General features: G+C 38.6%; 14 protein-coding genes and 1 long non-coding RNA gene across 17 annotated transcripts; 8 read left to right on the top strand and 7 right to left on the bottom strand.

Annotated features, from left to right (window-relative positions):
• Window positions 1-2697: 2697 nt before the first annotated feature.
• LOC112168389 (gamma-glutamyl hydrolase 2) lies at window positions 2698-7639 on the bottom strand. The gene is made up of 10 exons (XM_024305511.2): window positions 7030-7639; window positions 6468-6554; window positions 5807-5896; window positions 5164-5255; window positions 4613-4673; window positions 4053-4142; window positions 3900-3962; window positions 3358-3440; window positions 2928-3026; window positions 2698-2838 (listed from the first exon to the last, which is right to left on the bottom strand). The coding sequence occupies exons 1-10, from the start codon at window positions 7480-7482 to the stop codon at window positions 2784-2786; spliced, it is 1173 nt and encodes a 390-aa protein (XP_024161279.1). The 5' UTR covers window positions 7483-7639; the 3' UTR covers window positions 2698-2783.
• A 958-nt stretch (window positions 7640-8597) lies between these two features.
• LOC112202549 lies at window positions 8598-9534 on the top strand. The gene is made up of 3 exons (XM_024343558.2): window positions 8598-8773; window positions 8870-8932; window positions 9070-9534. Exons 1-3 carry the CDS (start codon window positions 8656-8658, stop codon window positions 9372-9374), a joined length of 486 nt encoding a protein of 161 aa, XP_024199326.2. The 5' UTR covers window positions 8598-8655; the 3' UTR covers window positions 9375-9534.
• A 6602-nt stretch (window positions 9535-16136) lies between these two features.
• On the bottom strand, window positions 16137-17756 carry LOC112203476 (F-box/kelch-repeat protein At3g06240). The gene has a single exon (XM_024344443.2). It carries the CDS (start codon window positions 17318-17320, stop codon window positions 16148-16150), a length of 1173 nt encoding a protein of 390 aa, XP_024200211.2. The 5' UTR covers window positions 17321-17756; the 3' UTR covers window positions 16137-16147.
• Window positions 17757-22330: 4574 nt separating this feature from the next.
• On the bottom strand, window positions 22331-24142 carry LOC112165085. Of its 3 annotated transcripts, XR_005799424.1 has the most exons (4): window positions 23563-24142; window positions 23318-23447; window positions 22881-23073; window positions 22331-22797 (listed from the first exon to the last, which is right to left on the bottom strand). It is a non-coding gene; the product is annotated as an uncharacterized LOC112165085 (long non-coding RNA). The 3 variants fall into 3 exon arrangements; XR_005799423.1 differs by having other exon boundaries at window positions 22331-23102; window positions 23563-24140; XR_002922625.2 differs by having other exon boundaries at window positions 22331-23073; window positions 23563-24132.
• Window positions 24143-45373: 21231 nt separating this feature from the next.
• LOC112203475 (protein LSM12 homolog A) lies at window positions 45374-46640 on the bottom strand. Its single transcript, XM_040505775.1, has 4 exons — window positions 46343-46640; window positions 46129-46209; window positions 45542-45710; window positions 45374-45430 (listed from the first exon to the last, which is right to left on the bottom strand). Exons 1-4 carry the CDS (start codon window positions 46633-46635, stop codon window positions 45374-45376), a joined length of 600 nt encoding a protein of 199 aa, XP_040361709.1. The 5' UTR covers window positions 46636-46640.
• A 1490-nt stretch (window positions 46641-48130) lies between these two features.
• LOC112167139 lies at window positions 48131-48984 on the top strand. The gene is made up of 2 exons (XM_024304107.2): window positions 48131-48335; window positions 48496-48984. The coding sequence occupies exons 1-2, from the start codon at window positions 48235-48237 to the stop codon at window positions 48701-48703; spliced, it is 309 nt and encodes a 102-aa protein (XP_024159875.1). The 5' UTR covers window positions 48131-48234; the 3' UTR covers window positions 48704-48984.
• A 5110-nt stretch (window positions 48985-54094) lies between these two features.
• On the bottom strand, window positions 54095-54892 carry LOC112203474. Its single transcript, XM_024344441.1, has one exon. It carries the CDS (start codon window positions 54890-54892, stop codon window positions 54095-54097), a length of 798 nt encoding a protein of 265 aa, XP_024200209.1.
• Window positions 54893-57731: 2839 nt separating this feature from the next.
• On the top strand, window positions 57732-58812 carry LOC112165998. The gene is made up of 3 exons (XM_024302740.2): window positions 57732-57928; window positions 58124-58180; window positions 58458-58812. Exons 1-3 carry the CDS (start codon window positions 57831-57833, stop codon window positions 58630-58632), a joined length of 330 nt encoding a protein of 109 aa, XP_024158508.1. The 5' UTR covers window positions 57732-57830; the 3' UTR covers window positions 58633-58812.
• Window positions 58813-64793: 5981 nt separating this feature from the next.
• LOC112201543 lies at window positions 64794-65773 on the top strand. The gene is made up of 2 exons (XM_024342442.2): window positions 64794-64954; window positions 65375-65773. Exons 1-2 carry the CDS (start codon window positions 64872-64874, stop codon window positions 65601-65603), a joined length of 312 nt encoding a protein of 103 aa, XP_024198210.1. The 5' UTR covers window positions 64794-64871; the 3' UTR covers window positions 65604-65773.
• Window positions 65774-67652: 1879 nt separating this feature from the next.
• LOC112203473 (stigma-specific STIG1-like protein 1) lies at window positions 67653-68060 on the top strand. Its single transcript, XM_024344440.1, has one exon. The coding sequence runs from the start codon at window positions 67653-67655 to the stop codon at window positions 68058-68060; it is 408 nt and encodes a 135-aa protein (XP_024200208.1).
• Window positions 68061-98186: 30126 nt separating this feature from the next.
• LOC112202016 lies at window positions 98187-101647 on the top strand. Its single transcript, XM_024342923.2, has 4 exons — window positions 98187-98937; window positions 100368-100485; window positions 100584-100864; window positions 100951-101647. Exons 1-3 carry the CDS (start codon window positions 98285-98287, stop codon window positions 100842-100844), a joined length of 1032 nt encoding a protein of 343 aa, XP_024198691.1. The 5' UTR covers window positions 98187-98284; the 3' UTR covers window positions 100845-100864; window positions 100951-101647.
• Window positions 101648-104464: 2817 nt separating this feature from the next.
• Window positions 104465-107543, top strand: LOC112165950 (BES1/BZR1 homolog protein 4). Its single transcript, XM_024302664.2, has 3 exons — window positions 104465-105049; window positions 106545-107302; window positions 107383-107543. Exons 1-3 carry the CDS (start codon window positions 104834-104836, stop codon window positions 107384-107386), a joined length of 978 nt encoding a protein of 325 aa, XP_024158432.1. The 5' UTR covers window positions 104465-104833; the 3' UTR covers window positions 107387-107543.
• A 2097-nt stretch (window positions 107544-109640) lies between these two features.
• On the bottom strand, window positions 109641-110246 carry LOC112203472 (putative F-box protein At3g21120). Its single transcript, XM_024344439.1, has one exon. The coding sequence runs from the start codon at window positions 110244-110246 to the stop codon at window positions 109641-109643; it is 606 nt and encodes a 201-aa protein (XP_024200207.1).
• A 2980-nt stretch (window positions 110247-113226) lies between these two features.
• Window positions 113227-114321, bottom strand: LOC112203471 (F-box protein CPR1). The gene has a single exon (XM_024344438.1). It carries the CDS (start codon window positions 114319-114321, stop codon window positions 113227-113229), a length of 1095 nt encoding a protein of 364 aa, XP_024200206.1.
• Window positions 114322-117457: 3136 nt separating this feature from the next.
• Window positions 117458-122635, top strand: LOC112167960. Its single transcript, XM_024305070.2, has 7 exons — window positions 117458-118234; window positions 118524-118763; window positions 119834-119923; window positions 120042-120191; window positions 120400-120524; window positions 121037-121166; window positions 122286-122635. The coding sequence occupies exons 1-7, from the start codon at window positions 117680-117682 to the stop codon at window positions 122409-122411; spliced, it is 1416 nt and encodes a 471-aa protein (XP_024160838.1). The 5' UTR covers window positions 117458-117679; the 3' UTR covers window positions 122412-122635.
• Window positions 122636-123297: the final 662 nt, after the last annotated feature.

Raw genomic sequence — 123297 nt, 5'->3', positions numbered from 1 at the left:
GAAATTGGCTAAATTTTTACCACACTCATAATTTATTGTAATAAACTCATCCAACGGTCGGTTTTTCCATTTTCTTTGAATTGATATGGGTTGCTCTTTGGAGTATATGATATATAAATATAGGTTTATAAGAGTAACTAAGTTTGACCTAGTTGATCGAATTCGAAACGATAACCAAATTGGCTGGATTTTCTACAACCACCATAAAACATTACAATCTCTCAATCGAGCGGTTGGTTTCTCTGAATTCATTTTCCACTTCATGTTTGCTTTAGAATGAACCTAAAAAATTTAAATACAATGAATATGTCATACAACTTTAGGAGGAAAATTGGTATAGACCAATGTGTTTGTAATTAAAATTAATTTTTTTTTATCTTATGTCCAAGCACATCCATTGATGGAATATATACAAATGTGATGTGAAAAAATAAGCAAGTTTCGAGGTTGTCACGGCATCGGTCAACCAATAAAACATATAAGTGTCTACGGTTGACTAATCCGATAGGATTCGAAAATATGGTGAAATTGGCTAAATTTTTTACCACACTCATAATTTATTGTAATAAACTCATCCAACAGTCGGTTTTTTCATTTTCTTTGAATTGATAGGGGTTGCTCTTTGGAGTGTAAGATATATAAATATAGATTTATAAAAAAGGGAAAAAAATACAAACAGTGCTCCAACTAAGGCCCGTTCTAAATTTCTATACCCAAGTTTTTGAAACTATCACAATGGTATCCAAAATTGTCAGCCCGACCCAACATTCGTACCTGCCGTCCATGACGGTGTTAACTATCATGCCACGTGCTAATTTTAGAGGGATATTTGGGTCATTTCTTATTTGTCTCCTCCACCAAAGCAAAGTCGCAGATCATCTCCCTCCTCTTGTCGCCTCTCTGGTCTCTGATTCTCTCTCTTCGATTTGTTGTATACCGTGGGTGTTAGATAAAGAAAGTTATATGAGTGTGTTTCTCTTTAAGAGAGGAAGAAAACGGTGTAAAAATTTTGACCGGAGGAGACCAGAGATAGCAACGTAGTGATCGGAAAAGAAGAAAGCAGTTGGGTGCTTTTTTCTTCTGGGCTTAATATCGGGTTTTGGCAGCAAAACCCAGCAACTGGGTAGGAAATGCAGAAGCAAACAAACCTTAATCTAAACACAGAAAAAGAATGGCCAAAAGCCAAACCCAAACAACAAAAAGAAACCCATACAGAAAACAAATTCCAAGGCTCTTTGAGCCATAACCACCCAAGCCACAACCGGAGACAAGACGCCACCACCCAAGCCACCAAGCAGAAACACCATCAGATCAGGGTTGTAAGGCTTGGGAGGTGCCGATTGTGACCTTAATTCCGAACACCAGGAGGTGCCGATTGCGACCTCAATTGTCGTTTCTCCGTTTGCATTCTTGTTCTATTATATTGCATCCACCTCCTCCAACCTCTCAATTGTGTCGTTTCTCAAAGTACAGAGAATCCATCATAAAGAGTCTAAGTAACTACCTTTCATTGGGAGGCTTAATCCAATCATGATCTTCTTCTTCAAAAATTGGTGGCTCTGAAGCCATAGCTTTCTTGGGTAGAGGAATCTCATCATGATCTTCAAATTTGGCACAACAGCACCAACTTCACAACACCACCTCTCTCTCTTCGAAGCAACTTGGCTTGTCTTGAATTTTGTCTCCAGTCTTTACCAACAAGTTGAACATTTTACACAAGCTCAAGAGCTTGCAGCAATGAAATTCCAGAGCTTATTGTGGGCTCGAACAAAAAAGCCAAATCTTTTAAAGCTTTCCTAGAAATACTTGACCCCATTGATCGACCCATCATGCTTGCCATCTCTGTTGTCCTAATCGACTCCGACCCATGTGGCCGAATAGCCTTCAACGTGTCCCAAGTACCTCCACTGTCTTGATTCGACGGGGGTCACCCGTGGAGTGGACTCGCTGCCTGAGTTTGAAGTCTGGGTTTGATTCCAATGAGTCTTGCATTTCTGAAGATCAATTGTTCGAGATGATCATCGCAGTTATGCCGCAAGAGTGGGAAAGGAGAAAGTAACCAGAGTGGTTATTAATTAAGTGAAAAAAAAAACGTTGGGACGGAATTACCCCTCAAAATATGTCACCTGGTATAATAGTTTAACGCCGTCATGGACGGCAGGTACGAATGTTGGGTCGGGCTGACAATTTTGGGTACCATTGTGATAGTTTCAAAAACTTGGGTATAGAAATTTAGAACGGGCCTTAGTTGGAGTACTGTTTGTATTTTTTTCCCTATAAAAAATTAGTGTCTTTAAAAATTTATTTATCAATAAATTAGTATCTATATATAAATATAGATTTTTTTTGGTACAATATAGTTATATAGATATGTTATTTTTGGTTGTATTTGATCATTATCCATTGAATTTCCAAAGCTTGATTAAAAAAAAAATACTTGTGTCTTTAAATATTTATTTATAAATAAATCCCGCAAGGCCCGGCCCAAAAAAGCCCGCAAGGCCAAGCCCGGCCCGGCCCGAAAAAGCCCGCAAGGCCCGCTTTATATGGACGGACTTGGATCCTTTGATTTTTAATAAAGCCCGGCCCGGCCCGGCCCGCAATTATTTAAAAATATAGCAAGGCCCGGCCCAAGCCCGCTATGAATGGGCCGGGCCGGGCCGTTGACGACCCCTAAATGAGAGGTCTACTGCCTTATAAATACAAATGTTTGGAGTTGAAATGCTCATTACATATTTTCACTTTCATCGTCCATTATTACAAATTTGCACGTACACTTCGATTTACAAATGTGCGAGTGAAGGTTGTTTAAAGATGTAAACTTCATCGTATCCCTTCCTACAATCAGAAAGCATATGAAAAATTAGAAGTTAGTAAACTCAAATAAAGAAAATAGTAATGCAGTTTCAAGGGCACTTTTGGCTTACCCTGCCTTCCCACAAAATGTTGGACTGTAATTGTAGATGAGATTGTCGAGGACATCCTGAATAGGTGGCCTGTTTAATGACTTCCTTGCCTCGCTGCATCAAAAATTCAATTGCAATGAGTTTTGGCTTTTCTATCATTCTGGTTGGATAAACCAGGTAACTGTTGTTTCGGTAAGATACTGAATCTAACTTATGTTTGGAATCCCACGAGTTTTTCAGCTCTACGTGTATTCTGAAATTTGATACCTTGAAAAATGAAAAAACTAATAATGCATTTGTACAGTTCTAAACCTAAATTTCAACATCGTCCGATAATTGTTGCATGGCCTCTTCCTTCCTAAAGAGAGTTGTACACTACATATTGAGGTTTAACATAGAAATTTAATCAAAGGAGAACATAAGAAGGATACAGCATAAGCCCTGACCTGATAAAAAGTTTGCTATGTGCTGAGTCACGTGAATGGCATCTTCTGAGTGTGGAATCATCGGTAACCCCCATTCAAAAGCATTTTTCTGCATCATATATGAAATTAACAGATGTATTGGAAACGCTCCAATATGTAAATAACCAAAATATATGAGACAAGAACAGAGGGAGAAGAATACAAAGACTAGTCAGTAGTCTATTCATTTTCTTAATCTACTATTCTTCACTTAATCTGCAGGGTTCATCCAATTATTTATGTTACAATGCAAAGCTTTACTGGCTTTATGGAAATAGTTATTTGAACAAATTCTAAGAATACAAATGTAGCCATATTGCAATTGTTTGAAGTGGGAAAGAAAAATGTTATTTTGTGTTAAATTCCACAATAACACATGTTAGATATCCGTGAAGACACTAATAGATATAAGAACCTCAACATGTTTCCACTTGTAAACAGTGTTTTGTTGTGCTATTGCTGCTATGGCAGACTTAAATAAATTAATAGTCACATACAATCAAAAGACATAACAACATTATAATAATACCTCCGGATGCCATTGGAAGGCAGTCACAGGATAGTGGTATGCATGTACTGTGGAGACATAGACCTGGTATTAATGCTACAAGAATTAGAATTCTTCACGGGAAAAAGGAAATTTTGGAATTGATTTTGGAAAACATGTAACAAGATCCACTACCTTATCATCTTTATCAGTACTGGTTGTCAAGATCTTAAAAAAACTTGATAGATCTTGGCTCTCTTCCAACGTCTCTGGTGAGATACCATACTGTTGCATTGAATCATTGTAAACTCGGGTTACTTTAGAAAACCAATAGTTTGCTTTGTAATCATAATCATATAGATTAAAGCAGGACCAAAACCAAAATGCATAGTTCAGAGAAGCAGAAGCGACAAAAATCCTTGTCTCAAGTCTCAACAACATTCAGCAATGTCATGATATAAGAATCAAATTATTCTCATCAAGCTTTGTCAGATGATAGGCCACAGCTCATCATCATAATGAAACAATCTAAACTTTCTCAGACTATTAATAATTCATTATTTAGAAGAACAAATGAACAAAAAAGCCAATGATATATGTTTTAAAGTGGGTTACCCATCTGAACCCAAAAAAAAAGTGGGTTACGCGTGAAAAAAGAGATAAACAATGCTAAGATTTAACCAGATAATTTATTTTCAGGTGATTATTCAGGACTGTGCTTATAGGCATAGATAATAAAGTTCATTATAACTCACATGGTGGTTTTGCATGACAATACAATCTGTGCTCAACTTTCTAAGCAAATCAGGCGGAAATCTGCAAAACAATCATTCGGAGGTCACAAAAATTAAATCAGCCGGGGTATTCGGTAACCACAGAAGTTTCTACATCAAAATAAGTTTATAAAAATAAGACCATACAACTCTAGATATCAACCATCCTCCCAGTCATGATGAGAATAAATGTCATAACCACTAAACAGAGATAACAAATGGAAATTCACTTGTTCCACCACGAATTCAAGGTAGCTTTTAGAGGCCCAGCAAACAATTAACATGCTGCTTGTACAGCTGTAAAAATCAAAACTATAGTGTTTCGTTTACGCACATGCTCATAGATTTCACAGTTTGTTTCGATAATGGATCATGGATCATGTTAAGGGTGATCAATGCACACTGTTTGAAGAAAAACGTGAAAGACTGACTTAAATATTATTAATAAAAATTTTGTTTAATGAGAGGTAGAGGCCTTGTAAAGCGCAAGTACATACAGCATGAATGGCAAAACCATATTACGAGGTATATACCTTTGAAACACAGTTCCCTCAATATTTGTCTCGGTAAATTGTAAAGTTGATGCCATATCTGCAGCACTGAATGACTCCAGAATTTTCTTGTTCTGTTATGAAGAAAGAAAGAAAGAAAATGGTCATGCATGAAACTGAGACAATTCTATAAAAGGCATTGTTGAGACATATATATAGATAAGAAATACAAAAGTTAAAATTAACACTACATCTAACTGAACTAAGGTGATTCAGATTGACAACGAACAATTGTTCCACAATTTCAACTGTGAATGCAAAGTAGTACATTCAACTTCTTCTAACTCGTGAAAAGGGTGTTTTGTTTTTTGAAGTCTCAAGTTGTATCAACCTAAGAAACCAAAGAAGGCCTTTCACTAGGGTGGGAATAGCACACATGCAGTAAATAGTTGAGATTGTTTCATCATGCATAAGGTGTTACCCAAGAACCAGAAATCCTAGTTTACTTCTCTCAACAATTGAATCATTTAAAGCATCATTGGAAATAATAAAATTGACTGCATTGAATCTGATCATCGAAAGTGATTAGTAGGCATATATTGTACTAAAAAAGGCCAAAAACAAAATGCAATTTGAACTGCAAGAGACTGAATAGTTACAGTGAATTATGAACTGGATGATTTACCTTGCTGATGATCATTGTTAGAAGTTCGAAACCCAAGCAGATGGCATATAATGGAAAATGGTCACCAGCATCATTCTTCTTTAAAATCATCTGCAGACAACAATAAGAGAATAGCTGATATAAGTACTTAAGTAGATACACTGCTTTTGAATAGTGGACATAGATAAATCACTAAGAAAAGCAGTGGAACTATCCTACAGGAAATTTTGTGAAGGGAAGCCTTGAAACTTTTGATGCTAGCTGACCATGACAACAATGCCACGGTTGCAATACATACTCAAACTATCAACATCCCATGTCTCTTCTACCATTCACTTCCAAGCCCCATTTAGCTCTTCGGTCTAACCTGCATAATCAGAATTTTCTTTTGCCTAGTGTAGGCTGTGGTACATAGAAATTATGTTTGATGCTGATGATTTTGGACAGTTACATGATACTAAGCTTAATATCATGTCCATGCATTATGAGCATCACGATATTTATGCTGTGATGACTCATATTAGTCCATTTTGCTACTGGCACCTTGAATGGAAATGGCAGCAGGGTTTAATGCTGGGACCAGCGTGAGCTACTACAAGTGCATTGGGATATTCAAAATGTTTTGCATTGACCAGCATTTCATGCAGAAAGTATGGAATTCTTTGCAAAGAATGTACAGTACCTTAAATATTTTCTCAGCAACTCCATAGTACCGCCCACTTTTAGCCCAGCCTCCAGTGAAAAGCACGCCATTGACCAGATTGAGCTTCTGCAGTGCAGCTGGATATAGTAAGCACATGACCAAACTACCACAGTTCACATTATTCCTCATCCTAAGCAAACGATAGCAAAACTAACATATATACAAATCGAAACAGAGTACATAAAGCACACCATTTGCTGGGCACAAAAGAAAGAGACACAAAACTGAAGTCCACAATGATCAACTTAACTTTTGGTTGAAAGGTAAATCCTTCTTTAGTAGTTCTGTTTTCCATAAAGTGAAAAGTAATAAATAAACAAATAAAAGTGGAATTCTTTAACTAGATAAGAGCATGAACAACTGAACAAAGCAGATTTTGATCTAATAACCAAAAAGCTGAGCTAAAAAACAGAGAATCAACTTCTTCTTCTTCATATAGCTCAAACCGATCACAATCATAGCCACACACTATTCAATTATGAACTTTGATCAAAGCAAAGGAACTATAATCACAAACCAAATTGCAGAAGTGATTGATTACCTGGAAGAGAACATCAGAAGGCTCGTTGTAGATGAGCGGAATAACGCGAGCACCGGCGGATTCAACGAACTTGACGTAGGAGGCGGCGATGTAGGAAGTACCGGTAGCATTACTGAGCCGACCGGAGGCGCCGTCGCCGGGATGGCTGAGAATACCGATCACCGGGCGGTAATTGAGCTTGGGGTCGAGCGCCGTACACCTCTGCGACGAGTCGGAGCCAGCGAGTTGACTCGGGAGCAGAATCGTCGGCGTGGACTGCGCCTTGGCGGAGGTGAGCTCCTTGGAGAGGGAAATCAGGAAGGGGATCCAGAGATAGTTCCACATTTCCGAGCAGCGCGAGGAGGAGGAGGAGGAGGAGGCGGGAACGGCGTCGTTTGGGGCGTCGGAGGAGGTGGACTCGGCGGAGTTGGGAGGAGGGATAGAGGTGGGATTAGCGAGAAAGGGGGAGGGCATTTTGGGGAAGAGGGAAGCGAGTTTGGGTTGGCATGGAGGGAGATGAATTCGATGAAAGAAAGAGAGAAATGGGGGAGATTGTTTATAAGCGAAGGTGTGACTTGTGAGAGCTCAAAGCCTGGAGGAGTGGAGTAGTCTCTCAGTACGGCAATTTGAACGTGGAGTCAAAATTAGTCGGATTAGTATAATTTTAATTTTATTACTCGTGGGATAAATGGCTCTCGCCGTAAACGTGCGACAAAATAGTAGAGAGGTTTTTTTTTTTTTTTTGTCTGGCCAATAATTGAGAGTTTGAGAGACCCGGGACTAAAATAAAGTATGGAAAGATAAAAGGAAAAACGTAATCTTGAGAAACTTTAGCTTTCAACAAAAGATGAGGTGAAATAACTAATTTCTCTCGGACTTTAATAATTTGTACTACTTAGGGGGAGTCATGTTGTTTTGAGATTAAGGCTTTGTTTGGTTCACGGAAGGTAAATCAATTCTCATGTCTTTTTTATGAGGATGGGAAATTAAAATTCTTATCAGGTTTCCTCTCCTATGTTTAGTAAAATAGGAAAAGTATTCAAGAAAGACCATTTGATTTTCCCTCTAGTGTTTGGTTGGTACAGGAAAGGAAAGCAAAAACATGTCATTTAAGATTGCAAGGAGGTCGAGAATAACTTATTTGATATTATTTACCAAAAATTAAAATATCATATTTAATATAAATGATTAAATACCAAAATGATGCATTGGCAATTGGTAGCTTAAATCAAAATGTACATTCCAACAATCGTAAGCATGGTCTACGAAATTCATAATATGATGTCCTGGAAGTTCATTTCTTATACATTTTTAAAAATCCAGTGAACTACATAGTAACTTCCCATTTTGGTGTTTGGTTCACAAAAAATAAAATAAAATTCATTTCTCTTTCTCATGAGATGTGAAATTAAATTTTTTTATGAGTTTTCGTTACTGGGCAAGTAAGAAAATTCAAAACACAGAATAGGAATAGGAAAGTACAGTCTCTTTTCTTGTCCTAATTTGATTAGTAATTACTTTACCCTTATTTTTTAAGAGCATAACATATGTATATATACTAAAAACCTAATCCCACAATTTACAAACCCAACTTCTGTACTCTCTTGCTCTCTTTCACGCACAGAAAACCGTCTATTTGGAAGCTTTATGTACAACCTCGTGCACCCTGTGATTTCCGGTATGATTACGATTTTTACATCAGGATTCCGGAGGAAGATGATCTGGAATTTTGTTGGTCTTTTCTGCTTCTTTCGAGGAAAAGAAGGTTAGTTTTTTGAGTGTTTAGTATTCTCTCATCTCATGTTAACGCTCCAAGCCCTAAGCGATAACCTAACTCCCCAACTTTCTCTCTTTGACACAGACACAGCCGGAGATCCTGGACCAGAAGAGCCGGAGAAGATCCTTGAGCGCCCTCAGTCTCCTGGTATGCTTTTGATTTCTGTAATTTTGTTTTAGGGGAAAGATTATCAGCAATTTCTGTGAGCCTACTTTTGTGAATATAAGGTTTTGGGAGTTCGTCATTACAATCACAGTTTTTTTTTTTTTTTTTTTTTTTAACAGTGGAACCGCAAACAGGCAGCGACGAAGTAAAACCAAAACTTGTGTTTTGTTTGATCTGTAAAGGGAATGGCGACCACGAAACTATAAATTGCCCGGACAAATCAGAGGGATATGTAACCCTTTGTAGGATTTGTGATGACGGTCCATGTGAAAATGAGGATGATCCAGACCACAAGGAAGAACATTATGAATATCTCATGCGTTGTAACTGTTGTGGAGCTATCGGTAAACACTGGGAAGATACCTGCTCTATGAATTCCAGCGACAACGATTGCGACTTTGATCCTCCTTCTTGTCTCCAATAAGGCCAATACCACCTTAGCTAGCTCCTCTTGGATTATTTATTTAGTTTAGATCTACCAAATTCGTAAATCAATTGTACGACGTTGGCTTCAATTTCAAATCTGCTATTAGCTTGTGGTTTATTTGTTTGTTTGATAAAGATCGACAGTCATGATGAAATTCAAACACTATCTAGATGTGTAGCTCGATAGATATTCAGAGTTTGTGTGTGTGTCATTTTAATCCTCATTACAATAGGGAAGAAAACAGTTACATGATCGATAGAAGCTAGTTGTACCGTTATAAATGTTAATATAGAATCATACCCGTCCACCAAAATCACATGGCCATTATATACAAAAACATAAACAGGCAGTGCCAATAATTCATTATCTTAGTCTGTTATCTGTACAAGTGTATTATCATATGTTTATTGTTTTATACATCAAACCATACAACAGACACTAATACCTGGATCAAAGCTGTGGTAGATATGAAAATTTTGTTCTCTGTCATGGTCAGGTTCCAATCGATCTGTAGGTAAAAGCCAAGAAGATGGCAGAAGATATCATACTGGATTTTTCCAAGAACTCAAACATGGCAGTCATGATCTTACAGTATAGTTGAATCCTGGGTTTTTATACCTCAGCTTTAAATGGTTTGTTATGTTCAGCTGCTTAATCGGAAGCAGTATAGAGCATGCTGTGAATTCAACTGAGAATTTAATGTCCTGATAGTTCATTCAAGAAAAAGGTCATGTCCAGAGTAGTACCTTTAATATATAATACCCTTATAGCAAGTGATTTTCCAAGCCAAAATCAGTAGCAAAGACAAGTAAATCTTTTCACACCTGCAAGATCAAGACCAATTAATGAACAAAAGTAACAAAATACCAAAATAACAATAATGTGGTTAGATAAGCTTTAAAAAGTGGAATATGAACAAAAGAATTAGCATTCATGAATTTTGGAGATCGTATGATTAAGTTATGAATTTTACAATTTCGATCGATTTCGATAGTTTGATTTGTGATCTGTGCCAATCGGATCGTCTAATCGACTTGTAGTTTTTATATAATGATCGTAGGACTGTTCCGATAACTTTATGTGGTCACGGGTGAAGATCCGACCATTGGATCTTCAGATAAGTGCATTTTTGAATTGTACGCTAAGTTAATTATCGTATTTAGTTAGGTAATTGACGGTTTGAGTTGGTGGACGATTGTGAACTGTATTTTAAGCTGTTGAGAAGACACAGCGGGATTGGAGGTGAGTAAATCTCACATGGTTCATTTACAATTCAAATTTCCTTATTTCACAATTAATTGTTATGTGTGAGAAAATGATTTTAAGAAAATGAGATTTAAAGTATATAAGAAAATGAATTTCTTGGTTTTACTATGTGTAAACTATAGTTGGTATTAGTGGTTATTCCTGAGTGGATGATTACATATATATATATATATATATATAGTTGGTATTAGTGGTTATTCCTGAGTGGATGATTACGTGTATATATATATATATATATATATATATATTTACGTCATTTTATACGGAATGGTGTGACATTGAAATATGTGGTTTTTTGATGATTCATTTATATACTTGAATGAAAGATTTATTTGCCATGAATATTATGATAATTGGTATTGTTGTGAGTATGATTTGGGTGAAGACGTGATATTGTGAATCGGGTGGGATTCTGTTTATATTTTGTTATGCGGACTGAAATGTCCAGAGTTCGATGGTTATAATAACCAGAGTGTTTTGTTCTGAGGGCAGAAATGTCCAAAGTTCGACGGTTATCATTGTGATAAACGAAGTATTTTTGTTCTCCGGGCAGAAATGCCCAAAGTTCGACAGTTATAGTAGTAACCGAAGTATATCGGATGCTTGCACCTGGGCCAAGGTGACAGGTAACGATTCAGATAGAGCTCTAGTCTGTTGTGGGAGTACGGTCATGGTGGTAACTAGGTTATTGTATTGTGAGTACTTTGTGCCACGTGAGTTGGGTTGTTGATTAAATTGCTGGGGTTGTTGTGTGTGTTCAGTTTGTTGGATTGTTTTACTTGAATTAAAAGAATTGTGATTTAATAAATCAACCGTTCATTTCTTATTTACACACGAGCTTTGCAAAAAGCTTACAGGGTTTTGTGTTTGCAATCCCGGTACACTATTCAAACGGTGCAGCAGATAACCCTGCAGGTCAGGAGTATCAGGGTGGAGATCGAGCGGAGTACGGCATCGGTGATAAGTGCTGCACTTAACCTATTTTGGTGTGGTTGTAGACTCTTTCGGACTTAAGATTTTATTTATGTTGGTTTGTGAGACGTTGGTTAAGAAAAAATTCAGGACGTTATTTGTATTGGTTATTATTCATGTTTCGGATTTGAATTTGTTATTCAAAATTCGGGGCATGACAATAACTATGTTTAAATCCAAATTGTAATGTGGACTGAAAGTTGTGAATTTTCCCCAGAATTTTGCAATTGGATTGGTTATCCATGCTTTTATTTCTAACTACATACTGAAAGAAATGTAAAAGTAGTAGTAAAAATTTAAAAAGGAATCTTTAAACATTTCCTATCTATTACCAGATGTAATACAAAATAAATTTTTCACACTTTGGCTGTACCTAAATGCTGGACATGTAGTGACAGGTATGGAATGTGGATTTAACCCACTTGGTGAGGTAATCTCTCATTCCCATTCAGTTTGTTGATGGCAGTGATGTTATGTATTGATTATTTGAGTAATTTACACTTTAAAGAGTTTATATAAAGCAACGGGCAAAATTTTCAGTCTGTTAAATCACTGAATATGTATATATATGTGTCTAGTTGGTATGTTTTGTTTGTGTTTTTTTGTGTGAACTGAAATATATGTCCAATTTCTAAATTATTTATATGTTTTTGTGCAGGTTCTTTGTTTGGTGAAGACTTGATTGTGCAAACAACAAACCTTTGCAACTTTTTGGGAATTGATACAATTTTTGTATCAAACATTACAAGGTTTTTGGGAATTGATGAGGACTCGATCAGTTCTTGTATCAAATCAGTTTTTGTAGCCTCAGTGCCTCAGTGCAATTAATCAGTGAGATTGAGGAACTGAGAATGTGAGTTTGAGACTTGAGTTTATGTGGGATTTGTAATTATTTGTATTAACTTAGGTTCTGAAATATCAAAGTACTCAGTGATGTTTTTTTTTTTTTTTTTTTTTAATTTTATAATTAGCAAAATTTGGTTTTATGTGAGTTAGACAAAAGCCCGACCTGACCCTATTCGGAAAGGCTGGCCCGGCCCAGCCCTTTTGGCCCTTGCAAAACGGGCCTTAAGGGCGGGTAAGGGTTTGCATTTTGAGGCCTCAGCCCGGCCCGACCCTACCCTAAGCCCTAAATTTTAGGGTAGGGCTGGCCCTAGCCTGACCCATGATGAGGCCTGTGTCAAAGTAAAGCCAAATGTTAAAAAAGTGCCACATTCCAAAATCAAGACCACTGATAAATTTTACAACCTACGAAAAAACAAAAGGCACCCAAAAGGAAAGACCTCCTATAAATCACTTGCTGCCAGTAATATTTTTTTTTTTAAGAGAATTTATTCAATATTAAACTCCATAGCTAAGAAATAAAATAAGAGGATAAAGAACAATGAAGCAGTAATATAGAAAAGGAGGCAGCGCTGCACGTACCCATGAAACCAGAAGGATAAGTCTTATCAGTCCGGCCTAACGTTCCCATCGACCAAAACATGACTTTGCATCAAGATGGCAATGACCTCACGGTATGTCAAAGCATACTTCAACAAGTTTCGCAAGATAATGATCAACGAAAGACATTATCTGGATTTGTGAGAGGTCCAGTGAGGGCTTGGGGGCCTAGACAAGTATAATTCTAAAATTCAATCAACACATTGAACATTATCATATGAAAAAGAACAACACAATATACACATTCAACTCACACAAAAAACAGATCGCACTACAAAATATACTTTCAAATGCACCACCCAATTCGCCATAGTAGACTTTGTTAGACTCCAGCCACCGAAATTCAGTCACCGATCGCCAGACTCCGGTCACCTATTGCCAGCTGGACTTCCCCGAAAACCTCACCGGAGGTCACCAAAAATGTCGTCGATGATCTCATAGGTCATTAAAGACTTATATTGCCCTATAATAAAATAGATTTTTATTGGGGGGCAATAAAAGTTTATTGGAGGCTAAACAACCAATAAAATTTGGGCATTTGGAAGGGGAGGCTAATCTCCCTAAAAAATTAGAGAACTAAATATTTGATTGAGGAAGACAACGAGCAGATTAAGGGCACGTTTACTTACTTGGAATGGGAGGTAATGATTACGGGGTAAAACTAATCATACGTTTACTAACACATAAAGAAATCGGAATGATTCCGGATAAAAATATTCATGCGTTTACTAACACATGAAGGAATCAGAATCGGTGTAGGTCTCACCTCCTTATAAGGAATCAATTCCTGAATACTCAGGAATTTAATTACGAAGGGGGGGGGGAGGGGGGTTTAGGAATCAACTCCTCCAGAATCAATCCAATTCATGATTATTTTTCATTCCAAGTAAGTAAACGTGTCATAAATTAATTCAAAATACTTTATTGGGGTGCAATAAAACCAATAAAGTTTGGGCATTTAAAAAGGGGACTAATCTCCCTAAAATTAGACAAATAAAACTTTGATTGAGGAAGAAGATGAGAATATTACATCAATTCAAAATCTTTTGTTGGGGGGTGGGGGCAATAAACTAATAAAATTTGGGTATTTGAAAGGGGGACTAATCTCTATAAAATTAGACAAATAAAACTTTGATCGACGAAAATGGAGAGATGATATCAATTCAAAGTCTTTCATTCAAAATCTTTTATTGGGGGCCTTAAAAATTTATTGAGGGGCAACAAAACTTTTACAGACCCTCAATAGAAGAATTTTATTGGAGAAAGAAAACTCTTTAACACCCAACAATTATCTCTAAAGGCCAAAACCCAAAATAATTGCATTACATTTGCACCAAGCCTTTACCAAGACTTACCCAAAAGCCAAAACCCAATAGCAATTTTCATTTGAAAAAATAATATGCCGGCCAAAGAAAGACAACATGATTATTAGCTACTACGAATCCTACCATTTTGTACACTTGGCTGTTGAATTTTCCTCACTTGATTCAAATAAGAACAACATGATTATTAGCTACTACGAATCCTACCATTTTGTACACTTGGCAGTTGAATTTTCCTCACTTGATTCAAATAAGAATATAAGATACCACCCTAGAAGATAGAATGCCTCCTGTGTCTTGATGAATCAGACTTGGAATCACCAGGAACTACAGAAGTTGGGCTCTGAGAACTCCCAGAAGCAAGGTGGGCAATGAATGAAAAATTCAATCTTTGTGCATATAATGATTAAACCCCAACGTCAGAATCATTCTATATGTCAATGACTCAACATACGGATCTAGCAGATTCATTGGGACATTTACACAAACAAGTGGTGTGCAAAATTGGACTAGATGTCGCTGCCAGTAGAAAATAAATAAAATTCCTGGGAAAGAAAATTTCAAACCCATTCCAAAATCAAACTTTCTCCATCATTACGGCGAAAATGTCAGTGGCGGTGACGACGACGCCTTCCTTAGCGAGTGGGATAGCGAGACAACCGGCGTCACAGACGGTGACGCTACCAAGCGAACCTTCTTCTCGCCGTAAATCTTCTTCCACCGCTTAAACCCTGACTTGTTCAAGTAGTCCTTGATGACGGCCTCGAGCTTTGCTCCAGTTCGTGCATCGCTTCCGATTTCCAGAGAGAAAAAGAGAGGCCACGTAATCGGCGTCGTCGGAGAGGCCGTGGAGCTACGGTTCGCGCGTCGCTTCCGATTTGCAGCCAAACAGACAACTTAACTGTCCATTTTTAATAGAAATAGCTAGCATCGACAAGAGCATGAGGAGCCAGTATTTAGAGCCACACCATTGAATTCCAAGTCCAAATACCAAAATGGAGACCCCAGCCCCAATTAGAGGAGTTTGTAAGTCGTCCTCCACTGCAGCACAACCACCGACCACCATTACTGTGAATCATCTTCAAACTTAGCTTGTCGACAAGCAGATCGATGAATTAGCGATTCCACAAGACACGATCTCATCAAATTCTCAATTCACAACTTCACATACTACGAATAGCAGCTATCCATTAAATCGATAGTTTTGTTTGTTTTTCACTACTCTAGATGGATCAAACAATTTGGTGTTGAATGGATGTATGGTGTACTTGTCTTTTACATAGTTGGCTGAATGGGATTCAGTACGGAATGATGAATTTTTATACACGTTCGCACACAAATAAAAATATCAGCAGATTTTTGGATTTGTAATAAATTTATTTAATTATTGACAATACCAATAAAATTAATGACCACATACAAAGTTGGTTGTCAAAAGATTACATGCAATACAGTAGTATATTATATTGTTAAAAATTTTGAAACAATGGGTTGTCTAAAAGTTGCAATATGTACTGCCCATGAGGGAGGGAGAGAGAGAGAGAGAGCTAAACGAGAAAGAAGCTAGCATGCGGCATGCCAAAGCTCACGCAGAAAATTTGAATAACATGCCAGCTTAATACAAAGATTATTATAACTCAAGTCAAATTAAAAATAAACAAATTGTCCAACTCTGAATGTTATTAAACTAAAGAAAGAAACCCAAAAAGTTCCACAATAGCAAAGATCGACTAACCCACGCTTCATTAATTTTGAGAGTATGAACCACTATCTACCTGTTTTTGGCGATACTAAAGTCTCCACGTATAATTTGGGCATTATGTAATAGTCATGAATAAGACGCCTATATTTCTTTTGACGGTTTTCCTTGGGATTATACAATACCAATTGGTTCCACTCGCTTCTATTGCTGATCCGATTCATCAAAACTTTATCATCCTCTAAAACCAAAATCGGTTCATAATCAAAAATATGACAAGGAGATAGACTAGAAGAAGGAATTTGAACAACTATAGTCCAAGATTCATTCACCCCATATTCGTTCAGCACCCATATTGTAAATGCAATACCTGTTTGGGATGTATGACGCTTGTAATCATAAAGATATAGGAAGAGACAGTTGCCAATAGTTTTCCCAATACCAAGGGAGACTTCTTTCCTCCTCCAAATATCGGGTGGTGGCAACTCCTGAAATTTCTCCTCCACCAGATCAAAAGAGATTATTGTGAATTTTGACCGACTGTCCTCTAGCCAATGTAGAGCTCCGTTCAATAAGCACCCCTCCCCACAAAACCTTCCAACGTACTCGGACTGTTCAACAATCTTCCATGAGCCGGTTTTTAATGTAAAGACTGTAATTTCGGTTTCAAGGCCTACTATGACCTTGTAATCTTCATTGGTGGAATCATAACCAAATCCAAAAAACTGACGATTTCTAGTTTTAATTTGTTCCGGTAACTTGTATGTATCTTGAGTAGAAGGGTTCCATAAGATAAGATCACCTCCCTCGTCTTCTTCCCGGCATATCAAGCCATTGCAGGAACCCAGAACCCATAATCTTGGTGCTTCTGGTAGGACGGTATATCCCACCCGATCGTCATCCTTTAATATTGCTTCGAAGTCTATGGATCTGGTGGGATTGACTGTCTCAAGAAGCTTCAACCTGTTGTTGTATGTGCTGATGTGCTTCCTAGCAAAATAGGGATCAGAGATCAAAGCAAGCCATGACTTGCATACACAACGAAACCGTAGTAAAGATTTGGCTGGAAGCCGCGACAGTATCTCAACAATTAGGTCATCGTTAATATAACCATCCCATGAGGGAGAGGGGTTGCTCAAAGCACCTTCAAGCCCTACATATGTCGCTCGTCTGGTGATGGAATCCCAGCAACGGGAAAGAACGCCATAGCATGATAAAGAGATGAAGATGATGTTCCCCATTGCGCTTGTGGAAGACTTCTAGAAAAACAAAGAGATCGAAAGCACGCAATGGGAGATTATTTATAGGAGATATTTATGAAGTTTTGCCGACCTCGATCCTTTTCCTAGTCCATTTTAGGTTCTGGGGCCTGTTACTTTCCTAAAACCATAGTGGGAGTTAATTGTCTGTTAACAGCGCGTGGGGTATAAACGCTGACAGAACAGTGGCAAACCAAAAAAGCCCTGTTTGACTTGGTAAATTTTTTTTTTTACCAGTCTGATTGCTTTTGACATATGATTAGGGCTGTTTTCAGTTTTCACGTTCTCACTCACCTCGACGCCTCCAAACTCCAAACCGAAGCCCAGCAAAAAAAAAAAAAAACCGTAGATCTGCAACATCGCCGGTGAAATTAGATTCGAGTGTTGGTGTTAAAGAAGGAACAGTTATTGGGCTTGACGAATGAGCATGGAAATCGAGAAGATTGATAGAAAGATCCGAGATTGTCATCGGCGTCCATCGGAAGACCGCAGATCGGCGCTGAGGAAGGAAAAGATACCGGGCTTGAGCCTTTGAGAAATTTAGAAGTGATCATACTGGTATGTGTTTTTGATAATGGCATATGTTTTTGATTCATGAACTGGTTTTCAGTATACTATAATGATGGAGTTTTAATTTTTTTTGACTGGAGGTGTTAAAGTTAGTTCCTTTACATTGAGCAAGTGATCGAAGTTGTAGTCGAAAGAAGAACATGAGAGATTGGTCTGGGTTTGCCCCCAAAACGCGTATGGATCTCTCTGCCATTTCCCCAAGTTTGAGACTTTGTACTCGCCTTGACTGCCGGTATGTCATCATTTAATTTTCTCTATTATTCTTTAGTTTCTGTATTCTGTTAGGATCGTTGCATCAATTATTGCTGTGCTTGATCTGGATTGCTGCAATTAGGGTTCGTTGCATCAATATGAAATTTATTGATTTTGATTTCTTCAATTGGAGTTTTAGATCAGTAGGGTTTGGATTTGAGTAATTGGGTTTTGTTTGATTGGGGGTTGCTGAAAAAGGGGAGAGAGGAGTGGGATACGCCTTCTTCTGCATTATTCATTCATTCTTCAATTGCAGTAGTCATACTCAGATTGATTAATTTTGTTTTGTAGGGAGATTGCTTATGAATTAATAACAAATTACATATAAGTTATTGACAAAAGATGACTTAACAGATACCTCCTTTATTATTAAATTAAGACTTATTCTAAAAGATAGCTAGCAGCTAAAGGAATCAATATTGATGCTTCCTTTATGTATATATTCTCCTGTGTGTTTCTTTATTCCAAAACCTGAGGGAGATGGATCGACTTTAGCAGGACAGGACCGTTTTGGTTTTTTTTGGTCTCCTGCGTTCTTAATTCCTGAAACTTCTAAAGTGATATTATTCTCTTTGTATCTATATAGGATAGGATTAGTTGCTAACATTGCTTCTGGGTTTTGTACTTTTAGGCTACTTATAGAAGTTCTTTTGCATTTTTATTATTCTTAGGCTCTATAGTTTAGAGGAGGAAAAATCACATTTGCTCTGGATTTGGTCTAATGGTTATTTGCGTCTCAGGGTTTTGTTTTGTTTTGATTGCGCAAGAGTTTTGGTATTATTTTTATAACAATAACGAGAAGCTCTCAGGGTTTTGTTTTGATTGCAGAAGAGTTTTGGTTTTTTTTATTATTTTTTTTTTTGGGAATCACAACCCGATTTGTTTGTAGGTTTTGGTATGTTTTTCCCCCCGGGGTTTCTGGGTTTGCTGTGTTTGCATGATTTTTGGGATCATTTGAACTATGGGTTTGATTGTATGAGCTTAATGTCTCTGTTCAAGGTGCGCAAAGTGGTGGATATATAGAATTTCAGATTAAATCTCCTCCAACACAGCAGAGTGCATAGTCTGTTTGAAACTATTAAAAATGGCCGATGAAGCCAACAGAGCTGTATGCCCCTCTTTATCCTTTCTCAATTCTCCAATTTCTTTACTTGCTAGCTATTTACCATAGTCAATATTTTACAGGCATTCATGGAGATTCAAGTCGCATGATGAGCTCACCACCAAACTGAAGCAGTTTTTTTTTTACCCACTTCAGTACAGATATATCAAATATGGTGAAATCGTGACTTATTAATGGAGAATTCAAATAGATTTAAGGTGCAGAACATATAGGTAGTATTAATCATTTCAAGATGCTAATGCTGGTGGTATTAATCAAATAAGCTGAACTAGCCGCCGCTCTAGCAGCAAGAAAGGGTCATCCTGTAGAAAATGATACCGATGCGGTATGAATATCAATTTCTTGAGTAAGTGACAGCGCACCACCTCTTTTAATCTTTTCTTATTGTTAAAACATACCCAAAAGAGAAATTCGTGGTAGTAGTTAGAGTATATTGTTTGAATGGTTATTGATGAATTGGATTCAGACCAGTTACTGATAAAGTACTTTTCGATGCAGGATGCTGATCAGCTTTTGGAATCTAAAAGGAAGGATTCATTGATATCGGTACTTATTGTTAAATTTGACTCCTTTACATCTGAGTATTCCTGTACTTCCCCCCTCTCTCTAATTATGGTGATGAACTTTCAGCTTTTATAGAAGTGTGTGTTAGGTGTCTTCTGTCAAAGGAGTTTCTTGCTTCATGTAATTGCAATCCCAAGGTTATTTTCTCTTGAATGCGTGTACTCAGGGTGTGTTCTGATAATTGGTGCAAAAACTTGGTGATGCTTTGGTTTAATTTTTAGCCTGAAGTTGAGTTAATGCACGTTTGTTTTCATTTGGTTGGTATGTGTATGAGAGATTTCACCTGTGTGATGTAAATGGAGATGCAAATGTTCTTGGTCGACCAGATACAGTGCAATATATATCTATATATCCCATATATACGCATGCATGATTCCTGCACTATGTATATCAGGTTCATTGAATGACATATTTTAAAATGAAGAACCTAGCTTTGAATTAGCTAATCAGCTTCACCATTAATGGGTGCCATACTGCCATTAGTTTTAAATCTTTAGGCAATTAGGATTTAAGTGTTTGTGAACTGAATGAAATTCTACACACACACATGTTGCCACACACCTGTCTTGATGACTATAACACATAACCAATGTTATATGTTTGAGACTTAGCATAGATACGGACTGAACTTTCAGCATTCTTGCCAACTTCATCTCTGTAGAGTTAACTCCTTTAGGTTCCATAATGCACTCAAGTGCTTATCTTTGTAAAGTTCTGTACAAGCCTACGCTGCACTAACGTTTTTTGTTGCTAATATGTAGAATTTCATGTTTTTAAATTGAAGTGATTCTGAAGTTGCTGTGTGTGTTTTAGGTACTCTCCAACATTTTTAATCCTTTCTTTGTCTTATTTAGGTACTATCTGGCATGCAATCCAGATCAAGTATGCTTTGTTCTGTCAGTCTGGCATTCAATATGATTCAGTAAGAGTTGGTAGCTTTCCTAATATATTCCATGTTTTTGGTTTTGGGTGTGGCTTTCATGTGCATAACATATTGAAACATAACAAATTAACCAGCTAACATTAACATTGTTTACATCCCAAATATATCTGCTGCAGGGCATTAATCTCCAGATTTGTAATACATAACGGTCGGTGGTACCAAGCATGTCCACACTGTTTTCGACAACTGAAAAAGAAGAACAACGATCTGCTAATCTGTCTGGAACACAACATGCAAGTGCCTCTTCCATGGTAACAACTTCCTCCTAACTACATCATAATGTGGGGGCTTTTGACCATTGGAGCAGTGCTCAATTTTCTTGGATGTGGATTGCTTTGGCTTAGTCTCACAAAAGATTGCTGCTTTGCCTTTGTGGGTAAACTACTCTTCAATCAAGTTTGAATCTTGATCATCAAGTCTGATTTTGGGTTGTTTCCGTGTATCGCTTTCCCTTTTTTGTTTCATTCTGATATGTTTTGTCTGATAACCTTGATTACTGAGCTTAATTCATTACTGCATTTTATATTTATGTTTAGCACTTCTGAAATGAAATTTTTGAGACAGAGATTACAAAGGCTTTCTGCTATCACTATTCTATTTGTTAAACCTGTATAAGTTGTTAGGATTCATAAATTCTTGATCCATGTTCTCTGTCCTTGAAAAGGATAGTGCTTGGCATCACACTTGAATAAGGAGATTTACTAAGGCTGTCGTGGTTGTGAGTCCAAAGGAAAACTAATGTACTGCTTGCTTATACTGCTGTCATCAAAACAAGGTCGGAGTTGCTGCATAACACTGATTTTGTGTATTTACACTTCCTCACTATAGTTTCTAGCCGAACCTAAATTTGTACAACTAGTGTGGTTGTTGAGCAGCAAGCTCTGAGATCCCTACTTGTGTATATATATGTACAGAGTATTTTTGCATGGTTGCACCATTCGAAAAGGTTTGAATTATGGCAGTTCCTTTTTCTTATCAACTCTTGTATCACTCTTGAGGTTTCCTCAATTCAGTTATATTTTGCTCATCTTCATTGTTGTGGTTTATAATTACAAAAAGATAGCTTTGGATGGATCAAAGCGGCAAATTTGCACAGGTCCGTGCAAAAGTTTCACGAAGTTACCCTGTCAACAATCCAAATAGTTACCAGCAAATGGAAGTTGATTGATTGACTATTTGACAAACACAAAGGAAACTAAAATTGTTGACAGCATTACAGGCATAGAACAGAAGACTTCACTTAAGTCATATGGTATCCTGTGCATGTACGACTATTTTCCACGAGCCTATTCTTCGTGTTCCAACACTAGATCATTCCGACAATTCCATCCAATAATCATTCTTCCAAATATGTCCATATATATACTGATGTGATCAGTGTCTTACAGATGGAGCCCATGTTGCCTCTCTGTAGGTCGCACACCTTGGCCTCTTCTCTGTCTTTCACTCTGCTTTATCTATCTACTGTTGTGCAGACTCGAATGGATGAGAAGCTTACCCAACATCAGTTTGCTCAAGTAACATCTAAAATCACAGTAGATACCACGCTGAGCTTGCTCAGCTGATGATTCATTCAACAGCAAATAGAAAAATAAATAAAATAATGAATAGCTTGTAAGAATTTTACCATCACAGAACAATCAATCACCTAGAATATAGAACCTCAGGTCCTCAGGGTACTAACCTAATAGGTTAAACCTAGCTACAACCAAATGAAAGATAACACTCATTACACATTTCGCCAACTAAGAACAGTCTGTGACTCTCCTTTTGCCAACACAATATAATGAAAATAATCAAACCATTAATGAAAATGAAAACTATCTTGAACCTTGGCACAGGTCATATTGTTTTCATCATGGTTTTTTACTTCAATTTTCAATTAGACATGATTTAATGAATATCTCCAACATAGCAGAGAACAAATGGAGCTACTCTCAAATTGAACCACAGCAAGTTGGTATGAACTAGCAAAATCGTATATGTCCACTGAGGAAAAAGCCCGACCTGCACCATGAGAAAAAAAAACCACCAAATAACCAACAGCTACATGTCAATGAAGCAATGAACTGGGGAATAAAACCACTCACCCTATATTGGCAAATACTTGTCAGCGAAAATGACTCCTTTTCTTTTGTAACTAGTTATGGAGAACCTAACATTAATAGAGGTAACCAGTACATATTTGAAATGGGTTGTTCAAACTCTACGTTCCTCCATTGTCAATTGAACCTGCTTGATCGCTACTGGATTAGGAATACCCATCTTCTTTTCTGGCAGTTCCTTTTGCAGATATTTAAACATAAGAAAGACTGCAAATTTTAGTTCAACTACCGTAAACTCAAAACAAATTGCAGAAGCATTTTAATTTCGTATTAATAAAATTCATAGACATCCCAAATTCAATCAATCTAATGCTTTTATACATCAATTCCATACATTCATCTCCACCACAAAATTACAGAGTTAATTAATCTCAATATCCCAACAGAAACACAATCACAACTCAAAGGCTTGGAATTCTTACCTTGCACCATTTCTGCGGAGACAATAGTCTCAATGACCTGCTGCTTCATGCAGTCCTCCTTAGTTCCTCATCATCCCTTTAAAAATCAATCGAAATCAAGACCAGAAGCTCCCCTTTACATTTCAATTTCCTTCAAGTACAAAATTCAAGAACAACAATCAAAAGAACTGAACATTAATAACTCCATTAGAGTGAAATTGAAACTCAGCCTATTAACGAATGAAAGGCTTGGGAGAATGGGTTACCAGAACGAAGGGGATAATCCCGCGGCGTCCGCGGTGGCTCTGGTTGAAATCAGAAGTCGGGCCCTTGGTTTTCATAAAAGGAGAGGCACTGACTCCATTCTTGGAGATATTGGAGCTCGATTCGATTTGGAGAAGGAAGACCGGAGAAACCCAGGGTCCTAGGATTCCGGCGATGGAACGTGCGGGGTCCTTCGAGGTACGGCCGGCGGCGAGGCTTCTGTATTTTGATGTCCGGCTTGCTCTGCGCACGCTGATGGGGGGTGTTGAGGAAATGGCGGAAACTTGATGAGAGCTATGGAGCAGCGCCGTCGCGACTTTGATGGTCGCGTGATGAGGCTGGCGGCGGTGGATGGCAGTGATCTTCTTGGGTTTTGATCGGAATTGGGTCCAGAATTGATTGGCGGTAGCGGTGTTGTGAATTGGTGGCCGGAAGTGGTGGTCTCCGATGATGGCAGAGAGAAGTGGAAAGGAGGGAGGAGAGAATTAAGTGTGCGGCCGAGGAAGAGAGAGAGAGACAGAGTGATTGTGTTAAGAGTTTCTTTCTAAGGTTAGTTTCTATAAATACTAGTGGACATAAAGGTAAAATTCGTCCGGCGGAGGGAAAGAATGAAAATTGAAAATTGAAAAACGCCGCCGTTTAAAATTTTTTTTTTTGGTATCAACTTTTTTTTTAATTCATTAATTACGGTTAAATAATGCACGGTTTGTGTCCACAACACTATAAATTGGACAATTTATTCATGTCATACCAATTTACTACTAACGATATAAATCAACAAAACTAAAAATAAAGACATGGTACATCTCAAACCTTCTCAGCAATTTAAGTATAATTTTTTTATTAGCATTATTCAAAACTAAAACCCTCCATGAGCAAAATCGGGGAGGAAATGAAATTTTAAAAAATGCCCCGTTGGATGTTGTCCGCATATGAATATATGGTAGTGGTAGAAATTTCAGTGATTTCCGCCTTCAGTTGAGGCCCGATCTACCCAGTCAACTCGATACCCTAAATAGAACATAAAACAAAAATGCTCGTAACCAGTCCTTGGAAAATCACTTTTTTCGATCTTTGAGCTCCCACAATCTCATGGGTAGAGGGTCTACTTGCGGATGTAAAAATTCCAGGACGGTTGTCCGCGCATGGTGCCGCTACCCTTGGGAAGTTTGCTTGTGCAAAGCGTTGACCGCTTCGTTGGGTGTCTTATTCACAGCGGATCGGCCTCATTTTTTTACACAATACCTATCACTGTTTTATAAACATATGGAAATTTTCAGATTGATCAATTTCCATTTTCAGAATTTTTGGATCACACATAATCCTTATATGCCTAGCAATGTAGTATAACGTGTTTATAGGGTTGTTACCCTCCATGAGCAAAATGGGAGATGAAATGGATTTTTTTTTTAAATGCACCGTTGGATGTTGTCCGCATGCAAATATATGGTAGTGGTCGAAATTTCAGTGATTTCCGTCTTTGGTTGGGACCCTATCTGCCCGGTCAACTCAATACCATAAATAAAACATAAAACAAATATGCTTGTAACCGGTCCTTGGCAAGTCACTTTTTTAGATCTTTCAGCTCCCACACTCTCGTGGGTAGGGGGTCTACTTACGGATGTCAAAATTCCATAACGTTTGTCCTGCCATGGTGCCGCTCCCCTTAGGGAAGTTTGCTTGTGCAAATCGTTGACCGCTCCGTTGGGTGCCTTATTTAAGGCGGATCGGCCTAATTTTTTTACACAATACCTATCACTGTTGTATAAACATAAGGGAATATTTAGATTGATCGATTTCCATTTCAGAATTTTTGGATCGCACATAGTTCTTATATGCCTAGTAATGTAGTATAACTTGTTTATTTGGCTTGTTACCTATGAGCAAAATTGAGGAGGAAATTGAATTTTTAAAAATGCACAGTCAGATGTTGTCCGCATACAAATATATGGTAGTGGTAGAAATTTCGGCAATTTCGTCCTTCGGTTGGACCTCGATCTACCCGGTCAACTCTATACCCTAAATTGAACATAAAACAAATATGTTCGTAACCGGTCCTTGGCAATTCACTTTTTTCGATCTTTCAGCTCCCACACTCTCGTGGGTAGGGGGTCTACTTACGGATGTCAAAATTTCAGAACGTTTGTCCGCACATGGTGCCCCTCCCCTTAGGGAAATTTACTTGTGCAAAGCGTTGACCGCTCCGTTGGGGGCCTTATTCACGACGCGTCGGCCTAATTTTTTTACACAATACCTATCACTGTTGAATAAACATATGAGAATTTTCGGATTGATCGATTTTTATTTCATAATTTTTGGATCGCACATAATCCTTATATCCCTAGTAATGTACTATTAACTTTTTATAGGCTTGTTACCTTCCATGAGCAAAATGGGGGAGGAAATGGAATTTTTTAAAATGCACCGTCGGATGTTGTCCGCATACAAATATATGGTGGTGTTAAAAACTTCGATGATTTCTTCATTCGGTTGGACCGCGATCTACCCGGTCAACTTGATACCCTAAATAGAACATAAAACAAATATGCTCGTAACCGGTCCTTGACAATTCTTTTTTTTTTTTTTATCTTTCAGCTCCCACACTCTCGTGGGTAGGGGGTCTACTCACGGATGTCAAATTTCAGGACGTTTGTCTGAGCATTGTGCCCCTCCCCTTAGGGAAATTTGCTTGTGCAAAGCGTTGACTGCTCTGTTGGGTGCCTTATTCACGGCAGATCGGCCTAATTTTTTTACACAATACCTATCACTATTGTATAAACATATGGAAATTTTCGGATTGATCGATTTCCATTTCATAATTTTTGGATCGCACATAATCCTTATATCCATAGTAATGTAGTTCAACTTGTTTATAGGCTTGTTACCTTCCATGAGCAAAATGGGGGAGGAAATATAATTTTTTTAAATGCACCGTCGGATGTTGTCCGCATAAAAATATATGATAGTGGTATAAATTTCAGAGATTTCCGCCTTCGGTTGAACCTTGATCTACCCGGTCAACTCGATACCCTAAATAGAACATAAAACAAATATGCTCGTAACCGGTCCTTGGCAATTCATTTTTATAGATCTTTCAGTTCCCACACTCTCGTGGGTAGGGGGTCTACTTACGGATGACAAATTTCAGGACGTTTGTCCGTGCATTGTGCCCCTCGCCCCCCTCCCCTTAGGGAAATTTGCTTGTGCAAAGCGTTGACCGCTCCGTTGGGTGCCTTATTCACGGAGGATCGGCCTAATTTTTTTACACAATACCTATCACTATTGTATAAAAATATGGAATTTTTGGATTGATCGATTTTCATTTCATAATTTTTGGATCGCACATAATCCTTATATGCCTAGTAATGTAGTGTAACTTGTTCATAGGCTTGTTACCTTCCATGAGCAAAATGGGAGAGGAGATGGAATTTTTTGAAATTCACCATCGGATGTTGTCCGCATACAAATATATAGTAGTGGTAGAAATTTCGGAGATTTCCGCCTTCGGTTGGACCTCGATCTACCCGGTCAACTCGATACCCTAAATAGAACATAAAACAAATATGCTCGTAACAGGTCCTTGGCAATTCACTTTTTTTATGTTTCAGTTCCAACACTCGTGGGTAGGGGGTCTACTTACAGATGTCAAAATTTCAAGACGTTTGTCCGCGCATGGTGCCCCTCTCCTTAGGGAAATTTGCTTGTGCAAAGAGTTGACCGCTCCGTTGGGCGCCTTATTCACGGCGGATTGGCCAAATTTTATAACACAATACCTATCACTGTTGTATAAATCAATGGGAATTTTAATATTGATTGATTTCAGTTTCAAAATTTTTGGATCGCACATAATCCTTATATGCCTTGTAATGTAGTATAACTAGTTTATTAGACTTCTTACCATCCATGACCAAAATGGGGGACGAAATGGAATTTTTTAAAATGCACCGTTGGATGTTGTCCGCATATGAATATATGTTAGTGGTAGAAATTTCAGCTATTTCCGCCTTCGGTTGGATCTTGATCTACCCGGTCAACTCGATACCCTAATAGAACATAAAAAAATATGCTCGGAACCGATGCTTGGCAACTCACTTTTTTTCGATCTTTTAGCTCCCACACTCTCGTGGGTAGGGGATCTACTTACGGATGTAAAAATTTCAGGATGTTTGTTCGCGCATGGTGCCGCTCCCCTTAGGGAAGTTTGCGTGTGCAAACCGTTGACCGCTCCGTTGGGTGCCTTATTCACGCCGGATCGGCCAAATTTTTTTACACAATACCTATCACTGTTGTATTAACATATGGGAATTTTCAGATTCATCGATTTCCATTTCAGAATTTTCGGATCGCACATAATTCTTATATGCCTAGTAATGTAGTATAACTAGTTTATTAGGCTTGTTACCCTCTATGACCAAAATGGGGGACGAAATGGAATCTTTTAAAATGCACCGTTGGATTTTGTCCGCATACAAATATATGTTAGTGGTATAAATTTCAGCCATTTCCTCCTTCGGCTAAGCCTCGATCTACCCAGTCAACTCGATACCCTAAATAGAACATAAAACAAAATGCTCGTAACCGGTCCTTGACAATTCATTTTTTTTCCGTCTTTTAGCTCCCACACTCTCGTTGGTAGGGGGTCTACTTACATATGTCAAAATTCCCGGAGGTTTGTTCGCGCATGGTGCCGCTTCCCTTAGGGAAGTTTGCGTGTGCAAAGCGTTGACCCCTCTGTTGGGTGCCTTATTCATGGTGGATCGGCTTAATTTTTTTATACAATACCTATCACTATTGTATAAACATATAGGAATTTTCAGATTGATCGATTTTTATTTTTGAATTTTTCTATCGCAAATAATCTTTATATGCCTACTAATGTAGTTTATTAGGCTTGTTATCCTCCTTGAGCAAAATGGGGGATGAAATAGAATTTTTTAAAATTCACCATCGGATGTTGTCCACATATGAATATATGGTAGTGGTAGAAATTTCGGCGCTTTCTGCCTTCGGTTGGACCTCGATCTACACGGTCAACTCGATACCCTAAATAGAACATAAAACAAATATGCTCGTTACCAGTCCTTGACAATTCATTTTTTCCCATCTTTCAGCTCCCACACTCTCGTGGGTAGGGGGTCTACTTATGGATGTCAAAATTCCAGAATGTTTGTCCTAGCATGGTGCCGCTCCCCTTAGGGATGGTTTCTTTTGCAAAGCGTTGACCGCTCCGTTGGGTGCCTTATTCAAGGCGGATCGGCCTAATTTTTTTATACAATACCTATCACTGTTGTATAAAGATATGGGAATTTTCAGATTGATCGATTTCCATTTTAGAATTTTTGGATCGCACATAATCCTTATATGCATAGTAATGTTGTATAATTTGTTTATTAGGCTTGTTACCCTCCATAATCATAATGGAGGAGGAAATGGAATTTTTTAAAATGTACCGTCCGATGTTGTCTGCATACGAATATATGGTAGTGGTAGAAATTTCAGTCATTTCCGCCTTTGGTTGGGCATCAATCTACATGGTCAACTCGATACCCTAAATAGAACATAAAACAAATATACTCGCAACCGGTCTTTGCCAATTCATTTTTTTGATCTTTCATCTCCCACAATCTCGTGTGTATGGGGTCTTCTTACGGATGTAAAAATGATGGGATGTTTGTTCGCGCATGGTGCCGCTCCCCTTAGGGAAGTTTCCGTGTTCAAAGCGTTGACCGCTCCATTGGGTGCCTTATTCAAGGCGGATCGGCCTAATTTTTTTACACAATACCTATCACTGTTGTATAAACATATGGCAATTTTTGGATTGACCGATTTCCATTTCATAATTTTTGGATCGCACATAATCCTTATATCCCTAGTAATGTAGTATTTTGTTTATTAGGCTTGTTACCCTATATGAGCAAAATGAGGGACGAATTGGAATTTTTTAAAATGCACCGTCGGATGTTGTCGACATACGAATATATGGAAGTGGTAGAAATTTCAGCCTTTTTCGCCTTCGGTTGGGCCTCGATCTATCTGGTCAACTCGATACCCTAAATAGAACATGCATTGAATATGCTCGTAACCGGCCCTTGCCAATTCATTTTTTCGATCTTTCAGCTCCCACACTCTCGTGTGTAGGGGTTATACCAACTGTTGTTAAAATTTCAGGATGTTTGTCCACACATGGTGCCGCTCCCCTTAGAGAAGTTGCCTTGTACAAAGTGTGTTGACTCATAGTCAAAATATTAACAACTTTCGACTTTATTTCAAATCGATCCACTGAATCAACCATACTAACTTCGATATAACTAACAATAAAACACAAGTTTCCAATCTATCTGCACCTTGTTCATGACTATCTCGCATAAGCTCTAACTTTGTGACTTATATACAAAATCTAGAAAAAATTTATTCCGACAACCGTTCAACGTCCAATTAGAGAGCTTAATTTCATAATTCTTCCTTCTTTTTTTTTACCATTTTCATTTTATGTCACAGACAAATTTCATATAATAAAATGTAGTTTATTAAAATAAATTATCACAAAACAATTCATACAAAATAAAAATACGCACAAAAAAAATAAATACAAAAAATACCCAAGGCCATGGCAAACGCCCAGGCCCAACTACCACCAAGTACAGGCCCATTTCGACCTCTGATCTCAACCCACTCAACAAACCATTCAACCTGGCCCAACCCCACCACCTTCGACGAACCACTCGCTATGCTGCACAGCCATGTTCGCCGGACCGCCGCCTTCATCCCACCGCCATTCGCATCGAGCCGTCGACCATTTAACCATGGAGCAGCGACAACCTTTCCATCCCATCCCTTTCCTAGATCGGACTCATGCGACCCAGTCCAAACCAGATCAAATTGATCGGATCCAAGCCACGCCGGCACGATCTCGTCCCCACCAGGCAGTCTCCGTTCATTCGACATCCAGCCAATTCTCCAATCTCCTCCTCCCTCAACTCCCACACCGCCACCGCGATGTCCCAATCACACTAATCGCCGACTCGCCAATGTCTCAAGCCTCACATCAAAGCCATCAGTGACTTACCAAAATGTCTCACCTAATCTGAGAGCGCTTCGTCGTTTTTCTCGAAGGCTGGCTACTCCGGCAGCAACCCGACCAACTCCTGCTCTGCTCTGCTTCATCTAAGACGACGACGACGACCGTCAGAGGCACATTTGATCTAACAAGTTCTGTGCCATTACCAGCAGTACTTCCACGAGAAATCCCGCACCGCCGAGGAGGACGTTTTCGTCATTTTCTCTCCTCCTTGGCTCTCCTTCCTCGACGGCGAGGAAGGTGGTAGAGGTTTTGAGTCCGAGTCAGACTGTGAAGATTTTGGCGGCAGTGGTGATACATCACACAAAATAATGGGAGCTATAACCCGAAGCAATTATAGGAAGACTACAAGATCCAAATCACTAAACCAATTGAATTAAATCAAATCAAATGAAGCAGATTTGCAAAGAGTTCGCTGTCAGCATTGACACACAAGATTCGCAGAACTCAGAATTACACCAGATCAGCCAAAACCGAACCAGATCAACAAGAATTACACTACAATTCACACAAATCTGATTTCTACGCCTCATAATACGTAATCAGTTCAAACAGATTGGCAATAAACAAAGAGATCTGAATAAACGAATCGCCGATTTGCTAGTTTCAAAACCAGAGCAAGGAAACAACATGCAAAATTGGGAGCGGAAAAACCAGATCGAATTTGAGAGCGGTGAAAATTGATTTGCCTAATAGAAAAACGGACATTACCTTCATTGTCGCGATCGTTGGCAAGATAGGGGAGCGGAACCCGTGATGTTTGGCATTGTAACCATTTTTGTTTCTTACCCGTCCTCTCTCTCTCAATCAAACTTACTCTTTTTTTTTTCCCTTCAAACCTGTTCGTAAGAAGACGGTAACGGGGGAGTCAGATTGGGTCAGAGCGGACCCTACAACTTTTCATTCGGCCTATGTTGTTCTGCCACGTCACCCTATCTCTCTGCCATGTCACCAGGTGACCCTCACCTAGGTGGATAGCAGAATCTTCGTGTATTTTGTCCTAGTTTAAGTTTTCAGTGTCCTACTAGATTAGGGGATGCTGGCTCATCTAGATTGTATTTCTTTCATTAATACGTACACTGCCAGAAAACGACAGCGCTGCACATGACCTTTGGTCTTCTTAACAACCAATCGATTGCTGGCTTTCTACCTTATGTACTGCATCTTCCCCCTTGCATCAAATTCAATCTTGTTCACATAAACCCTGCAAATCAACAATAAGTTTCTCTGTATTATAAACACAAGCAAATACAAAGGCACTCATACACCCCTACACATGCTACACAACAACTCCAATCTTTTATGAAAATCTACCAAACTCTGAATTCAAGATTATGGTAGTAGAACAATTTACCTGAAAAAAAAAAAAACAAAAAAAACATTAAATTAAACAAGCAATTTTAAGAGAAAAATGAAAAATCACAGCAATCTTTAACCGAAAAAAGGAAAAGTCAATTCAATCTGAGCCATCGAATCTAAATTTGTTAAAAAAAGAAGCGATGGTATGCTTTTCCTGAAGAACCCTATCAAGAACAGCAGGATCTACAACTATAAAGACCACAAATCCAATACATCTGGGCCTTGGAGTGATATTGTCTCTCATAACCACCGCTCTTCAGCTTATCCTCCGATGTCTCCCATGAAATCCCGCCGATAAAAAGCTTAACCAGATCCGAATCCACCTGCTTCCTCTCCTTTTTTAACCTTCAAAGATTCGATCCCTATTGAATTTGGATTCTGGGTATGCGATTTGGGGAAGAACAGGGAGGGTTTGTGGTCGACTAGAGAGAGAGAGAGAGAGAGATTGGGGCTTACTTTGATTCATCTTGTGGAAGGAACAATGTTACCTGGATCGCGGGTCGTTGCAGAACTGGTACGCAGTACGGGTACGCGGTACGCTAGTCTCTATGGAACGCGGTACGCTAATATATGTTAGCTAAAATTTTTAATTAAAAATAAATTACATATGATAAATATAATTATAAAATAATAATAAATAGATACCACACTATAAATAAAAATCAGGATTCCTAAACATATTTTCTAATTGCTTATTTGGAAACATAACTTTTTTACGTAAATATCCCTTATACATATACTATGAAAACCACATAAATTTAAAAGGGTAAACAAGTAAAATTAAATATTAGAAGTTATAAGGAATTAGGTTAAAAATCTTTTATATATTATCATTTTTTTCTTATCAGAATAGTCATTATCTTCTTCAGAAAAAGGAGAAGAAGATGAACAACCCAACCAATTTGTTGCAGAAGTCTAGCAATGGACGAAGTCCAGAAACAAGCGCACCAGCTAATGCAGAAGATGGGACCGTTGAGTAAATATGGGATCGCTGGAGTCACCAATCTGGTTCGCGATCGTACCATGTTTCGGGTCGAGCGATCAGGTTCGCGGGTCGCTGGCAAACAGAGCGATCCCGGCATTTCTGGGAAGGAAAGCGAGAGAAGCTTGGACAAGATCGATGCAAGTGTGGGATGGATCTACTTGTTTCTTATTTTTTATTTTTTTTATTTTAATAAATGGCAATACGAAACCGGTGGGCGAAACCAGTGGGACGACGGATCGATTGTCTCTTATTATTATTATATATATTTTTTTTTTCAATGCTGGTATCATTTGGCCACTGCCATGTATATTATTCATTTATTAATTTTAAGTTTGACGCACCATTTGGGCACAGTCATTTACATTTTTCTTATTTAATTCATTTAGTTTCTTCACATATGCTACAGACACATGGTGGTCAGTTAGAGTAACTCCAACAATTTTTTTATATTTTGATTTTTTTCTATTTTAAGGAACAATGTGTCTCTTTTGCTTCAACAGGTTTCCTATAACTATCCTCATTTTAGAGATAGTGAGGAAAAAAAAACCAAATTTCCTAAATTTACTGCAATCTCTAAAATTTTAAGAAAGAATTATGGAGATTTTAGAGATTACTGTAAAATTAAGAATTTGTTAGAGTTGGAGAAGAAAAAAAAGGTTAAAACCTTGACTTTTGCTTTCCTATAATCAGAAATTATAGAGAAACTGTTGGAGTTGCTCTTCAGTAAGTGCGTGAAATTCTCATACCTAAACAATTTATGCGACGGATGCTCAAGATTTTCTTTGGTTAAGTTCTAAATTACCGTAGAGTCGTAGACATACCAATTGTTGTAGAACTTGGAGACGGAAACTGTGGCAATATCTTTATTTGCCACAAAAAATTTCTATATGACCCTATTGAGTATATAGAGGCCACCAAATGTCAAATGTCCCCAATAGTGCTGTGGCCATAGGCCAAATACCTAGTAGTGGCACCCAATTTATATACTGGCAGAGATTGTTAGCATTAATAATCTCAGCCTCACATCATTAATTTTGTAACCTAATTCTGTTACAAAATGTTGCTTTTGCACTAATTTGGTTGTGACTGAATAGTTATAGTTGCCCTGATTAGTTGACTACTCTGTTAATTAGGGTTGTTACAAATTAGTTGATTAGTTGCCCTAATTCGTCTATGGTTCTATTCATATCAAAAAAAAAAAAAACTATGTTAAGCTACATGGTTGATTACTCGGTGGCCTTCAACTGTACTCCACGTGTAAGTTATCTATAGTTCATCCATTTAGTATATATAGTGAGTAGCAGGGGTGTATCCGCGTGAAGGGTTGGCCCAACTAAAAATTCTAGCAATAGTTTACATAGAATAAGTGTGCTATTGTCTCACAGATCTAACTTCAGCTTAACTGGTAGTGGCAAAGTGACGAGTTATTTTAATCTCTCTTTTGACCCTAGTTTGAGCCTCCACTTTGCTGTTAACCCATTTCCTTCTCCTTTTTGTGCTTATGTTCTTGTTTTTTTTGTTTTTTTTTTTCTGTCTCTCCCCATGTTCTCTCTCTGATGCAGGCCTTTAATAAGATTTGAACTAGAAGTTGAGTAGGATGGCTAAAAGGACGAAATCTGGAACCTTAAAGCTAGAGTGAACTAAGTTTTGATAAAGCTGTTTTTTTTTTTTTTGAACTTTCAAAATTGAAACTTACATTAGCTACAACCCCCTTAAGTAAACTCAGACTCAACTACTCAATTAATGCTACTATACTCCAAAACCCTCTAGCTAAAAACTACACAGAACATAAGAATAAGGACAAACAATAAACATAATGATTGACACAAACAAAGCATTTAATGAACTCTGGGCTTTAGGAAACTCTAGGCTCTAGGAGAACTCTCAGCATTTAATGACTGATTGTTTCATTCTCCCCTGGTTGCAGAAAACTTGTCTTCAAGTTTGTAAGGGCTGAGGTGTTTGACATTGAAAACATCTGAAGTCTTGATGTGGTTCGGAAGTTGTATTCGATAAGCATTATAGTTTATCTTCTTGAGAATTTTGCAGGGGCCAAGTTTACGGTGTTTGAGCTTACTGTAAACTCCATTAGGAAACCTATCCTTTGTCATAACTGCCCACACCAAATCCCCTTCTTCAAACACAACACTCCTTCCATGTTGGTCAGCTACAGTCTTATACTTCAGATTGCTCTCTTCAATCCTCTTCCTCACCTCTTCATGGATGAACTTGATATAGTCAGCCATTTCTTCTGCCCTCTTGCTTACTTTTCTTGGACTTGGAAGGGAGGTCAAGTCTATAACATTATTTGGATTCTGGCCATACACTACTTGGAAGGGACTGCACTTTGTAGTCTGATTTTGTGATCTGTTAAAGGCAAATTCAGCATGGGGTAACACCAAATCCCATTCCTTAAGCTTATCACCGGCTAGACATCGTTGCATATTCCCTAAACTCCAATTGATAACTTCTGTTTGACCATCAGTTTGTGGATGGTATGCACTGCTAAAACACAACTTACTTCCAATGATCCCCCAGAAGGTCCTCCAAAAATGGCTGATAAACTTCGGATCACGATCTGAAGTAATGGAGCTTGGTAGGCCATGCAAACGAACCACCTCTTTAAAGAATATATTTGCCACATTGGTTGCATCCATGATTTTCCGACATGGAATAAAATGAGCCATCTTTGAGAATATGTCCACCACCACCATAATTGAATCCATTCTTCTTTGAGTTATAGGAAGGCCAAGGACAAAATCCAGGCTCACATCTGTCCATGCAGACTTAGGAGTAGGAAGTGGGGTGTATAACCTAGCATTTGTTGACCTTCCCTTACTTCTTTGATACACATGACAACGATCCACATGTCTTATGACATCTCGCTTCAACTTTGGCCACCAACAAGTCGAAGTGATTAGAGATCGATAGGATATTGTCACGACCAAAATGGCCTTCTTGATGAAGTTCCTTGACAATTTTCTCTCTCAATGAACCTTCTGGAATACCTAACTGATCACCCTTGAAATGATAGCCATCATATACATTAAAACCAATTTGCTAATCTGCCAATGTTTGCTCCCAAATGGGTGCCAAATATGGCTCTTCCTTGTACTAATCTTTGAATGCCTCAAACCCCTTCACCTCAATACGAACAGTAGACAAAAGATAGGCTTTTCGACTCAGTGCATCAGCCACCTTATTATGAACTCCAGCTTTGTGCTTTATAGTGTAATTGAATTGTTCCAGGAAGTTCACCCAGCTAGCGTGCTTCCTGGTCAATTTGGACTGCCCCTTAATGTATTTCAAGGCTTCATGATCAGAGTAAAGAATGAACTCTCTCTGAGCCAAGTATGCACTCTAATGTCGTATGGCTCTAATTGTTGTATAGAGTTTAATGTCATAGATACTCCACCTAAGCTTTGCACAGGTGAGTTTCTCACTAAAAAAGGCAATTGGTTTCCCTTCTTGACTTAGTACCGCTCTAATTCCCACCCTTGATGGATCACAATCAACTTGAAACACCTTCTCAAAATTTGGCAGTGCAAGAACTCTTGCTTCACATATTTTCTTCTTTATTAGCTTAAAACTTTCTGTAGCTGCTGGTGTCCAACAAAATTTCTGTTGTCTTCAAGCAATCAGTAATTAGGGCAACCATGCTGCTGAAATTAGGAATGGATCGCTTGTAAAATGAAGCTAGCCCATGGAAGCTTCTGACTTCATGTATATTTTGAGGTGTAGCCCAGTCGGGTATTTCTTTTACCTTTGATGGATCCATAGAAATTCCTTGAGAAGACACCACATAATCGAGAAAAGTAACTTGTTCAGTCATGAACATGCACTTTTTTAGGTTAGCATACAACTACTCCTTTAGTAGTGTTTCAAGAACTTCTCTTAAATGTTGTTCGTGAGCATTGCAGGATAGGCTATATATAGACAAGTATATCATCAAAGTAAACCACAACAAATCTTCCAATAAAAGGCCTTAGGATCTGATTCATTACCCGTATAAATGTGCTAGGCGCATTGCATATGCCGAATGGCATTACCATCCATTCATACAGCCCTTCATGAGTTTTAAACGTCGTCTTCCATTCATCTCCAGGACTAATTCGGATTTGATGGTAGTTGCTTTGTGAATTGATCTAGGAGAATATTTTGGACCGTCCCGAACGATCTAGCATATCATCAAGGAAAGGTATTGGGTAGCGATACCGAATAGTGATGTGGTTGATCGCCCGACTGCCCATGCACATCCGCCACGTTCCATACTTCTTTGGAATCAACAAGACTGGAACTGCACAAAGGCTGAAACTTTCTCTGATCAAGCCTTTCTTCATTACCTCAACCACTTGCCTTTATAACTCTTCATGCTCTTTTGGACTCATTTTATATGCTGCTTTATTTGGAAGGATAGCATCGGGAATGAGATCAATTTGGTGTTGGATATCCCTCAATGGCGGCAATCTCGGAGGAAGGTCTTCTGGCAACACATTTGCAAATTCTTTGATTAAACGCTTTACTTCTTCCAGAATAGATGAAATAGGGTTGCCTTCTTTTGCAATCAAGGCATAGCATACTCCAGCTTCTCTAATTTCTTGCAAGAAGTTGGTGATTGAAAGGAAATTGTCTCCTTTTGCTGCTGCCCTTTGTTTAGGAAAGTCATCATCCTTCATTGGTGCTAATACTATTTTCACATTATCCTTCCAAAAAGTATATGTATTCTTTCTGCCATCGTGAATGGCACCTCTATCATACTGCCATGGTTTTCCTAGAAGAACATGACAAGCATCCATTGTAACTACATCACACCAAAGTTCATCCAAATATTAATTTCCAATGGAGAATGATATAAGGCAGCGAGTATCTATGATTACCTCGTTACCCTTCTTAAACCAGGAGAGCTTGTAAGGCTTTGGATGCTTCACTTGCTTTAATTGCAGCTTCTGTACCACTTCAGTTGAAACAACATTCTTGGAGGTACCTCCATCAATTATCAGCTTACAAACCTTGCCCCTTATGGTGCATGTGGTATGAAAGATATTCAGGCGCAACCAATCTACCTCTATTTCTTGTTTAGGCATTAGAGTAAACTTTTACGAATAACTAAACCCTTACCAATGTCTCCATAAACTAATCTTCACAACATTCCTCATCCATTTCTTCATCAAAGATGGGTTCTCCAATATCATCAAGAGTTTCTCCTCCTTTAATCATAAGCTGCTTGTTTTTGTCCAATCGGCTACTAGACGCTCGTCTGCAGTCAGAGAACTTGTGATTAGGTTCTCCACATTTGAAACAACGGATCTTGGGTGCATTGTTTTGACCTTACTTGGCTGGTCTTGAAGTAGTGGGCCGATTTCCTATTGCTGTAGACGAATTTTGAGCCCCTATTTGACCAGATTTTGCAGGTCCCCATCCACCAAATGCTTGCTGGTTCACTGAGTTGGTACCAATTCTGGTATAAGGTCGAGTGCTAGACTTACGCTGTTGTTTCTCAATAGCTACAGCTTGCTGATGGGCTTCAGATACAGACCAAAAGTTATGGAGATTAAGGACATCCTGCAATTCAATATATCTTGCAACCAATGTTCTAAAAAATGGCTTAGGCGGCAGACTAGGCGGCACATAAGAGCTAGTCTGTTAGGCCCTGTACCTTAACATCTATATGAAGTACGTTTTTACCATTATTGACCGAGGAGTGACTTTTTCTTTAGTCCGGTAAATTAGGAAATTTCTTTGAGAATGTCGTAAAATACGTAAAATCGAGTTCGTGGACACGTAGTTTGTTTAAATCGGATTTTCTACGGGAAAGTTATCACCAAATTGGAAACTACTATTTTGGGTAAAGGTTTTTAAATGAGTTTTTATTTTCGAATAGAGGAGAGAGAAGTCAAAGCAACCCAAGGAAGGACAGACCCGACCTCCCCCTCCTCCTTTCTTCTCCTTTGCGTCATTTCTGGTTTTCCGGCCATTTCGTCGCCGTCCGGCCACCCCAGGATGAACCGCTTGGCATGGCGTGATCCTCTCCCCCTTCTCTACCTAGCCATGTAAGTTTTTCCTCTTGGGTACCATGGATTTTTGAGTTTGAAGAGGAATTTCCAGAAATGGGAAAAATTGGATTTTTGCTTTGATGTCCGGTTTCCGGCGCTTTCCGGCCGGATTCTTTGGGGGTTTTGGTTGTTGAGGAAGTGCTGAACGTGTTCCTAACCTTGTTGCAGCTCGTTTTGATCGGTGGAGGAAGATTTGAAGGTGTTTGAGATCGTGAACAGTAACTCTTGAATTCTTGGGTTCTTGTTTGATTTTTCTGGATATTTCTACTTAAATTTGGTTGTTGTTGCCGGTATAGGAACTGTTAGTTGTAATCTATGAATTTTTGTGTTAGATTTAAGGTTGTTGGTTAATGAGTTTCCTTGGAGTTTTGATGTTGGTTGTGGTTCTAAGGAGGTTAAAATTATTATCTTGGGTTGAGAATTTGTTGTCATGTTTTTAGTGTGGAGTTGAGATTGTTGAGAGGTTGGAGAAGTACATTGGGTTTCGAATGGCAAAAGAGAAATTGGAATTTTGGAAGAAAAATTTAGAGAGGATTTGAGATTTAGAGATGGATTTGTGAATGGAAATAGGGAAAGTTAAGAAAGAATTCGGAAATTTTGGAAAGGATATTATGTTTAATTTGGTGATCAATTATGGTCAAGGAATCGAGTTTAAATTGATTAGATTATCGAAACGATCCTTGTGAAGGTTAAAGATTAAACGTGGACGTTAAATTGTAAGGAAATTTCCGTATTCAAGAATGTAAATTCCAAGTTGAAGAGTGAGATTTGTTTTATAGAATGAATACTAATTTCTCGAAGGAATGAGTTTTGATCTTGAGATTGTTTCCTCATTAAGGTTAATTATTATGTCCATTTATTACAGGACGTACTGAGCCCTCGAGCGAGGAGGACACGGGCAGGCAGCAGGTTTAGCTGCGGGACTACTTGTGAGTGGACTTTTATTTTATTTAAATAATGCATGCAGCATGGAAATAAGTTTTTAGTTGGTTTATTATTTGAGAAAATGTGACTCTGTGGAAAGTAAAGGATTTAAAAAGAAAGCAGTTGACAAGGAGGCCAGTTTTGGCGCATGCGTATCTTACCTAGTTGGCAGTCCCTTCTAGGTAATAGTCTGGTTGGCAGTCCCTTCCAGACTACAGCTCAGTTGGCAGTCCCATCTGATGCGTCATCTGGTTGGCAGTCCCTTTCAGATGACATGAGGTAGTTAGTCGGCAGTCCCGTCTACTACCTGTGGCTAGTTGGCAGTCCCATCTAACCACCGCCTCCTATTTCGGTTGGCAGTCCCTTCTGATGCGTCATCTAGGTGGCAGTCCCTCCCAGATGGCGTGAGATGCCTACACTACAAAAATAATAGCTTTTTGTGACATCTAACTTGCGACATAATAACACGGCCGTAGTAAAAGTTATTAAAATCTGCGCGATTACCAAAATATTGGGCGCTAAACCTTGCCGCTCTATCTAATAACGACACGTAATGGTATTCGTCGCACATATGTCGCAAATATAGTCCAGCGTTTATTTGTAATATTATTTATTTTTCTTTTTCACAATTAGACGAATACATGATAAAGTGGGCATCGTTTATCTAATAGGGTTTCAAAGGAAAGGAAACAATTCCTGGGTCATTCGACGGCTGCTAAATTATGATCGGTGGGGGTTTTGATGGAGAGTAAGAACTCTAAATGACTGGCTGGAGTTTATTTGTTGAGTGGAGATCTAGATCTTGAATTTGTGGTATGCGTTTGTGTTTTCTGGTTATAGGAGTTAAAGAATCCACCAATAAGCATCGATCTCATCTGCAATTGCCTCCATGGAACTCCGGTTGATGATTCCGTTCAGCCGGATGTGGTTCAAAATGTCTTCTCCGACCGAGAAAATAGCAGATTTCACTATTTTTCAACCGGATGTATTCACTTGTTTTGCTTGTGTTCTATCGTGGGTAAGTCCATATCTCTCTAACTTTGAAGAATCTCTGTTGAATTCTAACTTTAGTCATCTATTTTTCAAAGAAGCGAGCTTCTAGTTTCAATCATTCAATGACTTGTACATAATGCTGATGAACTATATATATCAAAATTGAATGCGTTCCCTCTGGATTTCATATATATTTCTTCATAGTTAAGTGAACCATGTAAATTATAGTTCAAAGGATTACCATGTTGGTAGGACCATTAATTCAAATGGGTGTTGGTTAAACAACCTAACTCTATACTCTATACTATATTCCAATTTCTAGTCTGTTTGAGTTTTTTTTTTATTCACCTATTTACAGTATTTGCGACGGCAGAAGAAGCATCGCAAAAACTCATACACTATTTACGACATTTTCTAATGCGTCGTTTTTAATCAAAATTAATTACAACATTAGTATATGCGACAATCCAAAAAGTGTCGCAATTCCGTCGCAAAAGGTATTTACGACGCCTTATGAAGTGTCGTATATAACAAAAAAGTATTTGCGACGCGATTTTTGCCGACGCTTCAACAAGCGTCACAAGTCCGTCGTAAAAGATTATTTGCGACGTTTTTTTCATTTTTGCCGACACTTTCTCATTGTCGCAAAAAACCCTTTTTTTTGTAGTGCTAGGAAGCAGTCATTCCTAGTCATCAAATGAATTTTCTTGGAAAAAGGATTGAGTTGGATTTTCAGAGAGTCTCGCTGCATGATGGTTTTGTTAAAAAGAGAAATGGGAAGCATTCCATTAATTGTTTCAGATTTTGTTTCGGTTTTGTCCACTCACTCTAACGGATTTTAAATGTTTTCCCATGGGCCCTTCGTTTTCAAATGCCCAGATTTCAGATTTGCCGAGATCGCGTCCAGGCTCTTGAGACTTTGGAATCAGCGCTTCCGTTTTTGTCCGTAGGTTATTACTTAACCTACCTTGTATGATATCGGCTTAGTTTTTAGTGTTGCTCTGATAACCCTTTTAATTTGATGGATGTTTTTGTTCGGATTGATGTTGTTTCGGAGGTAATGTTAGGATTTGAACTTTCTGAATGTATTATATGTGCTTGGAATGTAATTATGGTATTGTGGGTTGAGTAGAAGTTAAAGTTTTAATCATGTCCAGGTTTGTGAACTTTTGGGTAGGCCATATTTAGGGGAGGTTCTGCCGAATTTTCGGTAGGATTTCGCTTAATGTGGGCCCCGCAGGCTCGTATCCTGATTTTGGGGTGATTCCTGGGTCGGGTCCTGTCATAGTCGCTGGGTCACCGATTGGATTTCTGCCTAGGCAATTGCTTTGGGCGGTGGGCTCCTCGGCGGCTGCCTCGGAGCTGGGCGTTGGGCATGGGTGCTGGAATTTTTTTTTTCTTTCTGATCATCTTCAAAACTCAAAACCTCAAAGATTGAAGAGGTTTCTCATTCTCAGACCTCTGAAACCTCTCTAAACTAACATCTGAAAATTCATACCACTTAAGAATGAAAACCCAGTCTCACTCGATGTCGACAACGTCGAAAATGAAATTAAAAGAGGGATTCATTATAGATTGAAAATTACCATATCTGAATCGAGAGGAAAACGAAAAGGCACGACGAGATTATTGAAGGGGAAAACAAGAGAAGGATTTGGCTACCATTGAAATGGCCTTGCTTTCTCTCTCTGTTCGTATCAGAGGCAGAAGAGGATAAGAAACTCATTGTGGTATAACTGCCTAAGCTATAATAACGACACATGCATGCCCTATGATTATGCACGTGCATGTATTCTTTATCTTTCTCTTTTACATTAAATCACTTTGTTTTTTTCTTTTCTTTTCAAAATAGTCCCTTTATTTTCTTTAAAAATAAAAAAATCTAGTCTATAATTATAACGCCTTTATCAAAATAATACTTTTTATAATTTTATTTATATGATTATATGTCATAAAAAATAAAAAATTGCCTCGTCCCCACCTAGGCTCCCGCCTAGATCTCTAGGTGCTAGGCCCCGAGTCACCGCCTAGGTTTTTTTAGAACCTTGCTTGCAACTAGCTGTTCTTCATCCTCATTTAAGTCATTTCTAGCCACCAATAGATAGTACTCTTCAATATATTCGTCCACCGTTCTATCACCTTGCTTCAAGTTTTGCAAAAGCTGATAAAAGGTATGAATATAAATAAATGGAAGGAAATTCCCCCTGAGCTTTTTCTTCATCTTCTCCGAGCTCTTGATCTTCTCTTTCCCTTGTCTTTCACGTTTCATCTTCAGCTGGTCCCACCAAGCAGAGGCTCGTCTCATTAATTTGACTACCACCAACTTGACCTTCTTGTCATCTGGCACATCCTTGAGGTCGAATATCCTTTCAACAGTATTCAACCAGTCAATGGACTCTTCAGCTTGTAAGCCACCATAAAATTCTAGTATCTCAAGCTTGAAGTTCATCTCCCATCTTCAATCATCCCGAATAGTTGGCTCCTGACGCGGAGCTAGCGCAACCATGAAAAGGGTTCTCAGAGCCTCCATCTGAGTCATCACTTCCTTAAGTGGATCTTGATGCCTCCAACTCCGTTATCCTTTGAGTTAGAAACTCAACTTGTCTCCTTAGTTGCTCAACTTCATTGGTTGGCAGTCTACCTCACCCTTATCCAGCCATGGGGCTCTGATACCAACTGATGCAGGCCCTTAATAGGATCTGAACTAGAGGTTGAGTAGGATAGCTAAAAGGACGAAATCTGGAACCTTAAAGCTAGAGTGAACTAAGTTTTGATAAAACTGTTTTTTAATTGAACTTTCATAGTGGAAACTTACATTAGCTACAACCCCCTTAAGTGACTCAGACTCAACTACTCAATTAATGCTACTACACTCCAGAACCCTCTAGCTAAAAACTACAGAAAACACAAGAATAAAGACAGATAAGAAACATAACGACTTGTGACTTTTTCTTCATGAGCTTATGGGCAATTTGGAATGAGCGTAATAATTTAATCTGGAAGGGTGCAAGTTTTCAACCTATGAACATGATTCAATGGACTAGTAAATTGTTAGAAGACTTCCAGAAATACCATCCGAAGACGGTGAGAAAGCAAAGGAGACCTCAGACCAAATGGAAAAATCCTCCTAGTGGTCGTCTAAAAATTAATGTGGATGGGGCTTTTCGAGCAGAAGATGGGAGTGGAGGTATTGGGGTAGTAGTTAGGAATGAAACTGGTATGGGTATTGCTGCGTTGGCTAAGCCTTTTTAATTACATGCACACTCGGTCCTTAATATGGAAACGGAGGCGTGTGGAGCTGGTTTACTTTTTGGTATTACCAAGTCTGGACTGATATTGATATTGAAAGCGACTTTGACATTCTAATTGCTGCTCTCAACAGTGAAGAGAAAATTTTCTCTGAGGTAAGTCGAGTTTTAGATGACTGTAAAGAATATATGTGTGATTTCCAATCAGTTAGAGTTCGACATATTTACCGTGAAGCAAATGGTGTAGCGGATAGGCTTGCTCACCTTGCTAGTGGGTGTGATATTGATGATTTGTGGTTAGATGAGATGCCTGTAATCATTCAGGATATTCTCTATGAAGATCAATGTAACTGTTTCTATGTAGTTCGGGGTTCAGGTTTTATGTCCCCCCCCCCCGGGATGCAAAACCCTAATATTAATATAATAAATGGAACCAAGCGTGAGGCTGAGCCTCCCAGTTAGGCTAGGTTCCAAACCCCTTTCAAAAAAAAAAAAAAAACATAATGACTGACACAAACAAAGCATTTAATGAACTTTGGGCTCTAGGAGAACTCTTAGGTTGTGTTTGTTACATGGGACTATTATCCCCCACCTTATTTCCTATAGTAGTCTAGGACTCTTCTAGCTTGGGATATGCTATACTAATACAAGATCCATGTTTGGTACTGCTTAGGACTAAAGAGCAGAATAGTCAAAATAGTCATATCCCATGTTTGTTTGTGTATTGGACTAAAAGTATTGGACCAACTCTTTTACAACCAAAGGATTGAAAATCAAACTATACTCAATAGCAACAAGAACCACAGAACCTGTATATTTATATGAGGAAGAAATCACCAAGGTTTCCATGAGACGAAGATGGAGAATCTAGTTTCCATGTTCTTCCTTTTCTGTTTCGATAGCAAGTTCTCTATGAAGGAGAAAATGGCCACACATTAAAGTGAAAGAAGAAGACCACCACACACAAACTACAATATTCTTCATACTTGGTCTTTTGGCAGAAAGACCACCACAATGCAATTAAACAATCTTTCATTCTTGTTCTTCGAGTTCATGCTTAAAAAGCATGTCTCCCACATTTGCAAATAAACTACTCTTTTCGAGTTCATGCTCAGAAAACAAAGCTGCCATGCAAATAAATTATGATCTCCAAGCTTAAAAAGCAAAACCATACTACAACACTTCATGCTTGGTCTTACGTCTTGACAGCAAGACCACCATACCACCATACTTGCATTTAATCAATTTTACCACCATGATTAAACAATTTATCTTGAGCTTCACATGTCTTAAAAAAAAAGATAATGCTCCCCTCAGAGAAGGCTGAGTATACAAACATACCCACAATGACTTATCCCTTGAGGGAAAAGTCTTCTCCAACTCAAGCACTTTCTTCACCCGATCATTGGCAGCAGGAGTTCCTCCACTGACAGACTCAGGAAGATATGGACTGCTCACACGAACCTCATTCATCACAACTATGACAGTCTTGTCCCAGCGTACTGGAAGCCTGATCACCACCATGACAATCAGTCCAGACAACATAACTTCTACAAACTTACGAATTACAAATTTCACAAGTCACAATCTAGAGCTAACTTTATTATGATTTATGTCTTGAAAGTTAGAAAGTTTTGATTTTGCATCCATCAGTGACTCAATAGTTCTACAAACAGCCTAAAACCCCATAAACTTTAACCCTTAAGCTACTTTAGAAACAAAACATTAGAGCAACACCTCATTACAAAGTTCAACCAAATCTGCCCTCCACAAACAATTGCTTGCATTTTGCACGAAAACAAGTATCAGAGCATTACTAAATTGAATGACCATGAATCCAAAAATGCAGTTTATTTAACACCAGAAATGAGCATTACATCATATGTTTAGCTCCGAACTAACTTAAGAAGAAAGAGCAAAGCACTCACGTCTTAGACAAGGCATCGAAAATGTTCTGAGCCTGGCTGGTGACACCAACTCCGATCCTCTCACACTCTGCCTCTGCTTGTCTGCAATTAAACATACCAAACACTACATTATTCAACTAAATTCACAATTGGGTTCTTCATGACTTAACATCCTCTAAACACTTGGATTAACAAGTACTCAACAAAAATCCAAATTGGGTAGCAAGTAAACTACCTGATAGCTGATTCCTCTCTGGCTCTGAGACTATTAAGATCAAGGTAACAGTTCTTAATGTCAAGTGGGTCTTCAGCTTGACCCAAATAGCTCAACTCCTTGATATAGTTGGCCTTGAGTAGCCTGATGTTCCGCTTAGGCCCTCCTTTCAAACCCTCTTGAAGGATGAGGATGTTGGAGGGGCAGTCGAAGGTGATGACCTGGCCCTGGAAGTCGTCGCCCAAGGTGGTCTTGATGGAGACGAAGCAACCCACGGCCAATTCCTCCGCTGCTGCTGCATTGCCGCCATCCATGGCCATCTTCTTCTTCGTCCCTCTACCTCATGGTAATTAATGGTGCCAGCAGAGTCAATCTTGAACTTGGAATCCAGACCCCTTTTCTTGACCAAGTCCTTCAAGACTCCTTCAGCAGCTGGAATCCAGACTTCATGGTAAAAACACAGACGTTGTTAAAAGAAAAGAAAAAAACCCAGTCTTGAAATTGATCAATTCTCTTAGCAAATCAAGCTACCCAGACACCAATTGTTACAACCCATAAACAATTGTTAATAGAAAATCAATCCATAGTCTTTAATTTAACAAATCACAGTAGAAATTGAAGGGAAGAGGGAATCAGAATCAAAGCAAAAGGAGCATCAGACAGACAAGAAATTGAACCTGGAAGAGTAGTTCAAGCAGGATGAAGCGCGATCGAGAGTGGAGAGACGAGGCTTCGCGCGAAAGAGATGGAGAGATGAGGCTTCGCGCGAAAGAGAGGAGAGACTAATGAGCGTTGTTGAAGCCCTGCCTTCCACAGTCCGGTGATTTTTGGGGGGTCTGTGTAAGAAGGTGCGGAGCTGATGCGGGGACTCTGTTATCTCATTTAAATGAGTCTTTGTGTGTGCCAAACGTGGAATAAGTCTAATTTTATTACATAAGGTAGTCCAGTCCAGTCCAGTCCCAGGAAACAAACACAGCCTTAGCACTTAATGACTGATTGCTTCACTCTTTTTTTTTTTTTTTCGTTATTTTGTTACAACATTTTCAATTAGTTTTTTTTTATTTGTCTTTCTTAAAAATTTCTTATCTTTAAGGAAAATCTGGCCTGTTTTTTGTTCTTTCTTTCATCTTTCCACATTTTGTCCTCTATTTTTTTCTTTAATTACAACATACTCCATTAGTATTTCTTTTAAAATTCAGTCTCAAAATTGTTGCAATCATTATTGACAAAAAAAAAAATCTTTTAATCAAGTCTTAAATTAGCTCACCCCAAATTTTGATCCTGTATCCGTCACTAGCTAATTGGGAAATCAAAACATTACAATCTCTACTTCGTCCTAGGCAGTTTCTATTATATAAAGAACTCTCAAATCAGTCATGTTAATATTAGCGGTGTCTGTAGAAAGAGAGAGAGAGAGAGAGAGAGAGCGCTTTTTCCTTTGTTTCTCGACTTTCTTCTTGTTTCCTGTTTTTTTTTTTTTTTTCCCCGACCTGAGACCGGCCTTCTACTCTTGAAACATTGGTCCAAAACCGAGGTCTAAAGACTAGGGACCGTGGAAACCCCATATAGGAATTAGGAATATATGTTAACTTATGTTGACCTCTGTATGGTTGACCACATTTAAGTTCTGTACGCTATGCCGCTTGCTCGTTTCAGTAGCTTAAAACTACCATAAAACCAGTTTTGTATTTTTTAGAATTTTTGGGGAGTTGGTTTTCATTTTTCAAGCTGTCTGAGTTTGACTGTAACTCGAGGAGAGAGACACCACGTGCTCATAGCTTAGCCTATAAATGTAGCCATGGCGCCCCAGTCAGACCTCACAAGTTGCTATTCGATTGGCTTAATTTGATCATTATTATTGAAGAAATTTAGCTGCAAATTACATTCATATAAATTTCTTTGCTTTACTCATCATGGCTCTAGTTTGTAGCTTCATGCCAAAGATGACCATGGTCCAGATGTTTCCCACTAATTCCAAGCCTTGCATCCTGCAGAATAAGAACGTTGCAATTATGTGAGTTCATACCCTTTCAAGTTTTCAGTACAATCTATGCATCTATTTCTGTTAGTTTCACTGCATCTTCATGCATAATGATTCTATGAACAAATAATCAGTCTTGTTCTTTGTAGTCCGGAAATCATTAACTGATGAGAATGTTCTTAATTTGATACAGAAGATGTGCTGTCAAAAGGCCAGGAATTAATACAGGGAGCCCTCCTCAGATCAACCAGGTACTTAGAGTCGCTGACCGGAGTTTGAGAACAGATCAGGTGGTTGGTCTCAGAAGATTGAATAATGGAGAAGATGGAAAAGCAAATGCAGGAAATACTGTTGTCGATGATGTTAGTAATACAACCAAGACTGCTGATGCTACTGATTAATTAGTTAATAATTAATAAGTAGCATGCATGGTTCTTAATTATTTAACTGATCGATCTGGAGGAAAATGGAGTGGTTTTAGCTGCAATATATAATGCGGTGCAAGGTCTGCAGTCTGGCAAAGAATGCCTCCATGTAGAGCTGAATGACTTTGTTAGCACATTATGTGCATGTAAGCATGGTCGTATTCTTCTTAATAATAAATATTACTAGCAAGCTATGCTTTTCTTTTTTGTATGTGCTTTGGTTTATAAAGGACTTATCCAATTTCTGTGTAGATAAATGGACTACAGAGGGAAAGAAAAATCAATTTAATTGTAGACAAGTAAACATCCTTTCTCATATAATAATCTTCATACATGAAATTACACACAGACACAAACACATATATTATATATCACGCCTACCAAACACTAGCTTGTCGTATTCAATGAGAAATAATATTCTATAGATCAATAATTTATCTATCATAATTAACTATTAACTATTATGATAAAATTGTGTATGAACTAATTTACTCCTGATTGCTTAAAGAAATCATGGCCATCACGGGACAATTAACCACTGATATTCATAAAAAAGTGAGTGAGAAACCGCCATTCAATATTGTTAATTAGCTAATTTACTATGCATTTATTCCATGTGCATTAAGCAATTCTACCCGTCATTAGATTCCAGTAAGAGGACCTTTGTCTTATTGTTAATTAGCTAATTTACTATGCATTTATTCCATGTGCATTAAGCAATTCTACCCGTCATTAGATTCCAGTAAGAGGACCTTTGTCTTATTACGGTTTAGGGATATAATTCGGAGTTAGAATCAGCTATCCCAACCTTTCCTTAGAATTATTCCAAAATTTATGCAACATTTTAAAAATATTGCAAAATGATAAACTTATTAGTCCCCAAGTGTGTTGATAAGCTGGCTCCACCAGTCAGCGTGTTACCCATAAAGTCAGAGTTTGTGACCTCCAAGTTAATTAGGTCGAGATCGATGTTTTGTTGGACATCAAGTAGACTAGCTCAATATAGAGGTAGACTAGCTCAGTACATGGGTAGACTAGTCTACTTATGCATGGAGTTAGTCTATCATTGTACCGAGCTGGTCTACCTGATGTATCGGTACATTAATGTACTGAAGTCTTTTCCGTTTTGTTGTACTATATATAGTTTATACACAACTTTAATATAACATATGTGATCGGAGTTGGCTCTAATTTTTGTACGACTTTTCTTGTCATTCACTTTTGTATATACATTCCTCTCCATTTCTATATACGTTCACCACCTAGCTAGCAATTGGTTCATCATGCAACAATGCAGAGACTTTGAATGATTAGAAACACTAACAGGTTTTTGGTTCATAAGAGCAAGTGCAGCGGTTGCACTTTGTCCGGGCAAAAGCAAGGAAAACCGACGTGGTGACCGGTCACAAGCAAAGTTGGTCCTCCACCAGTGAAAGTTTGCCCAGCCATTTATTGGCTTTTCTTGACTGAGGGGAAGAAAAAAGGCAACACAGTGACATTTTTCTTGACTGGGGAAGAAGGGAATCCAGCTCGGCCCGATGATTCACGTGAAGCGACATCACCAGCAGGCCCTCCACTGCAACGCGCTGAAGGCAGCGACTGGGTCACGAACGGAGGACGCGTGGCGCCGCAACTTCCGAGCGAGTGACTCCAGACTCTTGTCGTGTAGTGGATCTGTTTTAGGCCCAGCCTGTGCCACGTGCTGCAGAGCCGTTGGGTCATTTCGAATTGGCTGCCTAACGGTCATGAAATCTGATCCGTCCATTTCAATTAAGAAGAGGATCCAACGGTAATTAATTAATAACCACTATATATATATGTAACGTTAATAAACGGTAACAAAACGGTAAGAAAAAAAATTCTAAAAATTTCTCTATAAATACCTAGGATTTTCTTTACATCTCACACCAAAAAAATTCGAGTTCATAGTTACACCTTCCTCCTCTTCATATAGCTCTCATCATCCATATTTTTCATTATCCACTATGGCCGAACAAAGGGGAAACACACGTCCAGTGGCCGGACAAGAGGGAGATCAAAATGAAGATGAGGTTACCCAAGACAAAAGGAGATGGACGGATGAGGAAGATGTTCAATTGTGCAAGTCTTGGAAAGTTGTAGGCCAATGTCCGATTGTGGGCACAAATCAGAAAAAAAAAATGACTTATGGTTGCGCGTGAAGCGACACTTTGACGCAAATTGGCCCAAGAGCCGATCAGCCCAATCTTTGCAGGGAAGGTGGAAAATTTTGAAGATAGAACTCTTTGAGTGGCATTGTGCATTAAGGCAAGCGAAACATTGGTACAAGAGCGGTTCGAATGCGGTTGATGAGGTATGTATTTGTTGATAAATCATTTAATTTGTTGATACATTATAGTAAAATATTACATGATAAATAATGTAGTAATTATAATATCATTTTAATTGTAGTAATTGCTTTTCGTTACAATTAAGATAATTAATTGATAAATAATAATGTAATTACAAGGATGTTTATATTTGTACTTATTGGTTTTTATTGTAAAACGGTGAGATAGTGGTTTATTAAAATTATGACCTTTATATTTGTTGATAAATCTTATTGATACATTATAGTAAAATATGGCTTGATAAATAATTATTAATTATAATATCATTTTAATTGTAGTAACTTGCTTTTCGTTACAATTAAAATAATTAATTGATAAATTATAATGTAATTACAAGGATGTTTATATTTGTACTTATTGATTTTTATTGTAAAACGGTGAGATAGTGGTTTATTAAAATTATGACCTTTATATTTGTTGATAAATCTTATTGATACATTATAGTAAAATATGGCTTGATAAATAATTATTAATTATAATATCATTTTAATTGTAGTAACTTGCTTTTCGTTACAATTAAAATAATTAATTGATAAATTATAATGTAGGACTAAATTCTGCTTACTACCCTGTACTTTCAAGGGTTTATCAGTTCAGTCCCTGCATTTCTAATTTAATCAGAAAAGTCCTTGGACTCTCCAATTTCATCAAATTGATCCAATCTGTCACCACTCCGTCAATTTTCTTGGAAAATTTCCAAACTACCCATCTGCATTCACAACACTAACGCGTCGGCGGGCTGCCTAGCAATGGGTAGTTTGAGAATTTTCCCTGTGAGAAGATCCCATGTCAGCATTTTAACAGCGAAAATTGACGGAATAGTGAAGGATTGGATCGATTAGATGAAATTGGAGAGTGCAAGGACTTTTCTGATTAAATTAGAAGTGTAGGGACTAAACTGATGAACCCTTGAAAGTACAAGGTAGTAAGCAGAATTTAATCCTATAATGTAATTACAAGGATGTTTATATTTGTACTTATTGATTTTTATTGTAAAACGGTGAGATAGTGGTTTATTAAAATTATGACCTTTATATTTGTTGATAAATCTTATTGATACATTATAGTAAAATATGGCTTGATAAATAATTATTAATTATAATATCACTAGTAACATGCTTTTCGTTACAATTAAAATAATTAATTGATAAATTATAATGTAATTACAAGGATGTTTATATTTGTATTTATTGATTTTTAACGCAAAACGGTGAGATAATTTCTTATTAAAATTATGACTTTTATAATAGATGACCCTTCATAATATCGTTCTATTTGTACTAATTGCATTTTTTTTTTTTAATTACGTAGCAAGATGAAGCACATAAATTGTGGCATGCCGGGATGAAGAGAAAAACTGGGAAGGACAAAAAACACAATTTTCAGAGCTTTGGTAGTTACGTTGCTGTGGAGGGCTTTGCACAATTTAAAGACATCCCTAGCCATACATCTGGAGGAACATCAAATGAAGGAAATCAACATATGCGCACACAACCAATTGCTGAAAATTTCCCCATCAACTTGGACATGGATGTAGATGAGGTAATTGCAGGTGAAACTGCAGATCCTAATGTGAGGCCTCAAGGAAGGAAGGCTGCGAAAGAAGCAATACGGAAAGGAAAGAAGGCAGCGAAAGATCAAAGTCCTTTGTCAAGCAGTCTCGAGAGTATAGCGAACAACCAAATAGAGGCAACCAAGGGCAAGAAAAAACTCGATGACGAATTCGCTCAAAGTCTCCAAGAGGAAGAGAAAATAGCATGTATCCTCTTGCAAATCGAAATACGAAAAGAGCAACTCCTATTTCAAGAAAGGCAAGATCGAATTAAAGAGAGGGAAGAGCGAAATAAAGAGAGGGAATAGCGTATTATGGAGATTGATACAAGTAAAATGACGCCAAATAAAAAGCGTTATTGGTCAAGAAAACAAAAGAAGATAGCGGAGAAAGAAGATCTTGAAGAGCAGCCGCCACCTTCTATGGGTGGATACTATCCGCAACCCAATTTTGGTGGTGCATTCCCACAACCAAATTTTGGTAGTGCATACCCACAACCTCCTTACCCCGGTGCATACCCACAACCACCTTACCCCGATGCATTCCCACAACCTCCCTTAACCGGTGGATTTCCGCCACCTCCCTTCACCGGTGGTTTTCCACAACCCCCTTACCCCGGTGGATACTATCCGCAACCACCTTACCCCGGGGGATATATATCCTACACAACCACAATTTTCACCTTTCCCTACGGGTGATTCCACCAACCCTAACCCTAATGATGAGCCTTCAAACACAAATTGGATTTCTAGAGAGGATGAGGATTATGATTTAAATAATTAGCCCACAATCTGCATGTTTGTAATTGTATTGTACTTATTCCTAGTTTTTCATTTATGTAAGCGACAATTTAAGGAAATAAAAGTTGTATTTGGAAATTCCCCTTATTAAAGCACACACCTTATATTAAAAATCATAGCACATAATAAACATAATTCAAATCACATTGACATAAAAAACATAGACATTGGCCAATTTAAAAGCACACCAACTTTCCAAAACATAATACAAGCCAAATTCAAAGCACACAAACATAACAAAACATAGATATTAGCCAATTATTCCAAAAAATGCTCATTTATGATCTAGATCTCCATGTTGCCTTGAACGTTCCAGAAATGCTCTATCAGATCCCCTTGAAGGTTTGAGTGACTGTTTGCACTTCTAATGGCATCGTATCGATCCATGAATCCGTTGAAGTAATAACCATCTCTACCAACAGGATCGAAGTCATCACCAGTCGGTCCTTCCCAAACCTGGGCCAACCTGGGCCTCATATTGTTATCCTCTTCTTCATCGGACTCCAAATCATCATCGCTGTCATCTGGTCTTTCATCCTCGATTATCATATTGTGTAATATAATACAAGTCAGCATGATGTATCGAAGGTCTTCTCTTTCCCAGCCACGAGCAGCTCCTCGAACAATACTAAAGCGCGACTGTAAATTAAATGCCGAAACATCTTTCGACATCCTTCCTATACCCCTCTTGAGCCTGAGAAAACTTCAGATCCTTGGGTCGTGTAGGCCTTGGAATTGATTTTATGAAAGTCGCCCATTGCGGATAGATACCATCAGCGAGATAGTACCCTAAATTGTGAATCCTGTTATTTGCTTGAAATTGGACCCGAGGGGCTCGACCAGTAGTGACCTCGTCAAACAACGGGGACTTAGCAAGGACGTTGAGGTCGTTGCATGATCCAGGCATTCCAAAGAAGGCATGCCATATCCATGTGTCATAAGAAGCGACTGCTTCGAGGATGATAGTGGGCACACGTTTTCGACCGCTGTATTCTCCAGCCCAACCTGTTGGGCAATTCTTCCATTGCCAGTGCATGCAGTCGATGCTTCCAATCATCCCAGGAAAGCCCCTTCTCTCAGCTTTGGTGAGAAGTCTTCTGAGGTCGGCCGGATTAGGAGCCCGGAGGTATTCTGCAGAGTACAGATTAACGATTCCTCTTGTAAATCGTTTCAGAGCCTGAATGGAGGTAGATTTCGCCATCCGACAATATTCAGCACATTGATCTGCCCCTGCACCATAAGCAAGCATTCTTAAGGAACATGTCAGCTTCTGTTGGGGAAGTAGTCCGACTTTGCCTGCAGCATCTGATTTCTGGACCCAGTACGGGTCGCTACCACAAAGATCACTGGAGATGCGGTTGAACACATTGTGACTCGTCCTGTACCTTGTCCGGAATATCTCTTCACTGAAAACTGGACGCTCCACAAAGTAATCTTCCATCATGTTTTTCCCTCTTGATTCCCTAAACCGCTCCTCATTCGGTGCACGCCCCGGTTGAGAACCCCATTGTCGTGATCCGGAGGAAGCTTCAGCTTCAGCGACTGCTGCTACCACAAGAGCATTAGTCGTACACAGCTCTTCAAGATCTTCATCTCAAGATTGTCGATACTTAGCCCACAATCTCTTCATTGAAATGAGGGAAGGAGAGGAAATGTGTTGGATCTGGAGAATATGAAAACAAATGAGATTTGTGAATATCAGCTTGTGAGGAATGGTGTGCTGCCTCTTGCTCAATTTATTTACAATTTTCACATAACACATGATAAGACTTCGAGGACACGTGTCCACTCCTGGTTCGATGTAATCTGATCTGAAATTTTAGATAAGATTACATCAACAATAACCGTTAGATTGAATAGTATGCAAATGATCTGGTCCGTTCAAAAAGTGTCGGTTGTGCCTTCACTCATTTCAAGGAAATTTGTCCGTTGTGCCTTCACTCATTTCAAGATAAATTGTCGGTGGCTCATAATTTGTCGGTTGTGCTTTCACTCATTTCAAGATAAAATGTCGGTGTCGGTGGCTCATAATTTGTCCACCTTAAAATATTTTTGAAAAAAGTAAATTGCATAATTATGACATTAATTATCCACAAATATTCATTATTAACAGCAAATTTTTTTTTTTGAAATTTTTTTTTAAAAAACAGATGAACAATAAAATGAACACTGAATTTAAACAGTGAAACCCACTGGTGAACAGTGAATTTAGGGTGAACAGTGTTGGCCGGGCAAGAAAAACAACGGGTGCAAACCCATGTCTAGTGGCAGTGAATAGTAACTTGACCGGTCGAATTCTTAACTTCTCGACTTTGCATTTTCTTGACTACGGGTGGACTTGCTCTAACAAAAGATGAGCCATGAAGGATGAGGGAGGGAATGAACTAAATTAATCGACAAAAGTCGCAAAACAATGAACCAATATGAAGCACTACGTACAGGCATAGTGGATTATAGCTAGCTAGTCATCCCACATGAATCATAAGCTTCCCTACAAATTAGTTTAATCAGTATAAATATACATATTAGAGGGCCTAAGTATTTGGGAACAGATTATATTCCTCATGCCAATCCTCTTTGTTCAATAAACTACTAACTTGTAAAAGACTTTGAGGTAGTGCGTTACAACCAACCCATCATTTCCAAATGATGAAATAAAAAACTAATAGAACAAAAGTATTTGTACGTCTGTTATATTTGATTATCAAGCATTCAAGCCCATTGACTTAAGAAGTCAATAAACGCTAGAAAACAAATTAAGTACTAGCCAGGTCACTTCGTAGAGTGACTGTGCCGAGTCATGTTGAACTAAATCAACGGTCAAAGTCATTAGTTAATCTTTGTTTGTGTCAAAGACTGGAAAGTTTTGCACGTGTAACGTGTTGTTGGAACTTTGAATTGAATAACAATGGGAACAGTACTTCGATTCAATCCACATGACAAGGTCCCCCCCATGCATGTGTACGTGAAAAAGAAAAAGATAAGAATAAGTGGCGGACAAAGTCCCCCCTTCGGGGCCCTCCTTGTCAATTAGGACTACCATTTCCCCTATCTGTTTATTTAGCGCAAGTACTGAATGCTACTCGAATTATCGAAATTGCCTGCTCTAAATTACCATACAAATGAATAGAACTAATTATGACTCTATATTAGAGAAAGGAGATACTTATACCAAAATGACTACCAATGTAGCTACCGTACTACCTTACACTTGATAGTGACTATGGTACGGCCACATCCACAAATATTTAACCCACATTTTTTTTCGTGTCTTCTCGCTTACACAATTAATTATAGACTAATTCCTCTGTTTATAATACTTCGGCTCACAAAAAGAATTGAAGTAATATAAGATTGTAACTTAAAATGATTCGATGTAATTTTATATAATACTCACATTATATTTGTACATATTTGTGTTTGAAATAACACTTCTATTTCCTAAACCAATATGAAAAGTACTTGATTTTTGATAATTAACCTAAAGTATTATACACGTATATATTGAAATATATACATTCGCATATCTCCAAGACTCCAACTCAATCATAGCGAATTCGTCCTGCTGTGGCTGAGCTTTTTGCTATCAAACTTGGGCTGGAATTTATTATTGAGTATGGCTGGCAGAATGTAGTAGTGGAGAGTGATTGTATGGAAGCTAATCAAGCTATATACCTCTTGTCTAGTGATGGTGAATCTTGGTCTGCGGATGGTGTTGTGGTCAATGAGGTTAAGCGTTTATTGCGTGTCCTTCGTGTGCCAGGTATTGGTTATGTTCCGAGGGAAGCTAACAAGGCATCTCATGTGGTTGCTCAAAGTGTAGCCTGGTTAGTTGGGCGTAGTAGTTGGTCAAGGGTTGGGTGTTCTTGACTCATGCAGGTCATTGAAGATAATTATCCCGTAACTCAGAATAATAATAGAAATATGTATAGTGACAAGTCATTGAAGATGACTATCCCGTAACTCAGAATAGTAATGGAAATGTGTGTAGTGGCTATGTATCCACCACCGGTCATTCGGTTCATGTATGTTGATTAAGTGATTAATAAAAGTTCATTATTCCTCCAAACAAAAAAAACTCAATTATAGAGAGGGAAAAGACAAGTACTGTTCTATCATCTTGACGTCTTCTATGGTCAAAGGGGCAAAAAGGTCAAAAAGGGAGGAAGGTAGAACGAAAGGTGCGATACTACATGCACATTATTGCGGCACTACTACAGAAGCCGTGCATAATTGAATATTCAGTACTTGTTCTCGCTCCCTCTATAAATATATCTATCAGATTCGAATGATCTCCATAGACTCATTATCTGCATCACTTTACTGTAAGAAAGAAAGAAAGAAACTTTCTCTCTTTCAAATATATCAGTCTGCTCATCAATATGGCTCTAGCTATCCGTGGCTTCATCCTTGGGGCTCCAAAACCCAACACGCTCCAAATTCCCAGTTGCAAGTCCTATCAACAAAAAGCCATGACTATGTAAGTGAACGCGATCATCTTCTGTTTCCTAAATTCTCAAGGAATTTCTGTTCATATTGTTCTGCTCTAAAAAGAGTTCTGAGGAAACTGAAATCCCAGTTCGATCTTGTGGTCCAAACACACACGTTAGTCTAACTTAATTATAGCTAAATTAGAACCAATTAAGCTGATATATTGATTATGTACGTGTTGCAGGCTGCAGACGCAGCACCACGGTCTTAAACATTCCCGGAAGATTAGTCACTCCCTTATGTAAGTTTGCTGATGAACACAAAATTTATCAGGCTCTTCGTCAGATAAGGCAGCTCATTTAGTTCTTGCCTTTCTATTCTCATTTTCATTTCTTGACCGCATGATATACCAGATCGAGATTTCCGTATCATAAGAGGCTCCCATTATTAAATCTATTATGATCATAATACGTAAAGCATCTTATATTCTTATATGTTGACCTGAAATCAATTAATAGTTTTTTGTTCTGGTTATTAATTAAGTAAATATTGACCTGAAGTTTGGTTCATACGTGCAGAACATGTGTTGAAAAGCAATCCCTCGGCACAGGAAGTGGTCCAAAAATTAATCAGACAACATCATCGGAGCAAAAGGATTCGGATTTGAGCAGCTCAAACTCTGAGAGGACTGGCAAGAAAAGTAAAGGATCCGGAGAAGCCAACGCTACTCCAAAAAAGACCGTGGCTAGCTAGACCAATTAATATCACCAAAAATATAAGCAGCTAGCTACTGAATATATATTTAGTAATGCATTCTGCATGTCATGACTCGTGACTAGCATAATAATATGAATCAAGTCTTTCTTCTATAAAGTTAATGAAGTTCTGTGGAGAATTTGGTTTCAGAAGTACTGTTTTTAGTTGTGACTTACAGTTATCATGAGTTATATATGAATAATGAAGTATTGTGTCTCTTTGTCTGTGGAGTTATTACTTTGCGTATTGAATATAGATAGCTCACGTACGGTTAGAGGCTTTCAGAAATGATACGTTCTTATCTTGGTTACGCCAAAAAAAAAAAAAAAAACTATTGGTAGCTCACGATCTTACAATTTCATACAGCTGTTAATTAAATTAATTAAGTTTAAAGCTACATGTGAAGCCAGAATTCGTCTTGATGTAGTTGATCTACTGAATAACTAAAAATGAAAAACAGACTTGAACAGGAGCATGATGCAATGAATAATTTTGAGTGTGTGGTTGCTTGTTTACATACCTGGAATTAGTATGAAAAATGGAGAAACTATTTCCGAATTCCGATTCAAGAGTTCCCATTAGTTACCTAACAAAAATGGAATAGAAATCTAATGGATCAAATATAACAATATATGTGAGTTCCCTTTTCCTTCAAGAATTAGATTAATTAAGCGGAGGGGAGTATGTAATCATATATCTCTGCTATTTCAGGTATTTGTCTCAAATTAATTAAGCTTTTCCATCATATCCAAGTCTATTAGATCATGGTGGATTGCGGGATGTATATTTCCGGCCAAGCTGAAGTGACTATACAAAATTACAAATGACACAAAGAGTGAATCAAGACTTGGACAAATAGTCAAGTAAAGATAGGCGAAGAACTTATTCCGATGTCCAAAAATGGATTTTATAATCAAAGTTGAAGATCGACCCAAATCACCCAAAAAATAATTTACATTTACTTCAACGCTGCAGTGACGTTCATTATACTATTATAGGGCGCTATAATACATAGCTTTGTGGAATGGAAAATGTATTGAAATGAATAAATTGATCAGATACATAACAATAACAATATTAATAATATAAATCTACTAAAAAAAGTGATAATAAATTGATGCATGTATCTACGTACATGCATATATAATAACACAAAACTATCTTTTTCTAAGTGGACTAAGTACTATAAACAATTATCAATGTCATGTATCTTTGAAGATAAGTTCATAGTTTCATACGTACATTCCTACTAATTAGCTCCCTTATTGCAGAATATAATGTCTGGCCGGCCTTCCAGAAGTCTAAAATTTATGTGGGAAAACAAACCTAAATAGTTCCACAGTTCTTGATGTGTAAACCTCATAAGTCCATCTGTCCATGGGTAACCATCTGTGCATGTGTAAACTAATTAAGCTGCTCTGATAATGATCATATGCAGCTGATGGATTAAGTAACAAGATATCAGTAATTCTCAGCAGAATATGAAAATCTCGAAATGATAATTACTTTTCTCTATTTATGGTATAGTTTATAGTTGATGCTAGTTACTAGCGTTTAACCCTTTCATTTATTTTTTTCTGCCAGATCATAATGTTTATCCTAGGTGATGAACTATGGTACTATCAATAACTTAACCTAGGCCATACTGTGTCCCAAAATTGTGTCTGGTCTACTAATTTCCTTGTTAATGTTTGACAAGTCTTTGTGATCCCGCAGCTATCTCTTTGTAGTGCAATTTTTTAGTCTTGTTATTCCAAAAAAAAAAAAAAAATGGTGCTACTATTGATTTCCACTTTGGTTTATTTGACTGAATCACGTTCAAAAGAGATCGATGACGACGCGTACAGGACGACTAGATCAAAAGTTCTAATTTAACAATCAAGTAAGCTAGTCATGATTAAAGCTTGGGACCAAGACTAATCAAAATACGATACCATGTACAAAGTCAAAATGTATTTGATAAATTTACACACATATGATACCGACATGTCGATGTCTGACCTAGCCAATATTCATGTTATATAAAATCAATGCAACTTAATTTTCTCTCCTTTGATAAATAGATTGACTACGGTCAAGTTTTCCTATATATATATATATATAATACATATAATGTATTAAGTGAAATATGATCGATGTCATGATTCATAATACGCAAAATAATAACCCTAGGGTGATAGTTACATCATGGATCGACATCTTATATTGTAAGATAATAAAACCATGTAATGTGATGACTCTTTCACATCGTTTATAAAATTTCGTAATCAAATTTAATAGAAGCTATGAAACACCAAATATTAATACTTGATAAAAACTACAAAGTATACTAATAGCTTGTTTGGCAATGGTTAGAAATGACGTACGTAATATATATATATATATATATATATATATATATGTAAAAGTAAAAATAGATTGGAATTGGTCTACTCATTTCATTTCATAACCCCTTTATATAAGGAGAGAATTACAATGGAAAGAACAATTACAATGATGACATTAACTACTGATTGGTTCGTAATCCATGCTGATTGATGTTAATCGGTAATTGCTTGATTCCCTCTCCGTCAATCACTTTGACGAAGGCACACAATATGTTTTTCCTTTAACACTCCCCTTGTGCCAAGTCAAAGACGAAATGGTGCATGAGTTGTTGCCTCACTAAAAACCTTGCCAAGTAACAATAAAAACCCTGTGGGACAAAAATACACCTTGGTCGAAGGAAAAGAGCACAACGCACCTTTTACATTTGAGTATGACATGTGTGTGTTAGACTCCCCCTGACGTCTACACCTCCCCCTGATACTTACATTAATCTAGGGAGCTTGAAAAGTCTTCGCATTCCTATGCTTTTCACATGTTTCTCAAATGTGTCCTTAGGCAATGATTTGGTGAACAAATCTGCCACATTCTCCTCAGACCTTACTTGATTCATTTGAATCTTGAGGAGAGTCTGTTGTTGCTGATTGTAGGAAAATTTTGACGATATGTGTTTTGTGTTATCACCCTTAATATAACCTAGCTTCATCTGTTCGATGCAAGCTGCATTGTGTTCGTAAATGCAAGTAGGCTCTTCAGTGGTAGAACTCAAACCACTAGTCCCTCGAATATGTGCAATGATAGTTCTTAACCATACACACTCAAGAACTGCCTCATGTAGAACAATGATCTCTGAGTGGTTCGAGGAGGTAGCCACAAATGTTTGCTTGGTTGATCTCCAAGATATTGCTGTGTTCCCATTGGTAAATACATAACCAGTTTGGGAATGATATGTGGGTCAGATATGTATCCAGCATCAGCAAAACCGACCAAAACGTCATTTGGCGTTTTAGTGTAGTGAGTGGCGTTTTCGCCATCAACATTTCCTTTAGGGATTGCAGTTCCATCTGCGTTTCCTCTTGTCTCTCTGTAGGGAAAGAACAGTCCCAAGTCAATGGTTCCTTTTAGGTATCGAAAATGTTCTAGATACCATTCCAGTGACGCTGTGTTGGCGCTGAGCTAAATCCAGCTAACAAGTTCACTGAGAATGCAATGTCTGGTCGAGTAAATTGGACTAAGTACAATAATGCGCCTATTGCACTTAGATAGGGAATTTCAGCTCCCAACACTTGTTCGTCATCTTCCTTTGGATGAAATGGATCTTTCCTTGCATCCAAACTTCGACCGATCATGGGAGTGCTAGCAGGATGTGCTTTGTCCATGTTATATCGCCTGACTTTTGGACATATGCAGACTGGTGGATTAATATTCCACAAACTCGGTGTTCTAGTTCAAGACCTAGATAGAATCGACTTTTCCCAAGATCCTTCATCTCAAATTCGGATTTCAAGTAGCTCGCGGTTTCTCTTATTTCATCAAGAGTACCAGTTATGATATATACTACTACAATTTGCAAATCCGGAACTTGTTTTCTTTATGAATACGCATGGGCATAATTCATTGTTCTTATATCCCTTCCCAATCAAGTAGTCATTTAGACGGGTATACCACATCCGTCTAGATTGTTTCAATCCGTAAAGTGAGCGTTTCAACTTAATTTCAAATGCACTCTGTGGTTTAGAGTCACTTGACTTGGGTAATGTGAGGCCATTAGGCACTTTTCATATATATCTCTGAATCTAGATCCCCATAGAGATATGCAGTAACCACATCCATGAGCTGCATTTCCAGTCCTTCCGAAATTACTAAGCTAACTAAGTAGCGGAACGTTATAACGTCCATTACGGGAGAGAATGTCTCCTCGTAGTCAATTCCAGGGCGTTGTGAGAAACCTTGCGCCACAAGGTGAGCCTTGTACCTCAGGACTTCATTCTTCTCATTACGCTTTCTGACAAAGACCAATTTATGTCCTACAGGCTTTACACTTGGTGGGGTTAGCACTACCTGACCAAATACCTGTCTCTTTGTCAGAGAATCTAATTCTACCTGGATTGATTCTTTCCATTTAGGCCAATCTGCTCTTTGTTGACATTTTTCAACAGAGCGTGGTTCGATATCATCGTGCTCTATGATTCCTTGAGCAACAGTATATATCATCAATGTGTATGGAAGATCTTTCTATCAACTCATACGTACTCTCGTAATCCTTTGAGATTTCTTTGTTCTCTGGAATCATTTCAAACATCCGAACGTCCTCCAGTATTGATTCATGGACATAACTATAATCAGAGACAATCTCATGAGAGGGATTCTATACATTGATGATTGGTTTGTGCCATACTCACCCTCTTCTTCCTTGGGTGAGTGTCAATCGAACCAAGTGGCCTCCCCCTCTTCCTTTGGGAGCCACGGCCTCAACCACACCTCCACTAAGTGCGGTTGCAGTGCCTCTATCTGCGGCACCGTGCCCCTTGTTGGGGACTTCTAACCTTGCAGGCACATTTGCAGCTGGTATATGTGATCTCGTCACTTTTGCGATATCAGTAAACGTATCAGGCATCGAATCTGCTACGTTCTGAAGATCGATTATTCTTTTCACTTCACTTTCACTTTGTGAAGTGCGGGGATCAAAATGAGACAGAGTGAGAACAAACCACGACAATTCCTGTCGTTCCCTTGGAAAATCCTTTTTCCTATCTCCCCCTAACGACGGGAAGACTGTCTCATCAAAGTGACAGTCCGCTAATTAAGCGGAAAAGAGATCGCCTGTCAAGGTTTCCAAATAGCGTATAATTGTTGGGTATTGGCTCTGAGCGTGCTGATAACGTGTAAAAGTAAAAATAGATTGGAATTGGTCTACTCATTTCATTTCATAACCCCTTTATATAAGGAGAGAATTACAATGGAAAGAACAATTACAATGATGACATTAACTACTGATTGGTTCGTAATCCATGCTGATTGATGTTAATCGGTAATTGCTTGATTCCCTCTCCGTCAATCACTTTGACGAAGGCACACAATATGTTTTTCCTTTAACAATATATATATATATATATATATATAAAAGTACGTACTTTCTCGGCCATAGAAGCAATTTTCTAGGTAGTCTTAAAAGTAATTTATTTCTGCTTCTAGCAAAAGTGCTTTAGCAGTTGCCAAACGGGTTCTCAGTCAGTCTCGAGTTTAAGACAATGACTAAGAGCATCTCCAACAGTGATAGCTATCTTGATAGCTAAAAGTAGCTAAAATTAGAATATAGCTAGTTGAATATTGAGTTATGCTCCAGCAAATACCTAAATCTCAAGTTAAATTTAACTTTTAGTTAAATTCTCTCTCCTCTCTAGCTAAATATAGCTAGGTCTTTTAGCTAAAGCTAAATTTAGCTTTTGTTTAGCTAGTCTGCTGGAGATCAAACTTAGTCTAAAAGTAGTTAAATTTCAAATTTTTTTTGAAATAAGTACTCTGTTGGAGATGCTCTAAGTGATAGTTTAGTTTTATTTGATAAGATGAAGAATAATATGAGCCAAAGTCAACAGTCAACAGAAGCAAGGTCAACAGTAGAGTATAAATAGGATTAGACCTTTGTAACAAAACAGAGAAATATCAGTAGCTTTCTTCGTTTTCTTGCTTCTTCTTCATCTTCTACCTTTCACCATCTTCATCAAAACTAAACATTATTTACTTCTGTCTTATTATTCAACTAATTAGACATACAAGTGGACCATTGTTGCAACTAGTAGCCTATAAATCTTCTAGTTCCGTTTCCATTATATGCCACACAAAGATCTTGAAGATTTTGACTTCTACAGAAAAAAAAAAAAAACAATACAAAAGTTTCTTTTATAGTTTCAATGGCTGTTGTTAGAGCCTTCATGTCTAAGCTCATGCCTCGAGTACCCATACTGAACACCATGCAATGGAGAATTACTCCTGTGTAAGTTTTTCAGTACAGAATTCTTATATTTGGATTTTGGTTTTGTTTCGTTTTTCAGTACAAAATTGCAGGTTGATCGTCCACAATGCAGTTATTTAGTCTTAAAAAGACCATAATATATCCATCGAAGATTACTATCTTGCAGTGAAATATTACTGCATGACAATAATTTCTCAAACGGTTCCGTTCACCTAGTTATTAGGTGATCCGGAGTGATTAGAGAATTTCTGGCCACCTAGCCTTTGGATTTAATACCAAGATCTGAGCAAGTCTCTTGATCATTTAGAAACCCTACTATTTATTCTAAATGGAATACAGTTTCTGCAGAAATGAAATTATCGATAGTTCTTCTACTAGTCAATGCACGCATGTTGAATGTTAGATTTTATTGCTTACGGTTTTGTTTGTTTGTTTCAACAGTCGATGTGCTTCTGGACCCGTATTGCCAGGTCTTGGTACAGGAAGTGGTCCACAGATCAATCTCATACCTGAAGGTGATACTATTACAGATGAGGACGATCAGGAGCAGAAAGATGTCAACACCTCAAATAACCTGTATATCAACAAAGATGAAATCGTGGAGGAGCCAATTCCAGCACAAGTCAATGATTATGGAAGCTCAGATGAGTCTCCGATTAGTAATGAATAAGGTTCCGACATGGATGCATGGGAGTACGTGATGGGTTTTTTAAGATTTTTTTGGTTTGCCATTGCACCTCGTATATTAGATGTATGAATGGTTTGGAATAAAGCTTGTGCTTGATGAGCTTACGTGTACGGTATATTATTGAGGTTGATCGAAAAAATTATCGTTATTAATTAGATCTCCCATTTTGAAACAATAAACAGCTAACAACAATATTCAAGAAGCGCGTACATTCATCAATCGACTGTGCATAAATGCATAAAATAGGCATATACAACCAATGTTTCACCATAATATCTGCTGATTTAATCTGATTCTTCAATAAAATGGTTAAAGATCAATATATGTAAAATTCTATATAAGTATATAACACAACAAATGACAACAACAGTGAATTAGGACTTGGACGATCAGTCAACTAAGTTCGATAAATTTAAGTATACTTTACACTCATTTCTTAAGTACGAATGAAGGGATTTTATTGATGGGGAACTCACTTGTCCGCTATTTCTTGTGAAGATTAAAATACTGACTTTTCTCCAATGCAATACCAACAAATCCTAAGTGAGAAGAAGTCATATACATTGAACTATTCCAAGAAACAATTTTGTACTTTTTGCGTTTACTTCGTGACATAAAATATGATAGCTTTCTAGAAATATTACACACACACACAACACACACATGTATATCGTATCCATATGGTAACAAAGCAGATAGGGAGGGAAGGTACACAGTTTCCATTTGTTGCTTCTTTACTCATCAACACGCAGTCACTGATATTTTCAAAGTTACCCTGAGTGACTTTTTTGTTCCCTTTCTACAATTATAAGGAAACGTGTATTCCACCGTCCCAGGAAATGTGTATATGAATCACCTTGTCTTTCTGATATCATTTTGTCACCTTTTTTTTTTTTTTTTTTCTTTGGAAAGGGGTTTGGAATCCAGCCTAGGTGAGAGACTCAGCCCCATGTCTGGTTCCATTTATTATATTAATAGTAAAATTTTGCATCGGGGGGGGGACATATCACCTATACCCGAGCTACAGATAAACAATGACAATAATCCTCATAGAGAACATCCTGTATAATAGCAGGTGTCTCTCCTAACCAAACATCATCAACGGAATAACTACTAGCAAGATGTGCAAGCCTATTTGTAACACCATTTGCTTCACAGTAAATATGTCACCTTTACTTTCAAAGAAAGGGTAGTTTTAACCAAGTACCCGCAATCACTTAAAACTTCAAATCTTGCTAGCTGTTACCATTTGTTAGGGGATCACAATATAACGTAGCCCTCAGATTGGAGAGTTGAAAATGACCCATTATTAGGAAGCTTGCCTGTGTGATATAATATTTTTACTGAGATATAGAGAAACAATTGGCAGAAGAGAGTCTTCAAACTCAAATAGCTAGTTTGGCTGTGTAAATGTCAACATTCTTAACCATTAGAATCATAAAATCTCACCATATATGCAAAAATGTAGACTTTTATAATGGGTGATGAAACACGTGCCTAATGGCACCGAAATAGTAGCAAATGAAACTAACAGGCCAGAGGAATCCGGCCAGTGAAGCTGCGAGTGTTGAGAAATTGTTGGGGGTCAAAGAACTGGATGAAGATAAGAAAAGTGATATATATGAGAAAGGTGGTGTTAAGACTTCAGAGAATGGGTAAAGACCTAAATCGAGGTAAATGAAAGCAAAGATGAAAGAGTAAAAGAAGTTGACTAAATTGAGGAATAAGCTATCCCAACTTTTCTCTGTGCCCAATCAAGTGATTTCGCTTCTTGTAAGATCAAACATATACAGTAATATGTAAGTAGTGTAATGAATCTAGACCACCACACAGATAAAGCAAAACTTGTACATCAAGTTTCCTATTGTCAACGTCCCCAACTCTTCCTATAAAACCCCATGTCATATTCAACCTTAGTACTACTACTCCTAGCTATAATCTCATCTCTCCCTACAAAGCATTACCATTTCCCATCCCATTACAGCCATGATGAAGTTGATGAACGTCTCCTTTATAGTACTCCTAGCAACAATGGCCATTGTTTCAGCTGAATATCTAGACGATTACAACAATGAAGAAATGCAAATTCAAAATACCGAATCAACAGTGTCTGAAATGCAAGAAGCAACAACTTCTTTGAGAGGGGTAAGCCGCTTCCTGACCCAGCAGAACCCGTTGGCGAGCGTGACTTGCGACAAGTTACCTAGGGTTTGTCGTCTGAAGAAGAGCCCGGGGTCTGACTGCTGCAAGAAGAAGTGTGTGAATTTGAAGACGGATAGATTGAATTGCGGGATGTGCGGGTACAAGTGCAAGTACACTGAGATTTGCTGCAGGGGAAAATGCGTGAATGCATCGTTTGACGAAAAGCATTGCGGTGGATGCAACCAGAAGTGCAAGAAAGGGGAGTTTTGTGTTTTGGGGATGTGCAATTATGCATGATTGATCACTATGCTACGTACGGTCTATCTGCTCTATCTGCTTTAATATGCTACAAGTGACTGATGTTTGTGTCAAATTATGGAACTATATATTGAATGATCGTATACCCCCAACAAAGAAAAAGGGAATTGAACTATACTTGTAATAAGTTTAATCCTTAATTTATTATGTAAAACACTGAAAATAAACGGTTTCAAGCCCGAAATATACGTCCTGTATAATGTCGTCATGTAAGAGCATCTTCAACAGTGTTTGTTATAAACATAGCTAAAAATTGCTAAAAGTTAAATATATCTATCCAATTTGAGAGTTGTCCTCCAGCAAGGATAGCTATTCTTGAGTTAATTTAAATTTTGAAACGTTGAGGATTTTACGTGAAGTTATTTTCTCTCTCATCTCTAGCTATATTTAGCTAAAGCTAAATTTAGCTTTTAAATAGGTATTCTGCTGGAGATAAAACTTATCCCAAAATTTGTTAAATTTCAATTTTTTTTAAAATAGGTATTCTGTTGGAGATGCCCTAATGTTCAGTTGCCCCATAACATTCTCTATATCTCTACACCTGTGTCTATTGTCATGTATTTAACTTCATTGTATATGTTCTTAAATTCTTTCCTTGGCCATGGGCTAAGATTAGTTTTACTTAAATCATGTTTCTACAATTATACAAATTCATGGTTATATATGAAAAATATGACGACAGATATATATGCATGCAGTACTTGACACCCAGTCACTTCCCTAACACATGCAGTAACTGTTTAAATTGCAAACTAAAAAAACACAACCCACGCTGCCATCGATGCAGCACCTCCACAACCCATGCATGTCACCGGCTTTAATTTCCAGTATTGGAAGTTATGAATAATTTAGAATTATAAGAGTTTATATGATTTGAATAATTGTGACATAATGTGACCGTTACGGTGGTTATGGGAGTTACAGAATCTATTGTAATTGCCTTAGTTATGGCATTGTCTAGTGTAAGTCTATATAAGTAGGCTAGTCTAATTGAGTAGTGAGTAGATGAGTATTTTGTAGAAGTATCATAAGAGTGAATTCCTTTATCAGGTATTTTGAGAGTCTCCTCCATATCTCTCTCTAGGAGCTCTGTACATGTCTTTGGACTGTACATCTCCCATTTTGTGTGTCATTCATGCATCATATCTCCCTACTCGATCAAAAATTAATTTTTCTTATTTTGCACTTTTGCTGTTATGCAACAAAGTGGTATTAGAGCCGAAGGCTCGATCTTATAGTGTGTTGGCATTGGTTGTTGCGGTTATTGTTGCAAGGTGGTGGAAGAAATCTATGGTGTACGAAGTATTGCTGATGGGCAACGAAATGAGAGTGCAGATGAAAAAGAGAGAGGAGAAAGTATGAGAGAGGGAGTAAAGAGAAAAGGTCAGAAGAAAGTGAAACAGGGAGAAGAATTGAAGAAGGATGAAAGACCAATGTGGTCTTTATGGAAGGGTAAAAGTCCATCGAAGAAGATAGATGTTGGGTAACTGTCCCTAAGAGAATGTGTAGGGTAAAAGTCCCAGAATGAAAGAAGGTTAGGGTTAAAGTTCTTGAATGAAGGAGGCACATATGTGCCAAAATGAAATTGCATACTCCCTGGAGGCAGAAAGATGCCTAGACGAATCACTCCCTTGTGGCATAATGGTGCCCAATGAAGAAATGCATCATGAATGCATAATGAATTTGTATGCATGATTAATATTGTTATGTTTATTCAATACTAATGCTCTCTTTTGCAGTCATGTGAAGATGCCAACAAAAATTGTTGTTCCACTCAAAAGAGTGTTTCAAGAAGCGGTCAGGAAGTTGAGTTTGCCTGAACTTGTTTTCACGACAACCATTGATGGCTCCTCTCACGTTCCCAGATACAAGTGTGAAATTGACACCAAAGTTGTAAAGCATCCCATCTTCAAAGGACCATGGAAAGCCACCAAGAAAAAAGCTGAAAATTAAGCAGTCTTTGTTGCTTTGCAGTATCTACAGTTGGGGAAAGAAATCTATGTAGTAGATTTCAACTTTGATGAATTCATGGCGCTCAAGGAAAAAGTGACGACGCTTACTGCAGAAAGAGATTCTCTACGAGAACATGTTGACCACCTTAGTAATCACAGAAATGCAATTCGATATAGTTGAGTTGGAAATGGAGCAAGAAGAAAGAATTCGCAACAACCAGAATGCAGAAGAATGTGTGGATCGAAGAATGATTATCTATCCAATAGAGGAAATTGTCAACATCATTGATGACTAAGGCTACAAGCTGAAGAGTCACTTTAATGATAGAGTAAATCTAAATTAAGGGGGCATGTTGGAAGTTATGAATAATTTAGAATTATGAGAGTTTTTATGATTTGTATAATTGTGATATAATGTGACCGTTACAGTGGTTACGGGAATTACAAAATTTGAGTTATCAAGTACTTACGTCTATTGTTTTTTCAAAAAAAAAAAAGTACTTACGTCTATTGTAATTGTTTTAGTTATGGCATTGTCTAGTGTAAGCCTATATAAGTAGGCTAGTCTAGTTGAATAGTGGGTACAGGAGTATTTTGTAGAAATATCGTAAGAGTGAATTCCTTTATTAAGTATTTTAAGAGTCTCCTCCATATCTCTCTCTAGGAGCTCTGTACATGTCTTTGGATTGTACATCTCTCATATTGTGTGTCATTTATGGATCATATCTCCGTACCTTAAAATTAGTTTTATTTTATTTTTATTTTACGCTTCCGCTGTTATCCAACATCCAGGAAAGTGAACCAAAGTCTGTACAACTAGACCACAACGCCTTAGAGACCTCGCACTAGATTTTGCAGCCAAAACCATCTTGCCAAACTCCAACCAAACAATGCTCCCAAGAAAAAACCATCACCGAGCAATAGTATCAAATCCCTCGTCTTATAGAATGGTTATTACACACCTTTTCGCTATCATCTCCAGAAAAATCAAGAAGATGTGGTAGTATACACGATGATATATAGAAATAGGTCCACTCATTCGCCATCAAATGCGTAAATCATAGATTGAATACTTATTTGGTACTACTCTAGAAGATTTGCTAAAAACACACAAAAACGTGCATAGTTTCCTAAAAAATAAGGGATTTATTGAAAAGAAACTACCTCAGGGCCGCCCTTACATGCAACGTAAAAATTGAAGTAGATATTTCAATTAATTTGGTCGTCTCCCATAATAGTCAATTTTGTCAGTTTTGCAAATATGCAAGTCTCTTAGGTATCAAAATATTTCTTTCATTAGGACAATTCTTAAGTCCTCTAATCAAAGTGGTTTTAAATTTTTTTTTTTTAAATAAATCCCAAATCGGGTTGCAAGTTCATTCATCACAAGCTAAAATGACCATTACATACATTTCTACTGTCATCTCCAGACAAATCAAGAAGATGTGGTAGTATCCACGGTGGTACATAGAAATTGGTCCACTCATTCGACATCAAATGCGTAAATTACAATTTGGATCCTCTTTTGGTACTATGCCAGAAAATTTGCTAGAAACACACACAAAAATGTATAGTTTCCTAAAAAATTAGAGGTTTATTGAAAAGCAACTAAGCAACTAACATCCTATAGGCTAAGAGCAAGTACCCAGCCCTAATCACTAAGCCCAAGAGGACGGCCCCTACCCAACAAACCAGGCTTGACCCAGGCCCAATCTCTATCTCCTCCACACTATAGTCAGACGTAACAACACTTTCAGCGCCGCCTAATCACGCCTCCATGACATGAGGAGCCACACTCCATGCAACTAAGACCTGAGCTGCCTCAACCCCTTCGGCCACGACTGTCGCTATCCCAAAACTAGAATCACACGACCTACGCCACAATCGTTGCAGCACTTCCAAAACCCATATCACCGACTTTCCAGGAAACCAATCCAGAACACAGTGCCTCGGAGACCTCACAAAGGATTGCGCTGCCAAAACCATCTTGCCAAACTTTGAGCAAACAATGCTCCCAAGAACAAATTGTCACCGAGCAATAGTCTCAAATCTCTTGTCCGACAGAATGGCCAATAAATATCTTTCCGTTGTTATCTCCAGACAGATCAAGAAGATGTGGTAGTATCTAAAGTGATACATAGAAATAAGTCCACTCATTCGACATCAAATATGTAGATCATAGCTTGAATCCTCCTTTGGTACTACTCTAGAAGATTCGCTAGAAACATACGAAAAAAGTGCATAGTTTCCTTGCAAAATTAGGGATTTATTAAAAAGAGACTAAGCTACTAACATACTATAGGCTATGAGCAAGCACCAAGCGCTAATTACCAAGCCCAAGAGGGCGGTGTTGAGTCACAAATTACTTATGCAATTGTGCCCCATAATTATGAAAATTGATTTGTCTTCCATGCTATTTTACCCTTTTTAATCCATTTCCTTTTATTTGTAGGAAACCTTGCATTGAGAATAAAATGACTATATGAGGCTTGAAATGCGGAGATTTGAAGCTAAGGAAAGAAGACACGGAGATTAGAAGAAAATTACAAATTGATTTTTCTGGCGAACTTTTCAGGCGAGCCGCCACTCATAAAGGGTCCTTTCTCCAGCAAAGGAGGACCATGGTTGTGAGAATCTCCCATCACTTGAAATTCAAATATCTCCCTACACCTTGTCCTTTTGTCACCTTGCCAATTTGGGACCATTTGGAGGACAATGGTGTAAGAACATCTCTTGCACACTTTGGGACCAAGGAGGACATACAAGCTGATCAAAGAGAGGCCAAAGACTCAATCTTCAGCATTCTTGACTCCATTCAATCATCTTCATCCTATCCAAGATCCATTTTTCTCTCTAGAGAAGACACCACCATTTCCACCACTAAAACTACCATCTCCACCACTAAAACCACAATTTCCACCACTACAACCTCTATTTCCTCCACCACTCAACATTACAACTCACCTTAGAGATTCCAAATTTCACTATTCTTTCCAATATCAAGAGCTTGGAGCAAGGAGAAGGAGGTGACTACCACCACATCATGTTCTTGGAGACCCATCTCCACCACCTCTTCCGGCATCATCAATAGTCACCCTTTAATCCCTATCTCTTTATGTATTTGATGTTTAATAGAATGTTGAAGCTTGTGTATCTAGCTATGTGTGAGTAGTAAACTAGTTAGGGCTAGGGTTGAAAGCCCCACAACAAGAAAAGTGATCATTCACGACGTGAGATTTATGGCGTGCATAAAATGCGCGCCGTGAATGACTATTATTTACGACGAATAATAAAAACACGCCGTGAATATTACTTTTCAATTACATATTTGACGGCGTCCTTCGTGTGCATGCCATTATTTGCAATATTTGTTTTCATTAAAGGTGCGCTCACTCTCCTTCTATGCTGTGATTCTGCGAAAAGCGCCAAAATCTTTGGCCAAATATTAAACTTCCCTCTCGAATGAAATAGAAAGAGATAGAAGACTCGCTTAGAGACTCTCTCTCCCTCTCAAAATCTCCTCCGCTCCCGAAACCCTAAAACCATTACCGCTTCTCCTCCTCCTCCACTCCGCCCAGTTTCCCTTCCTCGTCTTCTCCAGCGGGACCGCCTTCAAAGGCATCATCGAGAAGCTCAAGAATTTCAACACTCGCGTAGCCCATGTGCTTCCAGTTTCCGGCGACGGAGGAAGCACCGCCGAGATTATCAGCGTCCTCGGTAATTTCTACTGTTTCATTTTAAAATTGAATGTGCTTCTATCTGGGGATTATTGTTTATTGTGGATTAGGTGGTCTGGCCGTCGAAGATACAAGGTCTAGATGCTTGAGATTGGCCGGTAAAAGCACCTCCGAGGCGGTCGCCGTCTGACAGTTGCTTGGTCATTGTTTACCACTTGATGCATGGCAAGCCAAATTTGAATGGTGAGACTTTGTTGTTGTATTAGGAATCATGTTATTTAGGGATTGCATTTGAAATGATGAGCATATTGTGAAGTGTGATGGAAATGTATGGTTGGTTTCTTGTCTACTTTGTTATACTGTTTTTCATTTTTGGGCGATGTAATTATATTTCCTAAATTACTTTGGTTCTAATAGATCTTCATCTTGGCTGATGTACGTTTCTTCAAATGAAATTGGTTTACGATCAGTTGGCAACAATTTTCCTGTTTTTGCTTCAATGGATTGATTGTTGGTCTTCATGTTTACTTGCAAGTTACTTGAATCTTTTTGACATAGTTGTATAAAGGGTTGGTTTCTGCTTTTCTGTTCATATGTTTCTGAACGAAATTAGATTTGTTTAATGGTTTTTGCCTCATAATAATTGGGTCCAAGCTCTGAATTGTTGTTTAATACTGTAAATGCAAGGGGATTTTCAAATTAGAGTATGCTACTAAGAATCCACTATGAGATATTGAGATTTATATAAGTTCTACCTGCAGGTGGTGTGGTTGAAGGTTGAATTATGCAAATTGCTGGAGGATAAAAGATATGTTGAACTCAAGTTAATACTTTCTCTCAGGTTACATGGCAATATTTATGTTTGTTATCAGTCTTAGATCCAGATTTCTGTCATTGGTAAGTAGTGTGATTGCTCCTGCATGTTTCTGTAATGCCATATAGTCAAATTGCGGTTTTCAAGTGGCTAAACTCTAGTGTATATAATCTTGTTCTCAGGTTTATTGTTATTATTAAAGACTAAAAATTTGTGCATGCACAAAAATGATATTTCCATTCTATTCTGGTTGGAGTTTATGATCTATTGTATGCATATGTCATATTTGTTTTTCAAAGAAAGTTTGTATGAAGGTGAAGAGTTTAGTCTGCATCAAAGGCAACTAGCTGATTGCTTGTTTCAAAGGTCAAAGCTTACCCTGTTGCCTGTCAATATCTAGTTGGTTGCAAATAAATAAGGTCTTTCACTTTAAGTTGGAAGATTTGCCATATGAGATTTACATGTTGTCTTTCATTTCTCTGCTTATAGAATAAGCCCTGTCAATATCACATTAATTTTTTTTCATTTATATCAATATCTATTTGGTTGCAAATAAATAAGGTCTTTCACTTGGAGCTGGATCCTTATTTGATGTGTGGGAGGATTCTGATTACATTCGATACTCCTATTGGTAAGAACATTCTCATGTTATTAACACTAATACAAAACACACTGTATGATCACTCTAATGTGTGAGTGAGAATTTGGTTTCTGTCATTACTAATTAATAACACAATTTCTTATATAGTATTGTTAGAAGTGAATTGGTAATATGGAATTTGAGAGTGCATGTTCTGACTGTACAAATGTGACATGTATTGTTGTTTGCCCCTCTCTTCAAGTAAAGCTATAGATGAGTATACCAGGCACTGGAGGACAAAAACAAGCATCTTCTCTCACAAACTCAGGGAAAGACTTTAAAAGGAAGAGAGGAACAGAAATCTGTATTGTTTCTTAATGCTGCTACATACCCTACCCTTCCTACAGAGGTAAATCTTCTAGCTCTATGATTCCATTTGGTTTATTTTCCTACGACTTTGATACAGATATGTACTAATGTTTTTAGAGTTATTGCACTTGATCATTATCCAATGTGGTAAATCAAAGTATGTCAATATGAAAAAGTTGGTGCTAGCTTTTTCTCTGTAGCCAGGGCAACAGAAGTTCAGCTATTTCTAGAAGGGATATATGGGATTGAATTTAGAGTGAAGGAAGCATATTGATGTGCAGATAATGCACCGGCTGCTATTATCAGTCTTGTTGGTACTAAGGAGTATGACAAATGTGCCAAGGATCTCTTTTACTTTCTTCAGGTAGTTATAGTCATTAGACGGTTAAGAACACTTATTATTTATGCCTGTCCTATCTAATTTGACCCCATTTCCACGTGAGTAGTTATAGCCAAGGATATCTAATTGTAGTTGATTGAGATAATTTTGATGAGGAGTTTCTTTTACATATGGTATATTGTACACCTATTTTGATTCAATAAGTGTCTAAATATCATATGGCTAATGGCTGCAATGTTGGGGTGACCCTGAAGCAACTGGAAATTAATTGATTTTTTTTTTAATTTTGCAAAAGACATTTACGGCATGCAATGCGCGTTGTAAATGAAAATTTACGACATGCTTTTGAGTACATTTACGACATGCATTTTGAACGCCGTAAAATTGAAAAATTCAGTTCAATTTTACGACGCGGTCTATAAGAGCGTTTATCCGCGCGCCGTAAAAAGTTATTTACGGCGTTTTTTGCGCGCCGTAAATGACCTATTTTCCTGTAGTGCCCTAGACAAACTTGCTTGTATTGATGCTTTTGTTTATAAATTGATGAAAATTCATGTTGTCATTCTCACATGCTAAGTCAATAGTTGAATGCATTACTTAGAGCTAATCAATTTGAGTTATGTGTTTGCCATGACATGAAGTTTTTCCTAGAGATTGATTACCTTTAGGCAAAAAGGGAGCATGAAAGCACACCATGTGTGCATGTGAGGGTAGTGAGCTAAAATCACCTAGAGATAGGATTGGTTTGCTTGCTTGGTTACCTAAACTCTAAGCTTTATGCATTCAGGGACAAAGGATTGAGACCTATTCGGTAATTGAATTTGTCTCTAGGTAGTTAGCTCTAGACTTATCTGGTTAGAGTTAATAAAATGAAAGGGGTTTAAGTCTTAGTAGTCCCTATCCGGATGCTAAGAGGGTTGTTGGACAATTAGCTTTGCATCATTCATATTCAATTGCTTTAATGCTTGCAAGGGAGGCAAAAGGTGAAACCCGATGCCCTAACTCCCATCCATTTGATAACAACTTGTTTAGTTTAACTTAGTTTATATTACTTGCTTTCATTGTTTCAATTTGAATAGAAACCATTCTCAAAATCAAAATCAAATCTCTACACACCATCTTACACATACTCACCATGAACTTTGGTTCACTTGTGAGCCTTTGTTTGTGATTGTACATTTGCATATTCTTCTAGTTTTTCCTTAGGTTTTCCCTAGCTAGGAAAGGATTTACCAATACTCGTGGGTTCGACATCCTTACTTAATCCCCTATTCTATAACTTGTACCTCTTGCACTTGAGGGTGGCTTCAATGCTAACAAGCAGCCCTTATGAAAGTCAACTCAAAACTCAGAAAACTTGGCTTGACCCAGGTCCAGTCTCCGTCCCCTCCATAATGTAATCGGACATATATAACAAAAGTTTCAGCGCCGCCTCAACCCCTTCTGACACGACAGCCGTCGTCAGGAAACTAAAATCACACGACCCATGTTGCCATCGATGCAGCCCCTTCACAACCCATGTCACCGGCTTTCCAGGAAAGCAAACCAAAGTTTGTACAACCCAACCACAGCGTCTCTGAGACCTCGCACCGAAATCTGCCGCCAAAACCATCTTGCGAAACTCCGAGCAAACGCTCCCAAGAAAAAACCGTCCTCGAGCAATAGTATCAAATTTCCCGTCCGATAGCTGGTCACACAACGTCGGAGAGGCCAGAGGCCAACCTAGATGTCAGCCACCGCAGGACGAGCGATATCACTAATTCTGAAAAGTCAACTTTATGGTCGCCATAGTGCTTAAGGTTTTTGTCAAATTGTCTAAAGTGGTTTTGATTGGGATCATAGAATATTACCATGCATGTAAGGAATAAAGGAATTTTGAATTTTATAAAAGTATCTCATATATTAGGTTAGGCCTGTTCATCTCTTGAGTGGATGATACATTCATTATTCACTGTAATTCATCTATTATTCCATTAGATTTTCATAACCAACATATCAGTACATTTTAGATTACCTTCTAAAGATCATTTTTACAGTTTTCCTTCCATGAGAAAAAGGCTATTCTCCTAGGACTATTGCCACCAAACCAACTATAGTCATAAAAGTTAGCTCTCATGTGTACTCAATGCACTATTTTTACACCTGAACTTGTGACATGGTTAGCCATTGACAATTAATTTTGTAATGGAAGATCAACTAAACTCGATCATTCTTTGGATATAAGTATGCTTAACCCTTTTTCACTAGGTTCATTAGTTAGGACTAAGAGAGGAAACAATAAGATCTTATTCCCTGTTATGTACGTTACAAGAAATATGAGGACAAGTTCTTGCAGATTTCCTTCCATGGGGGAAAGGCACATTTTTTGCATTTCCCCTTTTCTCATACCGTGTTCCCCATCTATGGTTTACAACTCTTATAAAATCATTAGAATTAAGTGAGAGATATTTTGATCATAATCCATAACATAAGACCCTAGTCCCTAGAGAACATGAAATAAAACGGAAAACTACTACAAATATGGTTTATTTTCTGTAATAAAGAGGTACAAACGCTTAAATAAACCTCCAAAATAAAAGCTTTTTAGTTTTTGAAGAGAACTTATATATATATATATATATATATATATATATATATATAGTGAGGACGTCGCTGCTCCGGTCTCAATCAAGTGTCGACGGCGAGGCACAGCTTGCCGGACAGAGGCCAAGCATCGAATGGACCAATTTGCAGACGGGTGGAGCCGCAGGTGACGAGGTTGTAGCGCTGCCCAGAACGTTGCAGTTGCATATGAGGTCGCTAGCGACTATCCTTCAACCTTGATCTCCTCCGACCTAGATCGCTACCCAGAAGCGGTTTGGGATGCCTTCAGCTTCGGTCCGGCAAGCCCCGCTCCTCTATCGCCTACTGGAAGCTGCTGCAGTGTCGACGTCCGCACTTTAGCGACAGTGCGGACGTCCGACTGTGATCGGCCTATATATATATATATATATTTATATTTACGTACTCGGAAAAACTCAAAGAAGCAGCCAGAGTCAATATTTCTTCTTCAGTTCTTCTGGCGTAAATTGTAACGGCCTTTAAACACTCGTGTGGGCCAAAAGTCCCAATATAAATTATTGTTGTTCACAAAGTTTGCCAATACAAGGTCTGGAATGTTTGCAATTTGGGAGGGAACTTTCCCAGTTAATTTGTTGTTATGCAAGTCGAGTACGTTGCGACTCTTCAGGTTACCAAGCTCAGTTGGAATGGTTCCTGCAATATTATTTTGACCCAATCTCAAATATTTTAAAGCTAGAAGCAGTCCGAGTTCAGGTACTAGATTTCCATATAGGATTGCCCACGTAAGTCGACTGCAAAAACCTTATTGTCTTGGTTGCACCTAATACCAAACCAGGTACTGTAGGGTGTGATAATGTTGGCATCCCAGCTTTGGAGCACGTTTTGTGGATCCATTAATCTCTCCTTGAATGCAAGTAAAGCTTTTGCCTCCGAGAGGGGTGGCGCTCCATACACCAAGGGAACAAAGTTTACACTTTGGACAAGGATTAGGGTAAACGACATCAAGCAAGTCGGAGCTATCTCCATTGCCATAGTTGATACTTTCAGCTTGCCTTTTCAGAATCTTGATTTGAGAATTTTAATCTGCATGGTTAATTAATCAGTGGCCTATAGCTATACGTAGCCACGTGTAAGTAATTTGTAGTTCATCCTTTGGTATATACAGTGAGTAGTAGGGGCGTAACTTCTAGCAATAATTTATATAGAATAAGGGCTAGTTTGGGATTGCTGTGACTTTTAAAAAAAAATTGCTGCTGTTGTGTTGTGAGAATAATCAGCTGTGAATTAAAACAGTTTTGTATTTGGTAAATAATATTTTTAAAAGTGTTGTCAGTACATAAAACAACTGCATAGTGTGTTTTGATCCACAGTAGCTTCTAAAAGCAACCTCTAGGCTGCTTCTAAAATCTGATGTCAGTGACCTATAACTTTCAATTAAAGTTGCTTTTTATTTATTTACCAAACACAATAAAATCTAAAATTTGAACAAAAGCTGATTTTTTTTAAAAGCGAAGCAATCCCAAACGGGGCCTAAGTGTGCTATTGTTTTACAAATCTAAGCTAGCAAAGTGACGAGTTATTTTAGTCTTTCTCCAGTTTTGACCTTGGTTTGAGTCTCCTCTTTGCTGTTAACCCGTTTCCTTTTATTTTATTTTATTAGATAAACAACTCAAATGCTACAACTAATTTTTCTTGAGTCGAGCTCACAATATCTCACTTACAAAAGGAAGACTATGCCATTAGACCAAATGGTATTGGGCTTTCCTTAGAGCCTTTCCTTCTCCCTTTTGTTCTTTTGTTCCTGTTTTTCATTTCTTTCTTCTTTTTTGTCTCTTTCCCTTTTCTCTATTTTTTTCTTCTTCTTTTATAACAACATTTTCTATTAGTTTTTTCTATCTGTATTTCTTAAAAGTTTCTTATCTTCAAGGTAAATCTGGCCTTTTTTTTTTTTTGTTCTTTCCACATTTTTTTTCTCCTTTTCTTTCTTTAGTGACAACATCCTCCAATAGTATTTCTTTTAAAATTTAGTCTCAAAATTCTTGGAATCTTTATCAACAAAAAATAAAATAAAAAATCTTATAACCAAGCCTTAGATTAGCGCCCTCAAAATTTTAATCCTGGATTCGCCAGTGGTGAGTAGGTAGCTTGTTTTGCAATGTATCATACCTGAATATCAAATACAAGTTTACATTTCTCTAATTTATTTGCTTATTTTCTTTAAGTTGTAGGAGATTACATAAATAAATTATAGCTATTAAGGCCCCGTTTGGAATTGCTTCACTTTTAAATAAATCAGTTTTTGTTTAAAATTTTAGATTTTATTGTGTTTGGTAAATAAATAAAAAACAGCTTTAATTGAAAATTATAGGTCACTGGAAGCAGATTTTAGAAGCAGCCCAAAGGCTGCTTTTAGAAGCTGTTGTGAATGAAAACACGCTCTGAAGTTGTTTTATGTACTGACACTCTGACAGCACTTTTAAAAATATTATTTACCAAACACAAAACTATTTTAATTCACAGCTAGTTATTTTCGCAACAAAGTAGCAGTAGTTTTTTTTTTTTTAAAGTTCACCGCAATCCCAAACTTACCCTAAGACAATAATGGTAGTAGGTGAAAAGAAAATGATTAATTTCAGTTTACCCCCTTGAGCTTTGAGGGTGTCATCATGTCACCCCCTCGACTCTCAATTTTGAATTTTTACCCCCCAAACTTTCCAATTTCAGTCAGTCATGTCCAATTTCTCAGATTCCGTCCAAATTGGACGTTAATTCTGACGATCTAACCCACGTTGAAGCATTTTAAGGACACATATGAGTTTTTTTGGTCTTGAAATGACCATTTTAGCCCTCAAAGTGGGTTAGATTGTCAGAATTAACATCCAATTTGAACGGAATCTAAGAAATTGGACATGACTGACTGAAATTGAAAGTTTGGGGGGTAAAAATTCAAAATTGAGAGTTGAAGGGGTGACATGATGACACCCTGAAACCTTAGGGGTGTAAACTAAAATTAATCCAAAAGAAAATGAGGAAGTATTCCAGGTTCATGGAGATGATCAAGGAATCTACATGCTCTACGAACCTTACCATGCACATAAAAATTGAAGTAAATATTTCAATTACTTTGGTCGTGTCCCATAATAGTCAATGTTGTCAGTATTGCTAATATGCAAGTCTTCTTAGGTATCAAAATATTTCTTTCATTTGGACAATTCTTAGATCCTCTAATCAAAGTGGTTTTAATTTATTTTATTTTTTTAAATAAATTCCAAATCGGGTTGCAAGTTCATTCATCACAAGCCAGAATGGCCATTCATACATTTTTGCTGTCATCTTCAGACAAATCAAGAAAATGTGGTAATATCCACGGTGGTACATAGAAATATGTTCACTCATTCGACATCAAATGCGTAGATTACAACTTGGATCTTCTTTTGGTACTACTCCAGAAAATTCGCTAGAAACACAGGAAAAAAGTGCATAGTTTTCCTAGAAAAATTAGAGGTTTATTGAAAAGAAACTAACATACTAACATCCTATATGCTAAGAGCAAGCACCCAGCCCTAATCAATAAGCCCAAGAGGGCGGCCCTTACCCAGCAAACTTGGCTTGACCCAGGCCCAGTCTCTATCTCCTCCACGCTATAATGAGACGTAACAACAGTTTTAGTGCCGCCTGACTACGCCTTCACGACTTTAGGAGCCACACTCCATGTAACTAAGACTCGCATCGCCTCGACCTCCTCGGCCATGACCTCAGCCATCACGAAACTAGAGTCACACGACCCACGCCATCATCGTTGCAGCACTTCCACAACCCATGTCACCGTCTTTCCAGGAAAGCAAACCAAAGTCTATACAATCGGACCACAACGCCTCAGAGACCTCGCACCGGATTCCATTGCCAAAACCATCTTGCCAAACTTTGAGCAACCAATGCTCAGGAAAAAAAAAAACCGTCACCAACCAATAGTATCAAATTAATATCTCGTCCGACAGAATGACCGTTACATACCTTATGACTGTCATCTCTAGACAAATCAAGAAGATGTGGTAGTATCCATGGTGATACATGAAATAGGTCCACTCATTCAACATCAAATGTGTAGATCATAGCTTGAATCCTTCTTTGGTACTACTCTAGAAGATTCGCTAGAAACACACGAAAAAAAAGTGCATAGTTTCCTAAAAAAATGAGGGATTTATTGAAAAGAGACTAAGCTACTAACATACTATAGGCTAAGAGCAAGCACCCATCCCTAATTACCAAGCCCAAGAGAGCGACCCTTAAGAAAGTCAACTCAAAACCCAGCAAACCTGGCTTGACCTAGGCCCAGTCTCTGTCCCATCCACACTGTAATCAGACGTAACAGAAGTTTCAGCGCCTCCTCCACCCCTTCTGATACGAATGCCGCTGTCACGAAACTAAAATCACACGACCCATACTACCATTGATGCAGATTAACATAAGAATTAAGTACAAGATATTTTGATCATAATCCATAACATAACACCCTAGAGAACATGAAATAAAACAGAAAACAACTACAAATATGGATTATTTTATGTAATAAAGAGGTACAAACGCTTAAATAAACCTTCAAAATAAAACCTTTTTAGTTTTTGAAGAGAGCTAATTGATATATATCTGTGTGTGTGTGTCTATGTACTTGGAAAAATTAAAAGAAGCTGCTAAAGTCAAAAAAAAAAATTATGGCATAAATCGTAACTATCTTTCAATACTGGTGTAGCCAAAAGTCCCAACATAAATTATTGTTGTTGGTAAAGTTTGCCAATCGAAGGCCAGAGATTTGCAATTTGGGAAGGAACTTTCCCGGTTAATTTGTTATTACTCAAGTTGAGTGCTTCAAGTTCTTCAAGTTACCAAGCTCAGCTAGAATGGTTCCTGCAATATTATTTTTACCCAATATCAGTGTAAGATCCCACATCGCGGATTCATTAGTCTCTCCCTGAATGCAAGTAAAGCTTTTGCCTTTGAGTTGAGTTGTGCTCCATACACTGAGGGAACGAAGCTTACACTCAGGGCAAGGATTAGGGTAAACAAAATCAAGCATGTCGGCACCATCTCCATTGCCATAGTTATTGCTATAAGCTAGCTTTTTCAAAATCTTAATTTGAGAATTAAAAAAATATGATTTTGTTTTTTATCTTCCGATCCAGTTTATATACTGGCGGAGATTATACTAATAAAAGTGTAGTTATCAAGACAAAAATGCCAAATGAGTTAAATTTTCCAGGTTGGTGGAGATGATCAAGGAATCTACAAACTCTAGAGCCTCGTTTGGTTCACGGAATTAGAGCCTTGCAAAATGAAAATGAATCTTTTCTTGTGTTTATGATGCAAAAGTAAATGAAACACTTTCCTGAAGGGAGGTTGTATTCACTATTCAGACCTCCTGATTTAATATTTGGACCTCCTCAAATTTTTGAATAATTTTAATTCCTATTTTAACCCTATGCAAAAAAAAAAAAAAAAAACTGAACTCTGTCATCTCTCATCGTTGGATGTTTTCTGTATCACCTGTTCAATCAGGGAAGATAAGAAGAACACGGGATCAAAATGTAAAGGTGGCGATGATAAAATTGGAAGATTACTCCAAAAGAAAACATTGAAATCGGTGATTCAAGCCATTCCTTCTTATTCAATGAGTGTTTTCAGACTGCCTTTATTTATGAGTCGTGAACTTTCTAACATGACGACCAAATTTTGGTGGGGCAAAAAACGTGGTAAGAAAGGTGTTCATTGGCTCCACTAGTCTGCACTTTGCAGTAGCAAGTTGAAGGGTGGCCTGGGCTTCAGAGACTTTGTGGATTTTAACCAAGCACTTCTTGCAGAACAATGTTGGTGTATGTTCTCTATGCCAAATTCTTTGGTGTCTCAAGTTTTCAAAGGAAGGTATTATCCCCACACTTCTCTACTTTCCGCACCAGTTGGCAGATCAAGTTCTTTAATTTGGAGGTCCCTGTTATGGGGATGAGATTTGAGGGTACAAGGTTTACGGTGGCGGGTGGGGGATGGAAAATCAGTTTCTATCTATCATGACGCTTGGATACCAATTGAACACTCTTTTTGTATTTTGTGTCCTCCAAACTTACCTCTCAATTCTATGGTTTCTGATCTGATCACTTTGGAGGGTACTTGGAATCTTGATCTAATAGCTCTTTCTTTTTGGGAGGTTAAAGCTGCTGCGGTTTTCTCCATTCCATTGCCTTCTCTTCCTTTTCCTGACAAGTTGTGTTGGCATTACACTAAACAAGGAGTTTATACGGTCAAAAGTGGTTACCATCTAACCCAATCTCTTCGTGCAAGATTGGAAGGAGATGTGGGTAGTTCATCCCATCAACAGAACTCAATTTGGAGCTTGGTATGGCGGCTCAAAATCTCGGCCGGTGCAAAGGTTTTCTTGTGGAGAGCACTTCATGACATTTTACCAACTGCTGTCAACCTTCACAGGAGACATTTGCTTTCTTCCCCCATCTGTGCAAGCTGCAACATGGCTCCAGAAACTACTCTCCACGCTTTTTGGTCCTGTAAGAAAGTCAAGCAGGTTTGGTATCTCTCCATTTCGTAATGCTATTGGGAAATGGAAGAATGGAACTTTTCTAGAGTTATTCATTTTTGCTACATCTGTCTCTTCAATGTCTAAAATGTCTTTTATTGTGTTCATGTGTCGACGGTTATGGCAAAACCGTAATGAAGAGTACTTTCAATGTAAATTTCTTAGCCCTCAGTTAATCCACTTCCAAGTTCAACATCAGGTGCAAGAATTCGTCACTGCATTTCTACCTTCCCCTCTTGCTTCATCTGCAGCTACAGCTACTACTCTTGAACATTGGGTTAAACCTCTCTTTCCTTATTTGAAACTTAATGTTGATGGTGCGGTTGATTTAAATGCTGGTTTACGTGGTATTGGAGCAGTGTTAAGGAATGATAGAGGTGAGATGATGTTGGCAGTTTCTAAAGGAATGCAAGGTGGGTTCACTCCTAAGGCCACAGAATTATTTGCTGCAATATTGGGACTGCAAGCTTGGATTGAGGCAGGTTTCCAATCATCTTCTTTGATGTTGGAAATGGATGCATTGGAGGTGATCCGTGATTTACGTGAAGAGGTTGAGAACATGTCTATGTAGGGTGCTCTTATAGAAGAAGTGAAGACTCTTTTCCGCTTCTTCTCTCCGGTTATTTGTACTTATACCCCTACGAAATGTAATTAGGTAACGCATGTTTTAGCTAGGAAAGCGCTTTTGTTTCCTGCATTTCAGGCTTGGGTAGAGGATGGACCTCCTTGGCTATCCGAAGTACTTATATCCGATGTAAATATCTCAATTGCTTAGTAAATGCAATTCTCATTTCTCAAAAAAAAAAAAAAAAAAGGGATGACGTTGACCTGGTTCCCTCAGCCAAAGGTGTAGAGGATTGCTAAAAGATTGATTTGGCGATAATTCACTATAATCAATCTGTTGATCTACCCCATAGTTACAAGAGAAATTAGTTTTCCCAATCTTCCTCCAATAAGATTCTCATCTATTTGTCCAAATTCAAATATATATATATATATATACATATATATATATATATATATATATATAAACTTCTTTTTTTTCCTTCTGTTTAAAAAGAGGATCAAAGGGTTTCACTCCTGCCCCCATGGTGACTCGAACCCATGACTTCGTACATAGGTAGTTAGTGCTCTAACCACTGAACTAACACCACTTCATCATAAATATATAAACTTGTTTATGGAATTGGTGGTTTTCATTCCCAGATGAGATCAGAGCGTTTCAATCCAAAGTCCCAACTTTTTCTCTAATTCTTTTCACTAACATGTCCATATTGTTTAAGCAATCTATAAAATTTTGGCCTCTACCCTATGCCATCAATATCTGTGAGCCTTCTTGTTTTGAAGAATGAATTAGAAGAAAACCATCATCGTTCATTCCCGATTGCTGTTGAGAAAATCCAAATGAATTATTGGCAAAAACAGGAGGTGTAAAGAGAAATTAGATAGGGATAAAATAGGAAGTTTACAAAACAAATTAAAAGAAAGGAGGGAGGTTCAATGCCAAATTTGGAAGTTTGAATAGAGCCACCCTTTCCTGAATGAATGAAAATATGGAGGAAAGTGGTTCCTTCTATAGAGCTAAGGATTCATTCCTCCCCCCCCCCCCCCCCCAAAATCTTATTTCTTTGCATTTATTTCTCACGTTTAATTATGTTATTGCATTAATTACAAACTTTTTAACAACTTTTTTCTTAACTTTCCTGATGTTACCAAATAATGGAAAAGAAAGTTTGTTCCCTTGAAAAGGCAATGAAATTACTTTCATTTTAGCAAACCAATCGAGACCTAGAAACCTTATCATGAGCTAATTTGGTTGTCTCCCATAGGTAATATTGTCAACTGGACTCACTACTAGTTGTATGCCTGTCTTGTTAGATATCAAATATTTCTTTGATTAAGAAAATTCTTAGGTCCTCTAATCAAAGTGGTTTTAATTGGGATCATAGAATTAATGACTAGAAATTTATTACCGTACATGTAAGGAATGAAGAACTTTTTAATTTGATAAAAGTATCTCATAAATTTACTCTTAAGTTAGGTTCATCTCTTGAATAGATGATTCATTCATTATGCATTATTATTAAGGGATTTTGTCCATTTACCCCATTTCTAAGGATTTTTTTCCCACTTACCCCATTAAGTTTTTTTAATTCTCTCTTACCCAATACACTCTAAGGGAGTCTTCCCTAATACCCTTTTTTTTGTTTTTAATTTTTTTTAATACCATTTTACCCTCACCCCCTTGTTACTTAGAGAGAGAGAGAGAAAAAATAGAAGAGAGAGAAACCATGGGAGACTTCGCCGGAGCCCGTCACCGGCCGTCGGAATCCGGTCACCGGTCGCCGGATTCCGGCCAACGTTCGCCGGATTCCGGCCAACTTTCGCCGGAATCCGGTCGCCGGATTTCGGTCTCCTACTGCCCACCCACCGGAATTTGCTGAAAATCTCACCGGAAAGTTTTTTTGCCCCCAATAGACATCTATTGCCCCCTAGTAGATGGGCAATAAACCTCTATTGCCCCCCAATAGACGTCTATTACCCTCCAATAGACGACTATCAGCCATGTATTGCCCCCAATAGACGACTATCAACCATGTATTGCCCCCCAATAGAAGCCTATTGCCCCCAATAGGACTTTCAGTTGCCAGAATGGGAACTAATCTCCCTAAATTTAGACAAATAAAACTTTGATTACAGAAAAAAAACAAGGAGATTACATCAATTCAAAACGTCTATTGCCCCCCAATAGCCGTCTATTGCCCCCAATAGACGACTATCAGCCATGTATTGCCCCCAATAGAAGTCTATTGCCCCCCATAGGACTTTTAGTCGCCAGAATAAGAACTAATCTTCCTAGATTTTGACAAATAAAACTTTAATTAAAGAAAAAAATGAGAATATTACATCAATTCAAAACATCTATTGCCCCCCAATAGACGTCTATTGCCCCCAATAGACGTCTATTACCCTCCAATAGACCCTTAACACACTCCTAAGAGCACGGAAGATAACCTGTGAAAACAATATTGGAAACAGTAAAACCTCCACTAGGTTCTCGACTATATTGCAAGAAGACTCAATCAGAAACAAAATCATTGTACAGATGCTCCCCAATACCTCAAAAAATACATTCCAAACTGGGAGAAGGAAGCTAAAGCACTCTACGAAAGGTTCGAACATAGGCCGGGCAAAAAATTGAAAAAAAAAAGAGAAAAAAAAAAAAAGATCGAGTGGTACTCCTGATATTCAAGAACCAGCCTCCGACCACCCAGCAGACCCAGCCTCCGACCACTCAGGGTCAGGCTCCGACCAACCAAGGTCAGGCTCCAACCTCCTCCAAGACTACTCCTTCCTCGGCCCCAACACCCTCGGCCTCCTCCCCCTCCTCATCCACATCCGACTCTCCCACATCGTCCCCGACCAGCTCCGATCCACCGGCTCCACCAGCCTCAACCCCATCATCAATCGCCTCCTCATCCACATACGAGGAGATCGTCGCCTTCGACCACTATCGCCGGGAAACGACGACGACGTGGCTTTACTGCCGCTCGATCCCATCTTCTCTCTCTCTCCCTTCTCCAGATTCAATGCGCCTAGAAATGCGATTTGAACCGCGGAACTGAGATCTGCATCACAGCTCGCACTCGATCGAGTGGAGGATTTTATGCGGAGGAGAGAGAGAGAGAGAGAGACAGCGCCAGAGGAGAGAGAGAAACGGCGCCGGAGGCTAGAGAGAAAGCGCGGAGGAGAGAGAAACAGCGCCGGAGGGGGAGAGAGATCGGGATGTGAGATTGATGTTGAGTGGCATGTTTGTAATTTTTTAATTGAGTTGAGGGTATAATGGTCATTTGGTGTCAAATTGGGTATGTGGGAATAAAAATCTGTTGCTGGGGTAAGTGGAATAATTTTTGCTCATTTTGGGGCGTTGGGTCAAGGACCCTATTATTAATATCTTATTACGTTAAATTTTCATGATCAACATATGAGAGAATCTTAGGTAGAGTAAGCGTGCCACGTGACTGGTACGCCTAGTCAATCAGTGTCCATGCACGTGGGTAGTGGGCATGTTTTGGGTATATAATTTTAATAAAACAAGGGTATTTTTGGAATAGAATTAAGAGACAGAGAAACATGATTGGCTAGGCGTACCAACTACGTGGCATGTCTATCGTACCTCATTAAGTATTTCTCTTAACAGATTAGTACGTTTTAAGTAACCTTCTAAAAATTGCTTGAGATCTCAAATATTACTACTAAATTTGAATACCAAAATGAGATACTAGTCATATTAAATTCATGTCATCATTTCTAATAAATTTCTGACAAAATAATGTGTCATATGCCACATTAGATGATGTGTCATCTATTACTCAATTACTTAGATATAACCACAGGTAGTTGAGTTGGTAAGAGCCTCCTGGTGTAAAATCCCCACACCGGGTTTGAATCTCGCCAATATTAATTGGAGTTAAATCCCAATATATGCTTGGTGGCCAGGGGAGAGGAACCGTTCTGACATAACTGCCCCTCCCGATATAGATTAGTCTCTAAACCTAAAAACCCTTTAAGGATACCGTGTGATCTCGATTGAAAAGAAAAAAATAATTTAAAACCTAAAAGAGTGGTTCTATTCATACCTCTTGTTTTAGCATTTGAACCTGCTCAATTTTTTGTACATTTTTTTAATCCTATTGTACGCCTCCTCAAATAAAAATTCAAAACCTTACAACTAGGGCTGTCAATTTCGACACGACCCGATAACACGACTCGAAACCGGCACGAAATAAAGCGGGTTGAACCCACACGATTAAAAAGCAGGTCGGCGGCGGGTCAACCCATCATGACCCATTTAATAAACGGGTCGGCCACGGGTCAACCCGCCAACACGAAGTGAACCCGTATAACCCGATTATGCTATACTTTTTCTTGAAATTTTGGACGTTGGGAGTATTTGATCTTAGGATTGGACAATTTGAAATATTTTATTTCATCATTATTGGATTTAATTATTTATGAATTATGTATAATTATTTATATTCTTCGTCTTATGAAATTTTTAGTGAATTTAATCAATTTATGCATGTTTTTAGTTAAATGGGTAGCAATGTCAACCCTTAAATGGGTCATTTTGTCCAACACGACACGACCTATTTATTAAATGGGTTAAGCGGGTTGGAAACGGGTAACCCATTTAATAAATAGGTTGGGTTTGGGTTTAAATTTTCGACACGATTAATAAATGGGTTGGGTTTGGATTTGTCTCTTGTGACATGACACGAACCCAACCCGACACGAACCCAACCCGACACGACCCATTGACAGCCCTACTTACAACTATACCATCTCTAATCTTACCTACACTACCGCACTATATTCTAGTGATATTGAGTTGTTTCCTCTATTAAACGAGTGAATATGGTGAAAAAGGACAATCCCTATTCTGGTGATCGTATACATTGGGAGTTCATTTTTTTGTGAAAATTTCAATACTACAACTACTCAAATACAAAGCAATGCCTTGGAATTTTTTTTTGGAATTAGTGGATTTTTGGAGAAATAACACACGAATCAAACGGTACTGAAGATATTGCTTTTATTTGAATAATTTATTTGCAGCAATTCTAACTATGATTATTATGAGACAGCGGGTGATTGACATGTTGTTTTCTTGAGGATAGAGGATTCCGCTGTGATGTGATCAAATGATTAAGATAAAAGGTGATTGACTGATTGTTGTCTTGAGGAAAAATCTCCAATTATTATCTTCTCTCAATCGACCTCCACCATAGTTTCTAATGGAGATTTTTGAAATGGTTAACTTATGCCTCTTCACTTTTTTTTTTTTTTTTTTGAATAAAGGGCTGGTGCGGCTGCCCTCAAGCCTTGATTAATGAAACTGTCGAATACAAGGGGGAGACATTGAGCCTAAACCCCTGATTACAATAATAAGCATCTAGAGAATATCCTGAAACACTATCATGAGTCTCTACCAAAGAACTGTATTCAACAAGGCACCAACTAGCAAAGAGCGCTCTACTGGCGACTCTATTTGCTTTGAAAAAGCGGTGACATAATGGAAAGATAACTCGATATGTAACCTGATTTCAACGTAGCATAATTACCATACGCACAGCTTGCCCACTATGATGCCGCCGGAGGAGAAAGCCGACGACACTTAGTCTCACCCTGCCACTAGGAGGTAGCGATCATTTGACGAAGCAAGGAACTCGCCACCTACCTAGAGCAGACAAGGTACTTTGAGTGCACACCCAGGAAAAAGGCCTGACTAGCCCTACACAACATATGCAGGGACTTATTTCTCGCAAAACGCGCAATAAAACTAAACAGCATAAAATAATAAAAACTGTAAAGAAAATAGTAGCTTGGTTTGAGCCCAATTAGTGGGCCCAAGCCCAAGCCTTAGAAGCAAGGAGAGCCCAGCCAACATGCCAGGCCCAACCCAGCTCTGGTTATCCCCGCAGACAAGCCGCAGAGCCTGTCGCACCACCACCTGCAAAGTCGCCACCTGTCGCCGTCTGTCAACCCGGCCACCACCATCCCAGCCATCTTCCATCTCTAGATCGGATCTGGAAACAACGATAATGCCAACCCAGATCCGCCAAGCACCCTTCGACACCCCCCGCGCAACAACCCAAAGCCCGACCCAACCGGTGACAAAACCCAGCGACAGCGTCCTCAACAACCAACCACTCCGACCAGAACTAGAGCTCCGCCCAACAGTGACCATGATCTCCTCCTCCACCATCCTCAATTCGCGGCGGCCCAGGTCGAACCCCCTGCAATTGAGGACACCACTACCGCCACCGATGTAGGCGAAACAACACAGCCCTTCACTTTTAAACTGAGGAATTTACAATTGTGGATGGAAGATAGAGGTAAAGGACGTTGTGGGAGTAGGCAAATTCTGCTGGGCCTACAATTAAGGCGATTAACTCCGCAGTTAGTATGACGTTAAATTTCAGTCATGAATGCGTGATAGGAGCATAAATGCGACGAATATAGTGTGAAATCCCTTACACTTTTCTTAGCTATTTCCTTTAAAAAGTCAGTTTTAACTTTGTTTTCTTTTTAGGTAGTTCGTGGAGTGATTCAAGAGAAATAAGAGCTGAAAGGGAGCAACAAAGCCATGGATCATGAAGTACTGATGCAGGGGACCAATTTTGATCAACCATTTGGCCAGAAATTACAAAGTAAATCCACAGAAATCGTTGTGCAAAACAGTTGCTGCAAAGCAGAAAACTGCAGTTTCAGAATCAGCTTTCTGGGAATGGTTTTGAGGAGCAATTCTTGCATCATTCCATCTGCAAATTTGAAGAAAGGGCCAGCGATCCTTAAAGACATGATGTTATACTTCAACTACAGCCAAAGAACTGGTCAGAATCATCATTGAGGAAGTAGGAAATCAAAGTCAAAGTATGCTTCCCGATAAGGCAGAAACTGTCAGCTTTTCACGAAGCTTTTTGGGAGATCTTTTCCGGCGATTTTCTTGGAGTTTTTCCAGAAGGTTATTGATCATTCTAGATGATATGATTTCATAGAGCACTTGGGAGTCAAGAACCATCCAGAAACTTGTCAAGACGAAGTCGTTCCTTGTCCAAGAAAGAAGCTTTAGAGTCAGAAATTGAATCCTAGTCAAAACAGGACGGTTTTGCAGAATTCTTCTTTGGACGGATTTCCAGGGCATTTTTGGGAGGTTATTGCTGCTGCAAATATGAAGGAGAGTCCTAGAATGATTCCTCAAGATTTTGGGAAGATTATTAATGCTTGAAAATCATTTAATTATGCACCAAGTAGGGTAATCCTCAAGCAACTAGGGGAGGCTTTCAAAGAGGAATTGGAAAAGGAAAATTGGGCTATGTATTCTATATATATAGAGGCTCTGAACACGTTGAAAAGCACCATCCTACAGCGCCATCTTCTGCTCCCAAACCCTAGCACACAAAGTCTCAAAATTCCCAAGTCTTCAAGAAGGAAAAACCGTGCAATTCACCATCCACTTTCATCAAGCTCCTGCCGTGCCCCATCTTGAAGGATTGCCTGCATCTAAGGCTGCCTAAAATTGAATTCGTGGCTCTCATACTCTGCTCTTTACGGTTTTTATCCTCTTGTAATCGAATACTCATGTTTTTAATTGTTGAATTTAAGACGATGTGTGGCTAAGTACTTTTTGTTAGGGGCGAGGTTTGAAGCCCCAATTATGTAGAACACATTTTTGTTTAAATTTAGTTTCTTGATCTTTGGTGTGGATTGGTTGTTTATCTCTGATTGATTGAAAACTTTTACATGTGTTTGTTTTATGGTGGCCAACATAGGATTTATGCATGTAATTGGAGCTAGGTTTAGAAAATAATTCACCTAATCGTCTTGTTTTCTAATCCACAAGTATGCAAGGCTTTGAACAAAAGTTGATGTTTTAAACAACTAGAAGAGCATGCTAGGTAGGCGTTCCACACTAGACTGCAACTCTATAATCAATCGTTTCCATGAGATCTTAATGCTTCAAATATGTTGACACTATATGTGCTGTTGATAGGATAGCGTTCTATACCTTGATTGCATGTTTGATAGGCTTAGCTATTGTGCGTTCACGTAGACTAAGTAATTAGGGAAACATTAATAAGGGACATGATCTGCTCCGACTTGTTTCTTGATTGATTTCTGTTCACACCTTAGTAATTGAAACTAGGTTAACTTAACATTGTACGAAAATAATTGGTGGTGGATTTCCGAGTCTCTAACGTTTTCTCCATCTTATTTTTCTCAAACTTAAAATTGAAATTGCTTTCTTTATTTTCCTCTTATTTTCGTAAAACCTAAAAACCCCCAAAACATTTACTTTTCTTTTCTTCTTTTATTTCGTTGTCTTCTCTCTCCTTTTCCCTATTCTGCGTTTTGTTCTTCTTTTTAGTTTCTTTGTTTGTTTGATTTGTGCTCTTTGATTAGTTTAGATTAGTTTATTTTTCTTTGTGATTAATTGGTTACCCTCAATCTCTGGCATCGAACGATGCTTGCTTATTCTATATTGCTACGACTACATCTTGCAGGGTTAAGTTGAGCGCTTGTTTTTAGCGTATGAATGCGGCGATTATTACGACAATAACTACGCATAATGATTATGATTATAAGTGCGCAATGAATAACTATCATAAATACGCAATGAATGACGGTCATAAGTACGCAATGATTAACTGTTATTAGTGCAGCAATAATTGTCATTATAAGTGTGTAAATAAATGCAACCATCAAAGCAGAAATAATGACGGCTTGTTCCCGAAGTAAGTCATCGCCTATATAAAGGAGGCTCGACGTCCAGGTAATCCATCGAATTCCAATTATCTCAACTCCACTACTAAGAAACATACTGACTTAGGCATCAGAGGGTTTTCTGCAGGTACCCCCCCCCTCCTCCTCGAGCCGACGGTCAAACTTCGAGTCAACGCTCGAGGGAAGCTTCTCGATTGTTCCCAGGTCAGCTCCCGCTCCAGTCCGCATTAATTGTTGGGTCAAACTCCTCTACGGAATTTTTCACCTCCAACAAGTGGCGCCGTCTGTGGGAACCTCTTATCCCTAAAAAGTGATGGCGGGAGCTGCCCCTGACGGGATTCAGTTTCTGTCACTAAGGACTGGGAGTGATGGAATACAAGCCCGAAGTGACAAAAGTCTGGGTAACGTAGACTAGCGTTCTTTCCTTTAATAATCATATTCTGACTTTTTCTTTTTATATTTGAAATATATTTGTGGTCAGTGTTGTTGAAATGTATGTGTAAGGCTGGTGACCAGAGTAAATACCCAAGGCCGGTGGCTCTGGAGAATAAAATGTGGTTGATCAGATTCAAAGGGAAATGGGGGCAATTCCATGTCTCATGCTGAAAATGAATCTTCGCCTTGAGGAAAGAGTCGAGGTGGCTAGGGTCCGAGGAAAGAATCGAGGCGGCCAGGGCCCGAGGAAAGATTCAGGGCGGCCAGGGCCCGAGGAAAGAATCGGGGCGGCTAGGACAGCCAGGGCCCGAGGAAAGAATCGGGGCGGCCAGGGCTCGAGGAAAGAATCGGAACGGCCAGGGCTCGAGGAAATATTCGAGGCAAGATTTGAAGCAGCCAGAGAATGGAAATTTCCTCTTAGGACGAGTGTCCAAAGAGAAAATTTGGGGGCATTGTGGGAGTAGGCAAATTCTGCTGGGCCTACAATTAAGGCGATTAACTCCGCAGTTAGTATGACGTTAAATTTCAGTCATGAATGCGGCGATTATTACGACAATAACTACGCATAATGATTATGATTATAAGTGTGCAATGAATGACTATCATAAATATGCAATGAATGACGGTCGTAAGTACGCAATGATTAACTGTTATTAGTGCAGCAATAATTGTCATTATAAGTGTGTAAATAAATGCAACCATCAAAGCAGAAATAATGACGGCTTGTTCCCGAAGTAAGTCATCGCCTATATAAAGGAGGCTCGACGTCCAGGTAATCCATCGAATTCCAATTATCTCAACTCCACTACTAAGAAACATACTGACTTAGGCATCAGAGGGTTTTCTGCAGGTACCCCCCCTCCTCCTCGAGCCGACGGTCAAACTTCGAGTCAACGCTCGAGGGAAGCTTCTCGATTGTTCCCAGGTCAGCTCCCGCTCCAGTCCGCATTAATTGTTGGGTCAAACTCCTCTACGGAATTTTTCACCTCCAACAAGTGGCGCCGTCTGTGGGAACCACTTATCCCTAAAAAGTGATGGCGGGAGCTGCCCCTGACGGGATTCAGTTTCTGTCACTAAGGACTGGGAGTGATGGAATACAAGCCCGAAGTGACAAAAGTCTGGGTAACGTAGACTAGCGTTCTTTCCTTTAATAATCATATTCTGACTTTTTCTTTTTATATTTGAAATATATTTGTGGTCAGTGTTGTTGAAATATATGTGTAAGGCTGGTGACCAGAGTAAATACCCAAGGTCGGTGGCTGTGGAGAATAAAATGTGGTTGATCAGATTCAAAGGGAAATGGGGGCAATTCCATGTCTCATGCTGAAAATGAATCTTCGCCTTGAGGAAAGAGTCGAGGTGGCTAGGGCCCGAGGAAAGAATCGAGGCGGCCAGGGCCCGAGGAAAGATTTAGGGCGGCCAGGGCCCGAGGAAAGATTCAAGGCGGCTAGGACAGCCAGGGCCCGAGGAAAGAATCGGGGCGGCCAGGGCTCGAGGAAATATTCGAGGCAAGATTTGAAGCAGCCAGAGAATGGAAATTTCCTCTTAGGACGAGTGTCCAAATAGAAAATTTGGGGGCATTGTGGGAGTAGGCAAATTCTGCTGGGCCTACAATTAAGGCGATTAACTCCGTAGTTAGTATGACGTTAAATTTCAGTCATGAATGCGGCGATTATTACGACAATAACTACGCATAATGATTATGATTATAAGTGCGCAATGAATGACTATCATAAATACGCAATGAATGACGGTCGTAAGTACGCAATGATTAACTGTTATTAGTGCAGCAATAATTGTCATTATAAGTGTGTAAATAAATGCAACCATCAAAGCAGAAATAATGACGGCTTGTTCCCGAAGTAAGTCATCGCCTATATAAAGGAGGCTCGACGTCCAGGTAATCCATCGAATTCCAATTATCTCAACTCCACTACTAAGAAACATACTGACTTAGGCATCAGAGGGTTTTCTGCAGGTACCCCCCCCCCTCCTCCTCGAGCCGACGGTCAAACTTCGAGTCAACGCTCGAGGGAAGCTTCTCGATTGTTCCCAGGTCAGCTCCCGCTCCAGTCCGCATTAATTGTTGGGTCAAACTCCTCTACAGAATTTTTCACCTCCAACAAGTGGCGCCGTCTGTGGGAACCACTTATCCCTAAAAAGTGATGGCGGGAGCTGCCCCTGACGGGATTCAGTTTCTGTCACTATGGACTGGGAGTGATGGAATACAAGCCCGAAGTGACAAAAGTCTGGGTAACGTAGACTAGCGTTCTTTCCTTTAATAATCATATTCTGACTTTTTCTTTTTATATTTGAAATATATTTGTGGTCAGTGTTGTTGAAATATATGTGTAAGGCTGGTGACCAGAGTAAATACCCAAGGCTGGTGGCTATGGAGAATAAAATGTGGTTGATCAGATTCAAAGGGAAATGGGGGCAATTCCATGTCTCATGCTGAAAATGAATCTTCGCCTTGAGGAAAGAGTCGAGGTGGCTAGGGCCCGAGGAAAGAATCGAGGCGGCCAGGGCCCGAGGAAAGATTCAGGGAGGCCAGGGCCCGAGGAAAGATTCGGGGCGGCTAGGACAGCCAGGGCCCGAGGAAAGAATCGGGGCGGCCAGGGCCTGAGGAAAGAATCGGGGCAGCCAAGGCTTGAGGAAAGAATCGGGACGGCCAAGGCTCGAGGAAATATTCGAGGCAAGATTTGAAGCAGCCAGAGAATGGAAATTTCCTTTTAGGACGAGTGTCCAAATAGAAAATTTGGGGGCATTGTGGGAGTAGGCAAATTCTGCTGGGCCTACAATTAAGGCGATTAACTCCGCAGTTAGTATGACGTTAAATTTCAGTCATGAATGCGGCGATTATTACGACAATAACTACGCATAATGATTATGATTATAAGTGCGCAATGAATGACTATCATAAATACGCAATGAATGACGGTCGTAAGTACGCAATGATTAACTGTTATTAGTGCAGCAATAATTGTCATTATAAGTGTGTAAATAAATGCAACCATCAAAGCAGAAATAATGACGGCTTGTTCCCGAAGTAAGTCATCGCCTATATAAAGGAGGCTCGACGTCCAGGTAATCCATCGAATTCCAATTATCTCAACTCCACTACTAAGAAACATACTGACTTAGGCATCAGAGGGTTTTCTGCAGGTACCCCCCCTCCTCCTCGAGCTGACCGTCAAACTTCGAGTCAACGCTCGAGGGAAGCTTCTCGATTGTTCCCAGGTCAGCTCCCGCTCCAGTCCGCATTAATTGTTGGGTCAAACTCCTCTACGGAATTTTTCACCTCCAACAGCCGTAAAGCTGTACATATATGGACAACATACGATGCTAATGAGGCTGAAGAAGAGAGGTGGTGCTTTGTGGGGGGTAAAATCGAAAGCTTAGAGAAAAAAAAAAAAAAAAAACTGAGAGGAGGTCCAGATGCTAAATCGAAAAGTATGAATAGAAACACTCAACCGAAGAATTACACAAAAAATAAAGAAAAGAATTGCAATTGCTTTTGGCATCAGCCAATACCAAAACTTGGAAGTCTTCCATCTCCACTCTTCGCAGTTGCTATTTGCTAAAAACCCCTTAAACCCATCACCCATGTCTCTCTTCAGAAGCCTCCTTTCCCACTCCTCTCTCCTTAAACCCCAAAACCCTCTCTTCATTTCCCAAACAACCCACCACCCTCTCTCATTCTCCTCCATCTTCCTCAGAACCCTTTCCTCACTCGAACCCAAAAACCAAACCAAACCCAGAAAGCCTCTGGACCTTGTTTTCAAAAAGGCCGTCGGACTTTCCCCAGAACCCGAAACCTCCGATACCGAGACCGACGACGACCCACTGAAACAGAGCCTAAGAGAGCTAGAACAAGAGCTCAAGGGCGTGAAATCGAATCCGAATGTCGCCCAAATCGAACCGAGGAGAAGAGAAACCCAGAATTCCAAGGCTGACAGAGAACAACCCAAGAATCCAAAGAAAGGGATCAGCTTATACGCAGTGTTTACGAATAAGACGGTGGATGGTGAAACGGGGAACGAGATGACCAGAGAAAGGTCGGACGTGTGTAAAGAGTTGTCGCCGGAAATGGAGTTGGTGGTGAGTTATTTGTATAAAGAAGGCTACTTTTCGAATGCCAATTTCTTGTCTTTGTATGAGGATAGGTTGGATTTTAGTTGCTTTGATAATAGCTATGGCCGCGGGTTTATTAAGTATGCTGTGGAGAAGTTTGCCAATGACAAGCAGCAAATTGCAAAGTAAGAATTTTTACCTATTGAATTTACAGTTTGTTTTCTGTAAAAGCTACTTTATGTTGAGTTTTGTGATTGATTTTTGTGCTTTGGTTGTTTTCTGCGAAAATGGAGGTGACAAAAGTGATTAGGGAGGCTTACATGTTATAGTTTTTGACTGTTTCCTTTCCATTTCCTGGTAAGCGGGTTTCATTCTTTCCATAGTTAAGTGTTGGTCTCATCTGATGCAACTGACTTTAATTGTCTAATATTTGAGTGAGTTGCTTGTGTTTTTGCTGCTTGTAGCTTTCAAAATCTTACTATGTAAAATTACAATCAACCAACGTTGAACTGTTTTTCGAGTTTCAAAATGGATAATGTGCATGTGGAATGCCAAAATTGATACATTCTTCAGTACAAAAATGATAGAGGCTGATGATGGAAGGGTCTATTATGTTTGAAAGTTGGTCAAGAAGTCACTTAAGCCACCTACTAAGAAGAAGAAATGTATTGGGGGATTAAGCTGGACGAAGTCTGTGATGCCTTTCTTTTAGAATTTTAGCCACCAAGGAGACATTCTAGTTGGAATTTCCATCACTTCGCTCTTACACTACTTTCAAATTTAACTATCCTATCTGATATACTGTCATTTAGTTGGTTGGAAAACACTCGTGGCTAATTGTGGTGGCTACTGCTGACTAGCAGAGGAGTTGTTAATTGTTTGGGAGGAAATGTTGCATGAATGGATCATTGACCTACCTGACAGTAACATTATCCTTTGTTTATAAAAAACACCTTGGCAATGGTTTTGTTCATATAGAAATGTCATACTTTTTTCAAACTGTTTCCTCTAAAGTCCACAGGGTCTTGATTGACATTCAACTTCTTTAGCTATCGAAGTATGCTCCATGCTGATGTGGGATCAATGTGGAGTTAAAGATCTCCTATTCTTAATAGAGTGACTTTGAAAAAACTATTAAGTTCTCTGTGGTTTCACACTTTCACTACCTATTTAGGACTACAGTGTCAGACCATGCCTAGTTTTTACCGGACCTTTCTTTAGTGAGACTAATTTGGGGATGTTTAAAGATGAAGTTGACAACCATACATAGGTTAAAAGAATATGACAAATTCAAAGCTCAAACTATCCTTTTGTTGCATAGTTGCACCATTCTTGCAGCCCTAAGAACTGAGACAGCAATTTATAGCAATCTGATTGTATCATGAGCAGCTCTAACTTACAATGGAGTTTGTACCTATTATGCTGTGAGTTGGAGACCTTTATTACTTTTCAACTATTTAAGCAAGAAATGTATTTCGATTCTAGGGACATAAGTTTTTGAACTTCTGATTTGATCAAGGTTCTCCAGTTTGTTTGTGTCTAGTTTTGCTATTTTTGCTGGTAAATTAATTTGATAGTCTTGTCCTGTCTGTGCTCTTGAAATTTGGTTTTCCAGATGGTTATCAGGGAGCGACTTGAAAAAGGTGGCTCTCTTTGGTTGTCCTTCACTTGCAAAAAAGAGTGTTTTTGGTGCTAAAAGATTGCGCAAATTCTTTGAAATTCCAGAAGAAACTGTGAGCCAATTGTCCTATCTTACTATTTCTCTTCCTCTCACTGATTTTTTTTAACATATTGTATAAATTTGATGTCTTGTGTTTTTGGTACCTTTCAGGTTTGTTCAAAATGTGTCTTAAGAGAATCGTGCAGGTTTGTGAACAAGAGTGTGTGGCGTGGAGCCACAAAGAATTTGAATCCAACTAATAATGTGGGGAAAGGAAACCCCAAGAATTTGAACCTGGCTGATGTTATGAATATTATCATGCTATATGCTTTGGAATCTGTGCCTCCGCAGCTGGTTGTGCCAGATCATTTAAAGGCTTCTGTTAGTCGATTGCTAAAGGAGATTTTGAAGCTAAGTCAAACTACTTCATGAGGCACACTAGATTGTTCAAGGTAGGTTGTGGCTTATTCTCTTTGGCAATTTCCTTCTTCTGGTTTCATATTGTTTACTTATTCTTCTGAACCTTGTTTGGTTTCAGTGAGGGTGCACATCTGCGTGCACATCTGCGAGATTGAAAGAATTGAACCAATTTGGGTAAAGTTTTCACCCACTGGATTGAGCTTGCACAAGTCCAGGAATTTGGTTTATCGATGTCATATTTGATGCTCTATCTGCTTGTCTTGATCAATGCTCAACCTAAGGCCAAAGACTTGAAGCTAGTCTATGACTAAAGCATTTCTCGAAGGTGACTTGTCCTCTGTAGAAACCCTAATCTGACTTCCCCCGTGTTAATGTGAAACTGTTATCTTGGATGGATCATATATCCTTAACTTACTCTTACATCCCTTACATCTCTATAGCAGATTCTATACATGTCTTCATGCTTACCATTGTTTTTGCAAAGAAGCTCATTTTTTTACTAGTTTCTCAGTGTTGTTCATCATTATTGGCTTCTTTCCATGTGGGGTATCCAAGATCTTCTGGTATTCTGGTATCTGACCGCCCATATATTCTGTTCAGAAACATATTTCACTTCTAGGCAAGCAGTACATGCATGTAATCTTCTGAGTTATAACTGTCTTTGGCATCATATTTTATATTGTTTTGGAGATCACAGTCCAACATGAGTTGTTCCCTTCTGAGGTACATGAATGGTGATTTAATTAGTTCTGGCCGTCTATGTGAATCTTTGTGATTTTGGATATAAATTAAGCGGTCGCTTTTGTATTTGATCAGCATTACCTATTGGATTGTGGTTGACTCTTCTCTTGATTACATTTTTGCAAGTCAAAATGCTGGAGTTATTAAGAAGTCTAATAGGGAGGTCGGCTTTTCTCAATTATCTAATATTATCATGAATGATTTGGATTTCTCGGGGGATTTTGAGAACATGAGGCTTATGTCTGTTGTTACTTGTAAATGACCATGTTAGCTCAACAAACAAACATATGTTACTCATTAAAGCTTATTACTTGTGATGCAAAACTGTATCTTTCTTTCTATATTATCCTGATTCTTAACGATTCTTAACCTTGATATTATTCTGATTCCTAATTGTGATTAGATTGCACTTCTATACGTGATTCTACTTAATTACATGTTCTGATTTGAAATTTTACCTCGTAACATGAGACTTCCTGAATTGCACATTCAAAATTTCTGTAGAGAAATTAAAAGTTTACATAAAATGGTCTACCTAAAATTTTCCTATGCATTATAAATCACAAAACGCTACTACTTAGCAAGATCTCGTAGTTGTTCGAGTTTTGTCTATTAGACAACGAGTTTTCAATTGATTTTTCTCTAACAAGTTGTGATGCGTATTTTTATTTAATCACTATAAAAGGCAAAATCAAATCTCTCAACGAATGCAGATATAAAGATTGGAGTAAGAACAGTCCAAACAAGAACAACAAGAGTTTCAAATTGAAACAATATTCAAAAAACACCACAGAAGGGGGGGTTGACTGGTCTTCAGTCGTTTCTGCACGTGATTCTGTTCTTTCTTTTTTCCACTCGTTATATAATTTTAGACCAAAATTATAACATAGTCACCCAAACGCGCGTCACGTTATGCGTCACATCCCCAGTCTCGCCCCACATTCTCTACCTCCTCGCGAGTACTGTCCACGCTCTATTCTAGCGAGTCGTGAACCGACGTGATGGTGTGGACTGGGGTCACGTGACAGAGGCAGTAGCCTGAGGAGAAATTCTTGCATATAGGGGCTGCTGCACCGCCACGTGGTGCGCCCCTCCAATAAAAAACCAGAAATTTTTCTCCTCTTTCTGAAATTGCCCATGTTTTTTAAATATACAATACCTAAGAGACTCTTTTTAACCACTGCAATGTGGCCTAATGGTTCTTGCCAAGTTGGGTGTACTCCCTAACCTAGGTTCAAACCCTGAAGCTGTCAAAGTGGCCAGACACTGTGCTACAATGCACAGTTGGAGCATTTCACATGCACCGAAGGGGTTTATCTTGGGCCTAGGAAGTCTTTGGGTTCCCCTTGACAAAGTCAAAAAAAAGAGACTCTTTCTGAAATTGCCCACATTTTTTAAATGTACAATACCCTATTGAGCAGTGATTGATTTGCCGCACCACGTGGCGGTGCAGGTGCCCCACGCAAGTCTGACTCTAGCCTTAGTCGGCATCGCCGTGTGCCATTCACACCTCTGACCATGCGAAGATCCTTTTACGTTACCGCGGCGGTAAAAAGTAAAATGTAAATCGTACAAAAGAGACGAACTGGTCTGTTGTATGATAGAGACGGTTACGGGACCGGAGCACCGAATGTGGACACGTGTCGAGGAGACGAACGGTTTTGTCAGAGTGATGGTTGCGAGGAATGAGCATAACGCTTCTGGGATTAGAGGGAACGCGTTGGGGTTTGGGTCAACTTAGGTAGCATCTTCGAGAAGTGCCCATGTGCATGCAGGTGCCCGACTCGAAAGACGACTTGGATTGGGATATTTATATTCCAACCTCATGGTAATTGCAAGTTATGGTTGATTGTTCATTTTTATATCAAGTTTGAAATTAAATTCCTAAAATCATAATTCATCAAATTAACAAATAAAGATTTGTTATTATTAAGGAATGAAACAGAGCCAAATAAATTTGGAAAGAGAATAATCGGAGACAATTTTCGCTATTGGTTATCTAGAGTTGTCTGAAATCAGAAATGGAGAGCACGATTGGTGTCTTGAGCTCTTGTTGCCCTGTCTCCCACACGGAAACATCTCAATGACACATCTACACAATATTAGGTAAATAAGGTGTCATCACCTTATCCCCTAAATATTCGACTCTCGTTATTCTTAAATTTTCGACAGTTGTTAGCAACGGAGTGTTGGATAGTAGAGTTAGTGGGAGTCAATATCAAAGATTTCTTAATATTAAGGTGTTATAAGCAATTTTATATGTATATGTGTTTTAGATGATTTATAGACGGCTGCATTTTGAATTGAGACCGGCAACACATTGCATTATGCACGCTTCTTGCTTGATATAGAAAAAAGTCGTTTTAAAATATTTTTCACAAATACTCTGTCACACACAATCAAGAAATGCATGCCATTGCGGGAATTGAGAACCAATTAGATATTCCCTCATAATTTCTATGATCTCAGTTTTCTTTTACGCTCTCGACTTAAACAAATACTTTGCCCCATGCAATCAAAAAATCCATGACATCGCAGAAATTGCGAAGCAAATAGATTCCCTCATAATTGATGTGATCTCAGTTTTCTCTTTAATTACTTCTCAATTCAATTTTTCAAAATTTATTAAAAATTAAATTAAAAAAATAATTTAATAGTCTATAACCATCTCATTCCTGTGAAAAAAATTGTCGTCTCTATTAAAAAAAATATATATCTCATTTTTGTTAAGAGAAGATCTTAGCCTATATTCAAGAAAAAGAGAAGTTCTTATCCTTCGATTTAGAACATTTTCATTGCATCATGTAACAATGGCAGCCTCGTAAAATACTAATAAAACAGGAGCAAATACAAAGTCCTCGTCGTATTTAGCCTCCCTCCTCCTCCAAAATCTCTCTCATTTCATACAAAGCACCCGTTTCACTCTCTCATTTTTTTTCCCGGGGTTTCATCAAAAGTAAAAAAAAAAGCCATTTCTCCTTTCCGATTTCAACACCTCAATCCGACCCGCTCTCTCCACCGTAACCCGGCCCGCTTCCCTCACAGATCCGATCGGATTCGATCACCAAACCTCTTCGCCAACCGCAAAATTCCCCGATCGGTATCCAATTCACTCGGAACTACTCCATTCATCAGCTCGAAGCAACAAACGACGTCGTCACTCCGGAGCTTCCAGCTGGTTTCCAAGCCTTCCAATTAATCGCTTCTTAGAATCTCAGCTTCTTCTGTAAAGCGCGGTCGTTTTGGTACCGGCGGGAAAGATGACGTCAGGCACGCGGCTGCCGAGCTGGAAGGAGAGAGAGAACAACAAGAGGAGGGAGAGAAGGCGAAGGGCTATAGCGGCGAAGATCTTCGCCGGACTCAGAATGTACGGCAACTTTAAGCTCCCCAAGCACTGCGACAACAACGAGGTCCTCAAAGCTCTCTGCAACGAGGCCGGTTGGACCGTCGAGCTCGACGGCACCACGTACCGCAAGGTAAATCAATTTTTAATTTCTACTTCTTTTTACCGTTGAATGTAAAATTAACCTAATGCTCATAGCTCCGGAGAAGTAAAACTTTAGAGCCGAGAAGCTGTTGCATTAGCTCAATGTGCGGGGCACAGCGCAAACAGTAACTAATTTTTATCGTAGAATTCTCGATAGCTTCGGGGAGTTTATATGTTTGTTTTTTAATATTTCGGCGGTTAGAGCTAACGTGCTCCGCGGGCAGCGGTCCGTGAGGGAAAGGGTGCTGTCGGGAGCGGTGTTTTGCTAACGTACACCGGCGTTAGGGGCGCATTTTAGCGGCGCTGTGGTGGGGTTAGATTCTTTTGCTTTGCTGCGTTCTTCTTTTTCTTTTTTGGCTGACTCCGGTGTACGTTTAGATCTAGTCAGCTCTGTTTAGGTTTCTGGCTTTACTCCTACTACTAGCCAGCTCGTCTTCTTTTTCACTTTCCCTTTTGTGTATAATCACTTTTGCGCGTGAGGCACAAAGCTTTTCTCATATGCTTGTTTGGCTCCCCTGTGATTATTATTCTGAACCACCTGAATTAAAATGCGTGGATCTCGAGGCGTGGAAGGTGCCCTTTTTTTAGCTTATTTTCAATATTTGCGGCTCAAAATGCAGATACTTTAAAGAGGTATTTCTAGGTTCTTGAAGGATATTTGAGCCATTTTTCAGTGATTGAAATTTTCTGTTATATATATTTGGAGTAGTTTCCAGCTCTGTTACCAAAGCATAATATGGTCCCCTAGGAAGTAAAATATAAAAGTGTACATGGTCAGTGGTCAGTAACTTTACCTTGATCATATATGATGGTAAAGTTGAGTACTATGCCTGCAAAAATTAGGACAGTGTTTTACATTGGATTCCCTATAGCTGAGGTCCCGGAGTTCCTTACTTCGGATATGGAACAATTTTGTTGCGCACGCTTCGGTTCCAAAAGGGCCGAGTGATCTTGCACTTATGCTGTTCTAGGAATATGGTAGTCATGAAGTATAGTTTGTGACTGATAGTTATCATACCATTAAGGTTGAGTAAACCCTTTTGAAGACTTGACAGGATGTATAACTGAATAGATCATAGGCGTGCTTCATATTTCATGACTTAGCAGTAAAAGGATTTATGTTTTGGATCAAACTGCAGATACTTATTCCAAATGATGAAAGGTTTTAAGAGTGTTGATAATGAGAAGGGGATGAGAAGCATGGATATAATGACACAGTGGCTTCAAAAGAAGATCAGCGTCATTTCCCATTACATTATGGATGATTTGTTATGCTTTACTTATAGCAAGTAAGGCTGTAATGGATGAGGAATCTTTCATATTTCTTTGTTATCAGCCTAATATGCTCTTAATGGAACTTCATCTCGCCTTTCTGCAAATTCACTGTTCAAATTAATTTGTGGTTAATTATACGTACTTAAAAAACTTTATTAAGTATGCTATTTTTTTTGTTATGTGCCACTAACCATCTCAAATATTTGCAGGGATGCAAGCCTGTTGAACGCAAGGACATTGTGGACGGATCAACAGCTGCTAGCCCATGCTCATCTTACCACCCAAGTAACTATGCTTCCTACAATCCAAGCCCTGGCTCATCCTCCTTCCCTAGCCCAGCATCATCTTCCTATGCTGCTAATCAGAATGTTGAAGGAAGTTCCCTTATCCCATGGCTAAAACATCTCTCATCCGGATCCTCTTCAGCCTCCTCTTCCAAGCTACCAAATATTTACATCCATGGTGGTTCTATCAGTGCTCCTGTCACTCCTCCATTGAGCTCTCCAACTGCCAGAACACCCCGAATGAACACGGACTGGGACGAACAGTCTGCCCGCCCAGGATGGGGTGGGCAGCAGTACTCCTTCCTGCCATCTTCTACTCCACCAAGCCCTGGCCGGCAGATTATTCCTGATCCCGAATGGTTTTCTGGGCTTCGGATTCCCCATGGACCAACTTCTCCAACATTTAGCCTTGTCTCTTCAAACCCATTTGGGTTCAAGGAAGAGGCTTTAGCCGGTGGAGGCTCTCGAATGTGGACTCCTGGACAGAGTGGGACATGCTCTCCTGCCATTGCAGCAGGCTCTGATCACACTGCGGACATTCCAATGTCTGAGGTGATTTCTGACGAGTTTGCATTTGGATCATGCAACACAGCAGGGCTGGTTAAGGCATGGGAAGGCGAGAGGATTCATGAAGAATCCGGATCTGATGATTTAGAGCTCACTCTTGGGTGCTCAAAAACCAGGTATGATGGTCGGATAATTTAATTTGGTAGATCAAATGTTCGAAGTGCTAATTTACTCACTTTTACCATTTTATTTACAGGTAAACGATTGGACAAAGTGAACTTGAACCATATTATGTTATGGTGCTTGTAAAGAGGAGCTCGAAGTGAGAGATCACTAGTTATTGTATGAAACTATGAACATTGAGTTCTTGTTTGTGCTAATCAAGGTGAGCACCACGTGGTTGCTCTGTTTCAATTTATTTATTTTTTAATTTTTTTTTTCTAGAATGTATCTTCTGCTAAAGTCATAGTTAGTTAGTCATTTCTAGGTTTGGGGTGTATTACAACCCATAGTAGGTGTCTTGTAACCCAATATCATTGGAGAAGGACCGGTAACATGTATGAATTGGCTTCTGCCTTTGAAAGAATTTGTGGTGCAACTCAGTGGTTAAAATCTTCGAGAAACAGAAGGTCCTTTTTTTGGCTTTGCTTTTGGCCTTTGTATGTTGTTTGACATTTAGTATCTGTTTAGTAGCAATTGGCATTTTAGTGATCTGGTTCCCTCTCATTTGGCTGTGCATTCAGAAGTATATTACTACTAGACTTTGGTATTGTAGAAAGAAATCACTTTATATAGAAAAAGACAGCTGCTGGTGTGGACTAACCCACTCCTTCATACTGAAAATCAATAGGTGTGTCTCTTTGAATCTTCTTTTGTAAAGATCTTTTGACCGAAGAAAACCGTTGGGAGTCTCCTGCCAAAGTTCACCATTGACTTTGTTCTTGACTCCCCATTTTCAGATTGAACCGTTCAGTGTCTCTTATAATACAGCAAGGACTAAATAGTTTATTACATGCAGCTTTCTTTTTCAAAATTTCACAAACCTAATCTTAAACCAGGAGAAAGAACTAAACTCCATCTCTGATCAGATAGGTATATTAGAGATATCATTCCCTAGTCGCATTAAAATCAGCTGCAGAACACGATCAAATAGGACATACTGAAATCATCTTCAAGTAACCAAAAGTAACAGGACGTATCCTTTCTGATGATTTAGCAGCAACATTGGCAAAACAGAATCTTGATCGAATAAACATTGCATAAAATGTGTTAATCGTAGAAAATGGACTTACATTGAAGGAATGATGATCTCCAAAGTACTGAAAACAGTCGGATATATCGATTCAATGTTTGAAGGAGCCCCGAAGTTAAAGGGTTATAATTAGAAAATTTACAGTTACTTTGAAATGTAAACAATAAAATTACTGCAAGTTGCAGATGATCGTACATTCATACCCATAACTTCAAAATATAACAAATTCATAGTACATCCACAGACATCTTCGACAGGATTAGCTTAGTTTGCGATATACCTTTGATAAGAACACGAGAGACATCCATAATACACACAACAAATTCAAAACAGAAATATTCAGCACAGATTCGAGGGAAGTCATCATGCAACGAGCATACAATACATGAAAAGAAAAAGGAAAATAATTACTGCCAGTTGCAAACCATAGAAAGAAACTCTGAATCATAATGGAGAGTTGCTTGAGCTGCAGTAGTTGATCAATTCATCAAGTTTATAATCATCGCGATTGGGTGGTTGTTCTGTGTAGCTTGCTAGCCTACCATGAATTTACTTATAGAATTGATTGAGCAGCAAAAAGATTACTTGATGATCAGTACTCATTCATTTACACGAGAACTTATACATCTTGGATTAAAAAAAATTTCAAGGAAAACCGCATACGTCAAGCAAGTCGCAATTGGAATCATACATAGACTAATATAACATATAATCATCTCAAAAAAGAATCTGGTCTATAAAGCGAGTGCTAAAATCGACTATCAATTCCAACCTAGCTGTTCATGTTTCTTACTTGGTAGCCCTTAGTAAGACCGAGCATTGGGTTCCCCAAGTAACGCAAGGCTTTCCACAAAAGGATCAATATAGACTACCATTGAAATATATGGCATCTGTTTGGTTTCTTTGCTCTTAGGGTCCACTGATTGCAGGTTCCCTACACCAGACGTTTGTATCACTAATTCACCACTCTTTCTAAAACATAAATGCGTAATCCAGTAAAAGTTCCAGGGTACAGTTGACAAGCGAGTCCATGAATCAGCCACACCATACTCTTTCATCACCCATATGTGGAGTACATTCCCCTGCTTATACACCAAAGCAAGAGACTCCTGGTATTTGGACATAAAGCAATGACCTTGTACATCTCTAGTCAAAACTTCAGGCATCATCATCTCTCCAAATGATTCAGTGGATATATCGAACGTCAGGATAATACTGTGGGAAAGACTAGTCCAGTGCAAAGCACCATTGATAGAAGAAGATCAATTATGAGGTTCACAACCCGGAGGAATAAGGGCGGTATTCAGACTCATCCAGGAACCCCTCGCAAGTGACCAAACTTCAGCCTCAACAGGAATTGGCTTTTGGCCAACAAATCCACGTCCTACCAGAATTCTCAACACCTTATAGTCATTGGTTTGTGAATCATAGCCAAAAGCATATTTTGCATATGTCAGTGGGGTACGAGTAGGACTAGGCAATATCACATACTTTCGAACTGAAGGGTTCCAGATTACTGCAGCATGATGCATGTAATCAGCAAGGCACACTACCCCGTTACAGGTTCCTTCCACTTTATATGAGACTTCAGGTGTGTTAATGGCGGATGGTCCTGTGAGCACTCTACATACATCGAAAGAATTAGGGTTATCCCAATACAAGGAGAAACGAGTAAGCCAATGATTTTGACATAATAGAAGTAGGTGAGCGGGATTTTGCTTGTTGGATTGGGTGTGAATGAAGGAAGGGCTCTTGATCAGAAAATTCCAGGACTTGCACACTGCGGTGAATCTGATTAAAGACTCGATGGGCAAATTGAGGAGGATTTCTTCTATGATTTCTTCTGGAAAATAGCAGCTACCAGACATTGCCACTATCAATTTCCACAATAAGATTTTCAATGGAAGGTTTGTTGGGGTTTGGGCTATGTATTATATGAGAGTAGATATGACGCTCGATATATGAACAGTGTTATATATATTCTCCTAACCCTAAATAAAACTCTCCTTATTTCAAAAAATAAATAAATAAAACTCTCCTAAGTCCTAACACTAATAAAATTCCTAGCTCCTTTCAAAAAAAAAAAAAAAAATTCCTAGCTTTTTACGCAAGAAGGGGACAAAAAGAAAAAGAGTGCTTTTATTTTTCATATCTCTTGATTTGGTATTTTGACCTCCTCATTTTTTGAAACTTTTAAAACTCAAATTTGTCCGAAACAAATAATAGATAAAACAAAACTCATCCCAATCGAGTTCGTGCTTTCGGCAAAAAAATAATAATAATAAATAAATAATTCTTATCATATCCCATATCAGGATGACATCCATAAGTTCCTCAAATTGTTCATCGCCTCACCCTGATGACTAAGTTTTCAAATTATGACACACACACACACACACACACATATTAGGGATATTCTAGTGAGGAATTCCTTTTTTGGCCATTTTGAGGGATCGCTTATTAGACCCACTTTTCGATCACATATTCACATCTTAACCGTTTAGTTTTTAGGTCTATAGGAGCAGATCATCTATAAAAAATTTCAGCTAAATTGATAATCATTAAGGCATTCATAACTGTAATTTACAATTATAAAAATGAACAGTTCAAGTTGGACAGATTCGGTTCGTCCATTGATATACTCCAGTTTAATACATTAACGATCACCAATTTGGCTGAAAATTTGCAGAAATGATCTATACATTAGGACCTAAAAACTGAACCGTCGAGATGCAGAAATGCTATCAAAAAGTGGGTCCCACAATAGATCCGGTAAAATGACTAAAAAAAATCTCTTAGTGAAATGGCCCTTATATATATATATATATATATATATATATACAGATTTTATCCAGAGTGATACCTCGCTCTGAAATTTTAGAGCGAGGTTAGGGTTTAGGGTCACTTTTCCGTCGCATATCCACATCTCAACGACTCAACCATTCAGTTTTTAGGTACTAATGTATAGATTATCTATACAAAATTTCAGCCAAATTGATGGTCGTTAAGGCATTGATAACTGCCTTAAAGCTAGTACGGTTCAGGTTGGACATATTCAGTTCGTCCATTGGTTCAAGCGAGTTAGAGACCTTAAAGACCATCAATTTGGCTGAAATTTTGCAGAGATAATCTACATATTAGTACCTAAAAACTGAACGGTTGAGATGTAGATACACGACCCGAAAAGTGACCCTAAACCCTAACCTCACTCTGGATAATATATATATATATATATATATATATATATATATTCGATCAAGTAGTTAATTGAAAACTAGCTAATCGATCAATTGTTTGATCACTCACTTTGTAGCAGATCATTTGGCCTCTTTGACCTATAACTATACTAGTCCTCGAGTTTGGTCTTCCTGTATTCCTAGTATTATATTTGAATCAGTTGGGAGGGGGTGTATTGTAGTTTTTTTTCTACAAGTTTCTTTTCTGTCATAAAAAAAAAATTGTTTGATCACTCTGTATAAAGTCATGATCCTGTTGATATGTGTTTGGTTTATGATAATGGTTGTTTGGTGTGCTTAGTTGGAAGTTTAGGGTGCCAAAATATGAAGGGAGGTCCAATTAACAATTTATGAGGTCTTAATAGAACCACAAAAAAAAAAAAAAAAAAAAAAACTTACTTTCTATGGTAATATAAAAAGGATAGAGGTTGTTCAAGTAAATCCAGAATATGTGTTTGGCCCAAACTCTAGGTTACTTGTGCATGTTATAAGAGGGTCTATGTTAGAGATATTCTCGGAGATATTCGAAGATATACAATCATTATACGATTATGTTTCCATATACAACTTTACCTCTATGCTTGTAATTCTCTATATAAAAAGGTTCCTTTTTTTTTAATTTTTATTATTATTATTATTATTATTTTTTAAAAAGAGGATCAAAGGGTTTCACTCGTGCCCTCATGGTGACTCGAACCCATGACTTCGTACATAGGTAGTGAGTGCTCTAACCACTGAGCTAACACCACTTCGTCTATATAAAAAGGTTCCTATTATCAATGAAAGTACAACAAATTCTCTCTCAAATATCGATTCTCTAAAATAGAGGCATTAATTATTGTCAGAAGCCCATTTTTAATTCTTTTTCAAGCATCTACTCCAAAACTGATACCCGGCAAAACCAGCAATAACAGCTAAGGGAAATATCAAACATTAGTAGTGCTATAGACTCTAAATTCGTTAACCAAATTACCAAATGATCTACCTTATTAGTTTCTACACGTGTTAGGTTTGAATATTTAATTTGGTCTATCACTTGATGACTTGAGCCATTTAATTTACAGGTAAAGTATTGCACAAAGTAACAAAGAGTAATATTCATAAAAAAAAAGAAACAATAAAAAAAAAAAACGTATCAAAGTGTAATCCACCCTGTTTATTAATTGTATCAAAGCTAGGACATATCCCTTCAAATCATTTATCAAACATTATCCCCCACACCGAATCTTGATCGTAAAAGCGCTAAAAAAAAAAACCTATATATGTGTGTAACTCATGTACCATGGAAGCAATGAGGGTAGCGTACAGTCAATAAAGCAAGGGTGGACAGACCTCCATAGTTAAAAGGGTTATCATGATCACGCCAATATATGGCGCGCTTGAGAACCTAAGAAATCAATGTAATGCTCGCCATGCATCTAATTAATTAACAGCGGCCAAACCACAACGACAATGATATACATAGGCCCATATGTACCATTCATGTAATTAGCATAACTAATACGAATGACATCTGTTTAAACTTAGGAAGAAGAAATAAAACGCCCTAGTGAAAGCAAGTGCTAAAATCAACTATTCCAACATGTTCATGTTTCTTACTTATTAGTAGTTCCTAATAAGAGACAGCATTCGAATCCCCAAGTAACACAAGGCTCTCCGTATAAGAATTCATGGAGTACAGGTATATATTAACAGGTAACTTGTTAACTGTTTTGCTCTTAAGGTCCACTGATTGCAGCCCTACACCATCCCTTTGAAGCACTAGTTCATCACAACTCTCCGTAAAACATAATGGCCGAGTCCAACTTCCTTGGGGTAAAGTTGACAATTGAATCCATGAATCTGCCGAACCATACTCTTTCATCACCCATATGTGAATTGAATTTTCATTACTCTTACACAACAAAGCGAGAGACTCCCGGTATTTGGATATAAATTTGTTTTCTGCATCTCTTGTCACAACTTCAGGCATCATTATCTCTCCAAATAACTCAGTGGACATATCAAACGTCATGATAACACCATGTCGCAGACCAACCCAATGCAAAGCACCATTAACAAAAGGATATCGCAAGTAGCTATAGTCTCGAGGTTTAAAGTCCGGAGGAATAATGGCAGCATCAAGACTCATCCAGGAACCCCTCGCCAGTGACCAAACTTCAACATGACTAGGCTTTTGATCACAAACAACAGTTTTCAAAACCTTATAGTCATTGGTACGTGAAACGTAGCCAAAAGCAAACCTCACAAAACCACTCAATGACCTAACACTACAACTAGGCAGTATCACATACTTTCTAACTATGGGGTTCCAAATTACTGCAACACCATGGATGTAATTAGCAAGGCATACCAGACCATTACAGGTTCCGACCACAGAAAAGTTCTTTAATGAGAAAGAGACTGCAGTTGTGTTGATGGCGGAGGGTTCCGTAAGCTTTTTGTCTACGTCGAATGTAGGGTTATGTGCTGGATGCAACAAGAAAATCTTAGTCGAAGAGAGAAGCCCTTCCAGTAGAAGTAGGTGAGAGTCGTTTTGGTTGTTGGATTGGATAGTGTGGTTGAGTTGGGTGTAAATGAAGTTAGGGCTCTTGATCAGGGAATTCCAAGATTTGCACACTTCGCTGAATCTGATTAATGACTTGATGGGCAACTTCAGGAGGATTTCTTCTATGAGATCTTCAGGAAAATTGCCGGGTACTGCCATTGTATGACTCGACTCCGAGATAATATTTTGACATAATCTACGAGATTTTCGAAAGATGACCAAAACAGTGTTTATGAGTGAGAAACGAAAAATCGAAGTCATGACTGCAAGCAGTTTGGAGAAGTTGATGAGCAAAAGAGGAGCTTGTTATTATACTTTTTTTCCTATCAGACCACAAAAAAAAAAAAAAACACTTTTTTTCCTCTTCTGATAACGCGTGGGTCCGTAGGAAGTTAAATGGGACTGATTTTTTCTGTAACCGTCGTTAGTGGGTAATTATTTTATGGTTTTGTATTATCACGTGGCTTACTGATAATGGATGATCTTTCCAACTCAAAAAAAAAAAAAAATTTGAAACCTTATATTTTCTCAATTTTGGCTAGAATTAGTCCATAAATATGCTCCTAAAGTTCAAACTTGGAAGTAAATATAGTCTATTGAGATTATGAACATAATCTAACTAGGAATAGAATACCTAGTCACATTAGACTAAGTTATGTAGTTCAATTAGGAAAAACGCAACAATCTTTCAAAATTAATAAATATTTGGGTGCGGCTATTGCTACCTTATTAATTACTTTCTTCATCCTACAAGTTTATGATTTAATGAAAGACTAAAATATTATAATATAAAATTATAATTTAGGATTAAATTCTGTTTACTACCCTGTACTTTCAAGGGTTCCTCAATTCAGTCCCTGCACTTTTAATTTAATCAGAAAAATCCTCGCACTCTCCAATTTCATCAAATCGATCCATTCCGTCACTATTCCGTCAATTTTCTCTGTTAAGGTGCTGACGTGGCACTTTTTCACAGGGAAATTCCCAAAATACCCTTACTCAAAGCCTCTTCCTGCAGAAGCACCTCTCTCTACCTCTCTCTCCCACTTCTTCTCCGTCCTTCCCTCACCCTTAGTAACCACCCAAATCAGAACAAGCCCACCACCTCTCTCTCCAAAACTCATATCCGCCATTGACAACACCACCGCCGCCGACGTCGTCTTCGCTCAGCCGCCACCGAAGAACATCCCCAAGCCCATCGGAGCTCGTTCGTTGTCTTCTCCCTAGATCGGATCAGCTTCTCCCTGGATTGGATCATCTTCTTTCTTGGCCTCGATTTTGGGTTCGAATCTGAGCTCCGAAAAGCTGCTCCACCTTAGAGCACTCTGTCGCCGACTCCGTTTTGGGTTTGGCGTTGTTGGACCGGACGAAGTTGGAGAATCCGATTCACAAGGTTCTGGGTTCATTGTAATTGTGTGTTGATGATGGGTGTGATGAGGTTTGGAGAAGAGTTGCCGAAATGAGGAGTTGGGCTTGGAGGGAAGTGAGAAATCCGGAGAGGAGGATTTGAGGGAATTAGGTCTGAGGGTGGCAGAGAGGATTTGTTGGAAGAGGAAGTAAGGAGGTGAAGAAGGAGAAGAGTTGGAAGAAGGAGAAGAAGAAGAGAAGAGTTGCTGAAATGAGGAGTTGGGTATTGTTGGTCTCCTCCGAGGTTACTATTCACGGCGGCATCTCCGGATTTTTGGTTCAATTATGGTGCTGGCTTAGTCACAGAACAGGAATTGATATTCAAATTGATTGTCAAAGGTAAATCTAAGTTCTTGGAATGAAACTGTTCTTCAAGAGATTTCTTGTTGAAAGTTTGGTTGGATGGAAACTGATTGGAAAATTGAGTACGGACTGATATGTAATTACATTGAATTGGCTTTGGAATTCTAAATATGTTATGATTGTTCTTGGCAGTGAAATCTTGAATTTTGCTACTGAAGTGGGTGATTTACATTTGAACTTTGAGTTCGGGTCAAGTTTGTTAATTAGACTTTGAACTCTGTATAGCAAAGAGGTTAGAACAAATTGATTAAAGGCAAAACTTGTTGTGCTGGAAGGTGATATTGTTATCTTGGTCTAAGTATGTTTACTGTGAAATTAATTGGGAGGTGGGCTTGGAGGGAAGTGAGGAATCCAGAGAGGGGGATTTGAGGGACTTGGGTCTGAGGGTGGCAGAGAGGGTTTGTCAGAAGAGGAAGTGAGCTCAAAGGAGAAGAGTTGGAAGAAGAAGGAGAGTTTGTGTTTATACTTGTAGGGGTATTTTGGGAATTTTCCTGTGAAAAAGTGCCACGTCAGCACCTTAACAAAGAAAATTGACGGAATAGTGACGGAATGGATCGATTTGATGAAATTGGAGAGTGCAAGGACTTTTCTGATTAAATTAAAAGTGCAGGGACTGAATTGACGAACCCTTGAAAGTACAGGGTAGTAAACAGAATTTAATCCTATAATTTATTTTTCTTATTACAACCTACAAAACACGTACTTAAACTTAATTTTTAATCTCTTTATTCATCGTTAAGGCCTAACGCTTTATTTCTTAGCATTCATCATTTTTAAGATTATGTTATGCTAACAAAAAAAGAATTCGAGATGCAGAGGAAGCCAAATAGTTTAAGAATTTGAGTTAAACCACATTTGGAAAAGGGTATTTTGAGTACTGTAAATGGGTGAACTAAATAAACTTGTAACAAGAAAAATATATGTAGTGTAAGAAAAGAATGTAGGGTGAAGAAAGTAGTTAGGAGAAATACAAACATTCCAGATGTTTTGAAAAATTTCAAAAACTTTGGTTCAAGCAATTCACTGTGTAGCACTGTAGCACATAGTCTAGAACTCTAGATTGAGCCTTACGATCGTGGATTGATCCTTGCGGTCTCTTTGCTTTAATTTGCGACTTCTGCATATCACTTATCCACTTAGTTGAACCAAATTCGATATCTAGTGCGGTGACAAGTTCAATTACAGTATTTGTAATTGGTCGGTTTCACAATTTGACATTCGAGAACAGAATTTCTTTAGGTATCAACTCTGCCATTTTAGAGATTACTTCCAAAAAAATAAAAAATCTTTTTCCTTAACTGAATTGCACTTGGTCTGTGACGGCGTAAACATCCACGGACGGTGAGACCAACATTCTCTCGCAAGAAAATCCTTCTATCCTCTATGCCACACATATCCCCACAAATCTTTCGCCGCTAACGTGGCGTTAACGGAAACTATGTGCGCATTACGCACCCCGCTCCTTTTACCCCAAAACCATTTACCAATTTGAAACTTACCAAAATCCCCAATTACAAAACCCTAACATTGCCTGCGGCGACGTCGTTTCTGACCATTTCTACTCCCCTCTCCAGAGCTCATAAAACTCCCAAGCTCCCCCTTTTTGACTGTAACCCTTCACCTCCAAAGCCCACAATTCCAACCCCAGAAACCCCAAAACCCAATTCGAACTCATTCACTTCTGCTATGAACAAGCCCTGACTGGTACAAAAGGAAGAGAAAAAAAAGCTTTCATCTTTGGCCGGAAATGTCGGTGGAGAGGTCCTTCGAGGCTTGGGAGGAGGTGCAGCGTCACGGCCAGGACCTAGCGGATCGTCTGGCGCAGGGTTTCACCGGTCTGATTCAGACCCACATCAATACGCCGTCGTTTCCGTGGCCGAGCTCTCACAATTCGAAGCTGTTCGACCTCGAGTTCCCGAGCCAGAGCTTCGGGAAGAGGGACTTGGTCGGGTTGGTGGCGGAGAACCCCGGAATCAATGGGGTTTCGGCGATTCTGGACATAGGGAACAGGATTGGGCAGGCCGGGGCCGATTTCGGGGCCTGCTTGGATGGGATGGTGCACCAGTTCTTTCGGAGCTTGCCGGTGCCGTTTCGGCACGAGGAGAATTTGGGGCCGTTGATTCGGGTCGAGTCGGATAAGGTTAATCTGAGAGCTGATGTGGGTGTGAGTGGTAAGGAGGATATGGGGCCGTTGGTGAGGGATTCTAGGGGTGTGGAGAGTGATAGTGGCTCTGATGGGTTGGTGGATGAAGAGCTTGCTGGCTTGAATCTAAGGTCTGCTGGGCTTCTGGGTAGACCACAGGTAATCTTTTTCAATCAAATCGTTCTTGTGGTCTATGTTCGTGTTGTAATTAGCTGAAAATAGCAAGTCATATTTGTTTCAGAACATTTCATACGGAGCATGGTTTAATATTATTGATCAATCACATGGTGCTTGTGCAAATGAAATTTGCTCATGTTGTGTTGTAATTCTTATAACTAGAGGTGAAGAGGTTGATAATTATTAGAACATTATATGATTTAGGCAAGGTTCAGTGAATCCTGAAAGCTATCAGATGCTCATTTTCTAATTGATGGTTCGTTGTGTGCAGGGCATCCTAAATACTACAACAACTTATGATAGTAGAACACGTGAGCTAGAAAGCTCTTTGGTTGCAAGGGGAGATTTATGGAGAGTAGAGGCTTCTCAAGGCAGTTCAACATCTAGAAATGGCAATTCGTCACTCTTTCTTGTTCAGCTTGGACCGGTCCTCTTTGTTCGTGATGCGACTCTTCTTTTGCCAGTGCATTTGTCAAAGCAACACTTGCTTTGGTATGGCTATGACAGGAAGGTATGACCAATTTTGGTTGACTATAGGTCTTTTGTTATGTACAGCTTAATTCATTAACAAACCTAGACAGACAGTTGAACATGAATGCTATCTGTCTAGAGATATTACAAACTTGGCACTACATCTTTTAGTTTTTATGGTTGCTGCTCTTTCCTTATCTTCTTTTTCCCCAGCATCATATGATCACCAAACTTAACTATTTTGTATAGCATTTTCTACCTTGCATAAGGTTTAATTGTTCAAAGATTTTGACATCGTGTTAGTTGCAGCCTGATAAAGGATCATCTTTAGCATTCAAGTTTCTTTATTAGCTAAGTATATCATTAGAAGGTACCCAAGGACACCATTCAATCATTAGAAGGGACCCGAGGACACTGTGCAAATTATACTAGGATCCTAGAAGAACAATTCCCAAATCCAAACATTGTAAATTAAAGCTAATAATAACCTACAAGAGACTGAAACAAATACGGAGTCGTTAAATCGACTTAGACATTTATCAATCAACTCCCCAAGAAAATTCTCAGTTCTTGGCAAAGTCAGCTGTTATGCTCTAAGCTAGTAGTATCTTAAAAGAGAAAGTTACATTAAATCTGTATTAATCACTCGATTCACTCCTTAACTCCATAAGATGATTTTCACTCTTTTAGAAAGCCTGATGATTACGCTCCGACCAAGGAACTAAAAAAATGTAAAGGTCCGACCTCTCCTGCCCCATGTTTATATTCCCAAAAAAATGACCATGTATCCATACAAAATACCTGATCAGTTCCCGGCAACACACCACGTTACCCAGAAAGTGAAGACAATTGGGTCATAGTAAATAGTAAATTACTAAATTAAAGTTGTTGAGTCTTAGGCTCTTAGCTACTATTACCATTGTGCAGATCATCACTTCCTGTATAATCTTTCTATGCATTCAAGTAGGCTGAATTTAACTGTTCATGTGATCCTTATGTTGGTGGTGGTCCTTGTAGATAGATCTATATCATGTGTGTGAGCTGGATGGTTCTCCAGATTTTCTTGTTCCCTTGTTGTGTTCTGATGTGCTCACTTGTTTTTATTTTCAGAATGGGCTGCATTCTCTCTGTCCGGCAGTGTGGTCAAAACACAGAAGGTGGCTCTTAATGTCAATGCTCTGTCTGAACCCCGTAGCCTGTGTAAGTTAATTACTCAGGAATATGTATGTCGTGTCTATCTCTTCATTTGTTTGTACGTGCCAGTTCTATAGTTAGGTTTTTGAGGTTAAAAGTTCTCATCTGCTCTCTCTCTTGCCAGTCATTTGTTGATTTACAGTTTCCAAATGGGCAATTCACATATGTATCTGGTGAAGGGCTTAGTACAAGTGCTTTCTTACCTCTCTGTGGAGGTCTTCTACAAGCTCAAGGTCAATATCCTGGAGAAATGAGATTCAGTTACTCTCGCAAGGTTAGACCGCAAACTAGTTAAATGATTTTGACAAATTATAGTACTTTCTTGTTCTCATTGTATTATCAAAACCTAATGCATAGTATACATCTCGCAAGGGTTTGATTCAGTTCCTCATTGTATCGAAAATGATCAATGCACAGTGTTTCCTTATTAGATGGTCTTTATGGTTTATTCTAATTAAGATTATTTGAATTTTTTTTTTCAGAATAAATGGGGAACACGTATCACACCAATGGTACAATGGCCAGACAAGTCTTTTACACTGGGTCTTTCTCAAGCCTTGGCTTGGCAGACATCTGGTCTCATGGTGCGGCCTACACTTCAGTGCAGGTTAGGTTTATGCTGTCTCTATTAGTTTACTTGTACTTAATTGTCTTTCATTATAACAACTTATTCCAGTTGCATTCAAGTTCTATGTTGAGGGTTTATGGGGTGTATGTGTGTGTGTTGCATTCAACTTATTCCGGTTGCAGTCAAGTTCCCGTTACAAGAGATTTTTATGGGGGCTGTGTGTTTTTTCTTTTATGTGTGTTTTTTTCTTTTATGTGTGTTTTTTTTAGTCAATTTTAATTCAGCTTGCTGTGAATACTTTCTTGCATCCTTGGTATGGTCCTTTTTCTTTGTCACTCAGCTTGTGGTGTATATTTTCTTGCATCCTTGTTGTGGTTTTTGCTTACAATATACTCCTAATGTTTGTTTTGGTTTCAACTGGTGATGCACATTATGTCCATTCCTTATTAACTCAAGCAAGTAACAAGCATCTGTTTTGCATATTTGTTTTCTCTTCATATTGTTGGTACTTGGTGTTAACGTTATTCATGTTTTAATTTCACAATTGTCAGTTTATTTCCTACGTTGGGTGGAAGCGATCCTGGTTTGCGAGCCGAACTCATTCACTCGGTGAAGGAGCAGCTGAGTCTGATATGTGGATGTGCATTTACAACACATCCTTCTGCTTTTGCTTCAGTAGCTGTAAGTTTTTGCTGGCACCTTTGTCCTTTACTTCAGAAAGTTGTTTAATTTCATGTAAACATCTCCAGATATTTCTTCTTTTCTTATTTCTTCGTAATAAATACTCAAAGAAAAAGCTGTTTTTCTCAGGGGAGTAAAATCCGCACTTAAAAAAAAAAAATTTATCATCTTGATCTATAGCTTTGAGTTCCCAAAATACCCCTTTGTGAGTTGCCCCCCCACACTCTGCACCATTACTATTCATTATCAAAAGACTGAAGAACCAATCTCTCTGGTGTACCCAGCAATTCTTAGGCTACCCAAGTATCATCCTCGTTCAAACTAGTACTTCCCCAATTGCCTGCTTTGCCAACTCAATAGTTAGTAGGGCATCTCTGTATGGCTCATCAAACATTTGGAACCAATGGAGTGCAAACACTAAAGCCATGAAATGTCTTCATCATCAGTCCATCGTCCCAATCTCCATGTCCAAACATGCCGCACTACAGGCTACCAGGGTATCAAAGAGAGATTTCTTGAACTTGGCTTAGGCTGGAACAATTATACTAATTGGTGAATGAGCTTGAAATAAAAAATAAAAAATGACTAGTGTGATTTGCAAAATAGGGGGTGTGGATTTCATCTGAACTATATATACCATGCTCAATGGCCAGTTTTGCACCAAGACTAAAGGAGGGTTCTGGATAGCCATCATAAGACCGCTTACCTATATTCTGCTGCCAAAGAAAAAGGCTTCCTTTCGCCAAAAAGTAGTGTTATTCTTGTATGAACTATATACCATGCATGTGAACTTCATTATCTGTGTTGAGCATAGCCATTAATCATGATTTTTGGCAAATTTTTGCTGTGACGTTGTACCAAAGCCTTTTCATTTACCTGCGTTCTTCATTGCTGGGAACATGAATTTAGACTATGCACCGGAACCAGTTTTACCTGGTTTAGTTATGATATTAGGCCAGATACTTATCTTAATATGATACTGCCCATCTGCCTTTTAGTCATGTATAAATTTCTCAGGAATTAGACCACTGGATGTGGTTGATACGCTGTTTGTGGATTTGTTTTCTCTATATTTTTCAAGTCGTTTTGTTCTTACTTTGTTTGGTCTTACTGATTCAGGTTGGCAGATCCAAGTGGAATGGAAATGTTGGGGGCCCTGGTATAGTCTTAAGAGTGGATACTCCACTTACCAATGTTGGTCGACCGTACTTCTCTGTTCAGATAAACAGTGGTATTGAGTTTTAATTGTTTGTTTAAACCCGATGGTTTGCAAATGTAAGTGTATATAATCTCAAGCTCTGTAAGACAATACCACATGTGAATACGTGAATCATCTTCGCTAATCATACCAATGTTCCCTGTTTTCCTGTATTGGGAGCTCAATTCCTTTCTATAACTTGTATAGATTTTTGTTTTTTGGTTAAAAATTATGTATACTTTTTGACAATTAACATTTTTGGCCTTCAAAAGACGGTGTTCTGTTGTTAACTGTTGTCTCCACAAACCAGAAGGACGAAATGCTTGTTAAAGTTGGAAGTTCGTTGGGTTGTGGGCTAGTTAATCTGCAGTAATAGAGTAAAAAGCAGCAAACTTGCAGTGATCAATGATGATTTAGATAACTATGAATTATGACCGAGCTATAATGAGTTATTTTTGTTTTGCAGTTCACCTTGTATTTCTGAAGTTATTTAGTTTTGGAGGAAAAAAAAATCCATTGATGTATATGATAGATCTTCTAATCGTCCAAGTCATAGTCTCCATCTTTTCCTAATGGAAAGGATAGATGAAAATAAGATGAACTGGGATATGAAACAGGACGGGATCAGCAACTCTTTATTCATGTCTGCATTTTCATGGTTTGTTTCCCTCCCAAGTATTCAGGTTTGTTTCCCTCCGAAGGGGGACTTATAGCTCCATCTCTTCTTTCTTCAACAACATTTTCTTCAAATACTTGGGTTGAATCCAGACTAGACCTCCTTTATCCTCCATGATCACCAGCAAATCTAGCTCGACATCGAATTACAGATATGTTACTATTCAGTGTTCTATGATCCTTGAACACCTTGTCAGCCCCATCCAGAGCCAATTTGAGCATAGAACATTTCAGCACATGGAACTACCTTTGTGATTC

This window comes from Rosa chinensis, chromosome 5, assembly GCF_002994745.2.
Source record: "Rosa chinensis cultivar Old Blush chromosome 5, RchiOBHm-V2, whole genome shotgun sequence".
NCBI lineage: Eukaryota > Viridiplantae > Streptophyta > Magnoliopsida > Rosales > Rosaceae > Rosa > Rosa chinensis.
This window is presented reverse-complemented; position numbering and strand designations above follow the sequence as displayed.

Excerpts from the sequence above, each read along its gene's own strand:
- LOC112168389 (XM_024305511.2), bottom strand. The coding sequence starts at position 7,482 with ATGCCCTCCCCCTTTCTCGCTAATCCCACCTCTATCCCTCCTCCCAAC. Across the intron at positions 5,256-5,806 it reads TAACAATGATCATCAGCAAG|AACAAGAAAATTCTGGAGTC; the intron begins GTAAATCATCCA and ends TCTTCATAACAG. Across the intron at positions 3,963-4,052 it reads GTACTGATAAAGATGATAAG|GTCTATGTCTCCACAGTACA; the intron begins GTAGTGGATCTT and ends CATTAATACCAG.
- LOC112202549 (XM_024343558.2), top strand. The coding sequence starts at position 8,656 with ATGTACAACCTCGTGCACCCTGTGATTTCCGGTATGATTACGATTTTT. Across the intron at positions 8,774-8,869 it reads CTTCTTTCGAGGAAAAGAAG|ACACAGCCGGAGATCCTGGA; the intron begins GTTAGTTTTTTG and ends TCTTTGACACAG. Across the intron at positions 8,933-9,069 it reads TGAGCGCCCTCAGTCTCCTG|TGGAACCGCAAACAGGCAGC; the intron begins GTATGCTTTTGA and ends TTTTTTTAACAG.
- LOC112203476 (XM_024344443.2), bottom strand. The coding sequence starts at position 17,320 with ATGGGGAACATCATCTTCATCTCTTTATCATGCTATGGCGTTCTTTCC.
- LOC112203475 (XM_040505775.1), bottom strand. The coding sequence starts at position 46,635 with ATGGATGGCGGCAATGCAGCAGCAGCGGAGGAATTGGCCGTGGGTTGC. Across the intron at positions 46,210-46,342 it reads AGAGAGGAATCAGCTATCAG|ACAAGCAGAGGCAGAGTGTG; the intron begins GTAGTTTACTTG and ends GTTTAATTGCAG. Across the intron at positions 45,711-46,128 it reads TTCGATGCCTTGTCTAAGAC|GCTTCCAGTACGCTGGGACA; the intron begins GTGAGTGCTTTG and ends GGTGGTGATCAG.
- LOC112167139 (XM_024304107.2), top strand. The coding sequence starts at position 48,235 with ATGGCTCTAGTTTGTAGCTTCATGCCAAAGATGACCATGGTCCAGATG. Across the intron at positions 48,336-48,495 it reads AATAAGAACGTTGCAATTAT|AAGATGTGCTGTCAAAAGGC; the intron begins GTGAGTTCATAC and ends AATTTGATACAG.
- LOC112203474 (XM_024344441.1), bottom strand. The coding sequence starts at position 54,892 with ATGATGGAAGATTACTTTGTGGAGCGTCCAGTTTTCAGTGAAGAGATA.
- LOC112165998 (XM_024302740.2), top strand. The coding sequence starts at position 57,831 with ATGGCTCTAGCTATCCGTGGCTTCATCCTTGGGGCTCCAAAACCCAAC. Across the intron at positions 57,929-58,123 it reads CAACAAAAAGCCATGACTAT|GCTGCAGACGCAGCACCACG; the intron begins GTAAGTGAACGC and ends TACGTGTTGCAG. Across the intron at positions 58,181-58,457 it reads AAGATTAGTCACTCCCTTAT|AACATGTGTTGAAAAGCAAT; the intron begins GTAAGTTTGCTG and ends TCATACGTGCAG.
- LOC112201543 (XM_024342442.2), top strand. The coding sequence starts at position 64,872 with ATGGCTGTTGTTAGAGCCTTCATGTCTAAGCTCATGCCTCGAGTACCC. Across the intron at positions 64,955-65,374 it reads CAATGGAGAATTACTCCTGT|TCGATGTGCTTCTGGACCCG; the intron begins GTAAGTTTTTCA and ends TTGTTTCAACAG.
- LOC112203473 (XM_024344440.1), top strand. The coding sequence starts at position 67,653 with ATGGCCATTGTTTCAGCTGAATATCTAGACGATTACAACAATGAAGAA.
- LOC112202016 (XM_024342923.2), top strand. The coding sequence starts at position 98,285 with ATGTCTCTCTTCAGAAGCCTCCTTTCCCACTCCTCTCTCCTTAAACCC. Across the intron at positions 98,938-100,367 it reads GACAAGCAGCAAATTGCAAA|ATGGTTATCAGGGAGCGACT; the intron begins GTAAGAATTTTT and ends TTGGTTTTCCAG. Across the intron at positions 100,486-100,583 it reads TTGAAATTCCAGAAGAAACT|GTTTGTTCAAAATGTGTCTT; the intron begins GTGAGCCAATTG and ends GGTACCTTTCAG.
- LOC112165950 (XM_024302664.2), top strand. The coding sequence starts at position 104,834 with ATGACGTCAGGCACGCGGCTGCCGAGCTGGAAGGAGAGAGAGAACAAC. Across the intron at positions 105,050-106,544 it reads ACGGCACCACGTACCGCAAG|GGATGCAAGCCTGTTGAACG; the intron begins GTAAATCAATTT and ends AAATATTTGCAG.
- LOC112203472 (XM_024344439.1), bottom strand. The coding sequence starts at position 110,246 with ATGTCTGGTAGCTGCTATTTTCCAGAAGAAATCATAGAAGAAATCCTC.
- LOC112203471 (XM_024344438.1), bottom strand. The coding sequence starts at position 114,321 with ATGGCAGTACCCGGCAATTTTCCTGAAGATCTCATAGAAGAAATCCTC.
- LOC112167960 (XM_024305070.2), top strand. The coding sequence starts at position 117,680 with ATGTCGGTGGAGAGGTCCTTCGAGGCTTGGGAGGAGGTGCAGCGTCAC. Across the intron at positions 118,235-118,523 it reads GGCTTCTGGGTAGACCACAG|GGCATCCTAAATACTACAAC; the intron begins GTAATCTTTTTC and ends CGTTGTGTGCAG. Across the intron at positions 119,924-120,041 it reads GTCTGAACCCCGTAGCCTGT|TCATTTGTTGATTTACAGTT; the intron begins GTAAGTTAATTA and ends CTCTCTTGCCAG.